Raw genomic sequence first — 144,179 nt, forward strand, 5'->3', positions numbered from 1 at the left:
ACAATAAATCTGGTAACTGATTACCTAGGCTCACCTGGGATTCCCTATGTATTTTCAGGTGACCTTGAAATAGTGATTGTCTTGTCTCTACCCCCAGAGTACAGGAATATAGAGGTATAATTACACCTGACAATGTGTTGATTAAAAATAAATTTTTTGTTTATGCATGGTAAGCAAGTACTCTGAAAACTAAGCTACATCCCCAAACCCAAGAAATTATTTCTACTCACTTCCAAGTTATTGGCTCTAACGCACATTCTCACAAGTGCTAGGATTTCAGGCATGTATTTTTTGTGGAGTATTCACTGGAGAAGATTACTTAGACATGGATTTAAGCCAATATAAAGTCTTTATTACCTGGTTGGTGAGAACACTAGGTGTTCAGAATCCCAGTGTAGCCCAGAGCCTTTTTCAGGGTGAACTTGTAAGTGTGTGTGTGTGTGTGTGTGCACACACACACACACACACACACTCACCAATGTCCCGAGTTAGCATACTTCAGTTAACATGAACAGTCTGCTAGAATCAAAATTACAGAAGCCAAAAAGCAAGGCCAGTACATTTAGAGACTTTCCCAGAACTACGGACATTGATGAATTAGGTCTTTTATGTTATATTTGGCATGTAGTGCTTTCTGTTTGCTGAGATTAACAACTTAAATGGTACTGCTATCAAGGAGTTAGTTGTGCTAAGGTCTTGGAGCCTACTAAGGTTTCTTGTTATAGTACCACCATATGAGGCCTGAGGTAAAAAAAAAAATTCTAGAAACACTGATAATTGATTTTTTTTCATTTTTCCGAAATCAATAACAACCTGTGTTTCTAATATTTTCTAAGTTAGGCTTTATGACAGTTGTCTCAGAAAATGGTACCACAAGTTTTCCTTACAATTGTGTTAGCTGTCTGATGTGTGCTTGTTCGACAAGGTCTCCATTATTATTGTATTAGTCATGGTTCTCTAGAGAAACAGAACAGACTATGGGATCTTTTAGAGTATCTTCTAGGTTATGGTTAGACTAGTACAAAAATGCCTATTTCCCAGTGGAAAGTCCACACATTTCATAATGATTCAGTCAACAAATCTGGATGCCTTAGCTCCTCTTCAGTATACACCAGAGTCCCAAAGACCTAGGCTCCAATGCCAGTGAAGAAATGAACTAGGCAGAGAGAATGAGGGCAAGCAGGCAAAAATCAAGAGCTTCCATATTCTGTGTCCAGATTTAGGGTGGATCTTCACACTTCAAAAATGAAGAAAAATTAACAAGAACAACAAGAACAACAACACCCATCCCACATTCTAAAAAGGATAAACGTATATACAGCCAACATTGTAGAATTTTTCTATTAAACCTCATGCAACAATTAGTCCTATGACAACATTCAAGTTCCATGTGCAACAGATGTACTCATGCCTGCCAGAGAGAGAGAGTTAGCAAGTGCTACCTTACATACATTTTTAATCTTGTAAAACTTTACATAAACTATTTCCTAAAACCTGGCTTCTTTTAAAATCCAGAGTGATCTGAAGAAAGTAAAATAATAATGTGTAACTCTAAATGGACTATTTCCAAACCCACTCCAACTTTACATTCTAAACACAGACATATCATTTTTATTTCTTACAGTCTTCTTGTATAGGAATCAAAATTGAGTAGACTAAAGTACTAATATTTTTAATTCATAAACAAAATCATAAAAAAGATATTTGTCCCTTTATCCTTTTTAGAATGTACCCATAGCATAGGTCTTAGAGACAGGTGAATCTCTATCCATTAATTGAGATGAAAGTTTTATATATATATATATATATATATATATATATATATATATATATAAAATTTATTATTATTTATGTATATTACTTTTTCATCATCATCATTATTATTACTATTATATATTTTACATAGAAGAAATACTTCTCTCACAAGAGAAGCCATTGTCTATGATTAAGACAGACATTTTATAGGACTTTGAAGCACTCTAATATAATAATTTACAAATACTTCTCTGCATGAGGGAAGAACTCAAATGATTCTCCTTTATGCATGCTGACCTCAACTATGACAGTACTAAGAGCTTCAACCAACAGCCAGAAAGAACCTCATGTAATTAGTCCTCCTTTGTACTTTGCACGTATTTATCAGGACAGGCATTTTTGTTAATAGTTAAGGAACAGCGTGTAGAGTGGAAGAAGCCCTGAGTGAGCTAAGTTTTACGTGGGTGTGTATTGTAAACATAGACACAACCCTGAAAAGACTTAGGTCTTGGATCTATGGGTAAAGATTTTTGCCATATAGACCAGGCTCAAAGTTGAAAAGGTCTTCTTCCTCTGATACAAGCATTGTGTTTATGGCTGGACAACTAATCAGTGTGCAAAAACTAGCAACTGTAACTCCTTCCTCTGGTATGTTTAAGATTGCTCACCTACACACTGCATGTGGAAACTAGCTAACCCCTTTCTCTGTACCATACATAACCAATACACCAGGTTCCACATTGCAACACTACAAAGTAGTTGTTGCAGCTCCATTAGAGTGCACACAACCCACCTGACTACAGCTTTTGTGTATCCATATTTCTATTATTTTTTTAGTGTCTGTCCTTTCCTCATACCTTCTGTGTACCTAGTCATGGCTCTAGGACCCACATCTTATGGGACACTGTAGCATAGAGACTTGATGGGAAAGAAGACATCTAAATACACTTAAATACACTTAAATATATATGTATATGTATATGTATATATTCATGTGATGACTACTGGGGAGACCCATAACTTAATAATTTTTGATGTTGAAAAGCTAAGAAATGAAAAAGTAACTTTAATTCACCAGATGTAATTGTTGTCCCAGAGCCTTACAGCTGAATAAGCTTACCGTTTTTAGTCCTTTCTGAACTTTGGCTGGCTAGTTCAACTCAGCTGTTCTGGCTCAAACTCCTCTCCAATCCAGCTGAGGCTGATTCAGTCTAGCTTCTCATTGAATTGTTCTGCCTTTCAAACTCACTCTGGAAATTTGTTCTAATCTTCTGGCTGCTTCTAATTCTCAGGCTTCAATCATCTCTGCTGACTTGCACTGAACTGTATGAGTGAACTCAACTTCACTGCCCTGCACTCACTGCAAGGACTCCAAACTGATTGACTCTCTCCCTATGGTGCTCTTAATAGCCTCTCTTTACTATGTTGTTCCTGTTAGAGTTGGCCATATCCTAGCTCTGACTTGTTCTGTCAAATCTTTCTTTGATTCATCACTTTGTCTGCCCCTAAATTAGATACCACTTTGAAACATGACTCCTTCTACAAATTAATTTTACCTGAAAAGTATATACCAAGGGCATGTATATATTCTAGCCAGAGGGATTACAGGAGTAATTGCCATTCCTGCCAATTTCCCTGCCAGACCAGTCATGTCATATGGATTAAAATTCCTTTACAAAAATAAGTTTAAATGAATGAAAATATTCCCCACAGAATAGAAGCTCTGTGTTTCTCCTTGAAGTCTTACACTGTTAACAATGTTCCTTCATGACTTAGTGCCATGCATTTGAATTTTAAGTTTTTGTTGATGATTTAGATATTTAAAACAACCTCAAGCACAATGCTAAAATTTATATAGGTAGTGTTTCCAAACATAAGAAGTGATTTTTTTTTATGAGAAACATCTGGATCTTATTTGAATTTTGTTTAGATGAGGTTTTGTTCTATTGTTTCACAGTCAGTGACTCCACAGTGAATGCTAAATAAGGCATGTTGATTTGAATGAGACTGGCCCTCACAGGCTCATGTGTTTGTATGCTTGGTTCCCAATTGGTGGGACTATTTGGGAAGAATTAAGAAGAATGGCTCTGTTGGAGGAGGTGTGTTCTGCTGGCAGGCATTCTTTGAGGTTTCAGAAACTTGTGCTATTCCCAGAATGCCTCTCTTTTTGCCTCTTATTTGTTTTGCTCCATTGTAATGGACTCTAACTCTCTGAAACATAATCCCAATTAAACACTTCATTTTATAATTACTTTGGTTGTAATGTTTTGTCACAATGATAGAAAGTAATTAAGACATAAGGTGTCTTTAAAACACACACACACACACACACACAGAGAGAGAGAGAGAGAGAGAGAGAGAGAGAGAGAGACAGAGAGAGAGAGAGAGAGAGAGAGAGACATGTTCATCTGTTGCCAAAACTAATGTGACCAGAAATATCTCAAAATCTCTCCTTAGAGCAATGTTTCAAGAGTACTCTGCTCACAGTAACGTCTGTAGTTAAACAGTGACTAGGTATAACCAGTGACAATCTGTTTTTTTTGTACATTCTCTCATTTAGGTGGCCTTCTTCCAGTCCTTTTTGTGGGCATTAATATGTCCAGAGGTGAGTTAGAATTAGCATCAAGACAGCTCACACCTCTGTGGTTCGAATGGGAAATGTCTTCTATATGCTCCAGTGGTTGGAGGCTCTGTCCCCAGATGTTGGCACTCTTTGGGGAGGTTGTGGAACTTTTAGAATGCAGAGCTTTGTTGAAGGAAGTGGGTTGCTGAAGACTGAGTCTTGAGGTTTTGTAGCTTGACTCTATGTCCTATTTAGTCTCTACTTCCTGACTGAAGATGCCATGTGACCAGCTCTCACCATTTCCTAATTCTACCTTCTGCCTCTATGCCTTCCCTTCTTGATGCCCTGTTTAACCAGATGTGATGGACTATAACCACTTGAATTGTAAGTCAACATAAACCCATTGTCTTTAAGTTACTTTTTGTCAGAGCAATGAGAACAGTAACTATGGTGGTACCATTTCAAAGATCACACACATCACTTTCATCGGGTAATTATCCAGTTACTTAATGGATCCTTCCCACAGAGTGCAGTCAGCTCTGAGTCAGAGAATTAGGTGCTGTCTTCAGAGAGGACTCTCTAAGAGCTAGACACTTAGCTGGAAATTAAGCAGTGAAGACCATTAAATGGAGAAGAGAAAAGAATGCAAAAGTATGTCCAAAGGAAATAATTATTTGACAATCCTGAAAAAAGAAACAAAGCGTTTTTAAAGTTTCTGTTAATAATCTACACTGATATTAGTATGATGGGTCTGTCTTTCAAACATAAATTCATACTGAGAAAAAGAAACAACTTGTTGAAAATCAAATATCTACACTGATTCTAACAGAAAACACTTTAATCTGGTGTGTGTGTGTGTGTGTGTGTGAAAGAGAGAGAGACAGAGAGAGAGAGAGAAAGAGAGAGAGAGAGAGAGAGAGAGAGAGAGAGAGAGAGAGAGAGAGAGGTGTTATGTGTGAGTGTGTGTGTCCTCATGCATACTGTGTCTGGCATATTGAAGCCATAGAACTATAGCAGTGTGGGTTCTCACCATCCATTGTGTTTGAGACAGGGTGTCCTCTTGCTGTTCACTGTTGTACCTACCAGGCTAGGTGATCTGAGCTTTGGGAATTTTTGTCTGCTTCCCATTTTGCTACAGGAGCACTGGGATTACAAATGCACATACCTAGCATGGCTTAGGAGATTTGAACTCTAGTCTTCATGCTTACACGGCAAGTGTTTTACTCACCTGAGCCATCTCCCCCACCCTAGAAAATATTTTGACTAAACTTCCTGATTACTCTCTATCAATTCTCTAATAATTTTCTCATTCCCCATTAATCTTCACCACAATTTAGTTTTAGTTGAATAAAGCACAAAAACATTTTAAGTTGTTTTTATTACTTTTGAGCCTGCTCTGAAGTCTTAATACTGTTGTTCCCAAGAAAAACAGCACCTGAGCATCATCACAAATGTCAGCAAAGTTGCTTTCAAATGTTTTCCAGAGTTAAATATCCAGAAAAGTGCATGGATAAATTCATTCTGTATCAGCAAACTCAAAGTCAGATTAGGCTCCTGTGATGGAAATCTGGTACAAAGATTGAAACATATAAGAAAGCAGAAAGCAATTAATAATCTTCACATTTAAATATAGGTTGTTAGTCCTACTAATCTTCCACCAAATTTGGGAAGCAGCAATCTGATATATTTAAGAATTCCAGCCTATGCTAGTAATACACACAAACACACACACAGAGGGAGAGAGAGAGAGAGAGAGAGAGAGAGAGAGAGAGAGAGAGAGAGAGAGAGAGACTCTCAATTCTTTGGAGTGAAAGAATAGACCCCTGAGCAAAACAGACCTGGTCTTTTGCCCTTCCTGCCTACATTCCAATTTTGTATACATATCTTTTGCTTTTTTGGCCTGGATCTTTTCATCTGTAAAATATGATGATAAGATATCACAGACTTGTTACAGAGGTTAAAAACATTATAATTATCAAATAGTGCTATGTATTCTACACTTTCAGAAAGTGTTACCCTCCTCTCACTCCCTGTGCAACCATCTGTTGCCGGGCAACATATTATCCTGGAATTGAGCAACTCAGTGTTCTAAGCATTCTGTTTCTGACACAGGGGCCAGGAATCATACTCTGATATCCAATGCTTAGTTGTCAGGAAGTTGCTTTCAAACTCCCTCAGTGGTTATTGGCCAAATACAAGACCTTATTGACTGTTAGGTGGAGTCTTCTGTTTCTCAGTAGCCAAACTTCTCCAGGAGCCCCAAAGCCAAGAAAAAAAGCCAGGTTCAGAACTAAGTGTTTTAGTTAGGAGAGATGACAGAGGTTCTGGTTAGTCAACAAAATGATGGACTGGGTATTAGGACTATCTTGTACTTCACTGGTACAAATTGGTATAATTATGCTCTAATTGTATTTTGAGAGAAAAGTTTTATTTTAACAGGAAGGGTGATATGTAGGAGGAGCTAAGGTGGGAGGAGTACAAAGAGGAAGAGAAGGAGTAAGGAGAGGAGGAGAAGAAGGAGAGGAAAAGCTAGTTGATGAGAGAGAGAAAGAGGGGGGGGCATGGAGGCAGATGTTCACATGTCTCCACCAGTCAAAGATAGTTGATATATCTAGGTTGGGTATTGGGTTACACTTCTGATTGAACATTACCAAACTTATAAAGCCTTTGATTAACATTAAAAAAATTGTATAAAAGCAAAAAGGGAAAGGGGGCATGGGATAGGGTGTTTTCTAGGGAGGGGAAATGGGAAAAGGGGATGGCATCTGAAATGTAAATAAAAATCCAATAAAAATAAATTAAAAAATAAAATAAATAAAAATGGTATTTTGTCTACTGAAAAAAAAAAAAAAAGAAAAAGGCATGTGTTATGTGAGCCCGAAGTGCTCTAAGGCTCATTTGTTTCGGTAAAATGGGATTGTCTGTAGCTGTTAACTCCTGTGGCTATTGTAAAAGATGATGACAGTTTTGTTTTTGTTTTTAATTCAGGCAGATTGCTTGGAGTAGATCTAAAAAGTACCAAATCCCACAGTGATTTGGTATAAAGATGACCATGTTTGCTTTGTTTGGATGAGCTATATATATATTGCAATCACCACAGAAGAAGCAAAAGAACCGACCAGCATATGTATTTGATCATGTATCTGAGCAATGGCCTGATAGCACTCGGGTAAAGGTTGAATGACATGCTAATCATAGTACACTTCTCAGTTGTTCTGTCAGAAGCAAGAATTCTACCAACCAATCTCAGTGTCTAAACACTGGAGAAAAAATCTCATTTCAAAAGTTTTATCTTCCCTGCTATGATTACATAAATTACCCAGTGGGTAAGGTTACTTAAATGACATAACCAGTATCACCTCTCTATTGCTATATTGCATTTTTTGTTAAAAAGACTGCAATTATACTAAATACCCATCTTCTGAATGCAAACGACAGCCAAGCCTGCGAGTTTAAAAATATTATTTTCTTGTACCATTTAAAATACTATTTTATGATCATTCTTACTGGGTTAATGTTGTGTGTGCTGGGGTGGAGGCAGACAGACTGAGAGAGAAAGGGAGAAGACAGTATAGAGACAGGAAAGAGAGTGAAGTAAAAAGGAAAGAAAGAATTTTAATAGAGGACAGTGATGTTATTTAATCTTCTTATCAAGCGAGTTTCAAAATATGTTTCCAATTCTTACCACCCAACTTCCATTGTGGCGTGTTTGGCTTTATGCTGAGCCGAATTCAGAAGATCCTATTAGTGAAGACCATTTAATGCCTGTGCATTATTATAATGGACGCCTTTGTTCTCACTCTCCTTCCCCTGTCATACGCTAAGTCATTAATCAGTGGGTGCTGAAAAAATAATTGTCTACTTCTTAACAATTGTCTATTGTTGAAACATTTGGAATTTCAAGATAAAGATGTACAGGCTGCTCTAAAAATGGTTTAAGATTACCCTTCATGGAACTGTGGACGTATTGTGGGAAGTGTGGAACAGCTGACCTGGTTTTAATGCATTTTTGAGGCTCCTCGCTGAATTGCCTATTCAAATAGCACTGGAGAAGCCGACTTCATTAATGTCAGAAAATAATGATTTTGCATGTTTTTATTGAGCTGGCACAATTATTAAATGCTGAAACATCATAGAATTACTTGGCATTTTCAAATAGAAGTGTAGCATGCTAAGAATCAGGATTGCAATATCTTGTCTACATAACATCACCTTTTTGTGTGTGGTACTCTCATCCTACGTAACAACTATAAATTAGAACCCCACATCCGAGTGACTGCTATTGAACAGGAAATATATGGCTGCATCATGCTGTTTTAGTGGCTTAAAATTAGATATCTTTCTCATTGAAAATGCTGTAATTTGAAGTGTCAATAAATACATTTCATGCCATCTCATGTTATAACAAATTACTGCTTAAATCTGTCAAGATGGAAGTCTAACTCATAACCTAAAAAATGTGAATTCCAAATTGGGAAAAATGTATGCTTTGATTTTTTAAATGTAACTCACTTTAATATAAATTTCCTTATAAGCCTATGTATTTCCATATTGACCAATGGCACAGGCAGTTATTGATTTTGCTATATACCTAAGCTACGAAAATTAACAGATATTATTAGTTATTTTTTATTTGATGAGTGCCTAGAACAAAAACTACTTTGTGTGTGTGTGTGTGTGTGTGTGTGTGTGTGTGTGGTTTGTGTGTTCTCACAGCTGTACATAAACATATATGTGGAGGTCAGAAATCAGTCCTGGGTATTTCTTCCCTGCAGACATAGTTTTTCATTTGAAACTGGGACTCTCATTGGCACATAATATTTTACATACCATGTATAAAAGAACATAAAAATTTAACCATGTTTTAATCTATTCTTGATATTTTAACAGTTTTATTTCATTTTATGGTATGTGTGTATATGTGTGTATGTGTGTATGTGCACGCGCGCTTGTACTCATACAGAAATGAAAGGTGCCACAAGAGCAATACATACACTTAACTGCTGAACAATCTCTTCAACTCTATCCATAATGAATTTTTATTGCTGAGTGGTTTTAATTGTGTCATTATTACACAATTTGCTTGTGCATTCCTATTCTGATGGACATTTAAACTCATTCATACCTCTGTTAACACTATTAGCATGTATTCACAAGTCTTAAGATAGACATATGCTTTCATGTTTATGGGAAAATAACTAGAAGTAAGATGCTCCACCTTATGTCAGGCACATCTTTAACATCTTAAGAAATTGCCAAACAGACTTTATAGACCCACTGCCACTATGTCAAGCTTGCTGCAACTATGGCAATCCCACAGTGTTATTCTATATTATGGGAGATGAGGAAGGAGTATTTGGAGCATGTCTCCCTTGGGCTCTAACCAATGTTCCAAAGACAGCAGAAGACATTCATGCTCTGAGCACTGAAGGAAAAGGATTTGAGTATAGGTTTTCATACTTTCATAAAATTATATCAGGATTTATGTGCCCGGGTTGCAACTTCATGCACAATAATGACACTGGCAACAGGTCCATCTAGGAGATAAATTTGAAGATGCGGACATCATCCTGGAGCACACAGGTTCTGGAATGTTTTCCTGACAAATGCTAGGCATTTGTCAAATGGTTCCCAGGTTTTATCTGCACTGTACTTTGTCATCAATAACACTTCTTTTATAAAGTTTGTAATTTTTGTTTTATAATTAATAAGTACAGTGACTCAATTTGTGTGTCTGTGCATGTGTGCATGTGTGTGTGTGTGTGTGTGTGTGTGTGTGTGTGTGCTTGGTATCACATAGTGGAGTTTCTAATCAATACTTTTACACAATAAAAATATGCAGTTTATTTTTGTTAGTTGATTCAAAGAGATTTTTACATGTTAAAGAGATGAGTTCTTGGTTAAATATGTGATTTAAAATGTCCTATTTTAGTCTGTAGGTTGTTATCTCCTATGGTGAATGTTTAAAGTAAAAGATGAACTTCTGTTTATTTTTTGGAATTTAGGTGACCTGTATAAGTTTGTGTATGGCAACATTTTTAAGATGACAATGATTCCAAACTTAAGCTGTCGCTTCAATATTATCTTAGTAAAAACTATATCATGCATTCTAGTAGAGGTTGTCAAGAAAAAATTTGAAATTTCTATGGCAACACAAAAGATATATAATATAAAAAGCAAATCTGAAAAAGATGGAATTTGGGGGGGATAAATTTACTTGATTTTAAACTTCATCTATGTTGAGTCAACATAAAATTATATCAAGCAGATTAAAGGTGCATCCAGGTACATACATATACACACATGCATACCACAACCCCCCTCACAGACACACAGATACAAAAAACACACATGCAACTGAAGTTTCAGACATTTGCAAAAGTCATGTTGATAAAGAAGCATTTACAACAAATTGTGCTAGAATAGTCATATTAAAAAAAGAACTTTGATCTCTCTCTCTCTTTCACACACACACACACACACACACACTTACACACACAGTTTAAAATGGAAACATATCTAAGTATAACACCAGGTAAACAAACCCCCAGAAGAAAACATGAGAACAACTTTGCAACTTTGGGTACCCAAAACTTTTCTTGTACTCTTTGTACAAATTGTCAAGAACCTTTGAGGTATAGAATTTCGATGATTATTTAGTATCATGATAAAGAACAGTGTTTTCCAACCTTCCTAATACTGCAACACTTTAATACAGTTCCTCATGTTGTGGAGACCCATAACCATAGAATTATTTCATTGCTACTTCATAATGGTAATGAGTTGTAATGTAAATATCTGATACCCCACTCTGTGGCTTTGTGATCCACAGGTTGAGAACTACTGGTATAGAAACTTATAGAAATAATAACAAGGATGTATAGGAAAACTGACAGGCAAATATCTAGGAGATGAAACATTATTGCACTTGTGTTTTTGTATCGGTAACTTGTAAATATTTAATGAATAAAGTGCTGTGTGATTATTAATATACAGAGAACTGAGGGCAGATATTGCAGCTCACCTTTTATAAGCATTAAAGAGGAATTTCGAAGGCTCACAATTGACATAGTTGTACATTCTTTCTTCTACATAGGATACCATTTTGCAACAGCAAGGAGCAAAATATCTTCTTGTCTATGATCACTGAAGGTGTTTTATTTACAGCAGAGAAGCTTGTTAATAATTTTAGAAATTTCCAGCAACTTTCATAGGTTTTGGAATGAAGGGTTTAGAAATTATTTTCTGTATTAGCACAATAATTAGTCATAGGTTTTTAAACTCCAAATGACTTTTATTTATGTAATAACCATGAGTGTTTCATTTTTCCCATTAGTGCTTAGCATAATCTACATCTGCCTTATGCCATCATATTAGTTAGGCTGTTAATATCAGTTAAATTAAGTTAGACTGTTTCAATAGGTTTAACTTCCTAGGCCTATACCATTTTTTGTACTGAATGAGGTTGTATTTTGCCACCTATTATTTGACTGTCCATTATCCATCGTAATTCATTCAACAGGAGGAGGAGGAATAAACATAGCATTTTCGTTGAAATGGTAAGAACAGATTGAAGTGATGTAGAATTTCAGTTATTCTTTATTCACATATTATAAAACTCTGTCATCTTCCTTAAGTTTCATTCTTTATTGTTTTTCTCCATCTATAGTCTGTTTTGTTGCTAGACATTCCAGGTCATTGTGGACCTTGGTGAGGACTAGGGCCGCTCTGTATATCTTGTTCTCTTTACTTTACCCCAGGAGCATTCTGGTCACATACAACCTAGTGGTGGCATCACTTCTGAGGTTGTATAAATATGATCAGAAAGCTGGGAAGGACATTTAAGAGAAATTATCTGTGGTGGCTTGAATGAGAATAGCTTCCATAGGATTATGTTGGTGAACTGTTTGGGAAGGTTTAAGAAGGTGTGGCCTTATTTGAAGAGGTGTGTCAATGGGGGTGAACTGTAAGGTTCCAGAAGCCTATTCTAGGCCAAATCTCTCTCTCTCTCTCTCTCTCCTCTCTCCTCTCTCCTCTCTCCTCTCTCCTCTCTCCTCTCTCCTCTCTCCTCTCTCCTCTCTCCTCTCTCCTCTCTCCTCTCTCCTCTCTCTCTCTCTCTCTCTCTCTCTCTCTCTCTCTCTCTCTCTCCCCTCCCCCCGGTCTATATGTAGTCTCTCAGCATCTGCTCAATGTCTGCCTACCTGCTACTATACTCTCCACCATGATGATCATGGAGTAATCCTCTGAAAATGTAAGCAAGCCCCGATTAAATGCTTTTTCCTATAAGCTGCCTTGATTACCATGTCTTGTCACAGCAGTAGAACAGCAACTAAGATACTGTCTTAAGGTTTAATTACATAGAATGCTGAGACATTATGGATGGTTAATGCAGTGCATAGTTCCTGAGGTTGCAAATGGTTATCCATCTTAAATTGAGAATTACTGCTCTCTGAAACAACAATGTAACATTTGTGATACCCGTGTGAGCCTCTACATAATAGGTATTTTCTCATATACCATTGACAAAACAATGGCCCTTTATTCTTTTGCAAGATAATCCCATAGAACAAAGATCAAAAACTTTGCAGAGATAGTCATATAATGGATACAGAAAATAAAATCAGATTGTTCAACAAACAGCTCTGTGAGTATTAGCAAAGAAGGTGACCAACACTTACTGCAGTTATAACACTCACAGAAGCAAACCCTGTTAATTATATAGGTACCATCCCTCAGTAAAGACTGGTGGATTCTGAGGATGGGCAGACATTCTCTTCAGCAGTCTAGGCCTACCGGTGACTTCTATGTTTACAAGCTTTTGTTTTGCAAACCTTGTTCCTTGATTTAAAAATATTGGTTAAATAAAATTGGCTTTGACAATTACTGAAGGGCACCCCAATCTACTTTTCTAACTGTTGACCTGGCTACCTACCTCCCCAGTGGTGTACTCTAGATACTTGCTATTTCTCCTGGTCATTTGTTCATGGTTGGTCTCTCCTCATGGCAGCTTCTTTTTTCTCCTTTCACTTTCCTTCAAGTCTCTCCTTCTCCAGCCAGGTCACTCTTGCCCCATCTACCTCTAATCCCTCCAGTAATTGGATGTAGCTAACTTTATTTAACCAATAGTTTAAAATAAATAAACAAGGTTTACACAATAAAAGCTTGTAAAAATGAGAAGTCACTCATAAGGCCTAGACCTTCAGGTATAGAATGTAACATTACAATACATAGTAATAGACCAAACCTCAACAAACTGGACCCACTGATAAGCCCATCATGCTCTAATATATAGATGCAATCCTATGGCCACACAGATGGCAATGGCAAAACAAAACAAAGATACACATGTCTGAGAAAGGAACTTGTGTTAACACTAATTTGGAAGGGAGCTAAGAGAGGACAAAAATGATAGTAACCAAAATATACTATATAAGCATATAAAATTATTAAAGAACAATTTTAATGTTATAATTAAAATGAGACCAAGTCCCAAGTCACCAACATTAACATTAAAATATTTAGCTGTATCAATGAAACAGATGTACTCTGAATAAAATATAAAACTTCACTAGAAGGATAAACTCAGGCTTATTTGTAATATTTCTTTCAGAGAAAAAAATTATCTCAATATTTTTGCCTTTTTTGGTCAAATAAATGTTAGTTCTGGTAAGTTAAAATAGAAATGTGTGCCCTAGGTAACTTTTAAGTATTTTGGATAGTCACACATAAGAGAGAAAAATAATGAATATATAAATGTGATGTTTAAAATATTACTTCAATTTGTGCTAATGTTGAAATTGATTCATGCAACATATTTAATAACTTGGAATGCTTTGGAAAATTGCTGTTCTTTCTGTCACTGTGATCTAAATCTGTTGATCTCGGGGTTCTCACATATGGCTGGTTAGCATCAAATAAACATAATTTTTCTACCCATAAATCACAGCCTTGGAGATCCTGCATTTAGGAGGGCTATTTCTAAATGCATTGATATTTGCTGTAGAATGGAATATAAAATGATCTCATGAGGAGAATCTCGGGATCTGTCTCCAGTCTTCAGTATCAGTTATCTTTCTCATTGCTATGATAAAGTATCTGACAAAGAGCATCATGACATCATGGTGACAGCATGAAGTCAATTGTTTACACTGTACCATAGATGAGCGTGCTGGCTAGATTTACCTCGACTTGACACAAAGTATAGTCATCAGAGAGGAGGAAACCTCAACTGGGAAAATGCCTCCATAAGGTCAGACGAGGGGCAGCCTGGAGAACAGTGGTTTTCAACCTTCTTAATGCTGAAAATCTTCCTCATGGTGAAGTGATCCTCCCAACCATAAAATTATTTTAGTTGCTACTTCATAACTGTAATTTTGCTACTGTTATGAATTATAAATATCTGTGTTTTTGGTGGTCGTAGGCAACCTCTGTGAAAGGGATTTTGGCCTATAGGTTGATAACCACTATCTTAGAGCAGTTTTGTAATTAGTGATAAAAGAGGAAGGCCCAGACCATTGTGCATGGTGCCATTCCTAAGCTGGTGGACTCTAGGTTCTGAGGAAAGCAGACTGAATAAGACCTCTCAATGGTCTCGGTATCAACTCTTGCTTCCAGGTTCTTGCCTTGCTTGAATTCCTGTCCTGGCTTCTCTGGATGATAAATGACAATGTACAAATGTAAGCTCAATAAACCATTTCCTCCCCAACCCTTTTCATCATCCTGTTTGTCGAAACAATGGAAACCCTAAGACAATGAGAAACAGAAAGCAAACAAGAATAGGGTCCAACTCTAAAACCTCAAGGTCCATGTCCTGTTAGCAACTCTTTCCAGTAAGCCTCAGTGTCTGATAGATCCCATGATCTTCTCCAACAGCACTGCCACCTGGAGACCAAGAGAAGCATTCAAACATTTATTTAACCTACAAGGGCCACAATAAATACCTACTGGTCTCATGGAAAGGTTCACTATTATCATACACTAACACTACATAGAGGATGTCAATAATGATCTACTCATATACGTACTGTTGCTTGGGCATATTCCAGAACTAGTTGAGGGCTGGAGAGATGACTTTCTGCCAAGGCTGACTACCTGAGTCTCTGGAACTACGGTGGAAGTAAAGAATCAACACATGAAAGTTACCCTCTAAATTCCACATGGGTGCTGTGAAATTCATGCTTCCCAAAATAATTTGATTGATTAATTACAAAACTAGTAAAAATAAATCAAATAATTTAACAAATTAATAAGAATAGCAATTCCTGTGTTGCTCTTTTAATTTTAATTGTAACAGAGCAAGGGCCATCTCTCTAAATGACAAGGTATTAGCTAGTATCAATGCATTTCACTATAGTACGGTACCTCAGATTATTCAAATTGTGCTTAGAGGGAAGGCTGCTGGACTAGCAGCGATGACTTTTACTGTGATTTTATTAGGTAGAGACAGGCATTAATTACATAGAAAAATCCCTTTAGACTTATATGAAATTTAAGAACATAAATATAAAAAATGTATAGTAAAAATCATGATGAAAATCTAATAAGTTTTCATCTATTTAAATCTTTGAAAGTGTTTTATGTATTTTGGATTCCTTTCCAAAATGTATGTCATAAATAAAAGTGATTATAGGCAAGCTGGAGACATAGCGAAACATAATTCAATTTTATTGTTTAATATGGGACAGAGAACACAGTTAAGTTCAGTTTATTTTTATGTTCCCTTCTGCTTGACTGGCATATCTAAAGCTACTGAAAAATCCATACTGGAGTCATGAAAGAGACAAATGGCTTTGCTGAGAGACATTCTGCTTTAAATATAGTGTGTTTCTGGTGAGTGTTATTTTATCTCTAAAAATGACTATTTCATTGCAGGTGTTGACTATCATACATCTAGACAAGGGGTAAAGGAAGTCATACCCCCAAGCTTGTCCTAATTATTATTTAGGTTTATGTCACACACACACACACACACACACACACACACACACACACACACAGAGTAATCAGCCTTCTACATTTATTTTAGGACTATTTTTTCAAAATGAGATTTTACTCTATAAATCAGGCTGATCTAGAACTTACTGTGAACATGCTGGCACTGAACTCTGGTGTCTCAGCAAATTCTGTGCTAGAGTCCCAACATCAGCCAACACATCTGCTGATTTTGGAACTGTTTCATCTTGCATTTCTCTTCTTTAGACTTTTGTTAATAGTTCATCTTTTACAATTTTCTCAATTTTTTTCGACCCCTACCTCAGTAACTTGATAGGTTATAATTCTAGACCAAAGCCAAGAAAATGAAACTTTACAGAGCTGTTGAGTTTGAAATAAATTTAAAAGGCTTTAGTCCTAGTTTCATTCTATGGCTGTGATAAAAAAAAAAAAACAAAAAACAACAACAACAACAAAAAACAAACAAACAAACAAAAAAACAAAACTGAACCAATGCATCTAAGGAGAGGAAAGAGTTTATTTAATCTTATACTTCCAGGTCAAAGGACACCACTGAAGGAAGACAGGAGAGTTATTCAAGGCAGGAACCTGAAGGCAGGGACAATGGAGGAATGAGTCTTGCTGGTTCACTCACTCTGGCTCACTGTCTGGATAGAGTCTATTTAGCTTTTCGTACAATCCAGGCCCACCTTTTTAGGGATGGTGTTGCCCACAGTGGGCTGGGCCCTCCTACATGAATCAGCAATTAAGATAATTTCTTCAAAGAATATGGCCACAGATGTGGACAATCCCTCAACTGGCATCCTTTCAAATGACTTTAAGTTGTATCAGCTTGAGAGATAAAGCTAACTAGCATAGAACTTGTCCAAGTCCAAACTAAAATGGTAGGGTGGCTGACTAGTGAGGTTATTATGAATATACAGAGCGAGTTCTGCCTATTCCAAACCTAGAGAAAACAATACTAAGAAATGTAGTCTGGAACACTGTGGAACTAACATTGATTTGTAACAATTGGTCCAGAAAAGACTGATCAAGATAACCTAGAATGTTAACCACTGGCAAGTACCACTGTAACAGCCAAGTATCCTAGAAACTTGGCTGAGGGAGATTGCTCCAGTTGAGCCCCATAAATAAATGAAGTATAGCTGCCCAAGCTGTTTTCAGTTACGACAAACTCTGTTCAAAGAAGACAGTGCACATTCTTTGGATTACTACAAATAATGGAACTCAGATTCATGTCTAAGCTTTCAGAAGGAATGCAATATTGTATACATTGTAAGAAGGTCATAATCAAGAAGTCTAGTTCTTGGCAACAAGAAATTCTTTGATTATTCTCTACCAGAAATACAATTTGCTCTGTACATGAGAGGGCACATTATAGACATTCATTTGTTATGGTTTATTAGGTTGTCAGAACACCTAAGAGCTTTGCACCGTTATCTGTTTAAATGTTTGCAACAGGCTCATGAAACAGGATCTTGTATTGTTCATGCGTTAACACTAATGACACTTATGCATGAAATATAGGGTCTTAACCAGGTCTCTTTTAATAGTTTCTTTTCTCATTACTGTGACAAAATATCTTGCAGGAAGAAAATTAAGCAAGTAGAGGTTTGTTTGGGCTTGTACTTTGAGAGAATATAGCCTATCTTGGCAGGGAAGACTCGGTAGCAGAAGTAGGAGGTGGTCTGACCATAGTGGACCTGCAGTTAGGAGACTGTAAACAAACAGTAGGCTTGTCCCCACTTCCACCAATGAGGCTCCACCTACTAGAGGCTCCACAACCTTCCCAAATAATTCTACCAACTGTCAATCAAGTGTTCAAATCCAATGAGGAGATATTTCATATCAAACCGCAACAGTCCTCCACCTCCAGAGATCAGTTACTGCTACTGCCTCAAGGGACATAGTTCTATCTGAGGTAGTAGAAAACAGAAGCAAGCAATAGAAGAAGATATCTGAGGAAGAAGCAAGAAGATATTTATTCAGATTGATATACAAAATACAACTATTGCTTTTCTCCATTTACATTTTTATGAATATGAAGTTGTGGTGTTCAGTATAGCCAGTGTCCATTAAAAAAAAAACTTGAACATGTAACCACAAATAAAGTGAGCAAAATGGTGAGAACAAGTGTGAGTCTTAGGATGGACTTTCAGTGTTGTACCTCTAGGCCAGGTGGGTTGCCTTTCTATAGACAGATGCTTCCATAGGCTTCTCTACTGATTATCACAATGAAGCTAGCCTATTAACCCTGTGTCTCATAAAGTAAACTCATTCAGTCCCAGGCCAATAACCTGGTATGAAAATAAAATACCATTTGTTATGAGGAGCTCTTTACTTTTCTACACAGTCAAATTATTTGAGTTAGCCTCTGGTTTGTGTTCTTTGCTACAAAATGTGATAAAAGCTACCGTTCAATCATAATAGGTGCCTATAATGTATGGAAGTCTAGCAGACAAGCCCCTGGACTTCTACATGGACTCTTCCAACTTCACTTTAAAGTACAAGGAAAACTGATTATTTGTTGTTGCTTTTTTTTTTTTATAACTATGGGATTGAACACAGGACCTCTGGCATGTTAGGCAGGCCCTCCACCACTGACCTACACAGTGTACGTCCATTCCCAGAAAGTTTTGTGGGAACACCATAATGATTAGGTTACTATATTAACATATTACTATATACACAACCTTATGAGTATTTGGGTCAAAATATTAATTTGTTGTAAATCTTCATTAATGATATTTGTTTCTCAGAGATGTTGAGACTAACTCAACTGATCAACTAAATAAACATATTCTGAATGAATACACTTTGTGAGGTTCTACCATTTCCTTATAAACATTTTAATGAGTAGTTGCAATAAGCACTTGACTTTTAAAGTGCACTTGTATTTCATATTCATCTGAAGAGATTAGTAGAATGTTGAGGGTTGAGAGTTACAGTAGGACAAATGGTCTGACTTCAGTCTCTCAGTTTATTTAACAAGTAGGAAGGCACTTTCTTCTATAGCAAAGTGTGAGAAAGGCCAGTAGATGAGTGACTTGGGTCATGCCATCAGTACTCACAGATGACAATTTAGAGCCACCTATAAGGTGATCTCATTCTTTAAGAAAGATGCTCATCTTCTCCTGCTTAAGTTCAAGGGTCAGGTAAAGCTTAAGGAAAGAAGAGACAATAGACTCATGATTGGATGGGTCAAAAAAAACTGCCATTCATCCAGGTTGGTCATTGGGTCCAGTTCAGTTTATCATCTATGACATATACAATGGAGATTTAGAAGGCTGACATTTGATCATATTCTAGGTAAATTTTAGGGACATATGTAAGTCACATCTGAGTTAATTTTGGGTTGGAGAGGATATTTTGCAGCTAGCTTTTCTAGTATGCAGAAAGATGGGACTTCCAATTATTTTCTAATAACTAAGGCTTGGATCAAGTTCAGTGTTGGTGGTAAAGACCACCAACTGAGGACCCGGGTCACCTACTGGTCTTCAAGTCCAGGAGTTTGTTTCTGAGTCTCTGCCCCTAGGGTCCAGATTGGCACAAGGTTTAGGTAGGGCTCCCACAGGATCCTTTGCAAGTACCTGTTCAGGCCTCTTAGAATTAGATGAAGAATCATTAATCTGTTTCATTATAGTCCATATTGTGTACAAAGTCTGAGCTCCCTGAAGTCAAAGAATAACAAACCAGGCATAATAGTTTATCTCGGGGGATGATGGTTCAACCCCACATTCATAGGAAAGACTTTCTGATAGGGATGGTGTTACATGACCCTGATCTCAAGGATGCTAATGGGGAGGAGATATACAAGGTCAAGCACACTAGAAGTATGTAGGAGAGGTTGAGTAATGCTGTGGTCTTGGGTATGATTCACAGAGCAGAAGCTCAAGAGTGTAACATTGAATAGAGAAAGAGGTGGTAAGGCTTCCCTACCTGTACTTATGAAGAGGTGGTTCTTTTTACAAGGAATAATTCCTCAGGAAAGGTGCTGTCAAAACACATTAGAAGCTGTCATTCAGAGAAGTGATAATGTGATTCACTCATCAGAAAAATCTTCCAAACAAGAGGCCACAAATCATGGGTACCCATCTTGGGTGCTCATTTTCTGGATAATACACTACATGTCATGTTTTAACTGAATTATTGTGAAGATTAGCATCATTTCCTGTGGGGCACATGGACCATACCACACCAGAGGAATTGGCATAGAACTAAAATTTTAAAATGTGTTATGGCAGAACTGGTGCTACCTCCCACCCTGTTTCTGTACTTGCCATGGAACACATAGCCAGGAGACTCCCCAATCAGGTGGTCACAAGTAGTCAGTCACTTAGCAGAGCACCTGAAATACCTCTCCATGTTAATGAGGCATCTTGGTATCTTAGCTTTCAGCCGTTGACCTTTTCCCACCCTGGATATCCTTATGCCCCTCACCTCCAAAACCATATAACCTTGGTTAACCCTGAATAAAGAGTTTCCATTCAAACCCTTCAACCCCATCCCCAATAAAGAAATGTGAACAGCTAAGATCATCTCAGAAAGCTGCTTCATTAAAGATCTTCAGGGAAGACCTTCTTCCTTCACAACTTGCTGCCAACCAGACCAGAACTCTGCTTCACCCTCTCACTGCCTGGTGAGCAGCAGCATCTGATGCCCCTAAGGGAAGAGGTGAACTACAGACTTCAGACTTCATTCATTCCAGACTTCACCCTGCTCTCTCTGAGCCAGTGTATTGAATACCCCAGGAGGGGAGACAGAGCACAGTACCACAATTTTCTGTAACAGGCCTTTAGATTCCACCTTGATCCAAGTATTGGGGAAACAGGTCAGTAGGTATGTTCTTGGAGCACAAGCATGAGGATCTGCGTTCACCCCAAGAAGCCAATGTAAAAGCCAGGCAGGGTGTGTGCTTGGAATCCCAAAGCTGGGAAGTGGGTGCAGAGGTTAGAAATATTCTTGGTGAATCAGTGAATTAGAAAGGGAGGGAGGGAAGGAAGGAGGAGATCTTGTCTCATAAAATAAAGCAGAGAGTGAGAGGAATTGGGGAAGATACACAAGGATGGCTTCTGACCTCCGTACACTTAAGCGTATGTACTCCCTCCCTCTCCTTCTTCCCCCTCTTCTCCATTCACTTTCCCTCCCCCTCTCTCCCTGTAGACATAAATATACATACATACACATAAACAGCCCCACACAAACACACACAGAGAGAGACAGAGACAGAGACAGAGAGAGAGATGGGGCAGGGAGAAGCCGGGGAGAAAGATGATAACTCTTGAAGCATTTAGAGCTTGTTTCAATATCCTTCCCTGTGCATTCTTGTTTGGTCTCATGTTGTTTTCTTAGACTTCAGGTATGTGAGTTTCTATGAGGGTCCTTTGACCCAAGGAGCCTTTTCAACTAGGCTTTGGTTACAGTTCTTGCTCTGACAAGTGTTATTTGAAATCTGGCAAGTTGGTCATTTAGAGGTCACTGAAAGTTTCTTCAAATCAGGCCAGGGTGGAGAAGTGAGCACTGAAGGAGCTCACACACAAACATGGTGCCTACATTACGCAGGTGCTCAGAAAATCATCATACAGTAAGCAGGTGCTCAATAAACTGTCACTCATTCCTACTACTTACCCTGCTCAACATCCATACTGTAGTCAAAGTCAAATGAGAAAAATAAACAGAAAGAAATATAGTAACTCAGAATGATTTTTATAAAAAATGGGATGCAAAGTTTTTTTTTTGTTCTTAAAAGATCCCAAATGTTACTGAGGTATTTTGTCGACTAAAAGCAACAATGACAAAACCACCCGGACTAGTATTTTTCCTCTCTCTATTGTGATTGTCAGGATGAAAATTCAAAATGCAGTCAAATAGCAGACACACAGTTGAAAAGTCCTGTGTCTACAATATACAATATAATTATAGATTTTCAATATTTTATTCACAACAAAGTCATATTATGATAGCAAGACATATTAGCATATTTATAATTTTATCCTTTGTGACCAGCCAATAACTCGCATGTTCTCTAATTTGAACAACCTTTTGTTTCAATTTAACTACCTTTCCACTGCAAACAACACCGTGACCCTAAAGTCAGGTTACATCATCTATTCAGTAATTCGTACCAAGTGCCTCTTTGTATTTCACTTAGCAGCACGCTTATCAGGGAAAGTCAGGAAGAGAGAAATCCACAGCTCTTTCTAAAATAAATGGGAGTAATAATAACAATGATAAAAAGATAGGACTTTAGGAAGCAGACTAGGGAAGCATGCAGATAGGTAGCAGAGAGAACAGATATTTGTCCACTTGATAACAATGGTAAAATACGATTCCTACAGCTGTGAAAGCTCCAGCCACAAGTGGCTCTTGGGTATGTACATGTGACTTGTGATCCCTGACTGTTATGGCAGGCACCTTAGGGAATTTTGCTTTGGGCTTCTGGGTTGAAACCAAAGATCAGTTGTTTATATGTGCAATAAAGGATAGACTTGGAATGCACACGTGGGAAGTAGTTAAATGTCTGTGAGCCTTTTAAGAGTCTCCTTAAATGTATCGACTCCTCCTTCATCATTCACTAAACTTGTTTAAAATTGTTAATATTAATTAAGTAAATGTTTTGCCAGTTCAGGAGAGGTTCCCAATCTCTAGCTCTAACAAGATTCAAAACTGAGTGTAGAAGTGACTATGAGAACTGAATGAGGTGACATGGAAACATAGTGTCTACTGCATGGCAGGTGCTCAGAAAGGGTGGTTATGATGATAAATATCACCCATACATGATCCTTACCAAAATTACATATTTCTATCTGTCTAGATCTTGCATGACCATTGATTTCAGGTAAGGTCATACTCTTTTAAGAGCTTCAAGAATGTCCTATTTAGAATTGAGCAGTCTACTCCAGTCACTTATGAGTCTCTATTTATGCTATTCACTGCATAAAGAAGCTTCTCTGATGAAGACAGAGAGCTATATTCATCTATGGATAGGACAGGTAATTAGAAGATAGTTTATTACTATGATCATTTAGAAAACCAACAGTAGTAATTCTCATATATTACTTATAACCTCTCTAGTCCCAAGTACTTGGCCAGGTTATGCTACCAGGCATGAGTTCCTCATTGCAGATAAAGCTTCAAATTAAACTTGATTACTATCACATTTTGTCTGCTACTGACCTAAGCCCCTGCTCTTGCAGGACTTCTGATCCAGTGTGATCAGAAAACAAATGAACTAAAGAAACAACAAGGAGACAACCCACCAATGACAGCAATTAAATCATTGCAGTGTGAAAAGGAAGGCTGTTTGCTGTCTTTAGACTGAGGGTCAAAAAGAGCTGTCAAAACATAATCTTTCTATGAACTTGACTTGCAAAAAATGGGCACACATCAGAAGGGGAGACCTTCCAGGAAGAAGTAGAGCCTAAGAACCTAAGACTAGATAGGTCAGGGATAAGCAAGATAGGATCCTGGTGCAGAAAGGAGAAGTAGACACAAGTCCCCATCCTTAACCTAGAAGCTTTATCTAATTGATAGTGGCTCATGAGGAAAAATAGTTTTTTTTTTTCCTCAATGGAGTCTCACTGGATATAAAAACCTCACTTATATACAGATCCTATGCCCAACAGTGGATAGTTAATAGAAATTACCTCAATGGCATATTGCCAGTACTTTACCTCATAATACTTTGTCTGGGCATTATTTTTCTTTATTTTACTTTTTCTTATTTTCATTAGAGTTTTTTTTGCATATCTATCTATCTATCTATCTATCTATCTATCTATCTATCTATCTATCTATCTATCGACCTGTCTATCTATACATATAATAGTTTGCCATGTTATGTTTTATAGGATTCCAGTGTTTGTGGATATGTGTGTTTCTGTATCTATATGTGTTTCTTGCACTTTTCCTTTGGCTCTTATTCTCCTGGTAGTTTGTTTGTTTTATCCTATTCTGGTTTGTTAATTTTTAATATTATCTTATTATTTTCTGAGATTCCTGTCTATACTGAGAGAGAAAGAGGGAGTGTGGATTCTGGTGGGTGGACTGCCAAGGAAGATCTTAAAGTAACAAGGGCATTGTAAACTGTAATCAAAATATGTTTTATGGGAAAAAAACTATTTTCAAACAAACAAACCAACAAATAAACAAACAAAAAGGTGTCTTGCATCTTCTGTGTTTGTAGGTTAAACAGTAGCCTTGAAATTTATAGGGCATACACTTATACAAGTGGTCTGGAAGCCATATATGCCCCAGGATAACTATGAATGTGGCCCAACACAAAGTCCTAAACTTAATTTATTGAAGTAAATATTTAAAACGCCCACCGGTCAGGTCAAGCCGACTGTCTAGGCTGTGGTGGCTCTGCCTAGCTCAGCTGCCATGTTCTGTGGCCAGAGGCCATGTGCGCGCTGCAGCTAGAAATGGCCATCCAGAAACACCAATCCTGACACCCAAGAGACATCAGTGTGGGAGATGGCTCCACCAATCTTCCACACTGTCTCCAAAATGCTAGGCATTGCCCAGACCATTCCACCATTCATGGGGGCCCAGTAATAAAATGAGACTCTAATGCTTAAAGATTCATCAAAGGCTTTATATGTTTGGTAATTCTCAATAACAATATGCCCATACAAAGTTGTTTTCCAATTAGCTAACCTAAATAAAAGTTGTTATCCATGATGACTGTTCTCCATACTTGTGTGGCTCTCCATCACTCCTACATCTCTGCCCTCTCTAGCTCTTCCTCTTCCTTTTCCTCTTCCTCTCCTTACTCCTCCCACCTTAGCTCCACTAAACATTATGAGAATATTAATATTTGCTAACAATTGTACAGCTCTGGAGCATGAACTTTGTAGCTGAAAAGTTAATATTGCAATGTCAAAAGATTAAGTCTGTCTTCCAGTGAGTCTATGATCACTGTGGGACACAACCTAGAGAAGGGACCATGGGCATGGTTGCTTTTGCTCCAGTTTCTTAATTTAAGAGAATACAAATTATGTCTTTCATGATTATTTTTGCTGCTAAAATGAGGGCTTATGTATTTTTCTTCTGTGTAATTTTGTTATTTCTGGCATTTAATTGATACTGACTATTTCTGTTTTGTTTAACTCATAAACTTACTGTTGAGAGGCTTATCATGGTATACCAGATTTTAGCACAAAACAAAACCAACTGAAAGCATTATGTTGAGTCTTAAGTTTTTTTTTAAGTTAAAGGTAGAACACAGATGATGAAGAGGCCAGAGGTACACTTGGCTACAGATGGGTCAAAGAAAGATTGGAACCATGGCCTCTTCTTGGGAGAAGGTGGTCTCAGCCTTTCTCTATGCCTAATCAAATCCAGGAGAGCAACTTTGTCATATCCAGGTCCCCAGGACTCAGTCCTTCCTGAAAAATATTTGGTGCATCAAAGACTTCTCCTTTCTCTGTCTTCCAGATACAAATCACTATCCTTTTATCTTAAACTTCACAGTAAGAAGACTAGAGAGCCTTCACCAATCCCCTAGCCTGGACAGTCTGCTTCAGCTGATTGTTGTCCATGATGGGTGTTGGTTAGCACAGACAGCTGTTTTCTGATTTTACTATGATCCTGTCTCATCCTGCTATCTCCTTCAGCTTGTTCAGAAGTTCTTAGTGTACACTGGTCTACCTGAAGTGCTTTTAAGCTTTTACTCAATCCCTTGCTGTCTAGGTTTCATCTCTTGAATAGTATTAACAGTACAGCTGCCATCTCTGGGGAGAATCTGAAATGAAAATCAACAGTGGCTAAAACCACTCAGGGCAATGGGATTCTGATCACAGCCTCCAGCATTCAGCTTCAAAGGCCAAACCACAACCCACTCACTAATTAGCTCCACACACCCAGGACTTGATTATCACTTGACAGCCTATCTAATTTTTCCTTCATTTTCTCCAATTTAAGGTTATCCAGAGAAAAACAAATATTTTATTTTTACTGTCACATGGATGTGGTATTTTTAGTGAGCCATTCCAGCTTGCCCAGGCAAAGAGCCTCCATCAGAACATTCCTGGGCCTTTCCATGTTTGCAGCATGCTTCCCCTCCTATGCCTGCCTTCAAATATCTGCTGAGTTCATGTGACTGTATTTGCATACCATAATGTTGCAACCTGAACACAGAACCATCACTCTTCATTTGGGTAGTCAATGAGCACAACAGTGTACAGAACACTAGTCCACAGTCAAGGCTAGCTATTAAATTTAATCAACTATGTAGGGTTATTTTCAAAAATACTAGTTATGCCATGCAATCCATAACTTCCTCTGCATTATGTTATTCAGAAATGATGGACTCAAACTGTTAAAATATAAATTTGTGTGCTTGTCAAAAATAAAAATAAATAATGTGGCAGAGACCGAGGTGAGAGAAAAAGTTCCATTCACAATCCAAATGATTATGACTATTCTGGTGCCTTAGGCACCACTATCCTAAGCTGCCTTTTGTTCTCTCTCTCTCTCTCTCTCTCTCTCTCTCTCTCTCTCTCTCTCTCTCAAAAGATACTGTTAGCACTAATTCAGGTGAGTGTTTAACCAGCAGAGTACAAACAACAATTAAAAAGTAAATAGAGACAAATGAAAACAAAAACAAACTACAACCCACAAACAACAGGGATGCTACTTCTCAGATCACTATGGAGATGAGGTAGCCCTGAAGGCAAGGATGAGTCACTCTCCCATGCCTTCACATGAAGGTATAAAACTAGCTAATGGGAAAGTTTCAGGGTTTACATTATCATCGATGGAACTTAAATATGCTATATGATTATACCCTTCAGCCCAGTTCCCAAAACTTCAGCAAAGTTGAAATATCCTGCTTGCTTGCTGTTGGTTTGAGAATTACATGAAATGTTTGTATCATGTGCAATAAATAGATAAATGCAACTTTATTGAATATACCAAGGGCTCTTGGGATGGCTCAGTGGATAAAACTCCAACCCAAACGTTGGCAGGAGAGAACTGACTTCCACAAGTTGTCTTCTGACCTCTACATGTTCAGCATGACATAACATACAGAATAAATTCAAAGAAAATTGTAATTTAAAAAGTTTTCAGTGTTTTCCATAGCATTATTTCTAAGAAAATCGGTCTTGCTGGGTGACTGAGATGTTCTACAGGAATAAAAGTTAAAGGAAATTTGGGTCTTACAGTCTGGATGTCGCTATTCCAGACAGCTTAGTTATAAGCCTTGGTTCGATTTTACTTAAATCGCAAAGGACTGAGAGATGGCATCCAACATTCAGCCAGCTCTAAAACGATATAGACTGGAAGAATAAGAGGTCAACAATCCAAAGCAAAAGAATGAAAAGTATGTTTATTATCTTTTAATTCTAGTGAAAGCTTACATTTTTCTAGCTGATTTCTTTCTGGGGCACTTTACAATTATCAGGTCATCTAATTAGTAACTGTTATTGCTGTGGCACTGAACTACAGATCATTTTTATGACAGAATTATTGTTGAGTACTATGTATTAATCAGCACAAGACTATGAAAAATCTAAACCATTACAAAAAACCATTGGATCATAGAAAAGAAGCCATATTTTGGGATCCATCCCATCTGCAGACAGCAAATCCGACACTATTGCTGATGCCAAGAAGCGCTCCCAGACAGGACCCTAGAATGGCTGTTCTCTGACAGGCTCCACCAGTATCTGATTAAGGCAGATGCAGATACACATAGTCACCCATCAGAGATGAGCCCACACACCCCAATGGAAGAGTTAGGGGAAAAAAATAAAAGAGTTGAAGAGGATTGCAACCCTGTAGAAAGAACAACAATAAGTGGATACTAACCGGAACTCCCAGAGTTCCCAGTGACTAAACCACTAACCAAAGAGTATACATAGGTATGTCCATGGCTCCATCTACATATATAGGGTATGATTTATCTGGCATCAATGAAAGGGAAGGGCCATAGTCCTGTGGAGGCTTGATGCCCCAGAGTAGGGGGATGCTAGAGGGGTGAGGTAGGAGTGGGTTGATGGGTGAGGAACCTCATAAAGGCAAAGGGGAGAGGGTTTGGGATGGGGAGTTTATGGAGGGGAGACTGGTAAGGGGGACAGTATTTGTTTGGAGAAAAACAAACAAACAAACAAAAAACTATGAGCAACTAAGAAGAAACTAAGATTTCAATTTCATTTTTCTTTTTGTCAGAATTTAAACTGCTGATTTCTATAGGTGTTGTCAGAAAATTACAGCACTATAATGTCCAGAATTGCCAGTGGAACTGGAGTCCCTCATGGCTACTTCTTTTATGGGAAAAGATGTCATAGGAAAATACTAGGGCCAGAACCTTAAAAGACAGGAGTACTTAACCTCCTCCTTCTATTTGTGACTCAGATTATGAGATAAATTACTTGTTTCTTCCTTTAGCCTTATTTTATCAAATCATAAATTTACAACAGTTTCTTAACTCTATACTTAGATTTAAAATTTTTTAAAGGAAAAATATGATGTCTTATTATATTATGATCCTGGCTAATAGCTTTTCAAAACTTTTGAGAAAAATCTAAAAAAATTTGACAGGCCACCTGAAACATACACATTTCACATTATCAAAGAAGAAATGCTTCTACACTCTTATAAAGACCACTGGAAAGAAATAACAATTTAAAAGCTTAAACACTATCCAGAAGGTATTTTTTTTACAATCCTTTCTCCACAGTAAGCTAATATTACTAAATAATCCAATCCATTCATAAAATGGCTCTCTGCATGTGCTCTAGGGTCTTCTGCCAAATCAGTGTACATTTATGCATAACTGAGGTGATAATTTCCTTAACATTGTTAGTTTGATAACCTGAAGCTGTTCTGCTACAACCATCTAACTATGGTCCAATGGAGAACAGGAATCTTTTGTGGTAACAGAAACATGGGAGGATTATATGATGAAGGCAGCTATGGTCCTGGAGGAAGTGGAGGAGGTGGAGTCTATGGTGGGAGGATCCTATACTGAGCTTCTTTATACTTATCACGGGCTTCACTGTATAAATAGGAGAAGATGAGAGATAAGTTATTTAATTTATTAATTTAAAATCTCATTTTTATGGGAATGTATATTGACAATTGCCTTTGTGTGTGTATGTATATATTTTGAGGATAGAACATAATTTTGGGAGTGGTTTCCCAGGTAATGTCCAGATTTGTTTTTTTATAGGATCTCTTTTTGGCTCAGAATTAGCTAATTAGGGTAGGCGGGCTAGTCATTACGTACCAAATACATGCCTTTCTCTATCTTCCCAGTTCTGGAATTACAAGTATTCACCACCATGCTTGGCTAATTAGCACTAATGATTGGATTCAAAAATTAAACTGACTGACCCATCTCTGGGTCCCTGAATTATTACCTCTTAAAGTAATTCCTGACACACCCAGTTCAGTATCTGAACCTGCATATTCTTAGAAACTAGGTGTAACATTTTAATTATCATTTTTTGGGGGTGGGGGGGTTGAGACAGAGTCTCTCTATTTAGTTCTGGCTGTGCTGGAACAAACTATGTCCATCAGGTTGACCTTGAACTAACAAAAATACTTCTGGCTCTGGATATGGGGGCACATGCCTTTAATCCTGAGTACAGGGGTTATAGGCATGTGCCCCCATATCTAGATTACTATGGTCATTATTATAATTGTTATTATTTGACCTGGTGATACATTAAAAATTGTAGATTACAGATTGGTTATTGGGCCAATGTTGCCTACTTAAAATCTTTTAATAAGCTCCAGGTAGAATGTAGCATCAATATGAATAAGACAAGGGTTCAGATGTTTGTTATAGGCCTGTTTCTCTCCTAGTACTCAGGCATTAATACTGAATGTGTATCATACAAAAGTTGAGACAACTGCTTGAACTAAACTAGAACCATGTTATTGAGTGCTAACTGACTTGAGCTAAGTCAGAACTTGAATAAAGACAGTTAGTAAAGAATAGATTTATCTTTAAAGTCGTGCATACCATAACCACGTTTAATAGTGGAAGAACAAGAATTCAGATCTTCCACCATGACCTTTCTATAGCTTTCACCTTTAAAAGCCAGAGACTGAGTGATTTTGTGCATATTATTGCAGTGTTTCATGGTATATCAAGAACATATGGTATAACAAAAATTAATTATATACAATCAGACAAATAAAAATCATCAATTATAATTCACAGTTGAATCTTGGTGGTTTCCATGGTAATGGGAAGTTGAGAGTTTCCAAATAGAGCAGTCTTGTGAAAGAAATACACTTGGTGATTTTCCTGACACTTCATAAGTGGTTAATCAGGGTACATCTATTTTGCTGCTGCCAGGAACTGATGCTTAAAAGAAAAGCAAACTTTTCTCCGATCGGCCTGGTGTAGAACATCTGGATCACCTCATCACTGGCACTGGTATAGGCAAGGTTGCACAGAATCTTGAGAGACAGCATGCTGCTCAGTTTTTGAGAAGCTCATCATTTGGTTGGGGAAGAAATGGGGTAGTCAGTGTACCGAGGAATAATAGCCTAGCTAGGGACATTATGATGGAGCTAAGATGTGTTCTTTTATCTTCAAGGATGACAGTATTTATGGCTATACTGAGGAGTAAACTATACAACAAAGAATACATGAAAATACAAATATAAATAGGTCAATAATGAGTTCTCAGCTAACAAGAATCTTTTAAAAATATAGAAAATTGAAACAATAGAGATAGACTGGTAGGCAAGAAGAGGAACATAAAAAAAGGTTTAATGTCAGCAATCTCAACAAAGGTGAGTGAATGCAGATACTCAGGTTTCAATACTTCTTTTTGGGGGGCTGGACCCGGAACACACTGGTGAGCAGGGAAGCTTTTTTATCTGTGGAAACTACCTTCTATTCTATGAGTCTGTTTGTGGGAATTATGACTTTCCACACAATTATATCTTTCCAAAGGGAATGCAACTGCTTATTAAGAAAGGCACAATTGTAATTCATGAGAGGGATGATATATTAGCTGACACAGTGGCCTCCTTCTTGAATTGCACAAACAAAAGGTCTGGACAGATGCTTCAGAGAAGGAGAGCACATAGTGCTTTTGCAGAGGACCCTTGGTCAGTTCCCAGCTCTCATGTCAGGGAAGTTCTAAGATAACTCCAACCCTAATGGTGTTTGAAAGCCTCTGACAGCACCCTCCACTCACATGCAGAGATCCACACATGTACACATTATTTTTTGAAAAAAAAAAAAAAGAAGAAATACACAAGCAGGAAAAAAGAAAAGTCTGAGATGATGAGGATATAAGTGTGTCCATTTTTATGCACCAAGCTCAAGGTATCCTAATTCTCCTATTGCCTCTTACAATGTATGATCTTGGTGTTTTGGTTCTATCTAGAGATGACAAGGCTAATTGAATATATATGATACGAAAATTTGACATGGTAGACCACGAAGTACAAATTATCATATATGTGTGTGTGCATGTGTATTAAAAAAATCAAAGTTATAAATATACAGAGAAAAAAAAGCACATGAAGATTCAGAGACCTGACAGTTTTAGATGTCCAGCATGATTAGATATTCCACATATCCATTTCTCTGGAAAAGGAAAGATAACAATTGCTGCTTTCAGTGATCAATAGCATATATAGCAGTTGCATTTGAAACTGGTGAACTTTAGCATTGTTTCATACTGCTCCTGATATAGTAACCAAAAGTGGTTGAAAGCTGTCAGTATAACTAGAAATCAAGAGAATTAGCTGCAGCAGATCAGTTTGGAATACAAAGTGGTTTGCCTTCTGTCACATGACGGATTGCTGAGAAATCTTGAATACGTAGTAATGATCTAGTGTCCTTTAGCTGTTTCTTTGGGTTTCAACCTTCCATACTGTAGGGAGGAGGGAAGGCTTCTAGGCTTATGAAACTTACAAGGAAATTGTAAGACTCAGAAAGCTCACATGGCTTAAGGAGTCTTCCTCAAGGTTTTACCACTTGTAAACAGTTGCTGAGATAGATAAGTCTCTTCAGTGAAGATGCCTGCAAGTTGTACAGGGTAAACTAATGATGTGGTTTTCATAAGTCATTTTCTGTGCTGCAGTGGACTTCTCAAAGATTCGACTGGCCAGTTCATCCTTGTGAGTGTTAGTGAGCCCTCACCAAGGCTCCTGTAAATAATCCCTCTTAACTCATTGGTGTATCAAGCTATACTTGAATGGAATAATTTTTTTGGCCTGTGGTTACTCTCTCTAATTGAAGTGAGTAGAACCAGTATTACTAGGAAAAGTCATAAAACATGGGGTTTCCAGTAAACCCTGGAAATGATGATTATATATACGTTTCAAGAGCTACTTAGCATGAACTAGGTATAATTGGATCATCTGACACATAGACTCAAATAAGCCCAGTGGCACTCACTGAAAATGGAAATAACCTGCTGGGTACAAGGGAATAGTAAGTCCATGAGCATCAATCAAGATAAATGCCTTGAAGTCTTGCCAGGCCAGCATATCTCCCTCTAAGCATAACTCTTACTTCCTGGTGGAAGTCTCATGATTCATATGGTCAATTTTTTTTCATGCAAGACTGAATATTTTTAATAGTAGGAAAAGAACTCTATTAATCATTTTCCTGGAACCACAAGAATAAACCAGGGCTTTGCAAACAGATATGGCAACATTCATGATAGGAGGTACCAAATTTTTTCATAGTATTCTAACATTTATTTTTCCATAACCAATGTATGAAGAGAGATTAAATGTAATTATCCATTCTTTGACTAGTTGTCTCATCTAACTATATATAAGACAAGTGGCATTTGTTCTTATTTTGAGGGTGTTCATTAAAATTGGGTAGTATTGGTAGGGCAGTGACTCACATGTGTTTGTAACCCCAATTCTGTATGGTCTGGTTCCTATTCTGATCTTCATGGGCACCTGAACTTGTGCACATATTCCTTCAGAGAGACAAGCAGACAGACATAGTTAAAAATGAAACAAATCTTTAAGAGTCAACAGTATTGATATATTTACACAATATTTTAATTTGTTCTTTAGATATTGCCTGGAGGGTCATAGATGACTATACCTAAAATAACTTCATACAGGAAGCTGTTCTGAAGGCTAGATTCAGGGTCAGGGGGTACTCAGCCATTTGGTCATATTTCATTTTGACTGTTTTTAGGGCCTTTATATGATGTTAAGATAAATAAATAGGCTGTATAAAGTAGTGTTTTTCTTTAAATGCAGGCATACCTCTTCCAGTTAAAATATTGAATAGAGCAAAAAGAATACAAGAGAAAAATTTTCCTTGTAAGGATCTGCAAGCTGTGGAACAGTCTCTTCTTATTTTGGATTTACCAGTAGGATATATTCCTTAAAGGCTCAGTCACCATTCAATGCAGACTTCCCACTGGCATTGTTCCTACATAGTCATGTCATCTAGAATGCTGACGTTTTAAGGAAAGAGACTTACACAGAGGTAATTGCATAGCACTCCATCAATATACATAGGGGAAATTTAGGAGGCAATATCATTAATGATAGCACTTGTATACTGGAGTAATTGAAAACATGTAAAGCTGAAAGCAAATTGTGAGCAAAGCACTCAGACATGAAGGCTACTATGTGGTATGTTCAGACGAGAAGGAAGTGGAGAGAGTAGAATGGAAATGACCAGGGCCTGTGGGGACAGTGTATGAAGATAGGCTGTGTGTGTACACCATACTTGCTTATGTGTACACATAAGTTCATGCATGCATAGACACATGGGTGTTGTGTGCATGTGTGTCTCTGTGTGTATGTGTATGAACGGGTAGGGAGATTTTCAAGAAAGAAAGAAAGACTGGAAAGACAGTTTAAATCTACTCTACAGCCACTGAACAATTCTTTAATAGTTGCCAACCTCTTACTGTACCTAAATAGATTGTTTAATAGTTTCCAATGTCTTCCTGTACTTAGTTTCATTTTTTCTTTCTTTTTTTGGTTTTTCGAGACAGGGTTTCTCTGTATAGCCCTGGCTGTCCTGGAACTCACTCTGTAGACCAGGCTGGCCTCGAACTCAGAAATCCACCTGCCTCTGCCTCACAAGTGCTGGGATTAAAGGTGTGCACCACCACCGCCTGGCTAGTTTCATTTTTTTTCAATGAACATTATACAAACAGACACATACCATACACACATGCAGTTATGTATAAATCTAGGAGGAATTAGTATTAGTTAATATTTCCTAAATGAAATGCTGAATGAGATGCACTTGAAGATGTAACTGCTGTTTGGAAATAGAGAAATTCCTTTCCTACAGCTTTCAAGCCTTACAGAGATAGCTTCAGCAAGTAAAATGTAAATGAATATAATTCATGAAGACTCAAGACACATGATTGAGATTTTCACGATAAGCTTTATAAATCTGTTCCAATTTTCTGTCTTTCTTAAATATTACTGTGTGCTTAAAAATTAATTTGTATTATGAAAACTGACAAGGCTCCCCACAAAGTCATAGCTGGGTTCAAGAAGATAACAGTTGAATAGATGTGCCTTAACCTCTCCTTGCATAGTGATTAGACTGAAAGCAGACATAGCTTTGCAATACAATTATGATGAAAATTAAAATGGCCCCTTGGTGCTACTTTTAACCAGTATCTAAAGTTGTACATTCATATTGAGGCTATGTTAGAAAAAATATCTATATGCAGTGAAATGTTTATAGGCAGTAAAATATGTGGAGTAACCACAATAAAATTTTAAATTGGAAGGAATATCAAATACTCTATATCATTCCATATGTTTTTATTATGCTTCTTAATAATTGGATCATAAAGAGGCAGCATCATGTCAGTGTAGACTTTCTCAAACATATTTTTAAAGAGACTCATTGAAGACAACTTTTCCATTTTATTTTATTCAGAATATATGATCAGAAACATAACATAATTTTACCTTTCAGGAAAGTGTAGAATTTTCTAAGTCTTTGAATGCCATCTATGAGAAGATGATAATGGAAGGAGATTTGATTTGAAACAGCAGATGCTCTCTGTCATTCCTCATTCTGGGTGTCTCTGTATGAAGGTGAACTTTGTCTCAGAGTTAATGCAATGCTGTCTCTAACAAGCAGTCTCTTAGATTTTTCTTCACTGTGAGGCAAGCACATTTTTCTTATTCATCTAGTAAGTAGGATTAATGTGTTGTTATGTTGTGTAGTTTTTAGAGCAGTGTTGTATTTAATTCTATGCAATATACTTCCTTGGTTTAATAGTTACAGGAAGAAGCCAATGAGCATTACTAAGAGTAAGAAACTATTAGAATTCATTTTTATTGAAAGTCAATAATTTTAATGCACATCCAGCTGATACTATTTTAAATGCTTCAGACACTATACCATAAAAAGAAATTTATTATCTATATAGGTAGAACTGTATTATATGATCAGTTTAAATCAAATCAAATGATTGCTTAAAGTATGATTATCTCAATGAATATTTTATATATATGCATGGACATATTTATGCGTGTATGTATGTATACATTTCTCATTAATATACAGCATGTATATACATTACATGCTTATATATAGTAAATGCAATTTAAAGGGTTTGAGATAAAATAAACAACTCACATGTACTTAGAAAGAGTAAAGGTTTTTGATTACACCTGTCAAGAATATGTTTTAGAGACATGATGAGCATGTTTAAAGATGAAAACCATAGATATCTGCATATAGATATCTATGTATGTATATGACTAGCCTGTAGTCCTATGTTTTGATCTGGTGCAGCCACAGAGCACTGCAGAGGGGCAGAAGATGGATCCTAACAACAAGGTGAAAGAATCCTTTGTAGAGAGAGAGAGAGAAATGAACTGCAGACCTGGGGGAGGCAGGGATCAGTCCTGAATTGCTTGCTCTTTGGAGGGATTAGTGGAAGTGAGGATTAATTAGGGATTAGGTGCTGCTATGAGTTAAGGGCAGTTTAGCAACAGGGTATCCAATTTCTAGGTGGAAATAGCAAAGCAGTTCTAGGGTGATATTAGACAGAAAGCAATAGCCACTCGAAGAGGGGGCCATTATGGCATTTACAGCTGCTACCTGACCTTGGAGAAAGCTCTTCCCTGGAGTCTGCAGCTGGCTTTATCTATCATGAGTTTCTTTCAAGTCTGATCAGTGACTGGCTGTGCTTCTGAGTTTCAATCTAGCTGACAAACTGATGTGCGTTGATTTGGTTTTCAAATATAAGAAACCATGTCATTTAGTGCCTTTATATGCATTTAGTATGCATGATATAAAGGAAAGATCAGAGGTGAACAATACAGGTGTGGGGGGATAAAGTAGTATTGTAGACACTGAGAGAGGAAGACACCCCAGAGGAAGAAAAGATTCAACTCCTTCAAACTGCCTATTACAGTGATATAAGAAAACCACTAGAAATGCATTTCAATGTCTGTGTGGGTGACTGGTAACCTTTCTCAGGACAGTGTCATCGAGCTAAATGTGAGAGTAAGAACGTAAGAGGGGACACACACGGAATGGGGATATAGACCCCAGATTCTCTTTTTTAGGAATTAGAATAATGAAGCAAACTTGAAATGAATAGGAGTGTGCTTGCTAAAACTGCATATGCTGGGATTGGGGGAGGAAGTTCGTGAAAGGAGATATTGTAAATAAACAGAAAAAAAGTGAACACTCATGTTTACAGTTACATTGGCTTAAACGTAACCGAAATGAAAATGAAGATCACACACACACACACACACACACACACACTACTGGCCTTTAAAACTAATAGTGAATGTAAGTGACTATATGCATAAAGATTAGGATTGTTCTACCTTTGTCCTAGTTTGCTTTTTGTGACTGAGATATATGTGTGGAGGAAAGGTCGGGTGTTTTGTTTTTACTTTTCAGTTTACAGATTAGACCATCACTGAGGAAACCTAAAACAGGAACTCGGAGGCAAAAACTCTGAAAGATTGCTTACGGGCTTGTTCTCTGTGTTTCTTTCTGATAGCTTTTTATATAGCGCAAGTCCACGAGTCTAAGCATAGTTCCTCCCACATTAGGCTAAGTCCCTCCCACATTAAGATAAGTCCCTTTCACATTAGGCTAAGCCTTCCCATGTCATCAATGACAGTTCCTCACGAACACCTCAGCGTGCCAATCTGATTGAAATAATGTTTCACTTGAGGTTCTCTTAGACAAGTCTGGGCTATGTCAAGTTGACAGCTGATGCTAACTAGGAGGAACCTGGAAATGAAGAATGAAAAAGAAAATGGATAAGACTATGATGAATAAGTCAAGAGGGAATAAAACGGCCCGTCTTAACTGCAGTGTTTATTTATTGATACTAAGGCCAGGGCACTCACAGCCACAGATAGAACCTGGGTCCGTGCCAGAGCTTCCCAGCATATGAAAACACTCACTACATGTCACTCTTAAAGCTAATTCAGCTGCAATAATTAAATTTCCCTTAAACACACTGTCACTAAAATGAGGCTTTTCTGAGTTTCCTGGCTGACAAACAAGTCTTGTACCATTTCCAAAGTTGTTCGATTTTTACATATTCACAGTTCCCATGCACACACATGCATGCGCTCACACACGTGTACACCCACAGGCATGCACACATAAACACAGACATAGCCGAGATGTTGTCATAGTCATAATCCTGGCAATTGAAGTCTAAGAAAAGTAGGCTTGTGAGACAGGGCCAGATCATTCTGGGCTCTAGAGAGAGACTCAGTTTCAAAAACAAATAAACACACAAAGACAAGCTTAAATAATCATCATCAATACACATAAATCTATACATGAATTTACCCAAATATTTGAGCATATAGACATTTTTCTTTCCCATGCAAACATGTAGTTACCACCTCATCTCCTCCTGGATTATCTACAAAAGTCTGCTATATACTGTTTATAAGTCGGAATCCCTCTATAAGGTACTCCATGACAATTTGGGAATCACAGTACATTACATAATTTTGCCTGAGAAATGGGCCTTATACTTTTTATTATTTGTCTCAGGATATCAAGTGCAGGACTCTGCTTACAAAATATTTCTAACAATTTTTGATTAGTTGATAGCAACTAGTGTTTTAAGAGCTCTTTAAGGAATATGTCCATAACCATAATACCCACTGATAATAAAAGTCAGTGCTGTGTCTTAGGGTTGTTTATCTATGTAGATATGAGTTTGTCCTGTTTCTCAGAATTCTTATATAATAAAATAAGATGCATGCTAAAAATACAAGTTTTAGAGGTTTTTTTTTAACTTGGACTGGAGCTGAATGGTTTTGCACATCTTTTGGAAAAAAAAAAGATTGAAATCCTGTTAGCATTATGAGTCAGTTGTCTATATTTATGATATTGGTTTTATGGAGCATATATTTATTTGGAGCTAGCACCCGAGGGAACGAGAAGATCAAGATGAATGTCTTAGGCTGCCCCTATGTGACACCTCAGCAACTCAAAATTGTACCGATTTAGGGAAAAAATGCTCATGCAAATACAGAAATTAGCTGTTTTGAATTTTGAGTTCAGAAGAACCTGAGAGAATTTTTATTTTCTTTTTCATTATTGTTAACTATTGTAGGTGCCATTTTAATGCTAGCATTTAAACTGTGATTTTTCCATACTGGAAGTATGGAAGCTATTTGACATTCTCCTCTTGTACAATTACATGTGAGGTGAGGGATGCATTTTGAGCTTCACAGCAGGCTCCACAATTCTTTCTGTTTTTCTTGAAGTGCTAAGGATTGAACAGAAACTTGTGCATGCTAGGCACAGAATTCATTTTAGGTGAGATAAATCATATTTGTAAAAATATGCCCTGGATTCAGGGCCAATCAAGCTAAGAGCCTGAACACTGGTGATCTCCATGGTGTCAGAGAAAAGGTATGTGTCTCTGCATGAAAAGATGAACTGAATGTACTTACCATGTACAGAAAGGAAGAAAAAGGCAGAGGTTATATAACAAACCTTATGGGAGCACAAAGGTGATGGTTTTCTTGATGCTGTAGTAGCCTATTCAACACAAATAACCTAAAATGAAGAAGGAGATGTATCATTTCACGATTGCAGAGGGGTCAATTTTTTGGGGGGGGGGGTGGAGGTTATGTTGGAACACAGAGGGTTCAATCTTTCATGTGGTGGAGGTCTTGTTGAATAGCTCATATCACGCAGACAGGAAGCAGAAGCCAGTAAGGAACTAGAAAGGGCAGGCCAAGCTTTCGCCCAACAGGATATGTCTCATTCTTCTCCTTCTTTCTTCACGTGAACCATACCATCCACAGTTCCATTACTTCTCAAGCCTATTCAGACTTTAAATGCATTAATAGAAGAATTCAATCATCAGATCAGAGCCCTCATGATGTACCATCCCTAGAAATACCATCACAGTTATCTCCAGAGGTGTGCCTCACCAATCTCCAAGGCATTTGCTCCTGCTCTCATCAAACTGCCAGTCAAGACTGAGCATCATGGTAGTGTGGTTGCACCTGACAGCAGACAAGTGGTAAGTGCCAAGTGGTCAGTATGAGCTTTGGAACCTAGGAATGTCTGGTCCGACAGAATTCTTCCAGAATTTGTGACTAAATTTATTCATGTGACTAAAACATAATCTTGTAACTCAAACCGTTAGCCTACTACACCCAGCATTCTTGGTTTTCTAGAACAGCTCTAGGAATGGCCAGTGTTGATACATTAACCTGTAGTTTGTTTTTAAAAGGAAGGGAGGGTGTGTGTGTGTGTGTGTGTGTGTGTGTGTGTTTTATCAATCATTTTGTTTACATTTCAAATGTTATCCCCATTCCCTGTCTCACCTCCATGAAATCCCGCCCCTACCCTATTCCCTTCCCCTTTGCCTCTGAGAGGGTGAGCCTCTACCCATCCACCCACTCTTGCCTCACCCCTCTAGCATCCCCCTTCTCTAGGGCATCAAGCCTCTACAGGACCAAGGGCCTCCCCTTCCATTGATGCCGGGTAAGGCCATCCTCTGCTACATACATATCTGGAGCCATGGATCCTTCCATGTGTACTCTTTGGTTGGTGGTTTAGTCCCTGGGAGCTCTGGGGAGCCCAGTTAGTTGATATTGTCGTTCTTTCTATGGGGTTGCAATTCCCTTCAGCTCCTTCATTTCTTCCTGTAACTCTTCCGTTAGCGTCCCTGGGCTCAGTCTAATGGTTGGCTGTGAATATCCGAATCTATGTTGGTCAGGTGCGGGCAAAGCCTCTCAGAAGACAGCCATACCAAGCTCCTGTCTGCAAAAATATCTTGGCATCAGCAGTAGTGTCAGGCTTTGGTGTCTGCAGATGGAATGGATCCCTAGATGGGGCAGTCTCTGGATGGCCTTTCCTTCAGCCTTTGCTCTATTTTTGTCCCTGCATTTCCATAACAATTCCCGGTTAATTTTAGATGGGTGGGTGACCCCGTCCCTTCACTGGGGGCCATGCCTATCAACTGGAGGTGGTCTCTTCAGTTTCTATCTCCATGCTGTTGGGTATTTCACCTAATGTCATCCTCATTGGTCTTGGGAGCCTCTTGCATCCCTGGCATCTGGGACTTTCTAGTGATTCATCAAGTTCCCCAACCCCCACTGCTACTTGTCTCTATTCATTCTCCTGGCCCTCTGAACTTCTCTCCTGTCTCTTTCCCATACCTGGTCCTGTTCCCCGTTTCCTCTCCCTCCCCTCTCCTACCCAAGTCCCCTCCCCGTCTGCCTCCTGTGATTATTTTGTTCCCCCTTCTAAGTGGGTTTGACAGATTATGTATTTTATTTAAGGCTGACTCCGTGAGCTGTAACTCATGCCTGACACTGCTTAGGTGGCTGAGAACATGAGACTAGAATGGCCACGGGTTCAGGAAAACCAGATACCAGATTGTTTTGCTAAAGGAATCAGCAATAGAATGACTCCTAAAAATATTCTGCTACACCAATAGATCAGTGTTTCGCTCAGCCATCATCAAAGATGCTTCCTTCTTCATGAGGGCAATATGCAGAGAGTAAATAACCTGGGATCACTCAGTTCTAAATGGGATGATTTCTTAAAACTCCTCCCCTCAGAGCTCAGGGATTGACGCAGAAGAGGAGGTAGAAAGAGCCAGCAAGGATGGATGACACTGAGCAAACTGTGTTTTCCTGGCACAACAGGGCTGACACAGATATAAACTTATAGAGACCGTGGTAGCATACACAGGGCCTGCACAGTCCAATTTAGATGGGATCTCGGCACTATGAGGCGGAAGCGTACATGTGCTCCCATCCCTAATCAAGAAGCTGTCTTGCAAAGAAAAACACTTTTCTCCAAGGAGTCTTACTGGGATACAAACAACATTTAAAAGCAGTGACAAATAGCCAATCGCTTGGCGAAAATGAGGAGGCTGGTTTTCCGGGCAAGACCGGAAGAGGAAGGGAGGAGGAGAGGTTATAGGAGATGGTGAATGGAGGAGGACAGAGCAGGAATTGTTGGAAGGAAGATGGAGCAGAAGCGCATGGCCTGGAGAAACTGCAAGTAGCAGGGATTTCATTGCTGGAGAAGAAAGTGGTGTAGAGGCAAATCTGCCCAGTATAGGCATGCAGTTTATAAATATACAACTGGGTTGTGTATTTCTTATTTACATTTTAGTCTAGGTTTTAATTTTTCTAAAGAAAAAAAAAAGGCATTGATTTGGAAGTGTAGTAAGTTGAGAGTATCTAGGAGGAGAAAAGAAAGAGGAATCCATGATCCGAATATATCGTTTGAAAAAAAAATATTTAAAAATATAAGGTGGAAATCAAGAGGTAAGACACATGGTTTTGACCTCTGGCCTGGTTACCCAAATTCCTGGGCACATACACACACATCACCTTTCCCCAAGCTAAAAAGGGGGACATACTCTGTAGAAGAATTAGAACTTGAACAAATTGTTTCTCTAATAAAATGGCTACTACACTAGAATTAATTTCTCCACTATGTGACCCTTATTGGGAAAAAAAGAACAAAGTAGGAACCTCTACCTGAAGCAGGCTGCGATGTGTAACACTAGGCAAATGTTTTCAAGTGAGTGCCCTGTCAAGGCTGTGAACTCACAGCAGGTGTGACTGTAAGCATAAGGCCTAAACAAGATCAAGCCAGTTAATGTCCCAGCACAGGTGGGGACAGGTTCTTGAAATCCCTCTGCTAGCCAGGAAGCAATTGGCAATTGATAGCTAGTGGGGAAGGAGAGTAAGTTTTCTTAGGAGAAGCAGCCCCCCAAAAGACCTATGCTCATATAGGCAACATAAGTGGACTCAGTGTCAGGGCAAAGAGACAGATGGAGGGAGAACAGATCATGAAGCTAAGAGGGATAAGTGGTGCGGATGATGGGGTGCAGTATAGAGACAGGAATGGGGGTGATCAGAATCCATTACATGTATGAACTAAGTTCTTATTTAAATATAAAAATAGAAGAAACTGATACGAAACAAAAGCAGAGGTAGGGAGTGGTTTCTCTCTTCTTCTTCCCTCTTCTTTTCCTTCTTCTTTTTCCTATCCTTCACCTTTAATTCTTAGTTTGAAACAGATTCATGTCATGTAGCCAAGACTGCTGCTTGCAATTCTCCTGCCTCTACATCCCAACTGTAGAATTTCAGGAAAATATATATATATATTCTCTCTCTCTCTCTCTCTCTCTCTCTCTCTCTCTCTCTCTCACACACACACACACACACACACACATATATGAACAATTAACAACTCTCTTCGTTTTAAGCTAAAGACATCACAAGATTCTAGTGATTGTTCTGGTGGTATCTCTTGTCTTCCTGTGTTTGAAACTTGTACACAAGTGTGAACATGCACTCATCATCCCCTTATTCTAGTTACAAAAATAATATAGATATCATCTGTATTGATGAATGACCATGCAATTTTTCATGCAAACATCTAAAACATAATAGTCTCTCTTTACAACATATTCACTACATTGAGTGTTTCTTATGCTATTTCCCGGGTGGTGTTTGGGAGCTCGTGGGTCAGCCATTCAATTCTATTGTGTCTTGCAGCTGTGGGCTGCGATGCTGGGAGACAATGGGAAGGGGAGGCTGGAAGTGGGAATGTGAGCTAAGTGAGAAGTGGAAATTGCAGTATTAATGCAGCTGTCTTGAAGAAATACTGCTTTCTTTATGAAGTGTTAATGTGCTGGAAGAAGGCAGCGCCTTTCTGTTCAGTGCCTAACATGCAAAAGGCAAGTTGGCGGGGGAAGGACTTCTTGAGCTTCTGCAAGTAGAATCTGGCAGAGGTTCCTGTAGGAAAGACTACATTGATAGTCATTCTGATTAAACCTAAGGTGCCTGTTTCTAATGGCGTGTGTCTTAGCTTGCTGGAGTATTCTCTGAATGCCTTTACTGATAGCTGCTTTATTATAATGTAACTGATTATTGGTTTTTTTTTTTTTTTTTTGTGATTGTGGACCTAAGTGTGCATTTGTGTGACACATACATGCCTGGAATGCATGGAAACCACAAGGAGTCATCAATTCCCTGAAATTGGACTTACATGTGGCTGTAAGATGCCTGATATGGGCACTGGGAACTAAACCAGGTCCTGTGCAAGAACAGCCATTGCGTTTGTCCACTGGACAATCTCTCTGGCTCCTCAACACTTATAATAAGAGGAATATCATCATAGGAATATATTGCCTTTGGAGGACTCCTCCATTAGTAAATTCCAGCTAAAATTCATTCTATGTACAACATGTTGGACAAATTTTGATCATCTTTTGTCTCATTGTAAAATGTGAAATAACTTGCCTTTTAATATAATATCAAAGACATTCTGGGCAAGAGAACTTAATTTCTGTAACAGCAAATTGCTTATAGGAAATATCTGTATCTTGGAAAAATACATCTCTTCATGACAACATATGGGCCTTTCTTTAAAAGCATAAGCTTTTCAAATCCCACGAGACATGCATTTTTCTAAATAGTTACTCTTAAACTTTACAAACAAGCTAAACAACATATGGGATGATTATGACTTACATAAAATATGATGTGGGAAATAGCTCATAAATTCTTCCTAAGTTTGCTGCACACTTTTTCTGTTGGAAACCACAAACCTGGGAGGACCTAAAAACCAACCACACAAGTCTGTTTTCAATTTATGATCCATTTCCAGGCTGAGCTGCCCTCTACCTGGCCCTAGCTCTTCTCAGGTGCACACACTCTCTTTAAGTGCTGACTGAAGTTTTATTTTTTATTTTTATTTTGTCATTGTTGTTGTTGAGAGAATTGTTTCTGGCAACAAGTAATCTTTTTCTATGATGTCATAAAAGCATCTGTGTCAAGTCCCCACATGTCTCTGATTCTGCCATGTCGATTGAATTCATGGTGATGGAGACATATAAAAGCCAGCACAAATGGATACCTCAATAATTCCTTTGTGTCCTGCAAAGACACTTCCTCGTGGGCTCTGTGATGAAGGTTAATAAGCTTTTCTCACTCACCTCCACAGACAATGGCAAGGAGCTTATCTGTAACATTCAGCTTCACGATGAGAAGAGGGCACAACACAGCTTCCCTCATCCTAAACTGATGTTTTCTATATGTAAACAATCACTACATGTCCGTTATTTTATTACAGGTAAAACACTGTCACGTCGTTTCTCCCATTCTCTTTCTGGCTTCTCACCCATCCCATGTTTTTGTCCCATAATGCTTTCTGAATTCATAACCTGTTTTTTTTCTATAATTTTTATTGTACACCTTTTAATTCCCCCCAGAGCTGAGGATCAAACCCAGGGTCTTGCACTTTCTAGAGGAGGACTCTACCATTATGCTAATCCTCAAACCCATGTGCACATTTATAACCCAGTTGTCCTGCATGTGTGGATTAACTAACAGTAGGGAAACAAGCTGGGCAGGGCCACCGAGTCTGGAAACCATGCCTGCTTTTAAGCTTTCCACATTGTATCCATTTGTCCTCACATGCTCTGTATTTACCAAAGGCCCTGAAAGAAGAGCTCCATGCCGGGATTTAGGGTTTCAACAGAAGTAAGCTGAGCCACCAGGAGCAATAGCATGTCTCTGGCCTATCCTAACACTGTTGCTCTATCATTCTAAGCCTGTATACAGAAGTGCACTGCGATATTTGACATTCTACTTCTGGAGAACTGCTGAGCTTTAAACATGATAATGTACAAGAAAGTGCATTGAAATATGCACAACACTTAAAAAGTATATAAGTTTTCCCTTTCTTTCCTAGTCTGTCCAACTGATTTGCCTGCGCTTAATACCCAGAGTTTCAAGAAGAATGAAACCTGGGGTGAAATTCACTTACCCTTAATTCTTGAGGCAGAACCAAAATGATTTCTGAGGGACACTGATATTTCCATTGCTGTTATAGAATAACTTATCTGGAACCTGCCTTAACTTTTGCTTTGGAAAGAAAAACTGCTCACCTACCTTGCTCTCCGAAGTGCTATTCTAGCTCAGAAGTACTTTATACATGCCGTCCCTTACAGCGAACCCACTCATTAGACCTGGTATAGACATCGACAGTAGTGATGGAAAAACTTATGGTATAGTATTTCCATGATTTTGTTTTCTTTATTTCAATGCAGGTAAGGTAGATATTAAAATATATTTCTACTAAACCTATAAAAATCCACTTGGACAAATAACACAGATACCTCTAAAGCCAAAGCCTGACACAGTAATGGATATACAGATGTTTGTTTCACAGACTTCTAATATACATAACACAGGCATAGACAGAAACTCAGAAGGGACTCTGTGTGACTGTGATACAGCACATATCTCTTTGTTAATGAGGCTGGAGACCCCATGTGAAGGAAGAGAAAGACATCTTCAGTGTAGACTAGAGCCACACACTTAGCAACACCGAGATAACTACAGTGCAGTAAAGAAATACTAGTACACGCAGCTCCTTTGGCTCTCAGGCAAAGTCATGCTAGTACCTGCCCATGAGCTTTCCTGAGAAGTTCAAAGTAGTGGCTTCCACCAGTTGTGATCCACCAAGTGTCATGTCTGATGATAGGGGCAATGAGGTCACAGTGGCAATTAGGATGAAAGGTGAGGGGGAGCCCAGGTTTGAGAAGGTGTAGGATTCTCAGTCTGTATCTTCATTGTCTAGAAGGTGTAAAGTGTCAGGAAGACTGATTGCAGTAGGTATTGTGCCCCTCCCCTTAGGGCAGTGTTGCAGCTTTACATGGATGCAGACTTAGGGCTATATCTTCTTTCCTATGTAAGCATAGGCCCGAAGAAAAAAGAAGATGACAACAAAAAGAGAAAAACAGAAAATGTACAAACAGTAAAGATAAACCTGAAGATGAAATTAATCATATGTTATAAAGAATTTCTGGAACATACAGGTAACCAATTTAATAAGAAAGGAGGAAAGGGAATTTTGCAGCAGATATCCTTCTCTGGCACTTACAATCTTTTTGCAGCCTCTTCTTTGATGTTCCTGGGGCCTTGGGTGCAGGAGTTGTGTTGTAGATGGATTAGTTAGGATGGGTATTACATAATCACTTGATCTCTACATTGTGATTGGTTGTGTTTTTCTGTAAATGTCTCAGTGACTGAGAGCTACACTTATCTGTGGCTGTAAGCATAATACTTAGGGTGATGTTAAGGATTAAGGATTATGCTTGTTTAGTAATATTCTGGTTGTAGGTTCTTTCCAAGATTTATGACCTCATCACCCCTGAGTAGTTGATTAGGTTTTCAGTACAAGGCATGGTTTTATTCTTGTTGAGCAGACATTATGTTCATTTATATACATGTTAGCTACAATCAAGATATGAGTGTGATAATTGAACTTTAGGTTTATTACACCATCCTTGTTTGTTGTTGTAGTTCATAGCCATCATCTCTAGGTAGGACTACTGGTTGCAAACTCAAAAATATTAAAATTTATAAAGAAGTTTAAAGAGGGAAAAGTCATTAAAACTTGTACAATTAAATTATGTGATTAAAACTATGGCAATTCTATGCCAGAGAATCTACATCATGAAAATAGAAACAAGGTGTGTTATACTCAGCCTTTTGCAAATAAAAGTTTACTTTCTACAGTATGCTATGGGATAAATGCTGGGATAGTCTGGAAAAGTAACTGCATTCAGCTGTTCTCTCCTTTACGTGTATGTCTTTTTAATCTGTCATGACCTAGGAGAAATTTCTCTAAGTACATAGTTTTGTGTGATAGTTATAGGAAGACGAGTAGATAGAAGGCAGTATAGTAAAATAAAGAAGTGGATTTGAGAAAAATTGAATATAATATGAATCTATTTATGCAGAGTGTGTGTATAGACACTTGTCAACCAGTGGCTGCTGTCTAATCAGCATGCACATGTTGAGATTTTTGTGAAGAATTTTTCTTATACTTGCTTATATGGTTGTTTGTATTTTCTTTTTATTGATTTTACATTTTACTGTGAGCATATGGTATTTGCCTAATTACAGGAAACACAAAATCAAGCCCTGCTCGATGATGTAACAATGAATATTAAGAAAAGTTCATATGTGAGCTCCTAAAAACCAAATCTTATTTTATCTCATTGCATTTCCTGCATTTAGCAATACATGTTCATATGTTATTAGCAAATATTCTAGTGCCCAGAAAAAAAGACACAAAATATCATTTACTCTAAGAAATCTTGTTACCATGAAATATGATTAAAACAAATAGATGAAAATAGAAAAAATTCACAATTCCATTTATGGAAAATTGTTTAAAGACTGAAAAGTATTGTTAAAATTGTTGAACTATGATGAAGCAATAATTACAGCAAAATTCAATATTTAATGAAAATTATCTTTTTATGTTAACTTTTTCACACACACATATGTAATAAAATTTTAAATTACAACTTGAAGGAGAATGACAGAATCTTGTTTGCCTCACATGTGCTCTAGGAGCAAATGTGGGTGAAGTGTCTTGGCTGTTTCACAGGAGTGCAAGCACATGTGCCCATCCATATGCTTAGTCAATTCCGCCCATGCCAGGAATTGCCTAGCAACACAGTGCGGAGATGAGATGAGGAGCAGAGTTGATGACACAGTGAGGAGAAGATGCTGCACAATCAGAGATGCTGATTTCTTCTTTAAGGAAAAAATAGAAGACTAATTTTCAACCTATGTTTACTGTGCAAGTACAGAGCCCAACAGCCCAGTACTGCGTGTGGTACCCTTTTGGGTTTTGGTTTTCCATCTTACTTAGTTTTGTTATGTTTCTAGTGAGATGTATCAACAGTTATGCTTCTTAAACTCACACTTGTGCGCATGCAGATAAGATACAAATATCTGTGCATGCATTTATAATATATACATAAATATTCAAACACACACATATGCATAATAGGCTCACAGAAAATATTAAAGTGGTATTAAGCCAAGTACCTGGGCTTCTGATGGGAAAGTCAGGTTGATGCATGAAATCACTTTGCATATATGTTATATCTAATGCAATGATCATTTATATAAGTACCTTAATTTTTGTGTTTTATAGGTAATGTGTATACAGTAGTATAATTTAAAGTATTATGTTTAAACTTAGAATAGAGGGATGAAAGGAGAGAAGGGGACAAGGGAATGATATAAAACTATATAATAAATTTCAGAATTCTACATGCAGGTCTACTATTGACTGTGTGTTTAAAAGTGGGGCATTTATTAAACTTCCAAAAAGTGTAAGTCCTTAATTATGTTTGAAATCCTTATTGGTTTAGACTGACCCTAAAAACAAACATAGAAAAATCCACTTTAAGCAACAGAGATCCAAAATAAAGCAGCCAAATAATGTCTAAAATAAGAGTTAATCCTGAAGAAATAAAATGATGCTGTTGCCTACAGTGGTCAATAGAGATTTAGGACAGGCCAAGTCAATTTTCTAGCAAAATGAAGAAAATGTGACCATTTTTTTTTTTTTTTTGAGAAACTGTATACAATGTGACTGGTTGACATAATTTCTTGCAAGATAGATTGTATTATCAAACTGTGTGCCAAAATAAATGCTTCTTTCCACAAAATGGAAAGTTTGCATTAAAACACTTGCTAATGATACTGTATATCAATATCCCAGCCTCTGGTATAGTTTCTCAAATACTGTTGTGGACACACTTTTTAATTTACAGCTTGAAAGCTTCATTCTGTAACCTGTAGAAGGAAATCTAAGAAGCAGTATGAACTCTATAAATTATAGGTGATAAATATAATACTTTAAATTATAAATATAGATTCTTGTGTAACTTTAAGAAATCAATCCAGACAAAATCCCAGTATGGATAGGTGTTTGGGAAGTCCCACCCCTTGCTGAAGATCTACTGACAGTGAACAGCAGTAGGGAGGGAAAAATAATTTTTCTTTGAGGTTGTGGTAAGTTATCAGTGTCTGTGCTCCAATGTATTGCTCTACACCATGCTCAAATGAGCAGCAATTATAGCATGCATTGGAGTTAAAAAATTATAATGTAAGGAGAGTGATGCATTGAGACAATTGGTCAGTAGAAAATGGGGACATGTATAACCATAACACACTGAATATGTGTATGAATTTCTCAAAGAATAAATACAGTTTTTTAAAAAGATTTTTTAAAAAAAATCTCAAATAAAAAATTAAAACCTTTCATTTGGTTTAAAGATGTTCAATGTTTCCAGAAGGGTTAGAAACTGTTTTCAACAAGGGACTCATGTATATTTAAATTTGTAAATAAATGTTCAGAATGCTTCTGTTAAGTTACAAACCAATTTGTCCTTTACAAATGGATCAGGGCAGGTTCATTAAATTTGTTCATTAGGCCTCCATATGGGGCATGCTGTGTTAGGAGACAAACAGAAACATTTTGGAAGAAATTTGTTATGTAAATCAGGGCATGTGTTTGAAGAAAAAAGCTTGAGATCTTGTGGGTTTTATGACTCTTAAATAAATAAATAAATAAATAAATAAATAAATAAATAAATGCACAGGGCGTCTGGGTAATGTCTCAGAAGCTTTACACTAGAGAGTAAAGTAACTCTGGGCAGGTGTCACTCTTCAGCCAAACTGAGCATCAGGGCATTGTACAAGAAAGGGACATGATATACTGAATCACAAAGTTTATGATAATGCTGTATTTTACCTCCATGATTGGTGATTGCCAGGGTTCAGCCTGTATAAGCGCTCAAAAGAATTAATGTCAGTGAATTTTAAGCAACTCTGAGAAAGGTGGACATTCACTTAGATTAGAAAGGAGGATGAGTAACAGCCTTATTTGAAATCAGATAACTTTGGAGGTCAAGTCTGTGATATTTTGCCTTACAAAGCCTGTGCAATAAATTGAGTATTATTTAAATTGATGTAATTGAATGCATACAGGTAAAGATATGAAGCAGAGTTTGGAACCCTGAAGCAAAGGGGAGTAGCACAAATGTGGATTCATTAAACTACTGCATTACACTTCTCTCTCACATAAATCTTACTGTTTATTTTGAAATTATCAATTTATGTTTTCTTTATTTTTATATCTCATTTTCATCACAATCTTCTGGCTTTTATTTTTCAAGTTTCAGGTTTGATTTATATAAGACATGTAGCTCTGAAGTCCTTTTAATTTTAATGGCTCACTCACTGACATTCTGGTCCTTGTTTATGTCACACCCCAAACTTAAGTCTTAGTTTTTTTCAAATCTTCCTGATCCAAATGTGTGCCTCAGTATAAATGACATTTCTGAATAATAACGTGTTTACCTATACTTTATCATATACAGTTTTTAAAATTGATGTATCTGTTTCTTATGTGTTCTGTTTCTCAAGATTTGTACATTTGGGTTTACTTCTAATCAACATATCCCTCAGAAACATAGAATATATCAATAATTAATTAATAATGAAAACATGGACTATGAAGTAAAGCTAATAGGAACTATAGAATATCTATACAATACTTTGCTCAAATGACAATGTTTACGAACCTCAAGTAAAACTGAAGATTCTTAAAGAAAGATAAAGAGACCATTAACCAAATCTAAGCAAACTGCTTAGAAAGGATTAAGATGCCTATTTTCTGAGTACAACAGAGTGAAGTCAGAAGTCTGTACAAGGTCACAGTATTTAAGGATATGTTAACTGCTGAAAAAGTCTATATTCAGGGGGAAAATGTGTGAACTAAGATGGTAAGCTAATGTATAGTTAATACATTCAACAATAAATAATGAGCTAAAGACAAAGGCAGGGAGGGAAAGGAAATGAATAGAAAGATGCACCAATTTTCATGTTAGAAGAGAAATTAGTGAAACGCGGAACAGCAAATCCATGCAGAAGAAGAAAGGCTACCAGAAGGTGTTTATTTTTAAAGAGCAACAAATGGACAGAGTTTTCAGTTATTCTGATCAAACCCCAGAGGCAGAAAGGATGGCTTCTAAATTCAGGAGTGAGGGAGAAAAGTTTTCCAGAACTCCTCTGACAGAAATAAAGAGAATTTCAGGGCAATGAGCTGAATGATTTAGGTGAAAGGATTGAGTTTCCAGAAAGATACATACTTCTGAGATCAAGTCAAGACAGATTTAGAAAAGCTCAGTTGACCTTTGACCTACTAAAGAGATTTATTAATTAGTAATCAGAAACCTTCCCAAGCAGAAAATCTAAGAGCTGGTTGGTTTCATTTGTAAGTTTTAGTAGATATAATTAATCATTAACAAGTGCTTCATTTCAAATGTTAGAACCCTCCTAGCAGACAATCTGCAGCCAGTTAGGCTAACAACACCCAGGTAGAACTATGAAGGCCTTTAACTTTGTATCACTGCTCACTGAGAATAGTTGCCAGTCAACTACATGAAATAAATATATAACATGATCAATAGAGATTTATCACAGAAGGGAAATATTGGATTAGCATCCTTAAAAAATTAATGAATCAATTAGCGTAATATACTGTTACAATAGGATAAAGAATAAAAGTTATAGATCAGTTCAAGAGACACAAGCAGGCGTTAATCAAATTCAGCGCCTCTTACTAAAAGCATTTAACAAACGAGTGATAAGGAAGCTTACAGTGGTAAAAGTTTTCCTTAAATTATCCAAAGTTGACATTAGACTCTAGGGTAAAATACTTAATGCAAAATCTCTTAAGATAGAAAGCAAGAGAAACTACACACATTTGTTACTTTGTCTAATTTTTTAAAAAAAATATTAAAATTAAATGTAATTAAAATGTAATTACATTGTTTACCTACCTTCTTGTTCCTTTCCTTCACTGTTTCATTTTAAATATTTTACATTTTAACATTAAACTGAAAGACATAGATCATGGAGGGGGGGAAAAAGAGACCAGCCATAATTCAAATTAAAAAGCAAATATTAAAAGTATCTGTGTACAGAATACACAATATAGTACAATTAAAAGCATTACAAACTCACTCAAATGAAGAAAACTAAAGACTTTTTGAATGTCTCTGCTCATAAAATAAGCATGCAGAAATCATTCTTATTTCTGTGTGCTAGCTGTGAACAAACCAAAAATAAAATCACCATCAACAACAAATTCACAGAGGCATACATTTAAAATAACTAACGAGAAAACTAAAACTTATTCTGTGGAAATGAGAATGTTTTGTTGAGCTAAATCAATTGCTCTCAATGCATGGGAAGACATTTTATGTTCAGAAAAATGGAGACAGTCTAGCTAAGATGAAAATTGATTGCCAGATTGGATAATGTCCTATCAATACCCAGATACGTAGCAGCAGAAATTGACATACTGATCTTAAAAGTATATGGATGCTAAAGATCCTGACAGATTAAAAACAGTTATTGAAAAAACAGCAAATGGGAGGTTAATAATTCCTATTTTCAAAAAATAAAGCAAAGTCGTTATAAGGGTTTCTTGAACGTGGAACTGGTAAATGCGGAGTATAAACCAACGACTAGCATTAACATTTAGGAATAACTTTGTTCTAGTTTGTTTCTCTTTTGTTTGAAAGAGGTTTATTTCAACTTAAAGAGTATATTTCATCATGAAAGGAATCCAGGCAAGATCTCCAAGCAGAACGTTGGAGGCAGGAGCTGAAGCAGAGATGGTGCAGGGATACTGCTTAGTGGCTTGATCACTCTGGCGTTCTCAGTTATCTTTCTTAATATACCTCATGTGCACTTGCCCAGGGGTAGCATCATCCACAGTGGATCGGGTCCTTGCATATCAGACATCTATCAAGAAAATGCTGCACAGGTGTGCCAACAGGTCAGTCTGATTTAGTGAATTCCTCAGTTGAGATCTTGTCTTCCCAGGGTATGTCTGGGTTTGTGTCAAAATGACAAAAATTAACTATGAGAAATGCCTTCATTAAACAATGTATGTGAACATGCATAGCAATATAATTAACAGTGATTTTAAGAACAACTCTCACACCCTAAATTTCAGTCAATTAGTGAATAAATTTAAGCAAATTAATTAGCCTAGATTCCAACATTGTGTTTCTACTGATGGGTTAAAATAATAAAAAAAAAAACTTCATGTAATATTAAAAATGAATGAAATTCTAGCAAATAAGCCTTAGAACAATGCTACTTAGAAGGAGGTACTTAATGAAAATGGGGGAGGGTTTTGTTCCAACCTGTAAAGTGCTAAAATATAATTTAAAAGAATGGTAATGCTATGTAAAAATGGGACTACTGCATTTTTAGACACATATGACAACCAATAAAAATACAGTGGACTCAGCATTACTGACAGCATTATTATGAGACTCACAGCCATGAAATTTACAACCCCATTACATGGGGTCAGTAAAATACGAAATCCTTTCTGGCCAGTGTGGTAGGTTCAGGAGCTTTTAGACAATTTGATTCAGTGAGGGAAAAAATATGTTCAACTTGTAGGCGATGCAGATTCAGGTGATCAGGGGCTTATGCACAAATTCATACAACACCTGCTAAGGAATCTGGGCGAGCTGCTTTACATCAGAAAGTAAGTTTAAAGTCAGGTAAAACTTACATTAAAAAAAGACAAACACTAACTCTCAGAGCACTCAGGAGGAACATAACATATAGAATATGTGTGTGTGTGTGTGTGTGTGTGTTTGTGTGTGTGTGTGTTTGTGTGTGAGAGAGAGAGAGAGAGAGAGAGAGAGAGAAAGAGAGAGAGAGAGAGAGAGAGAGAGAGAGAGAGAGAGAGAGAGAGAGAGAGAGAAATATGCATGGGGCGTATCATTCTGGTTCTGGGTCAATTTACAATGAACTTATTGAACACATTAATACAACATGGTTGAGATAGTCCAACAATAGCTGTGTCAAACCACAGATCCTAAAAACCCCACACACACTCTGTCTTTAAGATTGGGTATGTCAGCAGTCTGATGTGCTAGAAAGGCATAGTGGGTCACCAGATGATGCCAGTGCTCAATTCATGTCTAAAGCCAAGAAAAGTTGGTTCAAATATTAGTGAGAGAATCAGCAGAGGCAGGAACAGGGTAAATAAACTCATCTGCTAGATGGAAGGTCTAGTGCACAAAAAGCAAATAAATGGTCCTTCTTCCCCATCCTTTTCTATCTGGGCAATGATTTTGTTCATAAGAAAGACTTTGTTTGCATTCTTATGCGAAGGTAACTATTTACTCACCCCCTAATCTCTATTAAGTGTCTAGGTCACAAAAGGAAGCTTAGAAACACAGAATAAAATATTATTTATAGACAAACAAAATGCAACCCCCTGTTGACCACTTATTAACAGTCTTGCCAGTTGTAAAGCTTGCTATAAACAGGCATTTAAATATCTCTGGGTCAGGAGGCTGTTGATTCTGAACTTTATGATCCTGAAAGGGATGTGGAAAAGAAAAGGAGTTGGTCAGGTGCAGAGGTGGCATGTTTTGCTGGGCTTCTCTTTGCCACAATATCTAACTATATATTAGTCAACTAGAGTTCAGAGGTTAATACTACTTTGTATTACAATAATTCCTAGAATTGACTGTCAAGTCGATGAGCCTTGATGTTAGTGCATTCTCTGTAATTAGTCCAAATACGAACCAAAACAGTCACCATCCTATACAACAGGGGCCGCAGGGAAGTACAGTCCTAAAGAGAATTTTGAATTATCTTTAAGATACAAATCAAGACCAATATTAAAAAGTCACTTTCCAATTGACATGAGAGTGTTGATAACGTAGATGGAGTGTGGATTTGAGGTGAACAAATGAAAAGGGCTTCATGGCACAGAAGAGCTTTGTGTCATATCCAAAAACCTGGAACTACACCTGAGCTACAGCATGGGACGCAGTGCAGTCTTATTCTCTCATCAACACACTTCTTGGCAGTGTTGTTTCATTTTCTGAATTGATCTCTCTTTCACTAATGTTTTTTTGTCCTAGAATTTACTGACCCTGTGCAATTCACTTTTTCTTCCCAAGAGAGATGACTTAAATACAACCTATACTTCTCTTCCGTATCTGTTTTATCTCTGGTCTCTACTCAAGTGTGCAGATTCAAACTTACAACTCCAGAGATGGTTTGATTGATGAATGGGCTTTTGAAAGTTTAAACTAATTCCTTGTCATTATTTATAACTTTCCATCCCAATAGTCCATGATTTTCGCCTTGCTTCAAACAAAAGTTACCTTTTAACTATTCCAGATAAAATTTTTATCCAGCTCCTCACTGGCTCATTTACTTCCCCTTTACATTTCTCCCTTTCAAATCCTGTTATCTCTTCAAGCATCGAACATAATTTTTTTCCCTTGTTAGCGCACTGCCTTGTTAACTCCGATTCTGATTTTTTTATTGCACACAGGGCTATTTGTTCATGCTTAGGATCTAGATCTCACCTATAATCCACCGAGTCGAATGCCTGTACGGTGCCTCCTCAATGATAAATCTCTCACTTTATTCTTCACGGCAGCATCTTCTGTATCGGTTTCATTTCACCTCTGTCTGATGCTTTGCTTCATTTTTGCTGTTCCATCCAAAATTATTTTATCTCATCTGCAGTTGCACATAAAACACCTCTCTCTTTCCTTTCTCTCTCTCTTTTCCCCACTCTCTCAACCTTGAGGCTCACCTTGTGCAGAGATTCACTTAACTATTAATATGTATAATATTTCTGGCAACAGCATTTGCATAACCGTATCAAGTGCCTATGACTGACAAAAACTACATTCCTGGAGATGTGCAAAGTGTTTTGCTTACAGTTTGAAGTCATCACTAGGTCAGACATATTTCTCTCCTTTAGCAGGTTATTGTTCAGTATTAAATTTAAAATATGCTTTTGGTTTTTTATGATGAATACAATTAACTGTAACGAGTACTGTGTGATTGAAATTGATACCCCCCTGAAAGAATGCAGGGCATTGACTCAAATGACTGCTTATTTTATAATTGGAGATGGGTCACTTGGGTTGGAAATTGAAAGAACCTGAAGCATAGATTTCCAGGGAGAGGTGACAATGCAGGACTAAGACGATGCAATTTCCCTAAACTGGATCATTATAAGTGGTTTTTGTTTGTGAAAACCATGCTTACAAGATTTTACTATTATAACAGAATTAGATATATGTTTGTAATTTGTTGAGGGAGATACTTAAAACAGCAGTATTCAATATGGCTTTTCTTAATCAGCCACCATGTTCCCAACTAGCCTAGGCCTGTGGCCTGAAGTGGTGGTGGCGGCAGCTGTACTGCCACTGCTCAGCTCAGGCCATCCACTCAGGTAGCCAGAGACACTGGCCCTGCCACCCACAAGATGCCAGCTTGGGAGATGGCTCTGCCAATCTTCCACACTGTCTCCACAAGGTTGGGCTGAACCCAGACCATCCCGTCATCCATGTGATACCCAGTATAAAATAAGACTCTAAGGCTTAGATAATTTAAAGGCTTTATAAGTTTGGTTATGCTCAAATTAACAAGATGCTCATACAATTGGAGGTGTTTCCTAATTAACTAACCTAGATATAAGTTGTTACCCAGGAATGCTCTTGGTCCAAGTGTGGTTCTCCACCCTCCAAACCTCTGTCTCCCCCTCATCTTCTCCCTTTACTCCTCGTCTTTCTCTCCTTACTCCCCCCACCTTAGCTCCTCCCAACTTACAGGAATTTCCCGCTACAGTAATCAGTGTAGTTGACTGCAATGCCCTTGCCATGACAGTATGATTTTATTTTATGTTGGTATGAAACATTTCACCCTTTTGGCAAGTGATAGCATGACATCACTTGGGATCTGAAATGCAGTGTTTGCCTCTGGTGTCCTTAGTTGGTGCATAGAAAGTTTTCTGTTGTGACTATAGGGAAGGAAAGTGTGGCTTCTGGTCAGTGATGGATGGTAGAATTCTCTCCTCTAGGTGCTAACAGGAAGAAACCTCAGAGCTCTGTTTTCAGTTGACTCTGTTTCCTCCCCAGCTCTTTTAAACAAATGTCGCTTTGATCTTTTCTGTGGATCCCACTAATTTTATCAAGGCAGAATCCCAAACTATTTCCTTAGGATAAGTGTTTGCGTGGTCATTCAGAAGACCCAAGGGTCCATAAGACTCAGGATGGAAATGAGTTATTGACCATCCTGATGTTATGGGAAGGAGCAGTGACAAGAAGTCAGTTTCTATGTGCCATGAGAGTGCTTCACAGGAGACAGAAATGTGTATGTTTGAAATGATCATTTCAAATGGAGGATGACTATGGACATTTCATGGTTTCTCTTTGGTTGATTACAAACCATATTTAAAAACCCATAGGGAATATATGGGGACTCAAACATTAAAACAAGATACTGTCCACATGTATTTTCTAGGCTACATATTTCATGGTGGATCTTGAGATAATAAAGTCTTCAATATTTTTTATTATTTTCTCTAGCCTTTGGTAATTAATTGGGGAAAAAACCCACTTGTTTATAAGGTGTATTTTTTTTTAAATAAAATGACCCATTTAGTGTCTCAGTCTTACCAAACTTATGATGTGATTTATTTGTTTATATATTCACTTTACACCACAATTGAGCACAACCGCAGGTCTCCTCTCTTCCCAGGTCCACCATTACAAATCCCTCCACCATTACCCCTCCCCTTTGCCTCAGAAATGGGGAATTCCCCCTTGGGTACCACTCCACCCTGGGACATCCAGTTGGAGTAGGGTTAAGTGTATCCTCTCCCATTGAGCCCCAACCTTTCCTGGACTTCCATACTCAAACATATTCTTGTTAATGGTTTATTTTAGTAAGAAGGCATTTGATTCTTCAAACTGCCTTTGACAAAATTGGATTATAAAATTTAAGTAAGATAATAAATTATAATATCTGTAAATATTTTGTTAAAAGCACTTATTCACAGAAACACATATTAAAAAGTACTCGTGAATACATTATCCACACCAGACTCAAGAGATTTATTTGAACAAAGAGCTAATATAGAAAAATTAAATTAAAATGTAAAATGCACATTAAAATTATTATTGTATTTTTCTATGTTAGCAGGTAGGTAATTTAGGTTGGTGAGAAAATAGAGAAATGTAAAAAGAATCACCTTGGACTAATTATTATTAATTTTGCATATTTTCTTATATTTTATAAAACTATTTTAAATGTAATTTAGACTGTGCTACATTAGTTCACTATTAATAGCATTAAGAATGGTTGTTAATAAATATGAATCTTGGAGTTCACTCAACCCATTTTATTATGTCATTGGATTTATAGCTCATTTAAAGCATGGAAACAATTAGTCTTCAGAACTAATATAGATTATAATGTAGAGTTGGGCTGTGGATGGTTGAACTTGGCACCTTGCACATGGCAAGGATTGCTCTAACATTGAGGGCTATATCCATCTCAAAATGTTCAATATCACTCACCACAGAATTTGGCCTTCCTGGGCTTTTTTCCTAGAAGATATAAAGAGGTATGATTAATATCAGTATAGACTTACCATTTATAAACAAATCTGGGTGAAGAGTTAATTCAAAATAATCTCTTTTGATAATAATTTCCACAAACTATATATATATATATATATATATATATATATATATATATATATATATATATATATTTACATACATATGTGTGTGTCACAGTGTTGATGTGCCTGTAATAAGTGACATATTTGATTATATAATCCCTGAACTATAAATGCTTAATGAAAATGTTTGAAATGAGTATATTGTGTCATCTCAAGTTGAATTCTAATTCTACTGGGGACCTCAGGAAAAAATAAGAAAACATTCCATAGGAAACAAATCTGCTATTAATTCAATATGAAGTTATAGTTTTACTTCACTACAGAGCAATAAGGTAATTTTTCATATTTGTACAAATAGCATTAAAACTAGGATGGCATTTTGGTGAATTTATCTTATTTTGTCTATAAAATGAAGAATTATAGTCTTCTTTCAATAACTTGGTCAAATGAGATAACACAGAAACAAGAATTATATGCAAAAATGTCTTTGTCAGTCTATGATGTGAATTTGGAAAGAATTTGAATGCATTTTAAAAGTTTAAAAGTTTAAAGATTAAAAGTTGATATTCACTGATATCTGTAATTCTGTTGCTTTTCAAGAAAGAGATAGTATATATATAAAGAGAGAAGAGAAAAGAAGACAGACAGAGAGAGAGAGAGAGAGAGAGAGAGAGAGAGAGAGAGAGAGAGAGATTTAGAATGGAGTTTGCAGCTCACATAGAGGGCATGCAGGTGGAACACTGCCCAAGATTCTTTACAATAATGGCTTCCACTTTATTTTAGATAAGAATTTATTTTCCTTTATTGATTTTATAAGTGTGGTTATAGATTTTTATTTCATTGCCATTTGAATGTAAGCTCTGAAAGATCAACCTATGTCATACTGTATTACTAATCCCATTCACATTGCTCAGGAAACTTTGTTAGTAAAGATGGGAGAAGGGAGAACATTACCCTGGTCCACTGTGACCCTACTCTCCCTATTATATATGTGCATAAAATACAGTGGCTAGATGTAGGCTTCAAAGGAAATTATTTCCAAGGTGCTCTCAGCACACACACAGCTAACTGTAGGTAAGTATATGCAAATTATCTTACTCCTAATATCCCTTTCACCTTGTTTACATATATAAAAGCATCAAGTGCTACACCTCCCATTCAATATTTTTTGTTTTGAGTATATTTCAATATTATATATCTTGAAATTTTTTGCTTTTATTTGTCAAGCCTTAATAAAATATGTGTGTTTGTGAGGGTAAATGTTTCTGAACTCTGTTGTTACTGAGAGACCTGTTACAATTAAAAATACACTCCACTTGCCAAAACAACCCAGAGGATGAAATCATTTGGAATTTGGTCATTTTTCTATTCATAGAAAGTAAATACTTACCCAGAAATCAATCTTTCACTTATAAATGGGTAAGTTAGAAAAAACACAACTTAAAACTTTGTTTAAGGTATATCCATAATGTCTAAAAGTGGTACTTATAGTACTTATACATAAGAAGACATACACAAGCATGAAGCTATTCAGATAGTTGAGCATTTAGCAACTTTCTACATATGTCATACATCACAAAATTATATACATATATATGTATATATATGTGTGTATGTGTTGTATGTGATATATATATATATGACTTATAATGTGAAATAAACCAAATAAAATAAGTATAAGAAGTCAGTGTGCAAGTGCTAAATAGAAACACAAATCTAGGAAGAGGAATGAGAGTCTTAGGTGAATGGAGAGCATGGTCTGTGGATTAGAGTGAAGACAAGATTCCTTTTTTGGGGGGTGGGTTTTCGGGGGACAAAATTGCATTGTCTAAAAGTTCTTGAGTAGGGGTGTGTCTGTTGTGTCAGGGGAACAAGGAGACTGAATGTGACAGGAGTAAAGTCTGCTAACAAGGAGAGAAGCAGTGTATAAAGAACACTGAGAAAAACCCCTCTGTAGGGCCTGACGAATTGCCCAAAGAACAGGTTCGAAATGAACTGTCTTTGCAACTTACAGGGTTAAGTGTACAAAACTCTGATTTTCTCCTGTTTCAGATTAGCAGGAACGGGGATTTTCTATTTAGCAATTTTATCTGTAGTTGTAAATGAGATATGGAGTCATTTATTACTTCCTGCCCCTTCCCTACACACACTGTTTGTGAGAAGCTCCTGCAATTGCTGGCAGTCCTGTAAATGAAAAGAAGGAACACCACGGTAGCCAAGGTTATACCTCGTATTTTTGTAATCTGTATCAAACATTTTGAGTTTCAGAGGCTCAGAAATTTCAGAATTGTTGAAAGAGGACTGTGATCCTGTTTTTTTTTTTCTTCTTTTTCCTCTTCCTTTGATTCTGAGTAAGATGTGTTGTACATCTCTGATAAGGAAAGTACTTGAGCTAACATGTCATCATACTCTAGATGACTGTTGAAATGCTAGATTGCTGGGTTGAATTTGCTAGGTGGAGGGATCGAGTCTTGAATGTATTGCTCTACACACTATCTTGTATGAGACACACCCCATGTTCTATTGTTATTTATCTGTCTTGCATTATACATATATTTTAGGTCAGGTTTCACAATATGAACCTCCTCAGTCTTGACTTTTTTTGTATTTCAGTTTCTATTATTAATTGTCTCATTTTTCCTTGGGTCTTTCCCATGTAAGATAATGTCATTGTGGAACTAAACGCTCTGGATATGCATATTTGTATGTCTGTGTGGCATGTATCCATGTGTGTATTTCTGTTTACATGTGAAGTGCACTTGTGTATGTGTAAATATACTCACATGTGTAGAGACTGAGGCTGGAATATGAGGTTGGGAGTCTTCTTCAATTGCTTTTAATCCTACTCGTTGAACCAGGCTCTCTCAATTAAACCCAGAGTGCACTGAGCAGGCTAATATAGCTAGTAAGCTTGCTCTCCGGATCTTGGTATTCTGAGTGATGGAATTACAGGTGAGATGTGATGTGAACACGGACATTTATGTGGAACTTAGGTATCAAATTCTGCTTTTCATCCTTTTGCTGAATATATGCTGTGGATATGGCTCTGTGTGCCAAGTTCTTGTTGAACAAGCAGAAGGGCCCAAGTTCAGATTATTGTGATGTACATTAAATAGCCAAGTATGGGAAAGTGCACTGGACCTGTAATCCCAGTGTTGGAGGAAGATCCTTGGTGTTCACTGGTAGCCAATCTAGCTGAATTGGTGAGTTCCAAAACTATGGGAAACTATGTTCCAAAAGCTAAAGTAGAGAGAGACAGTAGACAACCAGTGTCCACCATGGGGCTTCACACACACACACACACACACACACACACACACACACACACACAGATGCATGCAAACCCAGACTGACATATAGATGAACACATACATATTCAAGGCACATAGCACAAAACATACACAAGCACGTGTGCATACACTCAAGGACATGTACACACACAAGCACACACACAAGCATAAGCACACACACACACATGCATGCACACACATACACACATAAACATAAGTGCTGAGATACCTGTGGAATGAGTGCTAGGTGTATGCACCTCTTCCAGTCACAGCAGCAACACTAAGCAGGAGCCTGTCATTTGAAATTCTGTCCTTTGCTTTGAGCCTGTTCCCACAGCCCACTCCCAGCCAGCTCTTCAAGTCGTCCTGACTGTTAGGTTCTTATGTTTTTCCCACTTTCATCAGTAGACTTTTCCCCAGTAATTACTGTTTCAGAGATAATAGCAGTGTGTTCAACCAGATACATGCCTCACAGCAGAATGCCTAGTTTGAAAAGATGATTATTAAAAATAATAAAAGGCACGGGGTTATATGAACATGGATCTCAATTCATCTATTTCTGAGTAATTTGTCTGAACTTTACTATGATAGCTATATTTACAGTTATATAGTTGTTGTTTTATCACTGTTGCTTGTTTGGGTTTTGGGGAGAAGGTCTCATGTGGGTTAGGTTAACCATGAACTTTCTGTGTGAATGAGGATGGTCTTGAACTCCTGATCCTCCTGTCTTCATCTCCCAAGATAATAGGAGTGTGATATCATACCCTTCTAACATTCAGATACTTGAAGAGAATTTGTAACTATTTGGGAACTCAATGCTTCATTAGGTTTTTTAATAGCTAAGAGAAAATGAGTGACCTGATTTAAATATGAGAAATGACAGTCTTTTTTTTAAATAGCTAGTTTTGTTATCAAATGATTAGGAAAATGTGACCCCTTACTTGCAAGTGCCCATAGTCTTGAATGCCAGAACGTTTTGTCTATACCTTTGTATCATAGAAAGAAATTCATCCATTGATTTTGATTCTCATTTTGGCATCTATACAAATGATACCGTCAGTGTCTCATGCAGACAGAAGACTCTATAATCTTCCCCATCTATTTTTCTTAATCCATACAGATGCCATTAATAATAACATGCAAGAAATTAAAATACAAGTCCCACAGAACTTTTCAAACAATTTAAACAGTGGACATTAGTTTTGTCATAAAGTACAATCAATGCACTTGAGGAACTGTTTTGAGAAATAAGACAAACCGAAACAAAAGAGCTTAAATGACAGAGAGTAGACAATATGAAATTGAATAACAAATGCATGAATAGATAAGAGGAGTCAGGGAGAAGGCCAGGGCAAGTGGCCAGGCTGTGGGACAGACTGGCTTGCTCTGTGAAGGCAGTGGTGCAGTGAACTGATCCCGCCCAGGTGCATCTGTAGAAGCCTGGTGGCCTTCTGTAAATGTTAATTATATGGCTCAGTAGCAAACAGATGAGGATGGGAGGGTTGGTGAGATGGAGATCCAAAACACAGACACAACTATACTGAAGAAAAATCATGTAAAACATTGGTCAGGCAGGTGAGTAAAGAATCTGGCACCCTGAAGACTGAATCCAGAGGCTTATTATACCTTAGCAAGACTGAAAGCAACTTCCATTGAGGTTCTGGAACAGAATGGTGCCAGAAGCCGTGTCCAGCAGAGCATGGTTTCTAAGTCTCCTGCAGAGCACAGGGGCAGGAAACACACTCACTTCTCTCTGATTACAGTACTTCTTTTCATAAAACTGCTTTGTTTTACTGAGCATAATGTCCCCAAATTGTGAGATCTAGAGAACATGTGTTACTTGTATAGTTAATACTATTGCAATACACTTTTGAAAATAAAGTGGATACTTTTGACAATTTTCATATAAAAAATAAGTATGCTGAATGATATACATTATTATTATAATGTGCCCCCACCCCACAGTTTATACATATTTTAAACCTGTTGTGCAAAAAGAATATAAACCATTTCATACTCTCAACCTCAGGTTTGTTTTTAAAATTGAAACTTATCCACAAGTAAAGTACTTTTACTTTTAATAAGAAATTTTAAACTTGTGCGTTCCCTTCTCATAACTGCCTTGGGGAAATACAGCTTAGAATGGAGGATATTTTTATATCTGTAGGAACACAAAGGCCTGTGTTTCTTAATTGCTCATTGTCATACTGAAGACCATCAATTATATCACACAAATTACAAACATGGGAATTAGAATAAAGAATAAGACAGATGCAAAAAGAGGAACTGCAATATGGTCATAAAATTATGAGCAGAATGGAATTGGGAATTCCTTTTGATTGTGACAGATTGTTCCCCTTTCCAGGGCTGGCACGCAGAATCCTTGAATGAGCAAGTTACCATACACGTCAGTAAACAGTTGCAACACAGGCTTTGCTAGACAGGAATATTTGGTAGAACATGCTGTGCACTAGAACACAGGTGAGTGTTAGTCTGGCCTCTGCAGTTAAGTGTTAACTGAAGTCTTGGGTCTACTAATTTCTACAGCCATCAGAGGTTCCTGTGAGATTCTTCCAGGAGCCAGATGTCTGCAGCTACATGTCAACACATAGGGAAGAACTGTGTTTTAAACTTCTGGGAGAGTATTAGAAATAAATTTTAAAAAATCAAAATTAAATACAAGGCAGCAAGCAATGCAAAAATGAGAAGGAAATCAGGCTTTCTGGAGATTGCTTCTCGTGTGGTCTGTTAATGAAAAATATTGTTAAGGTTGTTATGCAACCTGCATAAATTATTTAGAATGATATTATCAGGTTCAATTGATGTTTAAAAGAGTAACACCAATAATTTTAAAGATGTACTTTCTATTTAAAGTAGTTGGTAGAGTATCACATATATGCTATATATGTATTACATACCTATGTGGAGATGGGGGAGAGCCAGTCTCACAGTATGCCCAGTGATCACAGTCCTCCCTCCTTAGGGTTTCCTGTGCTGGCGTTACGTGCAAATCCTATATCATCTAATTGTTTGCCATTTTTGAAGCAATGCTCAATTTATATCTTAGTTTTACCAATGTCTAAGAAGATGGATATACACATGTCACTCTATAGTGTCTGTTTTGAAGGTGGCATCTATGGTACATATTGAAAGACACACTGATCGCTTAGAATATATTTTAAAAATGCCAGAAACTTTCAACATTTTGTGTGTTTTTAGCATATTTATATCGAATACATACATATAGGATATATCTAGTAGAAACAGGAGATTTTCAAACTGAAAACAAATAACCCAACATCATTTATTTTAAATAGCTAGTCTTACTATTAAATCCTAAGACAAATGATGGTCTTTATTTTCAACTCCCCAAAGGATAGTTTACAAGAAAAAAAATGCATTGATTTGGTGTCAGGAAATGAAATCCTCTTGATTTCTGTTTTTCTATATATATGTTGCAAAACACATTATATATTCTACAGTGTTTGTTGTAGCTGAAAGTTGTATATCTTCCTTATCCATTTCTTTAAACACCTGCAGGTTTATATTACCAATATATATGAAATTAATATTCGTTGAGATATTGGATGCAGTTTTTGTCTGTGTTTAGCAATCATGATGTCCATGTCAGCACAGATTGCGTGTACCAAGTTCCTACTTCCTTGGTAAGAAAACCAGGTGAAGGGAGGTTTCATTCAGCTCTCTACAGATCGCAGTAAATGCTGAACACATTAAAGAATTATGGACATGATGTAAGTCTCTCCATATGCATCTTTCTAGAGGTTTACATTAGTCTTAATTTTTTATTAAGTAATTTTATTTTTAGACATGTTTCACACCATAACCTAGGCTTCTGTCAAACACATGGCCATCTGCCTCTGCCAGACTCTGAGTGCCTGCATTACTCACTTGAACCACCTTGCTTGCTTTTGAGATATGTTTTAGACATAGATCATAATCTATATTTGAAGCAGGTTTTGTTAGGTGCTGAATATAAAAAGAACATTAGATGTAATCACTTACTTATCACAGGACAAAACAGACTAAGAAAAAGAGAAATGGAATGAACTGACCAAGCAGAAGTCAGGACTATTTTCTGCCCCAGTTTCTCCCAGGAGTCCGGCATAAATGTCTCTTCACAGGCATGCCTAAAGGCACCCAGATACTTGAATTTTGCAGCTAAACCCCTAATTTGAGGATGCTTTTTGTATTTTTATCCTCAATTGCGTTCTTAAGACCAATAATTATCACTTCAAAGAATGGAATTACATACATTACCCAGATGGAAACTGCTCCTGTATGTTAGGTATAGCTTTAAATTTAGGGACTTTTATTTTTAGTTTCTTAAAAACGTTCTTCTTAAAATAAACCCATGATATGAAGCAACTTGTCAAGAGCCACTTTTAGTATGAGCACATTGATCTCCATTGTCCTTCTTTATGTATGGAAACACAATTACAGAGAAATGAGTTGAAAGTTGGTGAGTAGACGTCCATCCAGTAGATCACAGAATGTTTCCTGTTTGTAAAATATGTTTCAAGTTCAAACAAATTTTGTAGATTTATAAAAAGTGTTGTCTGTCTAACTGGAGTCTCCAGTTAAACTTATGAACTACTTCCCACTCAGTGTCTTTCAAAAGACAAAAATCAAGGATGCCCCATAATTAATAAGTAAGGGGTTTGACATTTTAGTACATGCACCTGTATGTTTGAAAAAAAAATGCTAGAAACTTTCAATATTTTGTGTGGTTTTAGCATACTTATATTAAATACATATGGAATATACCTAGTGGAAGTAGGAGATTTTAAAACTAAAAACAAATAATGCAATATTATATCTTTTAAGTAACTAGTTTTGTTATTAAATCTCATGAGAAAAGCAGTTAAAATTGGACAGTGCTGTCAGTTTATTTCCTAATTTTTGTAAATATCAAAGTAGACAGGCAAGAGTCAACCTAGTCCATCTTCATGTGAATATACTGTTATTTTTTCCTGTAGAAATGGTTTGGCAGTTTTCATAAAATCTAATAACAAAATTCTAGAGATATTTTGATTTATTAATCACTTCAGTAAATGCTATCATCTTTTCTTATCTTTAATAAGATATTTTTAATTTCCTTTATTGAATACATTTTAGCCTCAGACACATTCTTTAAATTTAAGGCATTATAGCATAACATTTCACTTTTCTGCATTCCTGGGACTCAGTGATCATAGGGTTGTTGGTAATGATAATGATAACAATGAAGTTAGGTCTATGTACCAATGTCTTTGATTTAACCAAGTTAGTATGCCTCTCTATATATTATTTTTATCTGTCAATCATCAACCTAGCATCTATCTACTTACCATATGTATACCTACTGTCTATTTACATATAAATCATAATGTTATATTACCTATTTATAAATGACCTGTTGATTGGTCATCTATGTACTTATAATCTATATATATTTCTAATTATCTCACTATCTACATATTATCCATTATCATACATATCTGCACATCTATCATCTATTTATCTAGCCATACATATAATAATTTACCTGTAACTATTTGAAAAGAGATGGTTTATGTTTATTTTCATTATATAGAAGGAGTCTGAGGCATACAGAGATAAGTATTAATTCAGGACTATTGAACTGTAGTGGTAGAGCTTCATTTGAACCAAGTTAACCTACCTTTAGTACCTGACTGATGAATAGAATAGGATCATATATGGATGAAAAGCAAGACTAAAAAATTTTTAACTTCTTTTTTTTTCATTTTTCTATTTTTATTTTTTTTACATTTTTTATTAGATATTTTATTTACACTTCAGATGGCATCCCCTATCCCCATTCCCCCCCCACCTCCCTTAGGAAACCCATATCCCATGCCCCCTTTTCCTTTTTGCATTTATACATTTTTTTTAAAAAAATGTTAATCATAGGCTTTATAAGTTTGGAATTGTTCAATCAGAGGTGTAACCCACTGACCGACCTAGATATAACAACTATCTTTGACTGGTGGAGATACATGAATATCTGCCTCCCTGTCTCCCCCCTCTTTCTTTCTTTCATCACCTAGCTTCTCCTCTCCTTAGAATTGACATGACAAACATTTCAGTATTAATGTTCAGTTTCATTAGAGACCTGTCTACTCCGGACAGCTTCCTATATTGAATTCTAAGAAGAAATTGAGCATCCTTGGAGTTACTCCAGTTGTGGTGAGACAACCACTAGGCAAGAATTGCCACTTTCCTTCTACAGACAAATTACTGTCCAGAAAAGGACACACTTGCAGAATAGTCGACTGATTATATCTGCCTAGACAGAGTAATCAGCCCTTAATAATTCTGCAGCACTAAGGTCTGTCAGAAGATCCTGGACCAGAAGGCAGAAGAACAGATGCTCCAACGTTTTGAAGTAGAGCGAGTGTCCAGGTGGTCAGAGGTCTCTATAAATTGGCTAAGTTTTAGAAACTATGATTTGTGCTTCCCACAATTATAGTTAACTTCGTCATTCTGGATTTCTGATGGGGTTGCAAACATATAGCTATTGACCTTAAGAGAAAAGATTTGAGTGGATGGTCGTCAGCTGAGATTCATCCTAAAGCCAGGTTCAGAACTAAATGTTCTAGTTAGAATAGATGATAGAGGAGCTGGTTAGTCAACAAAAGGATGGACTGGGTATTAGGACTATCCTGTACCTCACTGGTACAAATTGGCATAATTATGCTCTAATTGTATTTTGAGAGAAAAGTTTCATTTTAACAGGAAGGGTGATGTGTAGGAGGAGCTAAGGTAGGAGGAGTACTGAGAGGAAGAAAAGGAGTAAGAAATTTTTAACTTCTAAAGGCATATGTTCACATATCTGTTGATCTTGTTCATAAAATGGCCTTCTATCCTAAGCCTTAATAAGCTAATGTACTTAATTAAGTGATGGAATAAATTTATTTACAACTCTCCTTCAGTTGACTATGACCTTCAGTCATCCATCTGTCACTTATAGCCACTGGGTATTTACAGAGCAAGCTTCTCCAGAGGGAGAAGTTTTTCTAGAAAATAAACACAAGATGTGACTGGAAGATAATGGGAATGTGGACCCTGTCATGAAAAGAGATATGCTGTGTAACATAGCAATGGCATCATGCACTTTGAAGGGCAAATATGTATTGGCCACCCAAACAGTGAACAAAGGGGTCCTTTACCCATTTGCCTTTGTTTCAAATGTTCTTTGTTTCCTTTACATGTATATATGCACATAAAAAGATAATATTTGTATATATTTCTGAAATGCTTTTAAAGCTTCCTTTCACAGATACATATTGAAGACACATAGATCACATTCTATTAAACTAACCTAATTATTAAGGCTTTTATTTCACTAAATATCTTTTGGAAAAAAAAGACTTGACAGTTTAAACAAATATTTTGCTGAAAAGTTTAACAGGCTTTTTAATTGTCAAAGAACTAAATATGGGGGGAACCTCTCTGAATTGCACTTCAAAGGCAATGCAGAACTCTGTCAACAATAACAAAAGCTGTACTGGATTTTATGCATCATCTTAAAAGTTAATCCAATGGAAAAGTTCTTGAAAGCTTTACAGAAATAAATGTACTATGTTAACTGTAGATAAAAGGACCATCTTCATTCATATGGAGGTCATTTGCTTCTGATAACTGTTTTCGAGTATAACTGTAAAATGAGAGGAATTTTATATAAATTTGTTATTTTTATGTTTGCATCTATGTCTTTCTTTAATTGTCCACCTCTCTATCTTTTTTCTATCTATCTATCAATTTATCTATCTATCTATCTATCTATCTATCTATCTATTATCTATCTATCTATAATTATCTATCTATCTATAATTATCTATCTATCTATCTATCTATCTATCTATCTATCATCTATCTACCCACTCATCTATATGATCTCATATAGCTTAAGATGACCTCAAACTCACTATACAACTGAGGATAATGTTAAAAGCCTTCATCTGTCTGTCTTCATCTTAGAAGTATTTTATCTTGAATCTCTATAGCCAACTTTTGTTGTACTATGGATAGAATCTGGGGCTTTGTGTGTGCTAGGTGAATACTTTATTGATTAGGTACTTCTCAGTTCTGTACTATTTATTTTGAAGTCTATTTATTAAAAGGATAAATGAAATTCAACTAACATCATTTTGCCAATAATTACAGTGAAATATATAATGCCCTAAATATTTTGTACCACAGGCAGTATATGAAAAATGACCCCCTGCACACTGCCTGATTTACAAAACTTGGTCATAGATCTTGTATACAATGAACATCAAATAATATTTGGAAAGGATTTTTAAAGGGAGACTTCGGTTAAGAAAAGCAGGGAAATCATGAATAGTCTTATATTTCCATGAAGCTTAATTATTGAATGAAGTGTTATGGGCATTGTGAGTTTGTGATGACAGCTTGGTCGACAATATTGTCCAGGCTAACTTGATTGGTAGCCATGAAAGGAAGAAAAAATTCTATAATTTCGTGTATTTGAAAAACATGAAGTCAGGGCTGTATCCACAGAACACAGTTTCCAGGGAAGAAACAAATTGGATAGGTTCATAAGTGGCTAATATACAAACAGCCTTCACATTATTACTTTGAAAATTTGGCACATCATTTTTCTAACCCACCTAATAAAATCCTGCTCTTTGTTTAAAGGAAGTTATTGGTGATGACAAAGTAAGCATGACCACACTGAATTCACAATACAGACAGTAGCTGGTTATGAGAGACTAGATGTGGATCCTAAAATACACTGCATCTGAGACTAGAAAGCTTCATGTCATTTGTACTGGGCTACACCTTTTTGCTTGACAAGTAACTTACATTGTGCATAGGTGCAGTATATCAGGTTTAAGACTGGAGTAAAGGTAGCTGAGAGTCTGACCAGGCTAAATAATCATTCTTAAACACATGCACTTGTTCCTTGTAAAGAATGTAATGGCAGAAACATTGACAATTCCGAAAATACATTTTCAAAGCCAGATTAACTTTCAGTGTATTTCAATAGCTTGATATACCTAACATTTTAATAAAACACATTTGTCATTGAATTGTGAAATTCACAAAGTTTACTAAACAGGTATTATCAGTTTTTTTTATTTTAAAGACATGGCCATTACTAGTTTTTTTGTACTCCAATAGATGGTCCAACACACATGCACATATGGGTAGCACTAACTAGATACAATCAGTTATCAAACAACAAGACAGTCATGAAATTGAGGGAAAGATGTGTTGGGGGAGTTGGAAAGGAGAAATTGAGGTAAATATGATCATGTCTCATTGTATTTAAATATAAAATTCTCAAAAATAAAAAAAAACTTTGAAAAGAGAAATCAATGTGCCATCCAAGATCAAGAGTTATACTCATATTTTTATAAGAAATTTCATAGCTGTATATCATACATATGTCTGAGTTTTGTCTTTGCTTTGTTTTTTTTTTTTTTGCAGCCACATCAAAGTAGTTACCTACAAATTCAACTTGTAAAAATGAGAGAATTATTTTGGCTAATGGTCTCATTGGTTTCAATCTTTTCAGTCATTATTGATGTGAGTTTATGATGAGGAAGAACATCACACTGGCAGGAATTTGTATAGAGGATAGTATTTACATCATTGCAGGTGGGAGAGCAAAATTAATGGAGGAAGAGATATAGATAATAGCTAGGTGGTTAGATAGATAGATGATAGATGATAGATGTATAGATAGGTTAATAGATGGATTGTTGGATGGATTATAGATGCTGGAATAAAAAAAGACACAGAGTTTATAGATGATGCTAAGAATATGATAAATGTTTCTTATAGAGCACATCCCTCATTGGTGTTGATCTTCCCATGATTGTTCATCTACTGGCTTCTACCATTTTCAAGTAATATTCTCAAATCAGGATTTCTATAACTGGGCAATCCACTCATGAGGTCAGAGCTATCATGAGCCAAATGTTTACCAAAATCTCATCAGTTATCAACCATTTCTTTAACAAAAGAGTCTTTGTGGCTAATTTCAGATTCAAACTATGAGTCCATGTTTTCAATTATAACTCATTTAGTGATTAGAAAACACAGTATTAACCATAATGTTAGAGAACACCAGAAATCAAGAGTATATATATATATATATATATATATATATATATATATATATATATACATATATATATATATATATATAATACTATATATATGTATATATGTATATATGTAGGATAAAACCCTATTGATGAAGACACCACTAAATCTGGCCAGAAAGTTTCTTTTTTGTAGCAGGTAGTGGTTAATAGAAAGATTCTAAAAAAATGGTTAAACTGTTCTGTTTAAGTGTTCAGCAGAACATGTGTGTGTTCTGCTCTCTCTCTCTCTCTCTCTCTCTCTCTCTCTCTATATATATATATATATATATATATATATATAGAGAGAGAGAGAGAGAGAGAGAGAGAAATCTGACAAATAGCGAGGAGAAGTTATAGATTGTTGACTTCTGGACTTGGCATGACTGTTGTATAAATCGACTCACAGAAGCTGAGGTACCTGTGTAAGTCCTGTACAAAAGGTTGTCAGAATTTCACAACGTATTTCCATGTCTCCATCCCTACTGGATGAGCTATTGCTATTGACAGTTGAGTGCTGAATAAGGAATATTCACTCTGTGTTGGGAATGTAGCAGCTATTGTTCATGCCCTGGTTGATTGCTAGATACCTAAGCACAAATAGGCAACACTCATTGTACTGAAGAGATTTTTTTAATTCAACATTTTATTTATTTACATTTCATATGTTATCCCTGTTCCCCATCTCCCCTGCTCCTTTTTTGCTTTTATACTGTTTAAATTACATGCAAGTATGAAGGTCAATTCTAGGTTGAGGAACTAGCAACACAATAGATGCAAATAGTCAAGGAACAAGCAAGATAATAAACCCAGATAATCAAAGAACACACAGGAATATAAACAGATTCTTGTGATCACTATTTCTAAGGGCTTATTAGGATGACCAAAATATCTGAGCCTACTTCCCTGTCCTAACCCAAAGTCAGTTTTATGCCTGAAGCCTACTTATTTTTCTAGCCTATATTCCAGATGGGACAAGCTGCCTTGCCTCAAGTTTTTAGACCTTGTGGGACAGAGGATCAAAAAGAGAAATTATAATGACTCTTATAGTTTTCTTAAAGGTGACCAGTTATTTGGACTCAATCATGTACTGGTCTAGAAATCAATCCAATATTAGAAATAACAGTCTTCATTTGGGATCTGGACATTTGCAGAAACATATTTGGAAGTTTGCTGCAGTTTTTATGATATTATGATAGCAAGAGATAAAATTGGAATAGAATATGGCTATCAAACAAGGGTTAGTGCATGTGTTAAGGCTCTTATAATTGTCAAGCTAAAATTGGTTTTGTCTCTTCTACAGTATTTATTGTAAGTTGCATTGACTGTATACTTTCTAATTGTGTTAGTGTGTTGAAATCTGTTATGGTGGTCTATCACGAGAGGGTAGTGGGCTTGATTATTGCTGGTATAACTAATTGCAGTAATTGATAGCACCACTGCTTCTGCAATAGCTTTGACACAAGAAGTTACGATAGATACTTTTGTTAATCATCTAGGAAAAAAATGTTACTAATGTGTTGAGTATGCAAGAGGATTTATATAGGTGTTTGGAATAACAGATTGATGCTCTATATCCTATTCAAATTATTGGAAGGTTTAAGGGTATAAGAGTTAGAGGACATCTCCAGTGTCATGACAAATACCATTGGAGTGGTGTTACTTCTAAAATTTACAATGATAGTCATTATAATTAGAAAAAAAAATGTTTCAAGACACCTGTAGGGTATTTCACATAATTCTAGCACCTCTCTGTATATTTTAACTTTGCATAGTGATATTATGAATTTAAAGAATGCTGCTTAGTTGAGTTTTGATGCTGCAGATAATGCTGATAAAATTATCCATGGCTTGAGGTCAGTATTTCCATTTTGGTCAAACCTTAGGAATGGCATATATAGTTTGATCAGGCTAGCCCCTTTTGTCCTCAGAATAATTTTATTACTGTTTATCATGTTAAAACTTGTCTCTAACTACATCAACACGTTGGCAGCCAAAGCACATGACTTGAAACTGAAAATGGACTCCCAGACAGAGATATTAATTAAACAGTCTGGCAAGCAAAGGATGGGTAAGATTTTGCACAGAGCCTTACCAACCTCAGACAGAAGTGCATTGCTTTTGATAATGTATATTCCATGATGAGTAAGGAAGGCATTCTTGTCAGAACAACTTAAGACAGGCTCAGTCTGGTTTATGCAATAAAAAGGGGAGAGATATGGAGAGCTTTTGGGGCTGCTTAGAAGGAATCTGACATTCGCCAAGGACAAGGAAATGGGCTGCTTAGAAGGAATCTGACATAGGACAAGGAAATGGACTGCAGGCAGGAACCTAACATTATGCTAGAACAAAGGAGTAACTTCAGGCAGAAATCTAAATCCTAGGCTAGAACAAAGAAGTAATTACAGACAGGAATGTAAATCTTAAGCTAGAACAAAGAAGTAGGCTCCAGGCTGAAGAGATTATTAATAAAAAAATTAATAAAAAGTGATCATGAAGTGGGGAGTAATGGGGTGGAGGACACTAGTCAAATGTTGGAGGGAGCGTTGTGGGGGGTCGATACCATCAATATACATGTTTAAAGTATAAAATTTTTCAGAGAGTAAAACTAATGTAAAATAAAATACTTATGAGGCAGAGAGTGATTGAGTATGAGATTCAGTATTGACTTCTGACCTCTCTGTGCACATGCACACTTGTGCCCTTACACCTACGGACATTCACAGGTACATACAAACATATACAATTTGGATGAAGTTACTTATTCTCAGTTTTACTCTGAAATCATGAAAAGTGAAAAATAATACAAAACTAACTTCACATGATAAAGTCAAATGTATTTTAACATCATGTTCCTGTGCATGTTTCACAGTAAGCTACCTGTATCCCCGTGAGTTTATTCTATATTAGCCATTTAAGACATTGAGGTCTTCAGCCTTGATCAAGGTTGGGCATGATTAAGATTCATGCTCCTCTTGATTTTTTTAAAAACTGGAAAACAAGATTTTCATGCACTGCGAATCCAATTACTTTATTTTTTCAATATGACCTTCCTAGTACCTTTAAAAAAAAAAAAAGTACACAGTGTTGAGCTCTGTTTATCATTAGCAAGAGAGAGTGATGCCAAATGCTACTTTTAAAAACCTTTTCTGATTCAAATTTAGTGGATCTAATAAAAAAATACCTTAGGCTTTGCAGCTTCGTCCATTTGTAAATGCAAATCTACATAATTGCTTATATAAATTGAGTAAACTATACATGAAAACAAGTTGTTAAATGTTCAATTAATCAGTATGAAAAAAAAAATCTCCCAATGTTCATGCTACTAGCAAACTCTTTCTAAGATAAATTCATATGAGTTGGAAAGAAATCTAATATTTCATGTGCACATGGAAAAGGTTTCTTTATTTCCTGAGGGTTGGCTCTGTTTCTTTCATTTATTCAATGCTATATTTTTATGCATATCATAGTTGTTGGATATAAATTTCTGTGAAAATCATGATATGTGTTTCTATCTACCCTGTGTTCATTTTTGAGCTCTTGAACAAATTACCACATTACAAAAATCATCTGGCATTTATTTTAATTTCTATATTTAAAGTTAAGTCAAGTAGTGATAATGCAAGATTGAGATCCAGATTTTATTCTTAGCTCTTAAAATTTGCTGAAAATGTGATTTAAAAAATACCCTCTGAATTTCATGAAGTCATTGTTTTTAATTGCTGCATAGTAGTCCATTGTGTATATGCAGCACATTTTATGTACCAATCCTCTGTTGAAGGACATCTGGGTTGCTTTCAGCTTCTAGCTATTATAAATAAGGCTGCTATGAAACATAGCATGTTATGCTCTTGTTAGATGTTGCAGCATTTATTGGGTATATACCCAGGAGTGATGTAGCTGGGTCTTCAGGTAGAGAACTGTTTCCAACTTTCTCAGGAACCCCCAGACTGATTTCCAGAGTGGTTTTACCAGCTTGCAGTCCCACCAGCAATGGAGGAGTGGTCTTCTTTCTTCATTTTGATCTTAGCCATTCTGATTGGTGTGAGGTGGACCTCAGGATTTTTATTTACATTTCCCTGATGACTATGGATATTGACCATTTGTTTAAGAGCTTCTCAGCCATTTGAGATTCCTCAGTTGAGAATTCTTTATTTATCTCTGTACTCCACTTTTTAATAGAGTTATTTGCTTCTTTAGAGTCTACCTTCTTGAGTTCTTTGTATAGTTTGGATATTAACCCTTTATCAGATGTAGGGTTGTAAATATATTTTCCCAATCTGTGGGTTGCCATTTTGTCCTATTGACAAAAAAGCTTTATAGAAGCTTTTCAATTTTATAAGGTCCCATTTGTAGATTTTTGCTCTTAAAGCATAAGCCATTGGTGTTCTGTTCAGGAAGTTTTCCTCTGTGCCCAGGTATTCTAGGCTCTTCCTCACTTTCTCTTATATTAGACTCAGTGTATCTGGTTTTATGTGGAAGTCTTTGATCCACTTGGACTTGAGCTTTGTAAAAGGAGATAAGGATCAATTTGCCTTCTTCAAATGAAGAGCCCCAGTTGTACTAGCACCATCTGTTGAAAATGTTGTCCTTCTTCCACTGGATAGTTATAGCTTCTTTGTCAAAGATCAAATCATTGTGAAATTTTCACACAACTGGATGGAGCTAGAAAATATTATCCTGAGTTAGGTAACCCAGACACAAAAGAACACACATGGTATGTACTCACTAATAAGTGGATATTAGCCCAACAGCTCACAATGCCCATAATACATCCCACAGACCATATGGAGCATAAAAGGAAGACCAGCTTGTAGACTCTTCAGTCCTGCATTGAGTGGGGAACAGAAAGATGGTGGGAGATGGAGGGAGAGGTGGACCTGTGAGGGAGACAGGAGGGAAGGAAATAAGGGCTGCAGTATCAGGAACTGGAGGGGATGTGAGAAAGATACTGAGGTGTTGTCAGAAAAAAAAAAAACAGCAAGTTCCTATACTACAAGTCCCAGTTGTCTCATGGGCCAGTTCTTATCTCGTGGAGACTCTCTGACTCAGAGCTCCAAAATCTCTTCACCCAGCTTGCTTGTTTCTACTGGTGGGTCGCTACCACACCAGCTCCATGCTTCAAATCCCCCATGGCCTTTGTGGGTGCACATCAGGCAAACCCGTGCTTTGCCACCTTATCATTCTCTCTTGAACCCAGATGAGCTGCTGCGTGAAGGAAAACACAACACAAACTTACTTCAGAAACAATGGCAATTCAATCGCTGGGTGCAACAACTAAAATCTTAATCTTGTAAACTGTGTTAAGTCTAAATCCTCTGGAGGTAAATTCTAACAGATCCACCATTAAAATTGAGAGTCACTAGTAGCTACATCTTGTCCTCATGATATCCCAGTCCAAAAAGACCTAACTCTCTCCTGTTTCCTCTCTTCCTCCATCTAACCTGGAAGTCCTGCCTACTTTCCCTGTAATTGGCTCCTTTATTCATTAGGGGATGGTTCACAAGAAGTTATTTGAGTATGTGACTCATTCCTTGTTTGGAGCCCCTCCCAGGAGAGTGGAACAAGTAACCCCAGGGCTATCCACAACACTGAGGGTCAGGAAATAAAAACACAGAAAATGTAGCAGAGGGTGGGGGGATTGGGAGAATGAGAAACTGGGAATAGCCACTGGAGGGTCCCAGACACCAGGGAAATGTGAGGCTCCCAGGACCTAAATGGGACGAATTTAGCCAAAAAGCACAGAGAAGGGGGAGATAGAACCTGTTGAGACCACTTCCAGTAGATAGGCATGGCCCCTGGTTGAGATGTCAAAGTTTTTATCCCAGAAATGTTCCTCTACAAAGAATAACAGGAACAAAAAATGGAACAGAGACTGAAGGAAGAGCCAACCGGGGACTGCCCCACCTTGGGATCCATCATGACTGCAAACACCAAACCCAACATTGTTGTCATGGTCAAGAGGTGCTTGCTGACAGGACTCGAGTGTGGCTGTTCCTTGGGAGGTTTAGCCAGCAACTGAGCAATGCAGATGTGGATGCTTGGAGCCAACCATCAGACTGAGCTCAGGGAACCTCGTTGGGGAGCTGGCAGAAGGACTGGAGGAGCAGAGGGGGATTGCAACCCCATTGGGAAAATAACATAGCCTGGCCTAACCACCCAGTTCCCACAAAGTCTTCACCACCAACAAAGGTGTATACCTGGAGGGATCCATGGCTCCATGGCCTAGTCTGGCAGCAATGGGAGGGTTGTCCCTTGGTCCCAGGGAGGTTTGATGCCCCAGTGTATTGGGATGCTGGAGCAGTGGGGTAGGAGTGGGTGGGTAGGTTGGGGAGCACTCTCATACAGGCAAAGGGAGGTGGAGGGTAGATGTTGGATGGGGGATGGAGAGGTAACTGGGAAGTGGGATATCATGGGATGGGGGCTTGGTGGAGCAGTAACTGGGAAATGGGATATCATTTGAGATGTAAATGAAAGGATTGATTAATAAAAACCAAAAATAAAATATATCCTCCAATAATATGGTGTCAAACTTATACAGTAAATTTAAATTTTTCTTAATATCATGGCCATAAACAGTTGTCACTGAGAGATACCTGCACTCCTGTGACTTGTTTCTACACTAGTACTTTGAAAATTAAGATATATTTAAATACAGAAAATTGCTACTAGAAATGGGGTTTTAGCTATGATTAAACCTTGTTACGTGGCTTTCAAACTTTTGAAAGTGGTTTGCAGGAAGAATTTGGAAAGACTGGCTGGGTAGTGTAAGGTTTTGTAAGTAGAGTTGTGCAGGCAGTTATGATGGAAGATCAGATGTGGAGGTGGATATAATCTCAGACAGTAAAGGTAGAATCATAGGATCTCTAGTGGAAAAAATAAGAAATTGGAGTCAATTCCAATTTCTTTGTTTTTTACTTCCAGCGTACTAAGAGTCCTCTGAGTAATATACTCACTTGTCAGTCTCTATTTTACATATGGGGAAAGCAGCAGGATTACAATAGGTACTCCTCATTTATTAGATTACACAAGATCCACTCAGGAAGTATGCTTGGATGCCTACAATGGGGCTGAAGAATACAGTATCTAACCAAGCGATGCTGATGCTCCAAGTACCAGAGCTGAGTAGCAGAACTGAGTAGATTGAGTAGCAGAGGCAATCTGTGTGTTGCACACCACATTTGTTTGCTTCAGATCATGGAAGTTTCTACTCGGATTTCAAATAAGGCCAATGATTCCAAACAATGTATGGCAGGGTCAAAAGTCCATTAGGCAGCTCCTGAGAGGAGAATGCATGTAGCTATGAAGTTAAAGCTGTAGATATCATGACAAGCCCAGAATGTTGAAGGCATTCAGACTTGAAATGTTTCTAGGGTCATCAAGGGAACTCAATCTAAGAGAGAGGCCATGTATTGCAAAACCTTAAGAATGGAACTTCCCAGCTGTTTTTGAGATTATAATCTAATTACATTTCTTTTGTTGCGGGAGATCCTAGAAATGAAGGTGTCTGGATGGCTCCTGCCATATTCCCACACTACTGCTGGCCCTTCTCAGGTCCAGTGTGGTTCTACCACCTCTGTCTCTAGCCTCCTCCCACCCCCAACAGCGACCGGTCTCAGTGTTCCCAGCTCTGGTTCGCTTGTCCTTGGAGCCCCTTAGACCCACCGGTTGTCGGCGGTCCCACCTTCCAGTAACCCAGTAAAATAAAACTCTAATGCTTGTAGTTAACCAATGGATGGATGAATATATATATATTCATATATTCATATATTTTATTGAGATGATATATACATATGTATATATCATCTCAATAAAATTTCAACACACAAGATGCCCACACAATTTAGAAGGTTATTCCAATTACACTAACCTTTAGATTTCATAGCTACCTATTTACTTGCAGCCACAGGGGTCCACGTCTGCTTCCATTTCGCCTTTCATGGTCTCCCTCTGCATCTCCCTCCACATCCCTGTCTCTGCCACCCTTAGCTCTGCCTCCCTTTTTGCTATCCATTTACAAGCCTCCCGCTGCAAATATATTGGACAGGGAAATTTCTGCCACATTCTTTTCTTTCTGCCTTCGAAACCCTCTCAATACACACTTCTGTGTTCACCTTCAAATCATGACTTCTTTTGTTTCCATTTTACTAATTGTTATTGCATGTATATGTGTTATTCTATTTTATTTCATCACAGCAGCAATAAAAGTAATATATAGATTTAGATCATTGAATTCCTAATAGAAAGCAATAGTACCTGAGTATATGGATTTATGGTGAAAGAAGTGCTTGCTAATTCCTTTCTTCACTTTCTCAGCAGCCTATGCAATACCTGTCATGGCATCTAGATAAAAAAAAAATATAGTCCTGGAGTCAGTAGGTATTTTCCCCAACTTCACTTTTACATAACATAGTGCAACTATAAGTCCTAGCCAGTTCTGTGTAAATTCAACTTACATGATGCAAAATCCTTCCCATTATCACCTAGCAGTTTCTGCTTTCTATATCATAATACAATCAGTCATTTGGTTTTATAAGGCACATTATGCAGAAAAATGAAAGAACGTTGATTTTTATCAGATGATATCATTTAAACTGGCAACATTACGCATAATGCATATTTCTGTAAGTGATGACCTATTCAAGAATTTGGATTTCTATAAGTTTTACATTTAATGAAAATATACTTCAATGGATATAGCATTGTATGAAATTTTATGTTAATTTGCATGTGTATCGGGAAAAAAGTATCTTATCACTCAAGAGATACATTTGAATATGTAGTTTAAAAAATCTTCTTTTCAAACCAAAGAGATAATCTGTTCATACTATTTGGCCAAAAAAAAAATTATGAGGATCACTTTTTTGTTATCAAATTCTTTTAGAATTTGAAGAAACTTTCTTATGTTAAAAGTCATCTGTATGAGAAAGAAAAAGTTATTCTCATTTTGAGCATTTTTTTCTTTTGTACTTAATCTTTTTGAAACAGGTGCAATAATTTGTCTCTGACTTTTTCTGAGTATATATAATAAGGTCTAATTGTGTCCATAACCTGAGGTGATAGAACACTATGCCACAGCCCATCCAGTGGCAATATGCCTTTCAGGAACTATGGTTTAGAAGAATATAGATTTCTCTTTTCTTGTGACATTTTTCAGACAATAACAGAAAAAGCTGTTTAGTTCTATATTTTACACATGTATGAGGACTTAGGCTATAACATATTTAAAAAAATGCTCATGCAAGAATAAAAAGACATCTTTAGTAGCTAGAAATCCTGGCGTTTGTAAGTGGAAGTAAGAGTAACAATAAATTTTCTATGTATAGGAAGTATTGACCCTTAGATTGAAATAAATATGTGAAATGTAAAAGAAGCAGATTTCTATTTGTTAGGAAGAGACCTCCCAACCCCAGTATAAGAAAACCTGCCTTGTGGTATTGTGAGTTGTAAGTACAGGGGCCACACAGAAATTGGTTATGCATGTAGTCTAATGCAGGAGAAGGAATTGACATGGATGAGGGAAGGAGGCAAGTTGTTATTATTTAATTTCATTGTAAATATTTGTTTTGCATGTACTATGTTACACAAAGACATTTTCATACAAGCCTGTATTGTATATTGATTCTATTTTCTACTTTACTTTACCCCCACTACCCTACTGTTAGGTAGTTTTGATTATGGGTCTGGAATGATTCTCCCACATACTTAAGCTAGCATGGTTCAATCTTCACCATTTGTCCAGTTTGATTCACATAACTTTTGGCTAAGATTTTTTTTTTGTGAACAATGTATTTTACCAAAGTAGTATATGTTCAAATAATAATCATGCATAAATCACAAATGATAGTCACACATAATTTGAGGGAGGAGACGAGGAGACAAAGTGACACTCTTAACTGTGGCTATGCTATAAAAATCATCATTTAAATCAACATATCTGCCATCTTGAGAAGTTACAATTTTCTAATCATGAGGATGTTTAAATGTATTCCTTTAGCAATTCTGAAATTCACAGTAACTTTGTATTAGCTATAGTGACCAGTGTGATAGTCACTAAAACCTGTGCTCTTTGAGACACAATTCCCTTACTCCATAGGTACCTCCTTTCTTCCAGACTCTGTCTATTCTTTTTCTATGAAATTCTCAATGTTTTTGACTCTTAGAAATGAATGAGCTCATGCAGTGCTTTGTTTTTTGTATTTGGATATCTGAGTTTGTGTAAAGTCTCCTAGCTACACCAACCATGTCCCAAAGGAGTTTCTAACAGTGGTGGAGTGATTTACTCGTGTTTGGAAATCCGAGTACTATAGAAGGGTTACCTTTTAAGTTACATCTTAAATAACAGTTTGGTATACTCCATACTGGTGACTCCAGCTTCCTCCTGATGCACAGTCTAACAGTGCAGCATCTGATACCCAGGAGAACATTTGACAGTATGTTTGCATTTAATATGGTTAATGGAAATTTAATGTTCTTATAATTGTTTTTGCCCTCCCAGTAGCACTGAATTATTTATAAATAATTCCAAGTGCCTTTAAATAAAACACAGTTCTTTATTAGCTAAAGTGAGAGCAGGTATCACATTTGGTATGATCTCCCCAAACCTGACGCTTGGAAATGGCATTTTTCACACACTAATTAGGGCTATTCTAACTTGGACAATGTCATAAAATCATTTCTTATTCACCCTGGTCCTGCAATGTTATTCAGTTTATTATCAAAAAGGTTCAGTGGGCATATTGCTCACTGTTCCTGACTGAGGACTTGAGTTTGAATCTCAGAACCTGTGCAGTACCTGGCATGGTAACATCTGTTTCTATCCAGACTTCATGTAGAAGACTAGGAGAAGCCCTGGCAGCTCACAGGCTATCCTGTCATACACAGTGGTGAATAACACATGACCTTGTCTTATGCAGGGTGGAGACTGACATAGGATTTTTTAAAATTATAACCACATTAATGTCAGTACTGACATAAACATATAGAAAAAATGTACACATATATACACAGCCATGACTTTTATTTTTCTACAAACTTACATCAATTCTGCTTTAGTAAGTAGTCCAATGTTTATTGTTTGAATGTGTAAGGTTTTCCATAAAGTCACACATTTCAACACTTGATCCAAATAGTTGAGGAGGTTTTCAAGTTTAAGAGTTAGAGCTTGCTGGAGTATGTGGGTCACTGGGACGAGCCTTTGAATTTTATAGCCCATTCCTATTGTTTTGTTCACACTCTGTTTCCTGAGTACAGACACAATGCAACCAACCAGCTTTATTTCTTCCGCCACTACATTTTTCATGTTCTTCATCATGTCCTTCCCACTATGATGGACTGTGTTTCTCTTTGTTTTGATTTTCATTTGTGATGGTTTTGGTTTGTGGTCTCTCTCTCTCTCTCTCTCTCTCTCTCTCTCTCTCTCTCTCTCTGTGTGTGTGTGTGTGTGTGTGTGTGTGTGTGTGTGTAAGGTTGGGGAGTGAGGTAAACACATGATCAAAATATCTTGCATAAAAAAACTGAGGTGGGAGTGTGGGGGTGGGTGGGTCAGCACTTCTCAGAGGGAAAGGGGAAGAAGGTGGGGGTGAAAACTCTGGGATGGAGGACCAAGAAAGGGGACAACATTTGGATTGTAAATAAATGGTTTAATAAAAATTGAAAAATATTTAATTATGAAAATGAAAGAAGCTAGGTGGTGAAACTGCCAGCCAATCTTTGAGGACCAAATCATCTTCAGCCAGCCTTATGTCAATAGAAGAATTTGTAATTTAAGATCGATATGCAACCCTTTGAAATTTGTAAGATTCCAGTCTAGACCTCCTGACTCAGAACCTTAGAATTCCCCTATGGTGGGTCATTGAGCCTCCACAGGACCAAGGGTCTCCCCTCCCACTGATGCCAGATAAGACAGTCCTCTGATACATATCCAGCTGGAGCCATGGAGTACATGGGTCTTCCCATGTGTACTCTTTGGTTGGTGGTTTAGTCCCTGGGAGCTTTGGGGAGTCTGGTTGGTTCATATTGTTGTCTTCCTATGAGATTGCAAACCCCTTCAGCTCCTTCAGTTCTTGCCCTCACTTCTCCATTGGGACCCAATGTTTGGCAGAAACAATGCTATCTTATGTGTAGGTGTGAAATTCTAGAAAGATAACATTTATGACAATTCAAAAACATCTTCTAAGTGGCCTGGTCCTGTGGTGAAGATGCTTGTCATTCAGACTGATAGCTAGAGTTCTATCCTTCACTGGACAGAACTCTTTATGTGTTGGCCCTTAAATTTGCCAGGTGCCACTAGTGCCCAAGTTAGGCTAACAAATCTTCAAGATATACTCACCCTGTTTTTTTTAAAATGTGTGTGTGTGTGTGTGTGTGTGTGTGTGTGTGTGTGAGAGAGAGAGAGAGAGAGAGAGAGAGAGAGAGAGAGAGAGAGAGAGAGAGAGAGGAGAGACAGAGACAGAGACAGAGACAGAGGTCAGAGACAGACAAGATAGATACAGGGAGGAGGGAGAGAGAGACAGACACAGAGAGACAGAAAGACAGAGAGATAGAGAGACAGAGAGACAGAGAGATATTGTCTGTGAAGGTCAGAAAGTTGTGATAGTTTGGTATCTCCTTACACTACATGAGTCCCAAGGATTGAACTCTAGCTATCAGTTTGAATGACAAGCATCTTCACCTGTTGTGTCACCTTGCTGGCCTTCTCTTTTCTTAAGTTGACACTTCCCCCAAAAACAAACAAACAAACAAACAAACAAAAAACAAAACCAAGCAAGCAAACAATCAAGCAAACAAAAGCATTGTATTTGCCAATGGGCATTTCTATCTGTCATACCTAGTGTGTAAACTCAGCACTTATTGTTTCTTTTCATTATTCTAACATTTTGTTCAAACATATGCTCTATGACCTCACTTATGTATCTAAATGGTCCCACCCTTTTTCCCTTTTGAATCAGGGCCTTAAACATGCTCAAAGGTGGTACAACCCTAAGTGCCTTCTTATATGACTAAGTACCAGCTTCCTATGTTAAATCTCCATACTTCCTTTGATTGTTCTTACTGAATATTTTTCCACACTCTCATTTTTGACCATGCTTATATTTCAACATTCTACTTGCCATAATGTGAAAATATTGTTTACATACATAACGTGCATAGCATGTCCGAGTACAATTGTAAGAACCATGCAGTAGACTTTAGCCCTTTGTCTAGCCAGAAAAAGGTTTATGATAAATCGAAGAAATTCCTTTCTATTAGAATTTCTTTTATTGTGATAAAGTGGGACATTAATGGTATTTCAATACATGTCACGGATACTTTTATGCCAGCAGGATGTGCATAAATTGTGTCAGAAATTGCACCTGTTTTTCAAGGAGAAACCATGAGGTCAATGAAGTTATTTGTAATCAAAGGATATTGGAACACATTGATGCATCCATTTATTTACTATAAACTGGTGTCTTGCAGTCTGAAATTTTGGAGTTAAATGAGATATTGGGTTGTTTCACACCAATATTCATAGCATTTACTTTGTACCAAAAAAACTAATAGTCTAAATAAGGTGGCCACGCTTGTAAATCAGTATGCAGATCAAGTCTTGTATCCAGAGTATTTACAAAGAAGAATAGGCCTTTAGGAATCAGCAGGTATTTGCCACATAAAAATGATCTGATGTATGAATGGAAGTAGCATATGGCAAATAAACACTGGTGATTTCTGGCAGATTATGAAAACCAAGAAGAAGCAGCATGTATTGGCATTTTCACATGCCCAAGAACCCACCTGAGGATCAGGACCAGTAGCAGAAGTAGCCAGCAGCTCACCCTGTACCTGTGGTGTGACAAAGAGGCACTGGCCCCTTGCATTAAATAAGACAACAGAAGGCAATGAGTTCTGAAACTAAATCTGGAAGGCATTTTCTGCCACACAGTTCTGAGATCTGGCTTAGCCCTCACAGGAAAACCAGCTGCAGGTGGGATTTCCTCTGAGAGCCTCCTAATTGCTTTGTGGGTCTAAACATTCAGTGCAAAGTTGTCAGGGATTGCTATGGATAGCCGACTCCATCCTGCTAAACAAAACCAGCAATTTGGAAAAATTACATCCCTGGATGCCATCGTTGGCGCAATGAGGGCAGCCTCTTTCCTTACTGTTAAAAAGGAAGAAGAAAAGAAATGTTGGCAGTATACCAAACCCAGGGAGGCCCCTTTATAAATGTAGCCCAGGGCGACACTCTAGAAAGAAAGTAAAGCCACACACTGGATAAACATTTGATTTAACCCAGGACAATGATGTTTTAGAAGGTGCTAGCTCTTTCTTTTTGTACAGTCATTTTGAAACAAAAAAAAAAAAATGCCTCATTCTGCTTCACAGTGTTAACCACATTTAAACACTGTTTAGCAACTTTTACATAATGACTTCTTCCTCTGAATAGCTGGTTAGTCATGAGACAGATATTCATAGGCCTGTGGCTCATCTTGCTAGGGACTCATATAATCATGGGCATAAGGACACATCTGATGCATAAAATCTAAAATAAGATGCTTATTGCCACATTGCCCTTTCTTTCTTTCTTTCTTTCTTTCTTTCTTTCTTTCTTTCTTTCTTTCTTTCTTTCTTCCTTTCATTTGTTCTAAATCTTTTCTATCCTTTAGGTCTAGCCTGGAATCTTACAAATGTCAAAGGGTTGCATAATGATCTTAACTTACAAATTCTTCTACTTGACATAAGTGCAATACTATCTGTGGAAATGCAATATTTTTTTCACAAACTTTTTTATCCTTCAAATGAAGTGAATCGACACGTAGTACCCTGTGAGCTAGGCATGGTGGCAAACACCAGCAATCCTCATTTTTAGAAACCGAAGAAAAGAGGATCAAGAATTCAAGGTTCACTATCGGTTCCATAGTAAATTCCAGGCTAACCTGGCAGTTTATTTAAGAGTTTCTCTCCGATAAACAAAGAAAGTAAGAACAAAACAAAATCCACCCAGATCCACTGATCAAGGGAGAGATGTTGTCAATGAGTGCATACATGGAGCTAAAGTTTTTTCATCAGAGGTAGAGTCAAAAGAGCCATATGAACAGTCTTTTTCTTTCTTAAGAAGCATGGCTTTAGTTAATGGTACTATAGGTTGAGCCTTTTCTGTCTTTTATTGTCTACAGGTACAAGACTATAAGAATCCCCTAAGATCAGCTCAGCCTCTTGGGCCATCATACAACAAATATTTGTGTAGCATATCTGCTGAACAGAAGAATTTTCTTCAATAAAATGACAAGCCAAAACTACAATAACCTACCTGGCTTGTAATGTAGGTCAAGCCTGCCTGAAGTAGTCACAAAGTCACACAGACTGAATTTGGTTATTTACTATTGTGATTTGCAAATAGGAGTTATGGTCTATTCAACATCTTTTGGCATTTTCAGGCACTCCCCCCCCCAAAGATTATTAGATCCACACTCACCTTGTTTTTTAAACCAGATTCTACACTTTTCTTTTATGTTCTGTAAGCTTTTCTGTTTAGTATTGTATGTCTCTTCTCACAAGGTCTCAGAAGAAAGAGAATACCAAATATTTCATGTTAGGTACTTGGGAGAACTAATTCTTTCTACATTTTAATATTGATGCCTAGAAATGGACACACATTATGATTTTTTTGTCCTGGTATTTTAAAATTTTAGTTCCTGTTAGAATGTGGTGAACCTTAATATTTATATTAAAAGAGATGGAAGGTTGAGTTACAAAACCTTTGAGCAGTAGATCTGAGCTCAGTGATGTGTTGTACAGTAGTAGTTGTTAATCATTTACCACTGTGAGTTTAGAACTTATCATTTTGAATAACTCATTACAGTACCTTCACCTTAAATCAGACATTTTTCAATTTACACCCATAGGCTAATGACTCCAGAACCACTGAGGGTTGTATTTAATTACCTGCATAAAATAATGTCATAACAGGTTCTGTCCTTGGAGATATTCATATAAAAATCAGTGAAGTTCTTTAGGGGGTCATAATGAGCCTTAACTTTTTAAAGGAAGTATCTTGTCCTTTTTATTAAAAGGAAATTAATTGTCATATCTCAAGGTCTGAATCTGAGAATCACATACACAGTTTAATTACTAAAAAAGAAATACTAAGCCATGGTCAAATAAATATATTTATTTCCATGGAATCTTGATTTGACCTATTGATTATGGATTTGTTAATTCTCATCATATTTAATGAACTTTTGAAAACTAAATGTCTTTCATAGACTTAGTGAACTTGAGAAACCTCGGGTTTTACACTGTAGGCTTTCAGAATGCCTCGATTTATCTAAGTTGTGGTAGGCTTTGAAAGGAATAAATGATTAAACACTGTAGATACAAAGTTGAGACTTTGGAACTGGACCAGTGATGAACTTAGGCAACAAAATAACTCAAAATAAAAAAGAAAAGCAGAATGAATAATGGCAAATCACACAGACTTTTAGGGCCAATTTATGTCGCATATTTTGTACACATGACACCAGATGTAGTTTGCCAGAGATCTTGAAGAAAAATAGTTTCTAGGGAAATTAAATGTATATTAAAACTTCATACAAAAAATAAAGTGATGCTGATAGATTCCATCTTAGGAAATCAGACAGCCTAAAGATTTTTTGATCCTGGTATTTTTTGATAAAAATCCAGCCGGCTGAAGATGATTTGGTTCTCAGCTGACTCAAAGATTTGCTGGCAGCTTCACCACATAGCTTTGTGCCCACAGTAGGACTGCATCCAACATCACCTAAGATGCTCATCTGTGGATCTGTAGCCTTGAGGGTGCCATTTGACTTCTTTCTAGCTCTGAATAATTGATCAGCTCAGCTCAATAAAATGGGGAGGGAATATTCAGAGAAAATAATGATTCTATCAAGTGATAATCTCAGCAAGCAAGTGTTTTTAAATCCCTCTTTACAAATCAGAGACAGGCTTAATGAGATGGTTTCCAGTTGATGTTGAACTCAGTTTAGATGATATTAAATATGATAGTAGATAGGACAGATAGGAGCCAGGCTCATATGTGATGCAGGTCCATTGAGCATCTGCTTTGTAAGCATGCCTTCATTTTTTCTAGAATGTAGAATAGCCTGAGTCTACATTCAAACTGAGGATTACTTGCATGACAGCAGACTATTTTTCTGAGGGTACTTCCAGTCTACACACACACAGTAAAAATTACATGCAGTATAAATGTTCCTACTTCTACTACTTGCATAACCATTTCCACAGCAGTTCTGATCTCTAATAGATTATATATGAATTACCAATAACTATATGCTGTGCATGAGTGATGTGATTTTTATATAGCTATATATATTCATCATAACTATATGACATGAACTATTCTTTTACTCATTTTGCAGATGAGGAAACTGTATGTTGTCAAATGCATCCAAGTTTTAAAACTACAAGAGCATATTTTGCAAGGTCAATTCTATTCTGGTACACCTTTCAGTAGAAGTTACTCACTGATGTCACAGAAATAGCCAGCTATCTCAAAACCAGAAATTAAACAACTGAAAAGGCAACCTTGTACATTTCAATGCTTGCTCACATTCAGTAGTGAATGCGACTATCCATAAGGAATGCTCAGAACTGGTTCAAAACACATGGCTGTCTCAGATATAAGCCATTTCTCAAAATATGCCATGTTTACTAATAAAGCTGGGAGCTACCCTGTCTTCAGGGGGATATGTACACAACTGCAGTGAACAAGTAAGAATTTATCTGATTCATAAAATGGGCACCTGCAGTCTGAGTGCTCTAAGCCAGCATTAGTTACATAAACATTTCTAAAGCAATAAAATCCATGGAACTTTATGTATTCCTGTGAGTTCCATTCCTATTTCTTGTATGAGTTCAGGTCCTCTGCATCACAACTGTGGATTAGTCTCCTGGGCATGAGGAAAACAGAAATAAAGGGAGAGTGAATGACCAGGCAAGCCTATGGCTGGGGCTTCTGGAGACCCTGTAAACTGATGCTGCTTGTGACCAGAGTATTAACTCCAGTTCTTATTACTCAAGAGAGGATGAAGGAAATCTTGAACTGGTGTTCTTTTAACCTAATACCAGCTTTCAGAATTTGATACTACAGAGGCAGAGTTTTGGTGTTTCTTTCTTTAACTTTCTTTTGCCTGAAGAATAGTCTAGAAAAAAAAAAAAAAACGAGAATATATCCATGGCTGGTTAATGCTATGCATTGATTCCATGACATTTTGAGAGCAAAAATCTCAGCTTGGGATTTCCCAACAAATTCTTTTGAGGAGATAAGCAAATCCACTTAACCTCACAAGTGACTGCATCTACAGTAGCCCATCTTTCATAGGCTATCAGCCTCTGCCATTGTTTGTGCTATTCCATCTCCTTAGAATAGTCTCATTTTGGGTTTCCGTGTGTGTGTGTGTGTGTGTGTGTGTGTGTGTGTGTGTGTGTATATATATATATTCTTATATAAAATTATAAATGCTCGTGTGGAAAAATAAATTCTTCATGGAAATAACTGTCCTTTATCCTTAATCACATCCGTAAGTGAGATTCTACATAAATTCTTGAAGCTGGGAGCTTTCTGGAATAAAACTGATATAACAGGGTCCAAAAGCTCTTTGGAAATATTCTGCCTAGAAAATCTTGTCCCTTATGTGCAATAAATTAAAGTACTTTAACTACAAGCAAATGTAAAATATAATGCCATTTGGAAACTCACTAGAATTAACAAAAATTGTAATATACTTGGTAAACACACAAACACACACATGGGGGGGTTAGGTCATAAATTAAAAATACATGCCATTTATAAATGGCACTTGTTAAAAGAGTCTTATTAATGCTACAGACAAAAGCACAGAAATCCCATCTAAGATGTTCATTGGTAATCTATGGCTATCATAGGGAAATATATATATTTATGCATATATGTATCAATCATCTATTCATCTGTATCATCTTTCTATATGTATCTTTACATCCATATGCCATTTATTTGTATCTATTTTCTATTACCTCTTCTTTATCATTATCTATCTATCGATTTATCATCTACCTATCTACCTATTTATCATCTATCAATCAATCAATCAATCAATCATCTATCTATCTACCTACTTACCTATCTATTTATCATCCACCTATTATATATCACCTGTTATTCTGATAAAAGTTGCAGGCATTTTTGATAATCTCTATTTCTTCTCTTACTATGACTTTTTCAGTCGTGTCATTGATAGAATGAGTTTTATGTTGGAATGAGTAAATAACTCCCAATCTCATCCCATTTTTACTGGCTCAGAAATGCTATATATTCTATGATTTCTGGAAGGAAGGCTTAGTGTCAGAACTTCAGAAAAAAGTGTGGTCACAAACAATTTTATCATACTGATTTCTCAAGTATACTTTTATGGACAGGCGTTCAGTGCCTGTTTGAATAGACGGTACCTTGACTGTCAAATCTAAATGATAATATTGAGTGTGTGTCATTATTATGGGTTAGCGATTCTAGCTCAGGGTCTTCTGCCTGTTTCACATTTGTTTCCTATTCTACTTTACAGCAAACAAACAACCACAGAGTTATTTCCAGTAAAACTCGAGTAATTTTTATTATATGAATTAATACAAAAGAATTGTAAACTGCTTTAAAAAACATGTATTCTTTATATGAAAAAGAAATTAAATTAATCAGAACTCTTTTAAATCTGAAATTCTGGACATGAAGACCAAGATTCTAGAACCAATAAAAGAAATGAGAGAATCTAAAAATACTGGTGAAATGTCGAGAGTGACCATGTCAGAGTTGGTATATCTTCAACCCCTGCCATAGTGTGTTAACATCTGCTGACCACTCTGTGTGAATTTGTTCATGTTCAAGAACAAGTGGCTGATGAGAGACTGAAACTTATATTGACTTAACCCTGAGAATGAACCAACTGTTTTATTCAGCAGTAAAGGATGTAATAATACTTTATAGGCCCCAGCCACCTCGGTTGTAACTTGTTTCCAGTCCTTTCCTTTCAGTGACCTTTTCTGTGATGGCTCCAATCTGTGTGTTCCCAAAGTAGGAGTTGTGTGCTACTTGAGACTGCTGTTGAGGCTGACCAGTATATATTTATGTTCTGAATAGCTTGTTTATAGGAACCAATTCCCTTAAGTTGGATTTTTTTCTGGTTTTCAGGAAAAACAATAAAATAAGACAGTTAAAAATCAATTGAATGCTTGACCTACATGTAAATGATATAAACCTCAAGTTCCAATCCATGAGAGTGCTGCTATCTGTTCAGGTGAAAATTGCTTTGTCATAACAGTGTCAGCAGCCTCCTGGCATAAAATCTCATCCCATTTCCCCAAAGAGACAATGAGTGTTATTGCTTTTCTGTAAGGACTGATCTCAATTGTTGTAGCCATTTGGATTGATATTATTCCATCCTATGATTTATAGTGAAGATGACAAGTCCACTTCAGATTCCAAGGTTTATAATCAGAATAAACAATGAAAGATCAAAAGTCTAGACCCTTTGCAGTGGTGAAACTATGCCTGGCATTGTGTTTGGTTACTGTGTTGATGCAGATTCTAAAAGATGCTGTAGCCTAGGCTTAATTTACAATAAGTCATTTTTTCTGGAAAGACATTGTAGGACAAGAGAAAGAATGATAATGAATGAAGACAAGAGGAAGAGAAAGAAAGAGGAAAAGAGTGAGGAAGAAAGAGAGTAGGAGGAATGGAAGAGAGTTAGGGGAACATGATAAAATATTTGTTCACTTCAAGTTTTTAAATACATCACTAATTTGAACACTTAGAACTTATTCACTGCAATATAATAAAACCTGGCCACAAGAAATCAGAAGATCTACATTTTTCATGTATTTTTAAATGCAAGGCATTAGAGGATTATCCTGTAGTTTTCCCACTAACAAAGAAAATGAAAGTAGTGAGTTGCTTAGTGGATCATTGGCTGTGCGATGTATAGAATGAGTGAATATTCCTATATAGCAGGAAGAATTATGCACAGCCAAATGACATTTATAGAACCACCATGATTGTACCAAATAAAATCAAGGTAGCGATGGAGAGTAGGACTATTGAGAAGTCACATTCTCTTGGAGACGAGTGTCTAGGGGAGGAAATATGAACATAAGACAAGCATAGTTGCTGGGCAGTGGTGGTGCACGCCTTTAATCCCAGCACTTGGGAGTCAGAGGCAGGCGGATTTCTGAGTTCGAGGCCAGCCTGGTCTACAGAGTGAGTTCTAGGACAGCCAGAGCTACACAGAGAACCCCTGTCTTGAAAAACCAAAAAAAAAAAAAAAAAAAAAAAGACAAGCATAGTTAAGCAATGGTATGTAACAAAATGCCACCAGGATTGGAAGCATAGAGTAGCCATTATAGGTAATAGTTATGATTGTCGCATACAGCCTGGATGACCTCACCATACTCCTGGATCAGACCTAGTTCTTCCACCATAGCAAGTCCTGAATACCCCATGACACTGGAAAAGAGTCAAATTTAAAATCATTTCTCATGTTGATGATAAAGGACTTTAAGAAGGACATAAATAATTCCCTAAAAGCAATACAGGAATACAGGAGAACACAGGTAAACAGGTAGAAGCCCTTAAAAAAAAAAAAAAAAAAAAAAAAAACAAACCACAAAATTCCTTAAAAAATTATAAGAAAACACAACCAAACAGGTGAAGGAATTGAACAAAACCATCCAGAACATAAAAATGAAAATAAAAAGAATAAAAAAAAAACACAAAGGGAGACAACTTTGGAGATAGAAAACCTAGGGAAAAGATCAGGAGTAATGGATGTAAACATACCAACAAAATAAAAGCGATAGAAGAGAGAATCTAAGATGCAGAAGATAACATAGAAAACATTGACACAACTGTCAAAGAAAATACAAAATATAAAAGCTCCTAACCCAAAACATCCAGGATATCCAGGACATAGTGAGAAGACCAAACATAAGGATAATAGGTATAGAAGAGTGAAAAGATTTCCAAATTAAAGGGTGAATAAATATCTTCAACAAAATTATAGAAGAAAACTTCCCTAACCTAAAGAAAGAGATGCCCATGAACATACAAGAAGCCTACAGAACTCCTTATAGACTAGACCAGAAAAGAAATTTCTCCTATCACATAATAATCAAAACACCAAATGCACAAAACAAAGAAAGAATATTAAAAGCAGTAAGGGAAAAGGGTCAAGTAACTTATGAAGGCAGAGTTATCAGAATTATACCAGACTTCTTACCAGAGACTATAAAAGCCAGAAAATCCTGAACACATGTCATTCAGACCCATGGGAACACCAATGCCAGCACAGGCTACTATACACAGCAAAACTCTCAATTACCATAGATGGAAAACCAAGATATTCCATGAGAAACCAAATTTATACAATATCTTACCACAAATCCAACCCTACAAAGGATAATAGAGGAAAATGCCAACACTAGGAAGGAAATTATACCTTAGAAAAAGCAAGAAAGTAATTTTCTTCCAGCAAACCCAAAGGAAGGTAGCCACATAAACATAACTCCACCTCTAATAACAAAAATAACACAAGCAACAATCACTTTTCCTTAATATCTCTTAACATTAGTGGACTCAATTCTTCAATAAAAAAACATAGATAATTGGATTGGATACTTAAACAGTACCCAATATTTTGCTGCATACCGGAAAAACACCTTTGCTACAAAGACAGACACTATCTCAGAATAAAAGTCTGGAAAAACAATTTTCGAAACAAATAGTCCCAAGAAACAAGCTGGAGTAGCTATTCAAATATCAAAAAAATAGACTTGCAACCAAAAGTTATCAAGAAAGATAAGGAAGGACACTTCATATTCTTCAAAGGAAAAACTGACCAAGGTGAAATCTCAATTCTGAACATCTGTTCTCCATATGCAAGGGCCCCACATTCATAAAAGAAACTTTATTAAAGCTCAAAGAATACATTGCACCTCATATAATAATACTGGGGGAATTCAACACCCCACTTTCATCAATGGACAGATAATGGAAATAGAAACTAAACAGAGACACAGTGAAACTATCAGAAGTTATGAACCAAATGGATTTAGCAGATATCTATAGTACATTTCATCCCAAAACAAAAGAATATAGTTTTCTCAGCACCTCATAGTACCTTCTTCAAAATTGAACATATAATTGGTTACAAAACAAGCCTCAACAGCTACAAGAAGATTGAAATAATCCCATGCATCCTATTATATCACACAGACTAAGGCAGGTCTTCAATAAGGATAAAAATCAACGGAAAACCCACGTACATGTGGAAACTGAACAATAGCCTACTCAATGATAACTTGGTAAAGAAAGAAATAAAGAAAGACCTTTTAGAATTTAATGAAAATGAAGAAACATCATACCAAAACTTGTGGGACACAATGAAAGCAGTGCTAAGAGGAAAACCCATAGCTCTAAGTACCTACAAAAAGAAACTGGAGAGAGCATATACTAACAGCTTGACAGCACACTTGAGAGTTCTAGAACAAAAAGAAGCAAACACACCCAAGAGAAGTATATGGCAAGAAAAAAATCAAACTTAGGGCTGAAAACAACCAAGTAGAAACAAAAAGAATTGTACAAAGAATCAAAAAAAAAAAAAAAAAAAAAAAAAAAAAAAAAAAAACAAAAACAAAAACAAAACAAAAAAACAAGAGCTGGTTATTTGAGAAAATCAACAAGATAGATAAACCCTTATTGAGATAAACCAGAGGGCACAGAGACAGTATCCAAATTAATAAAACCAGAACTGAAAAGAAAGACATAACAACAGAAACAGAGGAAATTCAGAAATCATCAGATCCTACTACAAAACCCTATACTCAACAAAACTGGAAAATCTGGATGAAATGGAAAATTTCTAGACAGATACCAGAAACCAAAGTTAGATCAGATAAACCATCTAGGTAGTCCTATAACCCCTAAAGAAATAGCAGTAGTCATTAATATCTCCCCCTACCCCAACACACACATACAAAAGGCCCAGGACCAGACAGTTTTAGTGCAGAATTCTACCAGGCTTTCAAGAAGACCTAATACCAATTCTCTGTAAACTATTCCACAAAATATAAAAGGAACACTACACAATTCTATGAAGCCACAATCACACTCATACCTAAACCACACAAAGACTCAACAAAGAAAGAAAACTTTAGACCAATCTCCCTTATGAATATCGATGCAAAAATACTCAATAAAATTCTCAAAAACCAAATCCAAGAACACATCAAAACTATCATCCATCATGATCAAGTAGGCTTTATCCCTAGAATGTAGAGATGGTTCAATATTTGGAAATCCATCAAGGTAATCCACTACATAAACAAACTCAAAGAAAAAAAAAACATGATCATCTCAGTAGATGCTGAGAAAGCATATGACAAAATTCCCCATCCCTTCATAGTAAAAGTCTTTGAAAGAACAGGAATTCAAGGCCTATATCTAAACACAGTAAAAGCAATATATAGCAAAACAGCAGCCAACATCAAACTAAATGGAGAGAGACTTGAAGCAATCCCACTAAAATCAGGGACTAGACAAGGCTGCCCACACTCTCTCTGCCTATTCAATATAGTACTTGAAGTCCTGGCTAGAGAAATTAGACAACAAAAAGAGGTCAAAGGGATACAAATTGGAAAGGAAGAAGTCAAAATATCACTATTTGCAGATGATATGATAGTATACTTAAGTGAACCCAAAACTTCCACCAGAGAACTCCTACAGCTGATAAACAACTTCAGCAAAGTGGCTGGATAAAAAATTAACACAAACAAATCAGTAGCCTTCCTCTACTTAAAGGATAAACAGGCTGAAAAAGAAATTAGGGAAATGACACCCTTTACAATAGTCACAAATAATGTAAAATACCTCAGTGTGAATCTAACCAAGTAAGTGAAAGATTGGTATGACAAGAACTTCAAGTTTTGAAGAAAGATATCAAAGAAGATCTCAGAAGATGGAAAGATCTCCCATGCTCATGGATTGGGAGGATTAATACAGTAAAAATGGCCTTCTTGCCCAAAGCAATCTACAGATTCAATGCAATCCCCATCAAAATTCTGACTGAATTCTTCACATAGAGCAATTCTCAAATTTCATTGGAATAACAAAAATCCTAGGATAGAAAACACCATTCTCAAGAATAAAAGATCTTCTGGGGGAATCACCATCCCTGACCTCAAGCTGTATAACAGAGCAATAGTGATAAAAACTGAATGGTACTGGTTGCAGAGATAGGCAAGAAGATCAATGGAATAGAATTGAAGACCCAGAAGTGAACCCACACACCCATGGTCACTTGGTCTTTGACAAAGGAGCTAAAACCATTCAGTGGAAAAAAGACAGCATTTTCAACAAATGGTGCTGGTTCAACTGGAGGTCAGCATGTAGAAGAATGCAAATCAATCCATTCTTATCTCCTTGTACAAAACTCAAATGCAAGTGGATTAAGGACCTCCATGTAAAACCAGATACACTGAAACTAACTGAAGAGAAATTGGGGAAGAGCCTTGAACACGTAGACACAGGGGAAAAGTTCCTGAACAGGACACATATGGCTTATGCTCTAAGATCAAGAATCAACAAATGGGACCTCATAAAATTGCAAAACTTCTGTAAGGCAAAGGACATTGTCAATTGGACAAAACAGCCACCAACAGATTGGAAAAAGATTTTTAACAATCCTATATCAGGTAGAGGGCTAATATCCAAAATATACAAAGAACTTAAGAAATTAGACCCCAGACAATCAAATAACCCTATTAAAATGGGGTATAGTACTCAACAAAGAATTTTCAACTGAGGAAACTCTAATGGCCAAGAAGCACCTAAAGAAATGTTCAGTATCTTTAGTCATCAGGGAAATGCAAATCAAAACTCACATCAGTCAAAATGGCTAAGGTCAAAAACTCAGGTGACAGCAGATTCTGGTGAGGGTGCAGAGAAAGAGCAACATTCCTCCATTGTTGGTGGGATTGTAAGCTGGTATAACTACTCTGGAAATTAGTCTGGTGGTTCCTTAGAAAATTGGACATAGCATTACCTGAAAATCCAGGGATACCACTCCTGGGCATATACCCCAAAGGCAATAGTTCTTTGACTATTTGTGTATATTATATTGCTGTTCCTCAATCTAGAACTGACCTTAATACTTGCATGTAATTAAAATGGTATAAAAGCAAAAAGATGGAGGGGGAATGAGATAGTAGGTTTCTAGGGAGGGGAAATGGGGAAAGGGGATGACATCTGAAATGTATATAAATAAAATATCCAATAAAAAAGACACATGTACATAGCATTAACCTGCTGTGTATGAGGAGGTATCCTTAAAAGATTCATGGTCCAGTTGCCTCATCCCTGCCCTGCTATGAGTATATTAGAAGCACCTTGCATAGACAGGATATATCTTAAGATGTTAATAAGCAGTACAGTGCTTATTTTTTGAAACAACTGAGGCTATGAACATGCAGGATAAGAGTTGAACTAATGCCCTTTCTACTAAACTTTTTCACCTCCTGACTGTGATAGAGCAAACAGCCAGACACTGGAATTTTGGAATGCTTCTAAGTTTTGGTTATTGTGAATAGAGCTTTTATAAACATTCATATACAGGTTTCTGGGGGTACAATTGTTTGGATAATAGAATGGTCAATTCAAGTTAAATATAAAATAATGTTACTTCTCATAATCTTTTACTAAACTGTTTAAAATGAACTATTTTAATAATTTTGAAGTACAGAATATTTTATTATTTATAGAAGTCATTATTTTGTGCAGTGGTTCATATGCCTTAAGTCTCTGCTTTTAGTCAGCTTTATACCTTTTGATTAATATCTTATTGAGGTATGTTTCCATTTTCCTCTTGTACCTATGAAAAATTCTCTTCTTTTATTAATCTGACATTTTCAGACTACTCAGATCAGTGAGATCATATACAATGTGTGTGTGTATATGTGTGGTACATATGCAGAGACATTTGTAGGGGTGTGGAACTCAAAGATTGATTCTGGATACATTTCTCAATAGGCCTCTACACTATTTTTTTTGAAATAGGAAGCTTTCTGAATATGGAGCCCATTCATTGACTAGGCTGGCAGGCTGTCTTCTGTCTCTACCTCACTAGAGGTAGGATTACATATGTCCTTCCATATCAGATTTTTAGGCTTTATCGTGTGTCTATCCGGACAGTTAAACTCAGCTTCTATGTAGTTGTGTCTTTTACAGTTTATAATGGGTATGAGGGACTGAAACTGAGGTGAATACTCCATAAGGAACCTCTCCAGAGAGAGCAGTTTCCTGAAGCTGGAATCAGATCTACAACATACTCAAAATATATTTTCAAAAGCTTTGGATAGCTAAAGGCCACTAGCATTGAAGCTAACATGCAGAATACATAATTTTGACAGCCATTAAAAGTAAAACCATTTTAATTTCAAAGCTATATTTTGACCTGAATAAAAGTATGTGACCTGAATAAAACACACACACACACACACACACACACACACACACACACACACACACACAAACACACACATGTATCTTGAGATGTGAACTCTACAACAATCATTAAAACTGCTAGCTCTGTTGCCAGGCAACATTCTCCCAAATAATTTTATTCAAGCAGAGGTTAGAATTCTGTGTTCTATTACTGTATAGAAGTTTACTTTGTGGAAAAGTGCATATGCCTTATAGAGATTGCCTCAAGCTAAGAACATTTGTTTTGATTTCTAGCTAAAGTACAAATGTGTGCTGAATTTTGTGGCATTTCAAAGCATTTTGGTGCTTGGAAGATGCCATTTTACATAAATGCATCTATTTCCTGAATCATGCTTAGCTCCATAGATGACAAAGTTAAATATTTTTCTCAGTCTTAAGTTGGGAGAAATGAGGCACTTAACAATTTCAATGTTCCTTTTCCATCATATCCATATCTGTTATTGAAACATTTTACCACTTTTAATCCTGATTAACAGGATTATTGAGCCAAAGATCAGAACAAGTGTTAGCTATAAGACCATTTGTTAGGATCCTTGAGTGTTTAAAGTGATTCCGTGTAGAGATTTAATGTTATATTGAAAATGTTCTAAAAATCTTAACAGCAAAACTAGATACTATCACATAAATATCTTTAAGACAAAATTGAAAGAGAAACATGTTTCAAAAGTGTAGACATAGACTGCTTACACAATGATGGTCCCAGAAAATAAGACCCTCCAATGACAAGGTATGTGCTTTGGGTGCACTTACCATGTCTATACAATGACTAAACACCTTATCAGATATTTCTCAGAACAAAGTCTTGCTCACTACTGTAAGAGAAGAAATGAGTTTGGCCAATAGTAGGTGTCTAAATAGTATAGACAAGCCATTCTGAATTCATGAGGTTGAGAATGGAAAATGTCACACGGTGGTAGAAGGGGTTTTAATGGATGAAACTGAAGAAGCTTCTGGAGCTTCTGTTGTTGCTGTATCTTTCAAGTCAGGTGTTTCTTGTGGAAAAGGATAAAAGTTTCCATCTTAGAGGATAGAAGCTAGAGAGCAGTGGGGAAAACTAAGATCCACAAAGAGCAACAATTATGTGAGCCACTTCTAAGGGGTCAAGGACTTGGAATGTTCTATAGAGTAGAAGAAGAGTGTGGGCCACTAGAAAGAAGCAGTGACAAGGTTTCATTGGGAACCCTCTTGAGCCCCCTAAGGACAACAGTGCTTTGGCCAAACTTTTGGGGACCTGGTATTATAACATTTTCATTCTACATATTTGAGTGCTTATTGTAAGTACAGTATTCCCCAAATAATACTATACAGTGTGTGTGTGTGTGTGTGTGTGTGTGTGTGTGTGTGTAGGGTACATGTGTGTGTATGTATGTTTTTAGAGGCTTAACTATTTTTAAACTTAAAAAGTATTTATTTTTAGTTTATGTGAATGTGTTTTGCCTACATACATGCATTTGTATCTCTTGTATGCCTGATTCATATGTCCATGAATCCAGAAGAAGGAACTGGATCTCCTGGAACTGGAGTCATGGACAGTTTTATGTTGAAACTGAACCATGATCCTCTGCAGAAGCAGCAAGTGTTCTTAAATGCTGATCCATCTCACCATCCCTACTTTTAATTCATACGTTTTCTGGATCAAGACAAGTTGCATTTCAGGAGACACAATGACATGTAATGTAAATAAAAAGAAACTAAAATTTGAACTTTGTCTACCATAGAGTGAGTTATGAGGGACATCATTTAGGTAAGAGAGCTTTTTGTATGAGAGGGATAGGGATCATTGAGGTCACAGTGGTTGGTGTAGTAGAGGCTTCTGAATGAATCAATGCTTTCTTGATATTCTCTATACCAGGCTCTCGGTTTGCTTTGTTTTGGGAGGCAATAGTACACTTGATGTTGACAGAGTCTTAAAAATTTGTTTCAACCCTGGGACATCAGTTATTGCTCTTGATATCTGCCTTAAAAATGAGTGGTTTGTATTAGTCTGTTATTAAATCTAATTTTCAATGAGCAGACATGCCATATGACCATGAGTTCTACAACAATGAGTTCTACAGCAAAGGGGTAAGGAAAGTGTCACTATGTCAAGGACAGAAAGTTAGCATTAATATATGAGTTACTTTGGGGTTCTATTTGTGTGTGTGTGTATGTTATAATGTATGTGTTATGATGTATGTGTGTGCACATGTCTGACAAGCCCCTACAATTTAGATGTCACATATCCCATCACCAGTATTGCAGATTCAAAGCTTTTTACAGGGGTGTTGGGGAGCCAAATGCGGGTGCCTAAGCTCATTTAGCAAGTACTATCTCCCAAATTTCCAGCTCTGCTTAAAGTGTGAAACTCAACAATAAATGTGTATGTGCCAGAGTAATGGTACATGCTTATAATCCCAGTGTCTAAGAGGTTGAAACAGGAGTATGAAGAGTTCAGGATCTTTTCTGACTACATAACACGTTCATGGCTAGCCTGGGGTGCATGTGACCCTGCATTAAAATAAAATAAAATAAAATATGTGAAGTTTACATGTGTAATGTATAATAAGGAAATATGATTTCTTTAGTGTCTATACAGAAATTACTAGTCTATTACACTGAAGTACATGGTACTGAATTTATCAAATTAAAAAATACTTATATTAGTATTTCCTAATGAAAATATCATGACACATTATTCATTGTTTCATTTACTAAGTTTTCAAAATAAGAATATACTTACACGTTGCAGGAGATTTTAAATCGGCGGCATTCAATCTGGCTTTCTTAATCAGCTGCCATGTTCCCAACTAGCTTAGGCCTGCAGCCAGGCGACATTGTACCACTGCTGCTCAGCTTGGGCCATCTGCTCAGGTGGTCAGAGACACCAGCCCTGCCACCCACAAGATGCCAGCATGGGAGATGGTACTGACAATCTTCCATGCTGTCTCCACAAGGTTGGGCTGAGCCCAGACCATCCTGCCATCCACATGGCCTGGTAGAAAATGAGACTTTAATGCTTAGATCATTCAAAGGCTTTATATGTTTGGTACTGCTCAATAACAAGATACCCATACAATCAGAGGTGTAACCAAATACCCAACCTAGACATATCAACTACCTTTGACTGCTAGAGACATGAGCACATCCACTTCCATGTTCCCCTCACTCTGGTTCTCTCTCCCCTAGCTATTCCTCTTCCTTCTCCTCTTCCTCTCCTTCTCCTCCTCTTCCTCTGCTTCTCTTCCTCTTCTTGCTGGTCCCATATTAGCTCCTCCCAACAAGTGGGAAAATTTCCCGCTACACTTACATTTTGTTCTAACTTTATTGCCTCAATATGCATGCCCTTATGCATAAGAGGGTAATCTATATGACTCATAAAAGTGCTTATTTTAATATTTGGTAAGAGGTCAGCATATACTTATAACCAAATATGTATTAGCTTGTTACTTTACATAGGGTATATTGCCACTTTCTGTAACCACTTACAGGACAAAAGTCCCCGAGAAGTATATTGACAATGAGAATCTAACATCTTCCAGATGACACACATTCCTAAGCTTTTATCACACATCCTCTGAATGCTATCATTCTGTGGTTATTACTATCATTTGTGAAACAAGGAAATACGTGTTTCTTATAGTACTTGCTGGAGACATCTGAAAGTGTGTAATTTCAGATGTTCGCACGCCTGCTGTGACTGACAGTGACATCAGTCTTCAAGCTGATGAGTTCTGGCATGGCGCTCAGAGCAACAAATGTTCCTCAGAGACTTCGCCACATGAGCTGTGAAGGCTACATTGTAAGGGACAGATGTTTTCACTCACTTTTCCAACTTACATGAAAAACAATGCATATTAAATGAAAATGAATTCTTCTATGATTGCATATCTGCAAAGGGTATTGTCATAGTTTGTTTAATAGTTGCAGCTTGGGTAAGAGAGGTTTTATCTATTGACACAAGTTTCCCTCCACCATCAAGAGAAGCTAAGGCTGGAACTCAAGGTAGAAGCTTGCAGCAGAAACTCTCAGATGTATGCTTCTTTCTGGCTTGTTCTCTAGTCTCTCTGGCTTCTCTCTTTTCATCTTTCTTACACAGTTAGGACCACTTACCTGACAATGGTACCACCCACAGTGGGTTGGACTTTCCTATGTTAATTATCAAGGAAGTACATGACTCAATGACAAGACCACAGGCCAGTGTGATCAAATGAGTTCTTCACATGAGGTTTTGTTCTTTCCTGATTATTCTTGGTTTGTGTTAAGCTGACAGTTGAAACTAGCTCTATCCTGGAAACTTTGACTTCCATTTATGATGGAATGACTGACAAAGGAGTAGCCTATTCTCATTTAAATAACAATGTGATGTTTGTTTCTCAGGATTAGAATAAATAGAGTCCAGTACTGCCAACCATGTATGGCTTGAGATGCATTTGTTGAAGAAAGGGAAAGCACATGAGGTGAGTCCTCCCATCACACTGATTCGTAGTCTCAGAATAATTTTCAAAATCAGAGAAAACTCTGGAGTCCTTGCAAAAGAATCAAGTTGTGCTGAGCTGAGTTGGCTGTTCTAAGAATTTAGAGTTTAGGAGAGCTGAGGCAATTTGAACTCATGGGTCTTAGCATTAGAGAATAAGAGGTTGTACTTCGTTGGACAGAATTTTAGGCTGTGGTGTGAATTTCTCATGCTCAGTTTTTTAAACATATTGCTATCAGAAGGAAAGAATTTCTCTAAGGTCTAGAATGGAAAGAAAAGATGCAAAAGCTGATCATGTTAGGGTCTGCTGAATTGTTGACCTAGAGGGTGAGATTCACCATGAAGACAAAACATGAGGAAAGCCAGCATAAGAATAGTCAATATATTACTGTATGGTAGTCTCAGGGCTCTCAGTCTACTGACAAGTAACATCTTGAGGACAGATGTCAGAACAGTCTATTTGCAGTCAAGAGAATGTGAAAGCAGCATTGGAGAAAGATGGTGTATTTTTCAAACCAAGTGCTCAAAGAGAAATTGATAGCAAACATTCTTATAAACTGTTATAAAAGAATAGGTACAAAAATAAATGATTACTGTATATACTCCAGGAAAGCAGAGAAAGAAAGTAAAATAGATATGCTAAATATGAAGTTGTCAGAGCAGGTATTCATTGAATTCAGGTAAGACAAGTAGCAAATCAGTCTGAAAATTTAGTTTTTAAGACATAAACCAATGCTAATCCCTTGGCAGAAAAGCACAAGTACTGAATAGCAGAAGGAAATGAAGGGGTCATTGAAAGAAGAATAATTCTATGCAAATGAGATGAGCAACAAATACTCTTTGAATATACAGATTGCCAAGTATATTTGACATAACAGCAATAGTCTATATATTAAAATTCATTTCAGTAAAGATGTTATTACAGAAGTATATTTGGCCTATAGTTTCAGTGTATGGGAGAAAGAAATGCCAGTTTGACACAAACCCTTCATTTGTCAATGACTGCATTACTATAATACCAAGCTGAAAATATTATAGGAAAATTACTGGTTGTTAGCCTGCATAAATATAGACTGGGAGAAATTTTTTGAGAAAATATAAACCTGTAGAATCTAGTAATGTATAAAATGTATCATGACAAGCTGATACTTTTTTTCAAGAATACAAGGATATTTCTAAATTTGGAAACTAATAAACTTAATCTATGATGGATTAGAAAGGAAAGGTATATGATTATCTTTAGAGGACCCTGTTGAAAATTCAGTACTTCTTCTAAAACGACCCTATAGAAAACAAGAAGCAACTACAACAATATCAAAAATATAGCTATCTCATACTAGAATGAATGATCAGAAGCAAGACATAATCTGTAATCCCAATGGCATCTCACTGGGTATTTCAGACAGCATAATAAGGTACTTTATGTAGATATTTCCTCTTAATTGACAACTTCTTTTTTGGACAACAGAGGATGGTTTCTAAGATTCAGGAAGTAAATGAAATGTATTAGAAGATTCATTTGGTTCTTTCTGGAGATTATGCAAGCAACAAGAAATTGCTGGGGCAGAGAAGACTTGAAGGAGCAACGTGAAAGTATGGCAGGGAGCCCTGGAGATGCAGTTTTGTGAATGATCTCCCTTGCTGGGATAGGGTTTCTTGTAGGAGGTGTCTTAAGTCACCCATGTGCTAGCAACTAACGCCTTACACATGTGCCTGTAAGTAATTGCAATAACTTCATTGGCTCACAAAGCTACACTTTGGTGAAACCATTTCTTTGTCTTGCACTGGTGTTCCATGCAAGGCAAATCGATGTCAGCTCATTCTTTCTGTAAGACAAGTCATGCAGGAAGGTGATACCATAAGACTGACTTCATTCACATAAAGCATAATTTTCTTAATAAAATATCTTCAGAACCCTAAGATGAAAAATCCAAAGTCAATAATAAAGCCTGACAATGCTGCAAAATACTAGAGTAGTATAAATGGCTTTATTCTGGTATAATTTCTCTGTAATGAAAAAGGAAAATAAAAAATTGGTGTAAAAAGCATTTTCTTTAAAAATTATTTCATACCAACATTTTAAGCCAAAGTGAGTTTTGCTTTAAAGATATATATATATATATATATATATATATATATATATATATATATATATATAATTTCATGTCATTTTGGCTTCAATTGTAGCAGATAACAGTCCAACTATCATTTTGTCTTTCCAGCTATTTTTTTCATAAAAACTGTTTTCTAATTATCTCACAAATAAAAGTAAGTTCCATTATCTTGAACTGTATATATGTGGCCTGTTTTAATTTACCTTGTGTTAAGTTCATTGAGTTCCTTTTGTTTCAGGATTAGAGCTTCCACTCACTTAGAAAATGTCCTTTCAGATTATCTATTGGTTCTACTCTATGCTTGGTTCTTTGTATTTACCTAATTTTTGCTTAAGTTTATATCGTTTATTTGTCTGTAGCTCTTGTATTTACAAAATGATCCCATTCATGCGTGTCTATTTTAACATTTGATATTACATTTTTTGTGACTGTGTTTGTAGAATTAGAAATCATTTCCATTTTTCATACTGATTTGTTAAGACTGCATTTCCATGGGGTTTATGGATTGTTGGCTTTTGACAAGTGTTTGTCATAATGCAATGATGGTGCTATAACTATTCTCAAACTGGTCAGAAAACAAAATAATTATGTCTCATTTTTTGGAGAATAATTGAACAAAGTTGAAATCAACTATAAATGATCATAATGATGGCACATCATAAACGAGTTGAAACATTATCCTGATACTCCAAGTTGAGCTGGCCTGGAACATGCACTTGGTCATTATGGTTAACCTCTGACTCTCTGCATTTGGCAAGCATGAATGGTCTTCTGGCTCAGTACTAGGGTGCTCTGCACAATTAGCAATCTTATACTGGATAAGGAATTTTAGTATTGTGTAACCTCATCACTTCTGAAGCCCCGGATCCTCAAATTCCACTAGAAAAGCACAAACAGACACTGTGCTACGATTCAGCAAATGAGCCTCAGCCATGGACACCTTGCAAGCACTTTAGATCTGTTGCAGGACAGTTGAGAGATAAACTCACTCAGCAATGACCTATCCACTCTATTTTCTCTGCATGTTATCAATACAATCATCATGTTTTCCACATATGCTGCAAAAGGCATACCACAAGCTCCTCCTCATCTTCATGTTTTTCTCTATAAGTATTCTATGCAATATTGATTATTTATGCAAATAACTTCTTTCCATTGTTTCAAAATACAGCGGTAGACTAAGAAAAAATATCTCCTTGATACGGAAGTAGTTTCCTATAAGCTCAGAACATAAAATTACCTCCAAGTAGTTTTGTTTTACAATTATGAGTGCTGCTTTCATTAAAATAGATATAAAACAGATTAAGTACAATGCAGTGCTTTCCCTTTACTAACCTGAAGAGTCTTGCGAAAGACTGCCCTTGATTAAAGACTGCCCTTGATTAAGTAGCAGGCTCACAGGAGATTCTACGGTCTTAGACTTCTTGTATATCACCTTGAAGTTAATTTGAAATGAGAGATCTGTCACAAATTTACCTTAGATGCCAACGTGTGTGTGTGTGTGTGTGTGTGTGTGTGTCTCCTCTGGATTCAGATGCCCTCTGAAGCAATATATATTTTTGATTTTGAGTGATGTGGAAATCCTCCATTTTAGATCTCTGTTGCACTGGTATATAATAACACCCAACTGTAGATTGTATTTGTCCTATACTCTTTCAGTAAATGTTGTATTCCATTAATTCCCATAGTCAAGTGCTCACCAACTATTCCCTGTTAGTAATATCTGACTCAGACCATCTATAGATGTTAGATAAGGAGTTGCTATCCAGATGAAATGTTCATTGCCCTCTGTGTGGTTGTGAGAGAAAAGTCTTGCTCCAGTTTAGATTTATGCCCTGTTTTCTGCCTGAGGTTGTATGGTGTTTGCACCACCTAACCTGAGACTAATTGTACAATTAACATTGTAACATAAAGTCTCTAAGCTGTCAGAGATCCCATGTGTGTGATTAACTCCTGGGATTCTAGGCACCAAGCATTAGCCACAAAGTTCAAATTAAGTAATATTGGAGGACAAGAAAGAGGCTAGACCTGGTAACATAGTAGGCAAATTCACAATAGATGCAAATCCACTAAAGCAGTAGTGATGGGGATGTACACAAGCTGGATCTTCTTACAACTTCTCTCGCCATTTCTCTTGACTGTGCAGTATGAGGTGAGACAGTACCCAAAAGGAAAAGGTCACAATGGTTATGCAGGCACAGAGAAGAAACTCAAGTGAGGATGTCTTAGTGGACAATACTGACCTGTGTTCTCCTGCCTCATTGGTCAGAGGAACCTGGTACAGTCCTCATACTCCCTTAGTTATTTTGTTTACAGCTAGGGAAAGCATGGGCAATATAGCCTCAACTGTGATGAAACTGCTTTCATTGCAATGTTGGCATCAAACCCCTAATATAAGGTTTTTTAAAAAGCAGAAATAGTAATAGAACACTAACATAACTGATAAAATATAGCTATGTTCTTCTTATAGTTTTTGGAACTAAATGAAGAAAAGACCTCTCTAGAATCAAAACTCACCCTTCACGATCTTCTTTTAACTATAGCACATGCAAAAATTTCTAAGCATTCTCCTTAATATTTTGTAATTTTTTACTGATATTAGTTATGAAATGGCAGAAGAGAGTATAATACTTACCTGAGGGAAATTGGGAGATATGTATGGGCATTCTGAGGGCAGCCTGCACAGGGTCCTCATGAAGGTAAATGCTAGCAGTTTTTAACATAACAGTTACGGGAATCTGAAAGACACGTGGAATATAATGTCTCCTCCAATTAGTGTAGTTATGGAAAAAATGAGGAAGAAAATTATCCTTTGTGGTGACAAGAGTATGTAAGAAAGGCTTCCCTTTGGTCCCATGACTCTATCCATCATGGAAATACCCAGCAATCATATATAATGCTTAGGTCACAGGATCCAGCATCCTCCCAGAATTCTCTTTGGGGACTTCCTAAATAGGAAACTAGCTTAGAATAGACACTGGGAAGTTAGTAGCATCTGGTCACTGGGATGGAGGAATTCCTCATGTTTGAGACTACAGCTTTCTGCTTCATTTTTTCATCCACAGGAAGCCCTGTTCCTATTTTTGTGACATTTTGAAATGGAAAACATTTTAGGATATGCTGTTTGATGGCATGTGCTGGTTTTAAATGTCACCAAGGATTGCCAGCAGTTAGTAATTTTCTCCTTTAAATGCTTTCAAGTTTTGGTTGAGTAGCATTAAGTGAGACTGGAACACATGTTCAGTGAATTTAGGAAGTCCATTGTTTTGGATTATTCAATGTTCCTCTTTTATCTCACTCTTCCATGACACACTAGCTTAAAAGGTTAGCTGTGTGTCCGTTTTGTGATAGGACCAGCATCACCACCATAATTGGAGTGCATTCTGGCATCTTTCTATTTCAGAGGGCAGAGCAGATGGGCAGAAGGTGCCATTTGAGCCAGTGATTTATCTATAATCTTTAGATTTATCTATAATCTTTAGAATATTGTCAGGGCATTAGAAGTTCTCAGTGGGCTCCAGCCTGACACTCAGATATTTGTCTTCTTTACCAACCTTGGACTGGAGATGAAAGCTGTGTTAAGCTGTTAATGATTAAGTGATCCAAAGAGATTATTATGGCAGCCATACAAAGCTTCCTTTTGGGGGACTAAGTACTGACAATGAACAACTTTCTGATGCAGCAGAAAGAGAAGAGAAAAATGAAACAACAAACAAAACCATTGCAATAAACAATATGTTGTATGTGTATACATCCATTTTTCCTGTTTTGATTGAAATACTGAAACCAATCTTGACTATGTGATTGACATAGTTTTTAACTGTTTGTGTTTCATTTTAGTTACTGAGCATTATTTTGGAAGCCCAAGTCCTTGTTATATCAAGGGAGTCTGCAAGAAGACAGATCCCCAGATCATTTGTGATGCTTTAATCCTTTAGAACAATCTTTCCTGTTTACTCCAGGGGATGTCTTATACAAATGCTTTTTACACAGGCAAGAATAACTCTTAAGTAGTGGCTATTTGCTTGTGATCTTTGTAGATGAGACAAGCAGGAGTCTTTATGGGGTTTTCTGGGTTTTTTTGTACGTAGCAGGAGGAGATTAATAAAATGTCTCTATGTAATCTGATGAACAATTGGTTACCTAGCTGTCATGCAATTGATCAAGTTAGGGAAGATAACAGAGTCACAGCATCCATAAAAGCAATGCCTATACAACAGGAAAAATGCCACACTGAAAAGCAACATCTGTAACAGAGCTGGATTGCCACTTTTCTCAGAAATTCTCAAATACTCTCTGGGTGATTTCTCCTCATTTAAACTTCCTGTAGGCATGTGGAGGCCTGTAGTGGGCTTCACCTGCAGCTAGTTCTCACTTTCTTCATATTTTAACTTACCAAACAACAGTTTTAATGGGCATCTTACATCTGTATATATATATATATATATATATATATATATATATATATATATATATATATACATATATATGTTGTGTGTGTGTGTGTGTGTGTGTGTGTGTGTGTGTATGGGGGTTCAAAATAATGCACATTATCTTCATAGTCAGAGGAGGACTTCAGACACATCAGAGCTGGAGTTACAGGTGGTTCATAGGTGGTTCTTTGACTGCAAAATTTATAACCATAATTGTTGACATACAAGTTGTAGGTTTCTTTTCTATTTTGTGATTGACCTTTAATTTCATGTGGCATTTTAATTGAATGTGTTTGTGTGCATATGTATGCTGTATGTACTTTTATAATGTCTTCTAATGATATAATTTAGGGAGACATTCTTTGATAATACATTTTGATATGTTTTGCAAGTTGCTTTGTGAATTTTATTTATATCACACTTTTTTTATCCAGCTTAAACTGCTTTAAGACATGAAACAATCGTACTGCTGTACAATTTTCTGATTACTTAACCACTGATTAAAATACCTATTGTGTTTCAGTGAGATGTGTTTACCATATTTTGTTAATTTCTGTTTTTTTTTTTTTTTTCTGGTGGACTTTCCTGGTCCAAGCAAAACCATTGAAGACTTCCTGAACCTAGATTCAGAGAGAAATCTTTCACTGTTTTGATCTCTTCCTAGTTGTGTAAACTACCTTCTTTAGGTGGATTGACAACATCTAACTTGATATGGACAAGAAATACTGTTTGAGGAGTGGCTTGTGTGTTTCTCCGGACTGATTTTATCTTACCTGTCTTAATAAGACCTTGCTTTTTCTGCAAATGAAACTACATGAGCCACACAAGTCTTCATGCTTCGTAAGATCTCTGTCTTGACTTTTGTAGGGTGAAGTCTCAGCCCTCGTTTTGCCTGCCATATCAATGTACACTCTGCAGTGAGTGCTGTAGACATTCCAGGTCCCTGTCCTAAATTGAAAAGCATATGAGGTAGCTCAGTGCCCTTCCTCTGCTTCAAATGAGGTTGGAGTGTCATGGATTTTAGGGAAGTGCTGTATTCTGAATGACAGCTTCCTGCCTAGTTCAGGCTCAAGACTAACTGCCCTTTTCCTTTCAGGCCATTTCATCTGCAACTGGAAGGCTCTGCTCATTACAACACAAACAAATAAAGCTCTGGAAGGTGTTGGGCAAGTGGACCATGCAGCTAAACAGAAGAACTGGTAAGGTTGAGAGAGCTCAAACCCTGTGAAACTCAGAATTGAGAAGGCAGGGGTGGGGCCAGCTTTCTGCCATACTCTACCTTTTGAGGAATACATAACCACTACATCTCACTGAGAGAACCATAGCAATCAGTCACATAACATAAAAAACCAGAGTTCTCCATACTAAAGATGTATCTAGATGTGCCCCGAATGTTTAGGCAATTTGCTTTCCTTTGTGGGCCTTCCTGCAAAAAGTATTGAATCCCTGGTTCACCCTGAGTAAGGTGTATGCATTCACATTCACCATCAAACAAAGCAGTTCAAATAAGCAGGGACTATCTTATTATCAAGGATTGATGAGGGAAGGAGGCTGTAAAGAGCACCCTAAATCTCCTGGACAAACTCTTCTCTCTCCCAGCCCCTCCCTACTCTACGAACTCACTTGGAACCAACCAGGTTCCACCCATGACCCAGGCTCTCCCTTTCCTTTTCTGCCTGGCATGTGGATGCCCTAAGGAGAAACACAGATCTGCGACCCCATTCCCACCTCCCAGAGCTACCCCAGAGATGACTGGGAACCCCTGCAATCATTCCAGATTCCACCATTTTCCACCTGGGGAAACAAGGACTGAGGATCACCCATTACAGACTCTCTTCTGCCTCCTCTGAGCAGTGTGGCCATCCTAGCATTGAAGCAGAAACGCAGCCAGCCTGGCAAGATACTGTCAAGGTGGTATGCACCTTAAAGGTTTTTTATTTATACCCTCCCTAATGATGTATTAGGCATTGAAGGAGTATACTTGACTATACTTGACCATGAATTTTTTTGCATAAGGAATCTATATGGATTATAAGTGTTTCATTTATGTCTTTCAAAACCTCGTATACTACTATGTTTTTCTTGCCTTACTAGACGAGTGAACATTCCATTAATATACAAGAGAAATAGAATGCAGAAGCCTTCATGGACCTAGGTTCAGAGAGGTGGCTTTCAATATTCCTCCAGAAAGTTTGCATCCTAAATTTTTATATGGTCTGCTCTTTTGCATAACATCTAAGTTCATTTTTGAAATGTTACTGTTTATAATTAATCAGGAGTGGCTTTTGGATTTCATGAATTGAAGAATATTAATGTCTATAACCATGAATGGGGTGTTTATAAAATTATTTTATTTTTATCATCTCAGTGAAGATATATCAACTTTTTAAGATGATGTTAGTTGTTGGGGTCCACACTATCTCCACGTTGGGGCGGCCAAAATAATGTTGGGGTCCACACTAGCCCCACGTTGGGGCGCCAAAAACATCGCAGCCCAGGCAAAATGTTGAGGCCCGGGCCGACCCACGTTTGGGCGGCCACTGTATCCCGGCCCAAGCTGCCGCTCCAGTCCGCAGGTCGGGGTTCAGCAAGAGCGAGGGTGAGGGCAGACTCAAAGAATGAAGACCAGACAGGGTGTGATTCAATCCCGTTTATTCTTCAGTCTCTCTTCCTCTAAGTGTCTCCTTCTCTGTCTCCTCTGTTTGCTGTGTCTGTCTCTGTCTGGAGCCAAGTGTCTTCTACCTAATGTCTGATGTGTCTGATTCTCTGATCTCAGTCTGATTCTGATCTGTTCTGTCTCTGCCTTTTATATGTCTCACTTCTAAGCCACACCTCTAAGTTACACTTTTAGTCATGCCCTTAGGTCTTGTCTCTAACTCTGATATCTACACTTCTAAGTTACACACCTTTAATCTCACACACCTTTAATCTCAAGGTATCTAAACCAAGATTATCGGAGTGTACTCAGCTGTTGTAGGCTATTGTAATCCAAGTCTCATGTCAGGGTATATGGCTCAAGATGGCTGCAAAGCTGATAGCCGCTTTCTGTTAAAAGTCGGCCCCCAACAGTTAGTAATAATTAACTCACTTCTAATAATTACTTGTTCATTCAATTGATGTTTTTGTGAAAACATCTTACAGTGAAGCCCAGGCTGATGCTGACCTCACAATGTTGCTCAGGCTTCTGTGGAATCAAGAGAAGCCTCCTGTGCCAGCTACCTGAGTATCAGTATCTCAGCCAAACACCACTGTGCCCACATTAGGATTCTTTACAGAAAGAATAACTTTCTAAACAACTAGTATTTTTATTTCATTCAATTTTGGTAAAAGTTACAGTATTACTTTTATACTGTGGAATTTTTTAATGAAAATATTGTAATTAATTGATTTTAAGTAAAATTTATATTATAATATTGCTTTTCATCACTACTTGGGCTAGGTGTATATACCTGTTTTTTTCCTCAGATGAGTGTATTTGATGAATATTCCAATGGCATTTTCATTATATCTCTGTAAAATGTTACCTTTTTGGCAACTTTGGAATCACTAATTATACATATTTATCACATCCAATTAAAAATGTTTGTGTCCACTCTAAATTTTTGGGATGGTTATTTGTAAAAATTTACAAATTTCCTAGACTCTCAAAGAGTGTCAGATTCTCCCTGGTGGTCTTTTATTGATATCTTATTTTTGTTTCAGTATTTTATTTCCCTCTCTTTTGTATCTTAAGTTAATGGTATAAGGACTCACATAAATATGTCAAGAAAGCCTAATAAATAATGTTAAAACTGTCTATCAAAAAGTATTTTTGAATATACTGCATACTAAATTGTTCTTTAACCTATGGGCAATTTAGAAGTGCTTCACTTTTCTGATAGGCTAATGAATGTACTGGAGAAGTATTATTAGAGTTTCAAGGTGAAAAGAATAATCTCTATGTAATTTTTAAAGCTCCAAACTGTGTTAAGCTTTATAACTATTATTTGAAGCAGAATATTCTAGTAACACATTGCAGATGATGCTATGTATCCATTGCCATTTAAATCATTTAAATTTTGAAAATTAAATACTAAAAGGAAATAATAGAAATTAGAGCTGAACAATTCAAAGCACAGATCTTAAATAATAATGACAAAGTTGTAGTAAAGGTAAGGCTAAATGTCCTTTGTAACTTTGCTAAATATTAAATGTCCTACATATGTATAATAATGCACAGAATTTCATAAATGATTGAAACCTATGTTTCGCCTCCTGGTTATACAGGTTTATTTAATCAGAGCTGAACAATCTGGAATTAGTTGTTGAAGCTGTGTCTGAGTCTTTTAAGTAGATCTACCACTGCAAGTACAGACAAACAGTGCATAGAATTGGCAAAAGCAACTGACGAGTGTTTTAGTTAAGTTTTATTATGTCAAACAAGTTAATCAGAGCAGTTGGGCATCAGGCCACTTTGCAGGCATTCTGGACCATATGGAGTGTGTGGTGAATTGCAGGTGAGAGAGGACTTGAAAGAAAGGAGAGAGGAAACAGTAGAGAAAAGGATGGCCACCAGGAGAGGAGGTTCTGTGCTAGGCTCCCTATAATGTGAATGATAGATGAGCTGACAATACTGAGTCAGTTGATTCTCTTCAATGCTATGTATTATTTAAACAAATTTCTTTTTCCCACTTACACTTTATTCTATATTTTATAAACAATCTGATACAAACTCCACAATTATAAGGAAATATTAACAGACTATAAGAAAATAAATTTTGAAAACTTAGGATATTATTTAACCTAAAGATTCAGTAACTCTGTAATGCAAATCCAATGATAACATTTGAACAAGTCAGGGATTGGAGAAACTTCAGTGCACTGCACAAGTTAGTTAACTAACTTTAGGCATGATCTACTTTACAAATGTTATATTTTTTAAATTTTCTCCCTAAAGACAAAAACATTAAATTATGTTAATATTTTTAAAAGGTAGCATTAAATTTTATTGGCTTGATATTTCTATGACTAAGAACTCAAGTTACTGCAAAACATTAAAATGCCCAGAGGCAGTTTCTTATTTTAATTAAAATGTAAACATCAGAGAAAGAGCTATTAATGGTCACACATCATTTTTTCATTCCATTATGGGAAAATAAGCTGAAATTAGAGATTTTCCTATAACTAAACAGTGAAACAGTGACTCCAGCCTTTATATGTTTTAACTGAATAAACAATTGATAGATTATTTCTATCATTTTGTTGGTAGTAAATCCAATCTAACATATTTTCTGTAGAAGTCTTACTGGTATATCTTCTCATAAGATTAAAAATAAAACCATTATCTCCTGTGATTAGGAGTACAAGTTCCTTCATCATCAAATACTTAACAGAGGGACAACTGCCTGATATTAGAACCTTGGCAACACTGAGAATCTTGAAAAATCCTAGTATTTGAAATTACCATTAAACACAAACATCATGTTAACAATTTTAAGCACCGTGGAATTCATAAACATTACCATCATCACGGATGACTCATTCATGATAATTTTCTTCATCATCATTGAAAACAGTAGCTATTACATGCAGAATATATAAATGTAAATTTGTGCATAACATATAAATGCAAATTCAACTAGCCCATTGGTGTTATTATCCTCTTAGCCCTGACAACAACCACATGAGTCAGATAATATTGATATTACCATTCTATAAATGAACAGTCTAGACTGGGAGGCAATGGCATACATCTGCAATCCCAGCTCTTAGCAAGAGAATGGGGAGAGTCAGAACATCAGCCTCATCCACCCTGTTTGAAGTGAGGTTAGAATTCAGCAATGAGACTGTCTAGAAAGCAAACAAAAATAAACATAAAAGGAGAGAAAAAGACAAGTAATCTAAAGTGTTAGGCATTGAGAATGTCATGGAGAGCGAAAGGAGAGTATTGGAATTGGAGACTGTTGCAGCACTTCAGTATTGATTCTCAATGGGCAGTAAGAATGTAGCACACATCATGAAACATGAAATGGATATTAGTATGGCACATCTCATGAAACATGGGTTGGGTATAAAAACTTTCTAATAATGGATCTGGAAGAGAAAATCTTAAGTTGTTCATTTCTTTGTCATTGCTGTTTCTTTTGTTTTTGCCTCAGCATTTTGCAAAGGACAGCAGGGACATGAGCATATGGGAAAGGGGGAAGGTGGCAGATTCCAATTAATTACCTCCAATTTACTGCATTCATCATGGTCTCTTGGGGGTTCTTTGAGTTCTTAATTTAGTGACAATAGATAGGGTTTTTTTTTTGGAACAACCCCTAACATGAAAATTTATCCCACATTTATGATATTGCTTTCACTGAATATTCCACAGGACACAGATAAACAACTCTGCACAGAATAAGGGTGGACTGTTAATATTCTCTCAACATATGTGATTGCTCCTGCAGTCATCTTCATGTGCCGAAGGCTTTATGTTCTCCTTTTTATTTTACATAGTACTTTAATTCTTTGTAGCAATAAATTGTCATCATGTCAGGAAAAGGTGTTCCAAAATTCTGAACATCATTATATTAAAAATATTACATGCCTATACACATACGTCTTTCATGTATGGTCCTAGGATTTTTATTAGGTATTTATTCAAGGGAATAACTGTTACTACCAGAGGGTTGGATGAGTTGTGCACCCACATAAAGATTTTCTCCATAGCTGTGGGTCATTCATAACTTTTGCTTGTTTTACCTTGTTTTCCGGCTCACCCAGGTTCACAAGCTTGAGCAGCAGGATAAAATCAATTTCTCTATATAGAAGAGAACAATGGGAGCAGGGACAGCATATAAATCAGATTCCTATAAAGGGCAGATTGGGGCAATAGAGCAGAGCCTCAAATCACTACAAGTTGGATGTGTATGTAAAGTCTGAGAAATGACAAGTACATTTCAAACTGATCATTGCAGAACAATCAAAGCCAGGGAAGAAACACAATTTACTATACATGAGATATGTACAATGTTGACTTATTTTATACTCACAGGTGTTTTGCTGATCAATGTGACAGCACACTGATTTAGCTGAAGAAAGTCCATGGGATGAAAAAAAAATGCTTTGCCTCTTCAAATGTTATGTATAACTTTCCATGAGCACATATACATCTCAAAGCAAAGTCTCTGAGCACTCACAGCATGAATAGACTGTTATATATTATGTTGTGTATCATGGAGACACTACATGCAATATCATAGCTGGAACAGGACAGCCTTTAGAACCGCCATGTGCATAGTCACTTTGTGATCCGGATGCCTCTTGGGGGAGTTTGGCAGATGGCTATTACTAGATGCCAGAGCAGTGACAGAAAACTGTTATACACATTGCAGAAAACATACCTGCTTACACAAAATATGCACAGAATGTTATCACATTTCAAAATGTAAGACTCTAGAACACCAACGCCGCCTCCCAACTTTCAAAATAGGACATTAAAAAACAACAATTGGGAAGAGTTGGAGATGTTGCAGGTCCATAGCTTCAATCTAGTTTACATTGGGATGTCTTTGAACTAAAACCAGTGAGACTTCTCTGCTTGCCTTTCCACCAGCGTATATGAAAAGTGCATTATTCATGACTCTCTTAGTTCCATTACTGTTAAAGCTTCATGAAACCTCATTCCCTTTGGAAAATAAAATGTGGGATAACCTAAAACTGTGTGACAAAGCCATGATTATTCATGTCAGGCTCTAGAATAAACTGGATTATTACATATTTCACTCTCTACACGTCTAAACAACAACAACAACAACAAAACCAAACCAACCAGAAAACCTCATGCATCAGGATTTGAGGGACATGGACTTCTGTATATGATCCATTTGTGACATATGTTCTGAGACTATAAAAAAAGATGCTATACAGAGCTCAGACTACAGACATTTCTCTTTACAAAGAAACACAATACTTTGCCTTCTTAAAATCATTACAAAGGGGCAGTAGAGATAGTTCATTGTTAAGAAAACTGGCTGTTTGTCCAGAAGGATTCAAATGCCAGCACACACGTAGAAGCTCATAATGTCCTATGTCCACACTGAGGAGATCCAATATAGTCTTCTGCCTGCTGCACACACCAAGCATGTATCTAGTGCAGACATGTGTGCAGGCAAAACACAAATGCACATTTAAAATTTAAAATATTGCATAAGATCTGAAAGTAACACTATAGTTATTATAAGTATTGTTTGTGTCTTTCTGCATATCTGTGTTTCTGTTTGTTGTTTATTTTGTTTTATTCTGTGTTTATTATTTAATTTCTCTGTCTTATAAAGAGAGAGAGAGAAAGCATAGTTGTGGGAGGATGGGAAGATGGAGAGGATCTGAGAGTAGATAAGGGAGGAGAGAATATATTATATAACAATAAGTATTATTGTGAACAGAATATATTATATAACAATATTTTTTAATCAAAATTATTTTTATTAATTATTTTATTTATTTACATCTCAAATGTTGTCCCCTTTCTAGTGACCTGTCACAGAGTTCTTCTCCTATCTCCCCTCTGAGAGAATGCTCCCAGTGAATATCACCCCATCCCAAACATCAGGTCTCCAAGGGATTATGTGCATCCTCTTTCACTCAGGCCAAACAAGGCAGCCCTCTACCACCTATGTGCCTGGGCCTCAGACCAACCCATGCATGCTCTTTGGTTGGTGATTCAGTCTCTGAGAGCTTCCAGGTATTCATATTCGTTAGCTCTGTTGATCTTCCTATGGGATTGCCATCCCCTTCAGTTGCTCAACCCTTCCTCTAACTTTAACATAGGGTTAAAGGGACATGAGGTTCTCCAACCTCAGTCCAATGTTTAACTGTGAGTATCTGTCTTAGTCCTGCTGGGTAGAGCTTTTCAGAGGGCAGCCATGCTAGGCTCCTGTCTGCAAGCACATCATATCATTAGTAATAGTGCCAGGCACTGGTGCATGCCCATGGGATGGATCAAAAGTTGGGCTGGTCACTGGATGCCTCTTTTAGTTTCTGCTCCATTTTTGTCCCTGCATTACTTTTAGACAGAAGCAATTTTGGGTTGACAGTTTTGTAGGGGGTTGGTGTCCCCATTCCTCTACTGAGGTCCTATCTAACTACTGGGGGTGGTCTCTTCAGGTTTTAAATCTCTGCTCTTGGGCATTTTGGCTAAAGTATCCAATACTGAGTCCTGGCAGCTTCCCCCATCCTAGGTCTCTGGGACTTTCTAGAGGTTCTGGCAAACTCTCCACCCCAGCAGATGCATGTTTCCATTCATTCTCCTGACCCTCTGGGCTTTTCTCCTGGTTCTCCTCATACGTGACACCTTTCCTTTATCACCCAGGTCCCTCCCACCCCCCATTGCCTTCCATGATTATTTTGTTCCCTCTTCCAAGGGGGATTTAAGCATCCTCACTTGGGCCTTCCTTCTTGCTTAACTTCTTACAATCTGTGCGGTATATCATGGGTAAACTGTGGTTTTGGCTAATATCCACTTATCAGTGACTATATACTATGCATGTCTTTTGGGTCTGGATTACCGGACTCAGGATAATACTTTCTAGTTCCATACATTTTCCTGTAAACTTCATGGTGTCTTTGGTTTTAATAGCTGAAATCCATTGTATAAATGAATCCCATTTTATGTATCCATTCAAGAAACAAGCTGGAGTAGCCATTCTTCTCTTGATCTTATCCAAAAGGCTGAGAAGTGATGGAGTAGCCATTCTTATATCCAATAAAATTGACTTTCAATCAAAAGCAATCAAAGGAGATGGGAAAGGACACTAAATACTCATTAAAGGAAAAATCCACCAATAGGCAGTCTCAATTGTGAACATCTATGCCCTAAATGCAAGGGCGCCCACATAAATAAAAGAAACTTTACTACAGCTCAAAACACACATTGAACCTCACACAATGATAGTGGGAGATTAACACCCAACTTTTACCAATGGACAGATCATGGAAACAGAAAATAAACAGAGACACAGTTAAACTAGCAGAAGTTATGAATAGTACATAATTCATTCTATGAAACCACAAGTACTTTAATATCTAAACCATACAAAGACCCAACGAAAAAAGAGAACTTCAGAAAAATTTAACATTGATGTGAAAAAACCCTCAATAAAGTTTTTGGAAACTGAATCCAGTGAAATATCAAAACCGTCATTCACAATCAAGTAGGCTTCATCTCAGGGATGCAGGTATGGGTCAATATATGAAAATCTATCAATGTAATCCACTATATAACAAACTAAAAAAATTACATGATTACCTGATTAGATGCTGAAAAGCCCTTTGACAAAATCCAACAACTCTTTATGTTTAAAGTCTTGGAGAGATCATGGCACCTACCTAACCAAAATAAAAAAAAATAGCAAACCAATAAACAACATCAAATTAGATGGAAAGAAAACATGATGTAATCCCACAAAAATAAGGACAAGACAAGGCTTCCTACTCTCTCCCTATCTACTCAGTATAGTACTTGAAATTCTAGCTAGAGCAATAAGACAACAAAGGGAGATCAAGGGGATACAAATTGGATAGGAAGAATCAAGATATCGCTATTCACAGACATATAATAATAGTATATGTAAGCAACCCCCAAAAATTTCCCAGAGAACTACAGCAAATAAACTACTTCAGGAAAGGTTCTGGGTGTAAAATTAACTCAATGACATCAGTAGCCCTCTTTTATATAAATGGTAAATGGGTTTAGGAAGAAATTAGAAAAACAACACTCTTCAAAATAGTAATAAATACCAGAGAATATTTTGTAACTGTAAGCAAGCAAGTGAAAGATCTATTGATAAGAACGTCAAGTCCCTGAAGAATGAGATAGAAGAAGACCTCAGAAGATGGAAAGATCTCCCATGATCATGGGTCCATAGGATTAACATAGTAAAATTAACTGTCTTACTAGAAGCAATTTATAGATTCAATGCAATTCCCATCAAAATCACAAGTTTTTATACACATTGAAAGAGCAATTTTCAACTTCATATGGAAAAACAAACAACAAATGAACAACTACAACCTCTAGGATAGCCAAAACAACTCTGAATAATAAAAACAATAATATTAATAAAAGCAATAAAAAATTAACACCTGTACAGAAAGAAAACAACCAACTGTAATATTAGTCTTCAAAGTTGGAATAGCTCAGCTACTCTTATCTTGATATGTTTAAATTAAAGCCTTTAACGATCCATATTATTTATATAGGCTAATTATTTTTATTTTTAATACTTAATAGTTAAAACTGCATTCAATTGTAGTTGCTCATCTGAAAGAGACTCATGACACCGACAGAGTAAACTGCCCTTTGGAGCATTTTTTTTTTCAAGAAGTTCTTCACATAACCTCATCTTTATTTGCTTCAATATCTTTTGAATTTTTCTCTAAGTAACTTTCGATTATGCTCAGGTTTATTCAGCAAAGGAAAATTGTGTTAATATCCTTATCATACTTACAACTTTGTTGATATTATAAAAACCTGTGTTATTATAAAATCTGCATTATTAATCCATAAAAAATTTAACAGTTTCACTAAGGAAGAGCACACTAATTGACTATCCAACACCAAATCTTTAACCCTGAAACTATACATAGATATTTATATAATATATATATATTATATATATTATATATATTATATATATATTATATAATATATATAATATATATATTATATATATATAAATAGCATTATACAAACTCAGTGGGTAGTATGTATTCATTATAGACATACGTATTGAAACAGCAACTTGTTAAAAAGAGGCCGTGGATTTGAAAAACAGAGTGAGGAGACATGAATGGGAGACTTTAGAGGGAAGATTGGGATGAAGGAAATGATGTAATTATATAAAAATCTCAAAAATAGTTATAAAATATAATGACACTTGAGAGAGATTTAAATACTTATTTTGATTTTAAACCTATATTTAACTTTTTTTCTTATTTTATTTTATTTACATTTAAGATGCCATCCACTTTCCCCATTTCCCCTCCCTAGAAAACCCCTGTCCCATGCCCCCCCTTTCCTTTTTGCTTTTATACAATTTTTTAAAAATGTTAATCAAAGGATTTATAAGTTTGGTAATGCTCAATCAGAAGTGTAACCCAATACCCGACCTAGATATAAAAACTATCTTTGACTGGTGGAGACCTGTGAACATCTGCCTCCATGCCCCCTCTCTCTTTCTCTCTCTCATCACCTAGCTTCTCCTGTCCTTCATCTTCTCTCCTTACTCCATCTCTTCCTCTCAATACTCCTTCCCACTTAGCTCCTCCTACATATCACTCTTCCTGTTAAAGTAAAACTTTTCTCTCAAAATACAGTTAGAGCATACTTATTCCTAATTGTACCAATGAGGTACAAGATAGTCCTAATGCCCAGTCCATCATTTTGTTGACTAACCAGAACCTCTGTCATCTCTTCTAACTGAAACACTTACTTTTGATCCTGGCCTTTTTTTTTTTTTTTTTTTTTTTTGGCTTTAGAATGAATGTCAGCTGCTGAAAACTATCTACTCAGATCTTTTCTCTCAAAGTAAATAGCCAGGATTGGCTATGAGACTATGGGTCTTCAACCCCATCAGAAATCCGGAATGACTGAGTTAACTGAAGTTTTGGGAAGCACTAAACATAGCTTCTAAAACTTAGCCAATTTATAGAGACCACTGAATACCTGAGAAGCCCCTATACTACCAAACGTTCGAGCATCAAATCTTCAGCCTTCTGGCCCAGAGTCCTCTGACAGACCTTAGTGATGCAGGATTATTAAGGGCTGATTACTCTGTCTAGGCAGATATAATCAGTCGACTATTCTGCATGTGTGTCCTCTTCTGGACAGTAATTTGTCTGTAGATGGAAAGAGGCAATTCTTGCCTAGTGGCTGTCACCACACAACTGTCATAACTCCAAGGATGCTCAATTTCTTCTTAGAATCCACAATAGGAAGCTGTCAGGAGCAGACAGGTCTCTAATCAGAATGGACGTTAGTATATAAATTTTTGTAGCGTCAATTCTATGGACTTCTGACATTTTGAAAACCAACTATCCATGTAAGGTCACCTGGACTGTTGTCTGTACACTCCTCTCAGCTATTTCTAAATAAAATATGTGAAACCTCCTAACAATAAACTCAAAACCATGAATTTGCTATAGTCCCTTAACTCATAGGTTAACCATCCCAAATCAGTTAAAAAAGTTAAGGAAGGACTGGGTCTAGGCCTTGTATTCCTAAATGTGTTACACAGGCACATTGCCCATGAGAGTGTCAATATTCATCTCACTTTTATATTAATAAGGAGCTCGTACCAATGAAAATCTTAAATTTGAAATCAAAGTAAATTTTGTACCATTTAAGAAATTATAACTTCATCTTGATAATAATTATACAGATTTCTACCAATAGGTTATGGCTATGCAATAAGTCCTAGCTAATCCTTCCTGTTCCAATAAAACCACTACTTTTCCCTAGAAAGACAGACCACTATTAACCACATTAGTCCCCAAGCCCAGGGAATAGGGGCGCTGACTCTTCTTTAACTTCTTCAAGCTGATTAAGGGCATTGAGATATTAGAAGAGGGGTGGGGGGAAGAGTAAGTTGATAAGCCTCTGATGCAGTGTCTTCACTGAATCCAGATGGAATTCCAGGACATCGGAGGTTTGGGCAGGTCTGCTCAGTATGCTTGATGAGTAGATACACCAAGGCTGTGTATTCTAAGATATTGCCCAAGTTAGAGCGCCTGGGATCCCTGATTCCTCTGGGTTCTTGGAGGTTGGGGGCAGAACTGCCACCCAAGATCTGCTCAGTGCTCTGGCCCAGACTGGAAGGAACCTATATTTAACTTTTATTCGCAGCACCATTTAATGTAGTATTTATCATTTCAATATTTTACAAAGCAAAAAGAATAACACTAAATCTTTAGTTTTTCTACAGACATTTCCTTGTCATGTCTTTAATCATATTTGTTCATTTATATGATCTCTGCATTTTTATCAAAATTTCTTTCATTTATATTAAATAAAATTTCTATTGAATCATGTTTAAATAATTAAGTTATCTCTGACTTTTAAAAGAAAAGGAATACCTGATATGTGTTAGAGTGTATTTTATGAAAGCCAAATCACTATAGTAATTGTGTTTAAAATGATTATTCATTTTTATTAGAGTGAACTCATAGGACTTGTAACATTATAGCTTCTCACAGTCTGTAACCTATAGGGTTACTGCAAGTTCAAGCCTCCTTTCTTAGTTGCTTTGCTTCAACTGTTGATTTCTAATTCTCTTGGAATTTACATTTTTATTGCATCAGTCAGAGCTAATTTCAATGCCAAGGTAAAACCTTCAGAATACCTGCTCAAATGTTGATTAACTTTCTATATTTTTACTGATATGACATACCCTGAAACTAATAGTGTTTCCATTCTATGGAAAAATGTATAGCATACGCTTTGTTATTATATATATATATATATATATATATATATATATATATATATATTTTTTCCTTTTAATTCTAACAGATAAAATAAATGAAACTACCAGAGTCAATTTTAAAGAATTTATGTAAGTGTGTATGGTGGCTCATTACTATATTCCAAGCATTGGGAGGCTGAGGCAGGAGAATTATTGAGACTTCAAGATCAGCTTGAGTTACATAGTGGAGAGGCTGTTCTCAAAAAGAAACAAAAACTTATATAAATACCTTTGTTTATAGAAAATGAACATACATCCCTTGTATGGTAAATGTCTTCTGTTTGATTTTAATTTCTAAAGTTCAATTTTCTAATTGAAATAGATATGCATCTTGTGTCATGTAGTGACATTTATATGCTTTGCACATGCAATAGGAAGTAGACTTGTGGAAGAGTAGGCATGGAAGGGCACCCATGGGGATGAAGTGGGAGACTGAGGAAAAGCTGAACATAGAAAGGACTGATGGCTAAATGAAAGTATGGGTTTATTAAAATCTATAGAGAAATTGATTACTCATAAGCTAATGCATAACACATGTTACCTTACAGTAAAGTTTAGTACCTTTTTAAATTTTAGTAAATATTATTTATACATATATAAATATATGTGTGTGAACATTCAATATAGGTATCCTGCATAGGTGCAAATGCTATTCCCAAAGGCGTGTGTGTGTGTGTGTATGTGTGTGTGTATGTGTGTGTGTCTATGAATTTTCAATACAGGTATCCTGCATAGGTGCAAATGCTACTCCCAGAGGCTTTCAAATAAACATACTTTTTAGTTATTTTTGAAATTCGGCGCATGCCATTAAATTTTTCTCATGTTAATTTTTTAAATATATTTAGTTTGCTTTCAATATTCACCAAAGTATACTTTTGTCAACTTTTAATCAATTAATTTTATAGTATTCAATTTAAGTTATTTAATGAAGGACTGAATCTTTTACATTATTTCTTCAGAAATAATTGCAAATTTTATCAATTATAAAGTTGATTTCAACCAAATATTATTTCATTATGGTGAAATATGTCAAACTAGCATTTTGGGATTTAATGACATAACCTTTTATCATCACTTGCCTCAAGTATGATATGATAATGGTGACATTAAAAATCTAGCGTTTTGTTGAAATTCTGTGGTCAATCTTATCGATTTTTGCCTATTTTCAATATTTTTAAAATAATTGAAATGTTGCAGACTATAATTACTAATATTTTTCTATGCTCAATTGTAATGTATATGCACATCACAAAGAAAAAATATATTTACCCAAAGTTGGCTCTGTTCCTATTTTGGATCATTTTTGTTACTGTTTTGTTAAAGGTGAACAGTTTTACTGGAACAAACATTGCATATATTAGCTAATGGTCTACAAATCGTGCTTATGCTTGTTAGTTATCTTATCTTTAGATATCCTTAATATGTTAAGTACTACAGCGATTTCAATTCACATTTCTCAAATTTTTAGAAAAAAATGTTCATGAAAAGAAGAAGTCACTAAACATACTTATATAAAGCCCAGGAGGCTGATCAAGATTGCATATTTTATGGACACACTTTCTGTTTATTTACAGTCTTGACCTTCAATTTTAAGGAAGCTAAAAGTACAGAGAAGCAGTCAAGAGTTAAATTATATGGAAATTCACTGAAGATGATTTCCTGGTTTTAAGCTCTTTCCCCTCTTTTCTGGATGAGCATGAGAAAGAGGGTGTGGAAATTAGCTTTGGGTGGTGTGGGATTGAGGGAGATCAGCTTAGTGAGCAGAGCCCTGAAAAGCAAACTTCTGTCTGCCGGAACATTCACATTAAGAAATACAGCATTCCCTAATCCTTTATCCTGGGTGTGCAATAAGGAAACTCCCACCAGGAAATTAAAGCTTTCAAATGACAGTTATATATTACATTGATGGATTTGTAAAGGAGGTGGTGAGAAATTACATTTCTGGAAATTATTTTGCAAAGTATGCTGATTGGGTTTTATAAAAGATAATTTGCGGATGGCAGTTACAGTGCAAGTGAATGTACAGGTTGTGTGCTCCAGGTCTGTTCCAGAATATAAGCAAAGCAGTTACCAATTAAAGATACCCACATTGGAGACTGCTGATACCAAAGAAAACTTTCAGGTCCCACATCCTAAGACCAATCAAATATATTCAGATTTGCAGGCTGCATCATCAAAAGAAAAAAGACAAGAAAAAACAAAAAAAGAATGAAAGAAAAAGAAGCAATAACAGAAAAAAAGAAAAACAACTCAGAGCTAATATGATGGTCAAAATTAAAACTGCATATAATTGCCATGGTTATGGAGATAACAAAATAATTTAATCAGTCTCTATATATGCAGTCTAAATAAAATGCAAAGTAAGGCTGTGCATGGAAGCCATTTCTGTCCTCATACCTTACTCAATTTGTTACTGTCTGAAGAAAAATTAAGGTTATAAAGAATGAAATGTTAATAATCAGTCTTCTGGGTAGTGATTCATTTTCGCATTGAATACTTTGAAATTTCATAACTTGGTCATATTAGAATCTTTTTTAATAAGGTGAATGCAACGTGACCTTCTGTAATTATATAAAAATTATAATTCTGATAGACATCCTGCAATATTAACTATATAAAACACAACTACTCCAAATTCACTTTCACAGACAATGGCCTATTAGCTCTTCTTAGTCCAGTAGCTTGACATTGTTGTTTAATAAAATTATACATGTGGTTAGTAAATTTCAAAATTATGCTCTCATTGTTAAAATGCATTTTTCCAGTTGCCCTCCTACCCAATCTCACTTGATTTATGAGAAGATGTTCTCCATTTAATCACTGTGCCCAACTTCTCAAATAGAAGCTATGAGAATGGAATAGGTCTTTATGCATATAGGAGAGACATAATCTATATAGACTAAATAGCTAAGTTAATTAATTATGCTAATAGAGCAATTAGATAAAAGATCCTTGGTCTATCTATCATCTGTCTATCTATCTATCTATCTATCTATCTATCTATCTATCTATCATCTATCTAGTAATTTATCATATATCTATGTATCATCTATTTATCTACAGATCTTCCTGTCTATCACCTATTTATTATCTACATACCTATATTTATCTAGTATAAGTAAAATTTAAATTCATAAGTATAAAATGTATGTATTACATGTAGGTCATCCTCTATCTTACTTATATATGCTTAATGGTTGTCAGATTTCAAAGACCTTATTTTTATTTATTTCTGTGTGTATTTGTGTATAGAAACCTTCAGAATCAAAAAAAAAAAAAAAAAAAGATTTCTGATCCCTTGGAGCTGGAGTTACAGTCCCTGATCCACCCAGTGTGGCTCCCCAAGATAGAACTCAGGTTCTTTGTAACAGCCTGAACTGTCTTTCTAGCTCTCCGAGTAGTCAGATTTCAAAATTAGCTATAACAGTTGATTTATTTATGAATATTTTATTCTGTTTTCCTTTAACATAGAAGATGATAATTGTAAGGTAGGTTTATAGTTCTGACCTTTACATTAAAAATTACTGTGAGATTATGTAATTGAAAGCTATATATTGCTCTGTGTTCTTAGATTTTTAAATTTCTACTCTATTTTTTTTGAATAGTTAAGTTCCTCTATAGAAGACTTATACCAGAAAATAAGGAAAGAAGTTTGGGGTAATTTCCTCTATCATGCCTGGGCTTCTTAACCTTTCCAGCTTTCTCTTGTATGTCACACCATCTCTGTTTTTGATGTGTTCTATAGTTAAGTTTTTAAATTGTGGTAATTGGTGTGATATATCAATCCTTATACTTCTTATATTCCAACGAATACACTGAAACAAAAACATTTTAACACCTTTTCATTTCATTTCATTTATTTTATACTAGTTATTTTTTGTTTGCGTTGTATTAAAAATAATTAGAAGACAGAAGGTCGAGACAGTATCTGCTGTCTCTTTTTATTTTTAGCTCTTGTCTCATGGCCTTGTGGTCCATGGGAATTAATTTCTCTCGTATTTTCAAAATGTTCCATGAGAAAATTTACAATAAAGAGAGATTCTCTACATGCTCAAGTAATTTTCATTAGTTACTGAATAATATGAGGAATTTTCTTAACATTTTTATGTGTCCATAAGTCAATCTGATGGCAAAAGAACCTTAGTAAAATCATGTTTTATATAACATATAAAGAGCCCATATTGTCTGTTGGTTTTGAGACAGAATATCAATATGCAGACACTAGCTGGCCTGGAACTCACAAATATCCTCCTGCAGGTCTGGGATTAAAGGCATACACCACCACTCCTGACCCAAAAGTTTCTTGTAATCGTCAAAACAAATTCCACAGGTCATCATGATTTTTGTCGTCTTCCTATCATTGGACAAGTAAACCAAGTCTACCTCTGCCTTAAGGAGAATGGTCCTCCAGCAAAGGCTAGCACTGATTTCACTCCTCCTACCACCATGCCTAAATATTTCCACCTCTTGACTCATAATAAAATGCTTCTGAAAAAGTTAGATCCTCCAATGCCATAGAGCAGCAAGTGCAATGATTTTAAGAGTACCTAACTAAAGCTATTTAAATTGAAGATTTGTTTTGTATGAAAACCTTAGTCAATAATTTAAGGCAACATTTCATATATCCCAGATCTTCATATATTAGCTGGTCTTCACCTATTGATGTTCAGGCCTCCACCTCTCAAGTGCTGGAATTATAGGCACCTACCACATCTGGCTTAGACCAGTTTATGTTTTGTTGTTTTTGTTTGTTTATTTTTTCTACTACCTTTGACTAACTTTTGGTACTCTGTTCATGTGAACACTTATTGTCCCCCTCCCTTATGAAATGTATTTTCTAAGATGAGAATTTTTTTTAAAGCCAATTAACACCTTTATCCTGATTGTAACCTCATCCTTTGACATATTCTGGTCTCAGCACCCAGAGCAAACTATGTGCCTCATCAGGGTTAATGTGTTTGACAACTGAGGGGATAAAATTATATAAGAGGGCATAATTCTGGGCAGCCAAACTACCAGCTTTGAACATGAAATGTGTTCACTAAAGATTTTTGTATTGAATGATCAAGGTAAGGCAAAGAACAATAGTTGCATCTGTTCTCTTTATCCACAATGTATAAACACTTCTACAGTTCTAAATAGACAATTTTTTTGTTGGTTTTGATATCCTGGCCAATAAATTAATTGCCTGGTGGAAACATTCTTCCAGGATGAAGCTGAAGAGTTCCAAATGAGAAAAACCCAAATGGACCTTCAGAAACATGCAAAGCATATTTAGTAAAACAGAGTTCATTTTCAGTAGGTATCTGAGGCACACAGGTTTGTGAAGTGGGAACATCATGGTTCTGAAATTCTCCATGACACATCTTTGGGCAATGATCTGAGAGTGTAAGGCACTGTGGGAGAACCAGTTATTTATTGAGCAATACAGAGGTAACCCCACAATCCAAAATGGGAAGGATTATAAATAATGGACAAGTTGAATAAAAATTGTAGATGGAAAGATGCTGAGTAGCAAATGAGTCTGCTTAATCAATACTTCTCCAATACCATTTAATTGGGATGTTATATAGTATTTTAAAGCCTATTTAAATTGCATCTTAAGCAGAAACTGTAATGGAGGACTTTATTTTGTTTTGCATGTAAGAAAATTGAGACTGATCATGCGTGACTGGTTTTGTCCAAGAGTGGTTATCGGTGGAATAAGAGTTTGAGGCAAGGTTTTTTGTCATATGATAATCATTATTCTAAAGGAATGAAGAAAAGTGTAGCTCTGCTGCCTGTTTCCATGAAGGCTTTTCTGATTAGATATAGTCTTCCCATAAATATATGGGGAGACTGGTAACTTTAATGAATGAGAAAACAAGGGCCAACCCAAGCTGACAGTTACCAGAGTAGACACTGGGGTTAAAAATCAGCTAGAAAAACTGATTCATATGACCTCCTTCACAGATGGAGTATACATTGTTTCCATTTAAAATTAAAGCTATTCACTTCATACAGAGTATTCTAATAATTTTTTTCTCCATGTCCTGTTAGAATGGAGGAACAGTCTGGAAAAGAATCTTGAAATATTTGAGCCTGAGTTTAAGGGAGTCCTAGTAGAAATGAAGTACTGACAAAACTTGTTATTAATGAGATTGAAGATATGACTAGATTTTTTTTTTGTAAGTGTAACATCTCCTGGCAACCACCGACTTTATTTTAAAAATGGAAACAAGTACATATAGTACTCCAATATTAGGATACTCAAGTATTATTTAAAAACATATTAACTATCAAATTCCTTGTCCTGGGCTGGAAATGTAACTCAGTTGGAAGAATGCTTGAGGAGCATGCAGAAAACCCTGAGTTCAATCTCAAGCATTGTGCAAATCAGCTATTGTGACGGAGATCACATAGCTCCTGGAAGATCAGGAGAATCAGGAGTTCTAGGTCATGCTGAGCTACACAGACTTGATGCTAGATTGGGTCTCCTAGGAGTGTCAGAAGCTAGACTCATGAAGACTCACCAATATGACTGCTTAAAAATAAGCTGAATGAGGACAATTCCAATGGATAGGTTAGCATTGCCAGGGAAAAGCTCACAAGACCTTAACCCAACATTAAGGACTATAAGTAACTAAGGAATCCTGAGATCTGGAGAAATAGTCTTCCACAGGGACCAGCATACCAACTGGTTGACCAATACTAAGAGGTCATCCCTAAAACCATACATACAAGGATGTTGCATACTGAGCTGCCCCACGCTTGGGGGCCAAAAATGTTGGGGAACGCTCTACCCCACGTTTGGGGGCCAAAACTGTCCTGTCAGTGTTGGGACCACACTGCCAGAAACCTTGGGGGCTAATTTGTTAGAGCTCGCACTGCTCCAGGCTGGTCTATGGGTCAGGATTCAGCAAGAGAGAAAGTGAGGACAGATTCGAAGAATGGAGACCAGACAGAATGTGATTCAATCCCATTTATTCTTCAGTCTCTCTTCCTAGTCTACATCCCAAGTTTTGAGTTCCTAGTTCCTAGTTCCTAGTCCCTACTGCCTCCAAGTTCCAAGTTACTTCTTCCAAGTGCTAAGTGCCTAATGTCTAATGCCTAATTCTCTGTTCTTCCTCCAAGTGCCAAGTGCCTAATAACTAATAATTCTCCTTCCGAGTTCTCTAGTCCAAGTGTCTTCTTTCTCAATGCCTAATTCCTACTGATTTCTTCTGTCTGCCTCTCACTTTTTATATGTCACTTCTAAGCCACACCTCTAAGTCACACCTTTAAGTCATGCCCTTAGGTCTTGTCTCTAAATCTGTTCTCTAAGTCACACACCTTTAAGTCTCACACAGCCAAGGGAAAATCTTGGGTATCTAAAACAAGATGTTATCAGAGTGTGCTCAGCTGTTGTAGGCTATTGTAATCAAGTCTTTTGTCAGGGTATATGGCTCAAGATGGCTGCAAGGATGATAGCCGCCTTCTGTGGGCTCCTCACAGGTCCCCACTTTTTAATTTTTTTCTCAAAAGGGAAGGCTGGGAAAACTTACGGAAACTGTGCCTGCCTTAGGTTGGAACAAAGGACTCCAGCCTCCCTTTCCCGTCTTTGGATACTCAACAGCCATTGGCTGAGCTCCTGTCTTAGGATGGTGAGGCCTCCCTTTTTAGGGGCAAGGGTCTATGTGGGTGGCAGAACTGAGGTCTAGTCCTGCGCTTCCTGGTGTTGCTTGACTAAGTTCAGACAAGGATTGTTGTTTATTGGTAAGAAACTGACTGCTCCATAAGCCTATTTTGGCTTGCGTTGGTTCGGGGCCTCGAGCTGGCCCCTGTTCCTGTTTCCCTGATTATGGGGAAGGATGTTTCCTTGTGTGTCTTTTTTGGACCTACATTCACTAGTTCAATGCCTTCCATGTTTGCAAAGTGGGCAGAGCCCAGGCTGCTTTCTGGGCTGTCTCTGAGTTAACTCATTTTCTGCCTCACAATCTCTTGCAAAGTGTCTAGGCTTGCCACATTTAAAACAGGCCTTTTGGTTTCTACTAGCCAAAAAAATCTCTTACTGATTGTCCTTGCATGGCAGCCAGCATAGCTAAGTCCTGTTGGTAGGAGAAACCTATATCAGAACAGAGTCTGATATACCCTGTAAGGTCTGTCTTTTTCCTGTAGGGTCTAATGGCTGCTTGGCAGGCAGGATTGGCATTTTCATATGCAAGTTATTTCACATAATCTAAACCTGCCTCTGCATTACCAAAAATCCTCCCTGCTGTTGTCATTAATCGATGAACAAAATCAGAAAATCATTCATCAGGCCCTTGTTTGACTGCTGTTAAAGACACATTAGGGTCCCCTTTTGCTGGGAGTTTACGCCAAGCCTTCATGGCTGCATTTTGAATTTGAGTGAATAAGCCTGGGTCATATTGCATCAGGTTATCAGTAGAAGCAAATTGCCCTTCTCCTACTAAGGCATCAAAGGGCCAACCATTGCCTGCCTGAATGTTTCTCCTAGCTGTTTCTTTACAATTCTCATGATACTCTGACTTCCAAATAAGATAGTCACCACCACTAAGAACTGCTCTCACTAATGTATTCCAATCACTAGGAGTCAGCCACTCCTCTGCATTAGACTCTAAAATTGCAAGAGTAAAGGGAGCAGTGGCACCATATTGTGATACTGCATTTTTTAATTCTTTAATAATTTGACAATTAAATCCTGTGTGATGTCTCCAAGAAACCCCTTGGTTGTCTCTGGTCTCTGATACAGGGAAAGCCTGAGCATCTCCTTTCTCTGGATGATCTGTGGCTAACCTTAAGCTAGGGGATAGGGACTGCCTTTGGACTCCTGGTTGAGGAATGCAAGGAGCCAGGGGATTTTCACAGTTTACCTCTCGAGACATCTTCCTTGTCTTTAATTTTTGTAGCTGATTAATTAAGTCCTGATACTCTTTTTCTAACTCTATTTGTTGTTTAAGAACAGATATTTTTTCCTGTAACTCCCTTATGGGATCTATAACCACCATCTCCATTGGGGGAGCACTTGGAGGCAGAGGTGCATAGGAAGGGGGTCTTCCGGAAGAGGGCCATTCAGGGTTGTAATGTTCAGCTGCCTCTTCCTCTAGGTCAGCACAATCTGGCTCTGGCAAATTGTTATCAACCTTTGGTTGTATTTTAGATTCTAATTTTGGATGTATACGTTTCTTTTTATTTTGAACATGAAAGATAGCATTCGAACAAAAAAAACAAAAGCAGACAATTAACACACTTGAGCAGCAAACAGCAAAATAAAAACAGAGAATTGAGTTCAGGCTGACTTATTTCTTGCCCCATTTTCATTAACATGACTTACCTTTCTCAACATGGCAGATTTCCGCAGTGATCACCTTCATTTCACTTCTGAATTTTTGGCAGATCCTTCTTCCAATAATGTCCCTCACTGGGTCTCTAGTTCTTGCTGCCCCACATTGGGCGGCAAAAATGTTGCCACCCACTTTGCCCCATGCTTGGGGGCCCAAGTGCTGTGGCCCTAGCTACCCCACATTTGGGGGCCAAAGTGTCGGGGACCGATTTATCAATGTTGGAACCTGCACTGCCAAAAACCTTGGGGACTAAATGTTAGAGCCCACACTGCCCCAAGCTGCTCCAGTCCTTGGGTCAGGGTTCAGCAAGAGAATAAGGACGGACTTGAAGAATGGAGACCAAACAGAGTGTGATTCAATCCCGTTTATTCTTCAATCTCTCTTCCAAATCCAAGTCCCAAGTCTTGAGTTCCTAGTCCCTAGTTCCTAGTTCCTAGTCCCTAGTGCCCCCAAGTTCCAAGTTCTTTATCCAAGTGATAAGTGCCTAATACTTAATGCCTAATAACTAACTGCAAGTTGTACTGAAGCCTTCTGTCTGCCTCTCACCTTTTATATGTCTCACTTCTAAGCCACACCTCTAAGTCACACCTTCAAGTCATGCCCTTAGGTCTTGTCTCTAAATCTGATCTCTAAGTCACACCCTTTTTTTTTTTTTTGAGGTTACACATGATTTATTGTTTTACAAATTTTGAACATAATACTGGGAAGACCAAGGGAGGGAGGGGTAACCAAGAACAGTGGAACATTCCAGAGGAATCCAGCCCAAATGATCCAGAGTCATGTGGAAATCACTCTGCACACTCATTTCTCTCAAGAATGTAGCTTTACCACGTCACTGTGCCCCACCCTGTCATTTACCAACAATTTCAGATTAACTATTTTTCTTCCCTGAGGCTTGAGGAATGTTAATCTAGCAAGTGTCCTCTGATTCAGGGATAATGTCCTCCACCCGGAATGTGTCTCGGGGCAGTGAAGGCCTGAAATCTTATTTTCAGTTTCACGTTCTGGAACCTGCATTTTTTCTGCTCAGGTCTAAGGGCAAAGAAAAAGTCTACATATTTTTTACAAAGTGGTCTTTATAATTTTTTTTTTGAATTTTTTTTATTAGATCTTTCATTTACACTTCAGATACCATCCGGTTTCCCCATTCCCCCCCCTTAGAAAACCCCTATCCCATGCCCCCTTTTCCTTTTTGCATTTATACATTTTTTTAAGAAATGTTAATCATAGGCTTTATAAGTTTGGTATTGTTCAATCAGAGGTGTAACCCACTACCCAACCTAGATATATCAACTATCTTTGACTGGTGGAGATACATGAACATCTGCTTCCCTGTCTCCCCCCTCTATCTCTCTTTCATCACCTAGCTTCTCCTCTCCTTCTTCTTCTCCTCTTCTTACTCCTTTTCTTCCTCTAAGTACTCCTCCCACCTTAGCTCCTCCTACACATCACCCTTCCTGTTAAAAGGAAACTTTTCTCTCAAAATACAATTAGAGCATAATTATGCCTATTTGTACCAGTGAGGTACAAGATAGTCCTAATACCCAGTCCATCCTTTTGTTGACTAACCAGCACCTCTGTCATCTATCCTAACTAAAACACTTAGTTCTGAACCTGGCTTTTTCCTTGGCTTTAGGATCTAAGTCACACCCTTAAGTCACACAACTTTAAGTCTCATACACCCAAGGGAAAATCCTTGGTATCTAAAACAAGATGTTATCAGAGTGTGCTCAGCTGTTGTAGTCTATTGTAATCAAGTCTTTTGTCAAGGTATATGGCTCAAGATGGTTGCAAGGATGATACCTGCCTTCTGTTGGCTCCCCTCACAAGGAATATTATATGGATTGTATATATGTGAATATTATATGGATTGTATATATGTACATACAATTGTATATATATGCAATGACATTCCAAGAGAGCAGGAAGGGGTATAGTGGACACTTTGAAGAAGAAAAGGGAATGATGTAAATACATTATAATCTCAAAATAGTAATTAAAAGTTTCAATATAAAAATTAATAATATATACTCTGTCAGATGTTCTTGAACTGTACTGGAAAAGATCAATATTTCTTATACTAAGTGAGAGTTTTATAAGATGAACTTAAATACCATGACTATAAGTATCAATAGATACTGTGCAAATGTGATTTCAGCTATGAGGATCATAAAAAAAATAGATGGATAATATATTAAGGAAAAGCTAGCAGGAAATATGAGAAGCAATAAAATAATAGTTGACAGATTCTTGCAGTCTAGTTATATTTCCACTATAGCTTTAGTGTCTCTGTATATGCTAAAGTAAAATTTTCCTTTACTAAAATATTATGTTAGTCACGATATAATTATATAATTATCAACAAACACTCGATTAATTTTAAAGGTACAACTACCTTTCCATTTTCCTGATCCTATGAGAGAGATTCAGAGAGTACTGGAGATTTCGTACATCCTAATCTACTTCAGTACAAGAGTGGCTTCTTGTAAAGCTGTGGTTAAATGTTGACATACTCTGATTAGAATTTAAATTATCTTATGTTTCTAATGGATCAATCTTTATTTACATAGGAGTCAGTAGTAACTCAGATAACAGATAAGATGTCCTATTCATATTGGAAATGTTATCAATAACCACTCTTATTGCTCCATCATTGTATGTTATGGAACATTTATTTATTTGAATCAATAAGTATTTTCCTATTTAGTAAAGGAAGTACTGAAGAATTGCCTGTTTATTATTCTATTTTAAGGCATTCAGAATAGGGTAATATATTACCTGTTGATTTAATTTGTTTTAGAATTAGTGTGTGTGTGTGTGTGTGTGTGTGTGTGTGTTGTTTGTATGGTTATCCAAATGTAATGCAAGTGCTCATAGGTTCCAGAGAGGGCTTGAGATCCTTCAAAGACAGAAGTGTAGATGAGTTTGTGTAGCTCAGCATGAGAGTCAGGAACTGAACTTGGGTCCTATGCAAGTCCAGTATGTACTCTTAAAAACTTACCAATTTTTCTAGCTCCTGTAAAATTAATTTACTAAAGAAAAGAAGGTCACATTAAATAGCATGTCTATTGCATGTTTAACAGTAGTGCTCTGATGAAAAACATACTGCCAACTTGAACTAGTACAAGTCAGACTGTTGGTTGCCTCCCTCCTTTGGAAGCTTGTGTGGTACCTGTTGGTACCATGGAAACTAGTTCTCAGGGAGAGGTTAGCACAGACAATTCCAGCTCAGAGCCTCTGGAGCCTGTTTCTGAAGTATATGGTGTTCTCCACAGTAGTGACTTCCTTCTACCTCTCGGGAGTAATCAAGGGCAGGGCAATAGCATGTATGGTTTAGGATTCTCTTACATAGCCAGACCAACAACTCAAAATAGGACTTCTTATGTCTAGTATTGGAGTCATTATTAGGAGGTTTGACTCTTTGGAGAAGCACCATCAGCACAGATGAGAAAAGTTCATTAAGATGCTATACACTATATTTATAGACTGAAGTATGTGAATTATAACCAACAGTCTAACCTAGCTATATCAGTAATGCCTGTGAACTACATCAACATCCAGCATGATGGTAAATCCTACAGAATCAGTGGAGGTACACAATTAAGTTAGCAGCAACTAGCTGCTCTCTATAGAGTTAAGATCCACTATACTCTTGTATTATGCCTGTTACTAGAAACCTGGCTAACTAGTCAGTGCTAATGAGATCGTAATGTCTGGAGGACACCTGAAACTGTTAATGTGGTAAAGCAGCATAATTTCTAGCAACTCTCTAAAAACATGTGCTTATATCCACAAACAAGTGTAGTTTCCACCATCCCTCAATATGAAAATTTTGCAACAAATGAAGATGGCTGCAGAAAACTACAACCAAGTAATATGAAGAGTGTTGGAGCTTGGTCTCAATGAACTACAAACACTCCCACACCTAAGGCTCAGGGAACATTGCAGAAGGGGTTTGAATGTGTTAAAAACCAAAAGACCAGGGATTGTGTCTCCTAGTAACATTAGATGCTACATCCATAAAGTCTTACCAACATTACCATCCAAACACGACACCAACAAACCTGCTAATGTGTATGTGGAAAATCTCATGAGGCCTCAACTCTACACAGTGAATGGCAGACATTGAGAAAAGCTGGAAGAAGCGGTAGTCCTACAGCAATGAGCACACCCATTGGTTGTCCAGTGGCAAACAGCCAGTCTGGAATGCATACATACAAACAGCATATGTATTGAAATAGTTATACTTAAGAGCATGTGTATATACAAATACACAGATACATGAGATAACAACTGATAAGAAAAGTAAGGATGAATTTGAAGGATGATGGGGAGGAGTGCATGGGAGGGTTTGGAGGGAAAGAAAAGGAATGTGGAAATACTGAGATTAAAATGCAATCTTAAACATGTGCGTGACTGACAAAGACCAAGGCCTCAGACCCATGTGAACTGGCATGGTCCATGTTGATAGAGGAAGCAGAATACATGGACCACAGCTTCTTCCTTTTAGATGATTACAGTATAAGATTGTTCCCTCAAGAATAGCAAACTGCTCCATATACTGCTGTTTATAATAAACATCCCAAGATTCTGGGTTTTTGGTATTTGGTACTACTCCAGAAGAGCAAGCCTGGCCCAGCCTAAACCAGCTTCTCTCTCTCTCTCTCTCTCTCTCTCTCTCTCTCTCTCTCTCTCTCTCTCTCTCTCTGTGTGTGTGTGTATGTGTGTGCGCACACGCATGCATGTTTGTGTGCATGTGCACACACGTGGGTGCATGCATGCACTTTTTAAATTTTCTTGTCACTATAGTAATGTTTTCAGGATTAAGCTTGGCTGGACTCAACAAAACAAGGTATTTATAGGAGCAAAGGGAAACAGTTGTAAGGTGTGGGGGTGTGACACGAACTTGAAAGCCAAGAAATATTATGTAGATGAGTAACAAGGTAAGCAGCAATGGGTATGACTTTTTGCCTTCCTAACACTCAGTCTAAGAAAAAGCTGATCAAAATTATCCACAGATTACTGTGCAGAAAAGCAGAATCATCATCCATGTTCTGTCTTTCATTCCAGGTGAATACTGATCAGTAAGTGAAGCTCTGTTCCAGAATTTAAAAGTATATTACTGAACAAAGTTTCTACTTTGTGTACATAAGAACACAAATAATATTACCCAGGAAAAGAAAGGATGCAAATATGGCCACTATGATGAGGTGAGCTTTAATTCTAAGGAGAGCTAGGTATTCCATGGAAAGTCAAAAATTAGGCTACAGGAGCAAATCTATGGAGCAAAGGGCAGCTGCTTGAATGGGTGATACCTTTTCTAGTTGCTCTACATGAAGGCATGGAGTCCATCAGCAGGTAACAGGTAGAATGGGAATGTTGGATATTTTTAAACATAAAACCCATGAAGATGATGATCCAGAGACCTGGAGAATGGATGTAGAATTTCAGCATTTTCTTGGCAACTTTTCATGCACTTGGTTGGCTTCACAGCTATAGTCAATCAAACAAACAGTTATTCTTAGCCTTGCTTTAATTACAGAGAGAGGGTGCTACTTTATAGCAAATTTGCATCTCTTCAGAAAGCCTCCTATTAGATTATACCAGCCACAAAATATCATGCTAGGTAGACAGAAGCCAAGTCCCCTGGAACTTATTTACATAGAATGCTGTGTAGCAGTAGTTCAAATTTAATAATATAGTCATAATAAAACTCATAACCTAAATTTGAAAGCCTTTCAGAAACACTTAGTAAGGTGAAAGTGTTAAGTGTCATTCCAATTATAAAGTGTAGGGAGTGAGGTGGCGATTAACATACCTCATAAAAAAATTAGGAGCAAATGCAAACGAGATCTCTGGTCTACCAATTGCCTATGACCTCTTTACTGCAGCTCCGGGGCTTACATGGTCGGGGGCGGACATACTCATTACATAGCCTGTGAAGAAAAGCACTTCTACACGTAATGAGAGCATGCAGAGAGAAAATGAATCAGTTATTGGCACCAACTACCACCTCCACTCTATGCAGCTGGTTTTATTTATTCTCTTCATATTTCTCCAGTCCACCCACTAAAATTTATTCTTTTTGCCAAGCTGCACCCTATGCTTGCTTTAGAAGCAAAACACAATATTGCACTTCTGTGTGCACACTGAAGACAGCTAAATAGAGCAACTTGTGGTCTCTCTTTGTTTGCACATACAGTTTTTGAAACCAGGAACTTGAAGACATGAATAAGGCAGAAAGGCTTAGACAACAAATTATTAGCATGTACGTGCTCACATGCTTAATATAGGAGGGGGATGAGAAAGTACAGATTTGGCTAAACTTTTGCTTTCACCCTTCATAGCAAATGATGGTTTCCTTTGTAACCTTTTTGCATTTATTTTAAAAGATTTTATCATATACGTATATATGATATAACATATATGTATGATATAACATATATATATATGTACTCTGTGCATATATATATATATATATATATATATATATATATAACTTATTAATTTTACATCCTGCTTACTAACCCTTTCCCAGTAACCTCCTCCCACAATCCTCCCCTTCTTCTCTGAGTGGGTCGGGAACCCTGGGTATCTCCCCACCCTGGCACATCAAGTCTCTGCGAGGCTAGGCACATACTCTCCCACTGAGGCCAGACAAGGGAGCCCACCTAGAAGAACATATCCCATGTACAGGCAAAATCTATTGTCTTTGGACTCTTAATAATGTTTTTAATTCACAGAAATGTTCAATTTCAACATATTGTAATGCATCAAAACCTTGGAATGTTAATGTACCCTGGGGTCTGTTAATAAAATTTGCGTCCATGGATGTCAGAAATCTATTTCCATTCAGTAGATGCATTAACTTTCCCACGTGGATTTTCAGATCATTGGCTTCTTTCTTGTTATATTTAGTGATAAATATTGGAACACTTTTCTCTCTTATTGAACAGGCAGATAAGTTGATTATTGTCAAAGTATTGCTCATTCATTATAAATTTCAGTGGCTTAGAATAGTAATTGTTTAACCCAGGAGCTTGAGATTCAGTAACTGGTGTTACACTGAGTGGAGGAGTGTTTCTGGCAGTTGTCTGGGAGTTAATAAAAACTTGACTGAAGACTCAAGTTTCTTTTCCTGCATCGTACTTAGTTTGTTTCTTTTTTTCTTTTTTAGCTTTGCATCTGCTGCTGAGGTTAGAGTTCTTGTGCTCATGATCCTATCACTTTGCCAAAACAAGCCTTTAAAACAATCACTTTAAAACAAATCACTTGCCAAACAAGCCTTTAACACATCAGCCTTCATGGAGCACTTCAAATTCAAATTATACAGGATGTACTTAAGCTGAGAGTGGGGTAGGAGACTTATTTGATAAGTCTTTGAGGAGGCTTTTCATGATACACATGGACCACATAAGAATGAGCATCCCAACCCTTTTCTATGACATTTCTGAAGGACAATAACTAAGAAATGCTCCCATTGAGGTAAACTTCAAAGAGACATATGGCAGTCCTTTACATTCAGGTCTTTGCCTATTCATTCCTATAGTTATGTTTGCATACATCTTTATACATGACTTGTGATAACTAGTCACATAATTTATCATCATCATTAATTTTATAGTTGTGTCAAGTATTTGTATTGCAAATACATGTTATTTTGATTGGGCTCATCCTTGAATATATTCATTTGAATTGAATACTTCTAGTTCTTTGGAAAGTTCTAGTTCTTTACTGGTGCACATACTGGTGAAAGGATATCTTGCTAAAGCAAACACGTGAAAGGTCACTTGATAAAAGAGTATAAATATGACCCCACAGACAGTAGGAGACACGCACTGAGCCTTGGTTTGGTTTGATCTGCCTCACTTTTCTTCACTAAAGACTTGCATGTATTGGTCGCCTTACATAGTGTTGTTGAGCTCAACTTGTGATAATGCTGTTGTTGAGAGAAATTCATCCAAGAACTGCTTGTGAGGTTCCTGCAGCAGCTTGCCCCTTCTGTGTCCTCACCATAAGCCAGTTGGTGAGTCTGGTGGTTTCTTCAGGATTGAACTACAGCTGCCTGGTAGCGTGTGCCTACAGCAAGCAGACACTTGCTAAAAGGACTGGACTGTAGATGCTGGTTTGTGCCTGGTATCTGCCTGCCTAGAGGACTGGTCTCCGGTTGCTGAATCATATTTGACATTTGCTACATGACTGAACTGCTGCCCAAGAAGATCAAGCTTACCCCCAAAGAACTATTGCTGAACATGTCTACTTCCCCCCATCCTAATAACTTTTCTTTTCCACTACTTCTGTTGGGTGGTGGGCTAGAGGAGAGGTTGAACACTTATTAAAAGTAGTTGCAAAAAAATTTATGCCTACAGTCATTCCTTTAAATATAAATACAGATAAAATATTCTTTTTTCCCATCTCTTTTGGTTTATTTTATTTTAATTTTCTTGTACCTCAGATTTCTGTATCATTTTCTTTCAGTAAAGGACATCTGACATCATTGTAGTGGATGCTCACTCTTTGTTAGGTCCTTGGCTTCCCTTAGGGAATGTTTGAAGCTTACACCTTCAAAGTAGTGATTTACTTGATACTGTTTATGACCGTCCTTACTGGCTACTTGATGAAAGCCATCTTTTCAGTGAGTAACAGCAGGGCATAACTTCTTCTCCCTGTAAAGACTGCATTCCTTTGTGGAGCTAACAAGTCATCAAAGAACTAATAGCAAATATCAACAATCTTTTCTCCATAGGCAGGCAGAAAAATCTCAGAAGTGCACTACCAAAGCCTATGAAATGGTCACTTCTGAAAATAATAGGGAGGAAAAGATGCTGGAAGCCGGAAGTGGGGAACAACAGAGTGTGTTAGAAGACTCTCCACTAACTCTTTGCTTCCTCCTAGACCCGGTGTCACCAACTTTACTCTCTTCCCTAGACTTGGGGCATCTAACTGTCCTAATATAAAAAAGAAAAAACAAGGAGCAGACAAAGCAAAGATAAAAAATAAAACCAAAGAAATCCATATGATTATGACTTCACTCGATAACAAAAGAAAAGCCTTTTTCCTGCTCATAATTTTTGTGGGTTTCATAACTTGGCTGTTGTGTTTACATATAGAGAGTGCTTAGTTTTGATTGATACTAAGCATTTTTTTTTATCTCTGTAGTGACAGTGATTACTCAAGAGGAACATTATAATTCAGGCCTCCCTTAGAAGATACTCTTCTCCATGAAAAGACAAAAATTGCTGCATTCAAGAAAGCATGAGTGTTCTCACTTCAGAATTACAATAATGACATATTC

This window comes from Arvicanthis niloticus, chromosome 8, assembly GCF_011762505.2.
Source record: "Arvicanthis niloticus isolate mArvNil1 chromosome 8, mArvNil1.pat.X, whole genome shotgun sequence".
In the NCBI taxonomy this organism is placed as follows: domain Eukaryota; kingdom Metazoa; phylum Chordata; class Mammalia; order Rodentia; family Muridae; genus Arvicanthis; species Arvicanthis niloticus.